Consider the following 141,532-nt stretch of genomic DNA (forward strand, 5'->3'; position numbering starts at 1 on the left):
TTCCACACATTCGGGGCCAAGAATCCTTCTGAGCATCTTCCTCTCGAACGCGGTTAAGACGGTTTCGTCAGATTTGGACAGTTTCCATGTCTCAGAGGCGTATGTGAGTTTCGGAACTAAATGTCTCTCTCTGATTGGTCTGATCACGATAGAGCACGTCGATGTGACATGGCCCGGTCAACAATTATTCTCCAGGATGCTAGGTCTCTAGCTGCAGTCTCCCATCCATGTAGACACCCGATCTCCGACAGGTCTCGCTTCACCTAATCCAGCTAGGTGGGTCCCATGGCTTCTTGGTGGGGCATGAGTCCGGCATTCTTATCACATGCCCCAGCCATGGTATCCTGCCAGCCTTCGCCACCGTCAGGATGCTCGGTTCGTCGTGCAGCTCAGCAAGCTCGTGGTTCATGCTTCTCCTCCAAACTCCATGCTCGAACACACCGCCAAAGATGATCCGGAAGATACGTCGCTCAAACACGTCCAGAGCGTTTGCATCCTACGCTCGGATGGTTCAAGACTCGTGTCCATAGAGGACCATATAGGTACTACTATACTATATAGGTACTACTATACTCGCAGCTTCGTCCGTCCCGACAGGTTATTTGAGGTGAACTGATTTTTCAGGTTGTAGAATAGCCGGTTGGCAGCTAGCATCCTTGCCCGCAACTTAGCGTTTGACACGAAATAGGTGAATTCTGGGACGACTTCAAAAGTGCGTTTACTTACCAGTAGCTCACGCTTACGTAGGTTTGGATTTGTTGGTGGTAGGCCCGCTGATGTTGCTACAATCAGTTTGGTCTTTGCCTCGTTACAGGGTTTCACACTTTATCTCAAGACCGCGGGACCCCTTCCCGAATCTGTCTTAGCCAAAGCCAAGACTGCGGTATGATGCTTTGAAACGTTGATGATACCTGAATTCATCGGATGCAATGCTGAATTTGCGGCATATTTCTCGAAACACACCGCGCCGAGGACATGCGGTCGAATATTTTTTAACACGGATAACCTTTGTGTACATCAGTGTACTGAAAACAGTGAATTATTTTTTCGTGTTTTTACCAGAAAAGATTATTGATTGCAATTGATTCGACAGCCTCGGGGCCCCAAAGTCCATCCTTCCGGCCCTTGTCGCTAGTACTCTGTCCATACGGCATACTATAAAATGGAGATCTACGAGGCCCCTAAATCGGCGGGGCCCCAGGCGACCGCCTAGTCCGCCTACCGTTAGATCCGCCACTGAGTTCAACCTGTCTCCCTTGTTGTATATGGAGTAAATGATGCCGAGATTCCATTAACATGGCATCTATTCGCTATCCCATACATCAATAACAATTTCATGAATTTCGTTTTCATGTCGTGCATCTCCATTCTTGACCAGTTCAGCACCGATTCCGTCAATTCCGAGTGCCATGTTATGTATCAGCTTGTCAACCGTTCATTTAAACGACCTGCATGTGCACCTGGCCGTAGCTAGACAGGGGGAAAAGCGCCCGAAAGTATGCAATAGCGCAGCGTACCGTCAGCGCATACAACCAACCGCAAGCTACAGCCGTACGTCAGCTGAGGCCGTGCTCTAGGCAGTCCGAACTGGAACTGTCAAAACTTGCCCTCTCCCCCTTTCTCCTCTTCCATACAACCGTTTGACAGCCAAGGATTTTCTTCACCCAAAGGCCCGATGAATCGATACCGTGCGTGAAACAAAAACACAGAGGCCACAGAGCAGCCAACTAGTTCGAGGGCCCAAGGCGTGAAGGGAACGAAAAAAAACACGCACACACACAGAAACGAGGACACGGGGCCAGCAAACGGGGACAGGCCCCGGGTGTTCCGTGCAGTACATGGCACGGTCGGCCGCCGGGAGCACAGCCGCAGTGGGGTAAAGCATGCACCGTACGTAAAATGTGTCAAAATGGGTACGATAGCATCGGTGCTCCAGTGGTATTGTACGAAATGCAACTACCTGAACCCGACGGAGAGCGTCCACTGCCTTAGGTGCCGCACCAGCCGGAAAACGAACGGCAACGTCGGCAGCTTGCTGCACCATCCGATACTGGCCACCAGTGGCAACGCCACCAGCGGTCCCGTTTCGTCGTCGTGCGTTCGCATGAAGGATGTGAATAGGTACGGTATGCACTGCTGCACCACCGCACCCCACTCTATCCCCGATGGCCGGCAGCAAGGGAGAGCAAACCTTTCCCGCACCTTTGCGCACAGTGTTTCCCCGCACTCACATCAAGCTTTTGCTCGCTCTCTGTATCTCTTTCTTTGTTTTCTTCCCTCCACGACCACCAACACCAACGCCACCATGACCATCACGACCACCACCACCACCACTACCACCAAACATCATCACCAAACGCGCACCCGGCCAGCAGAAAGCTCGTGTCGAACGATTGCCTGTTCCGCGTGATAGACAGCCTAGCGCTCGCACACAAACACATTAACCGGAAGAAGATCGAGCGATCGTTCGTGCATCCGGTGCCGGATCCGCGCTGCTGCTGGAACCGGAAACGGCACCTGTCGCAGCCGAGCATCAACCGCAAATGGAATTGCCACCGGTGCCGGGTGTACAATCGCACCGTTTCCTGGCACTGCATCAACTGTGAGGCACTGAGCGTGAGCGCGCCGGTCTACAAGGACACGATACGGAAGCCACTGACGCCGCTTGCTTGCAGTGCCGAGCCCGGGGCGACGCCGCGGACCGCGGACCATTATTACGGCGGCGGGGGCGGCTCGACGGCGGTACCGTTCGCCTCGTTGCGCCTTACGCCCGCCCGCAGCATGGAGCAGTTCGGGGCGGCCGCCCGGTGCCGGTTTTGCATCTACAATCAGTTCAGCTTCGAGGGCGACACGGCGGCCCAGGCGTGCTGCTGCTGCTGCCGGCGGGAACCGGCGAAACCGGCCCGCGCCCCCAAGGAGGGGGGAACCGGTGGCGACTGTCCAGGCCCGGGCAGGGGCCAGAGCATTACGACGATCACGAAGCGGACGGGCGGGCTGATCGTGGTACCGTCGACCACGTCCTCCGCCCGGTGCAGCGACAACGCCACAATCAACGTGCGGCTCAAGGAGAATGGCAAGGGCAAGGCGGCGCACAGCCAGACAGGTATGACCTTTTCCATTACTTTTTGTCACTTTTTTTGCTTTAGGAAAATGCGGAAATTAACGCATGGCGAGTTGTGGTTTGACAGGGAAAAGGGATTAATCACTCGCCCAGAGTCAACTCGTTCATGGAAAAAACATTCGTCATTTAAGAGTGTAAAAGTAAAAAAATGAACGTTTTTTCTACATCTTAATCTATATTTTTTTATTAGATAAAAATTCAACGAACCATAAATAATAAATTAATACGTAGAAGACTACACGACACGAATACTACTTAAGATGACTATGAAATTAGTGAAAGGTTCCCGGGGACGAATGACAGCTTCGGTACCACTGAATTTTTGAACCAAACGAACACATTTTCTCCAAGAATTAGTGGAGAATGACGAGAACAGTGCTGCAAAATATCACTGTCGATGTCAGAAATAAAATCTGTCTGAAACAAAATCCACGTCAGCATCACGTACTCAATTGTGATAAAACACAGCAACAAAATGAGCATGCTTTCTTGTTCTGTCTGGTTTGAAGGTCCGTCGGGTCAAACAGAGCGAGAAACCCAGCTCATTTTGATTCTGATTATTTTTTGTCATGATACATAAGGCCTGTGGCGGCATTAAGCTTAGCTTGCGAGTCAGAGTATCACGGTTGACTCAAGCACTCGCATGTCGTGTTCAGCATGTTATTGTTATGTTATTGTTTTCGTTGGTGAGCATTTCGTGATGCTCATGACATTTTTTTCTAATTAGATAGTCATCAGAGTCATTTGAAATATCTTCCTGGAAATGCTTTTAATTTGAAAAATTATTCTCCAAATCACCTTAGCTGATGATCGATATCAAGTAAGGAATAGAGGTCACGTCAAAGTGAAGTGTTTTTTTTTTAGGTTTTTGTGTATTATTTGATAATGCACTTCCCTGCATGTGATGTATCAAGTAATTTATATGACGACAATGAAACATTGCAATTGGTTCATTGGATCATAAATTAATTTAATCCATTTAGAGGCAAATTTATTCTTTAAAATTACTAAATTCAAACCTATCTCGAGAATTTTCATCCATTCGATGTTCCACTTACCTACAGTATTTGTTTGTTCGTTTGTTTGTTTCTTTTTTTTTGTAGGGAAAAAGTATCCGGCCTCGTCGGGCGGCGCCCTCGAACCAATCTACGCAGTGATCAACAAGGAGGCGAAGCGGAAAAACAAGCTAGCGAGCGATGCTGTAAATAATAATGCACCGACCACCAGCGTCGGCCAGCAGCCGCACGCGAAGGACCCGTTGCGGGACGAGTACGCGAACCTGCCGGCACCGGTGAGCTGTAAAAATGGGTAAGGCAGACCGCCGGCAGTTGCCGTCTAACACCAAAACACTCTGTCAACTGAAACCCTGCCCCACCTTGTTCCGTTTTCTGCAGGAAAGCAGAGAAAGATGACGAATCGTTCAGCACTGGCGCGGGCAGCGAGAAAATAGCCGCCAAATGCAAATATAATAAGCAACTATCGAACTATAAAAATAATTTTGATAAAGGTTAAGCAGACAAGCAGACGCAGAGCGCGGAAACGCGACAGGCAGCAGTAATAATAATGACGCATTTTTCCGCCTCTTGCTCCGTTGTATTTTGCAGTAAATTATCACGGTGGCGAGCATGACATTTTCTCCGTAATGGATGAGTACAGCACGCATCAGAATTCCACGATACTAGAGCTAGATAATATTCCAGCGATCGTGCGGGTGCCGATCGCGAGCTTCGAGCAGGATCTGGACGACGAGTGGTGCACAAAGTGTAAGCAGCGTTTCTGCCCGTGTTCCCTTTCAAAAACGATTACTAATTATTTTCATAATATCCCCCCTCCCCTCAGCAGCATCGAAAGGGACCGATGAAAAGGAATGGTCCTGCCGGAAGTGTACGCTCGTCAATTCGAGCGCCGCGCTCGCGTGCGTTGCTTGCGGCGGTTCGAAGCTGCGCAGCATCTGCAACGTGGAGGAGATGACGCTGAAGAAGGGCGAATTTTGGGCGTGCCACAAGTGCACGCTCAAGAACTCGATCGTCCAGCCGGACTGCAGCGCCTGCAAGACGGCGCGCCCGGCCGGCAAGGGTGTGCTGGTGAATGAGTCGCTCGCCACCAACCGCCTGATACTGGGCCAGTGCGACGAGCAGTCGAACAGTAGCAGAGCGTCGAGCGCGGCTGTCGTCCCGCCGATCGATTCCGGTGCCATTCCAAAGCAGCTGCTGCAGCAGCAGCTACAGCCGCTACACCAGCTACAGCACCAGCAGCAGCAGCAGCAACAGCAGCAGCAACCGCTGGCCCATCCACCGGCCCCAGTGCCGGCGCACCAGCCGTCCGGCGGTGCAGCGAAAGCGCTTATGCCGGGGATGCAGGTCACGATACCGAAGCGCACCTGGCAGTGTCCGGCGTGCACGTACGAAAACTCGCTCGCGTGCGTGGTGTGCGACATTTGCTCAAGCCACCGGCACATCGACACCGGCTGCCTGGTGTGGCAGCAGCAGCACCAGCAGCTGCAGCAGAGCAACCGGCTCGAGGAGAACCAGCGCCAGCTGGACGATCTCGAGGCGCTGAACCGCTGGAAAAGCATCATCGAGTACTGCGTGGAGAACGGGCAGGCGTTCGTGGACGACTCGTTCCCGCCGGCGATGAAAAGCCTCTACTACCAGCCGTCGTCCAACATCGAGTGCAACCCGGTCGCCCAGTGGCGCCGGCCGAACGAGATCCTGTGCGAGGGCGGCAACCAGTCGACCGCACCGCAGTGGGCCGTCTTCCGCACGCCGCTACCGTCGGACATCTGCCAGGGCGTGCTCGGCAACTGCTGGCTGCTGAGCGCGCTGGCCGTGCTGGCGGAGCGGGAGGACTTGGTGAAGGAGGTGCTGCTGACGAAGGAGATCTGCCCGCAGGGCGCGTACCAGGTGAAGCTGTGTAAGGACGGCCGCTGGACGACGGTGCTGGTGGACGATCTGCTGCCGTGCGACAAGCGCGGTCACCTCGTCTACTCCCAGGCGAAGCGGAAACAGCTCTGGGTGCCGCTGATCGAGAAGGCGGTCGCGAAGATACACGGCTGCTACGAGGCGCTCGTGTCGGGCCGGGCGATCGAGGGCCTCGCCACGCTGACCGGCGCACCGTGCGAAAGCATTCCACTGCAGGCCAGCTCATTGCCACTGCCGAGCGAGGACGATCTCGACCGCGACCTGATCTGGGCCCAGCTGCTCAGCTCCCGGCTGGTAAAGTTCCTGATGGGGGCGAGCTGCGGCGGTGGCAACATGAAGGTGGACGAGGACGAGTACCAGCGGAAGGGGCTGCGGCCGCGCCACGCTTACTCCGTGCTGGACGTGCGGGACATCAAGGGGCACCGGCTGCTCAAGCTGCGCAACCCGTGGGGACACTTTTCCTGGCAAGGTAAGGTACCGCGTGCAAGCCCCAGGGAAACTTGCGTTTCTCTCTCTCTCCCTCTCTCTCTGGGTGGTTAAACTAGTGGTGGAAGCTCGGAATCGGATCTATCCGATTCTGATGTCGGAGCCAAATCCGAATCCGGAACGAATTTCGATTCCGGATCCGATTTCAATTCCGAAACCGATTCCTGAGCCAATTCCGATTTCGGAGTCGATTCCGAAGATGACTTCGGAGCCGATTCTAGAGACGGAATCGGCTCTGGAATCAAAATCGGCTCTGAAATTGGACCCCATTTTTCTTCGTAAACGTAATCGGAATTGACTCCAGCATTGGCATTAGCTCCAGAATTAGAATCAGTTCTTGAATTGAAATAAGAAGTTTCAGAAGCAAAAACAGTCCGGCAATCTCCATGAGAATGGATCGTTTACAAGTAAATTTTGATTCTTTGCGGCTATCAATACGTAGTGTCATTGGATCGAAACGTCTATTCTTATGGAGAATCTCCTTTGGAGGTGCCGAAACCGACTCCGATTTCGAAGCCGAATCTGATTTCGATTCCGGAGCCGATTTTAATTCCGGAACCGATTCCGGAACCAATTTCGGAGCCGATTCTGGAATCGATTCTGGAAACTGAATCCGAGCCTACCATTCAGGATCGATTCCATCATCAATACACATCCATTACTACGCCAAACCTTACCTTCATCTTCGCAGGCGACTGGTCGGATGATTCCGAGCTGTGGACGGACGAGCTGCGCGACAGCTTGATGCCGCATGGCGGTTCGGAGGGCGTGTTTTGGATATCGTTTGAAGATGTACTGAGGTAAGCAGGGTACTAGTGGGGGAATGCATTTGAACCGAAGCAGAAGAAGCAAATCCATCCTTTTTTTCCATTCCACACCTATCCGCAGATACTTTGACTGCATCGACATCTGCAAGGTGCGCTCGGAATGGAACGAGGTGCGCCTGTTTGGCACGCTGCAACCACTCCGCGCGTTGTCCTGCGTGCTCATAACCGTGCTCGAACCGACCGAGGCCGAGTTCACCCTGTTCCAGGAGGGGCAACGGTAGGAAACAATCGTCCAGCTGCGTTGTCGCGTCTGAAAAACTTAAACTTGTGTCTGTGTTTGTGTCCGTTTTCCCATTTGCTTGCAGAAATTCGGAAAAATCGCAACGCTCCCAGCTAGACCTGTGTGTGGTGCTGTTCCGGACGCGAAACCCCGCCAACCCTGAGGTGGGCCGACTGGTCGAGCACAGCAAGCGGCAGGTAATGGACGGGGAGAGGCAACGCGTTGGAAAGCAAACCCACAGCACAGTACTTTCTGTTTTTGTTTGCAACTCCATACAGGTTCGTGGATTCGTCGGCTGCCACAAGATGCTGGAAACGGACCTGTACATGCTGGTATGTCTCGCCTTCAACCACTGGCACACGGGAATTGACGACTTCATGCACTACCCGCAGTGCGTGCTGGCGATCCACAGCTCCAAGCGGCTGCTGGTCGAGCAGATCACGCCGCCCCCATTCCTGCTGGCCGACGCCATCATCAACCTGACGCTGGCCAAGGGGCAGCGGCACGAGGGCCGGGAAGGCATGACCGCGTACTACCTGACGAAGGTATGGAGGGTAAAAGGGATTTGTAATGCATTGATTTCTGTTTACGTAAGGCTTCATAGTAGTTGTTTTTTTTTTTCATTGGTAATAGATGAAGCTCTTTCTACAACTTTTAAATGGCAAAAGTGAACGAACCCGAACACTGTTTTCTCGTATTCAATGCTTACAGGCTTATGCGATTCTTAAACTCGATTCGAGCTGAGCATTATTACTAGATTGCTGCTTGAAAGTTGTATTTTGCCTTTGAAGTCTATTAGAGACATTATTATGGGGCCTGTCTCGTGGTACAGTCGACAGCTTGTATCGTATCTTTTTATGAAAAAGTATTTTAGTCTATCTGGCTTCTGGCATTATATGCCTATAAAAAACAGGTTGTGGAAACTTATTATGGAAAATTCGCGATCTGGTTTCTGAATACAATTATGTCTATTAGTGACTACATGATCACCACATAAACTCATTTAAACTATGAAAAGGGCGTACTTTTTAACCAATTATCTTACAAGACTTGTTGTAATTAATCTCTGGTAGAAATATTCAATTTTCGCACCACGTGGCCAAGTTCAATTGAAAAACATGGCAACTGATATCATATTGAGAGTCTACTTAGCCGTTAGGTGCATATTAGTAGACTGTTTTCTTAAAACTAGACGGCGGCCGTATGACCTAGACGAGTCAAAATGGGTTTAATATGTTAATAGAGCCTAATTTGAAATGAATTCCTGAGTTATTCCCTGCTCCTTTCCAGATTTGGGCAATTTCTGCGTATGGTATTATTACAACAAAACATTTTCGTAATAACTCACTCATTCAAGCCATAGCACGACCAGCTACAATGAAATTCAGCATCAACCAAATGTGTACCATCTCTTCTCCTGATCTTATTGGCCATCGTGAAATGCACTGATTCTTGGAATATATTTGAATTTTTTGGACATTAAAAATTAACGGTCAAGGATGGCTGCTTAATTGACAGTTTGACACACATTTCGGGACAGAAATATGGCCAAACGAAGGAATGTGGTCTCGTACATGTCTTACAGCCTTTTAAAATGGTTCGGATAGGTTATGCACAAGCTTAAGATACAATTTCCGCCATCATGCTACGTTTATTTAATTCACTCTACCTTTAGTGACTTTCTGACCACTTAAAATGCAATTCAAACAACAGAAATGCATTAATTTTGAATCTAGCAACTAGCAGATTCATAATAATACATTTAATTTGTGTCTACGAAGTGTTTGGCCAGCATAGATGAGCCAAAATCCGGATAGACGATTACTTTTTGTGAACCAACAAACTTTTAGTTGTTGTTTTTTTGAGTGTTTTAGTTGCTATTGAAATATTTAATTGCATTTTTTGGGTAAACGTATGTATTAATGGTTCCTTTATCAAACCTCTAAGCAATCCGTTATTTGCGTATTTTTCTAACGATAAAAAATATTAACACAAACGCATAACATTAGTTCTAAAGCAGTTCGTTTTGGTCACTTTTATCAGTGTACTTTAAATTTGCGGAACATTGCAAGAAAAACTTCAAAATTAACATTCACATTCCTTCCTTCCGTTTCAGGGATGGGCGGGACTGGTCGTGATGGTGGAAAATCGGCACGAGAACAAGTGGATACACGTCAAGTGTGATTGCCAGGAAAGCTACAACGTCGTCTCGACGCGAGGCGAGCTGAAGACGGTCGATTCCGTTCCACCGCTGCAGCGACAGGTGCATACCCCCTCTAGGGAATTTTTTTGCCATATGTGTCTTAATAAAAAAAAACCGCACTCTTCTTTTGCTCTCGTGGACCCACAGGTGATCATCGTGCTGACGCAGCTGGAAGGCAGCGGCGGCTTCAGCATAGCCCATCGCCTAACGCACCGGCTGGCCAACTCGGGCGGCCTGCACGACTGGGGACCGCCCTCCTCCACCCACTATCCGCCGATCGAGAACGTGTCCGAGCTGCATTCGCCCCGCATGATAACCTAGAGCGCGACGGGCGGGAAGACCGTGTGGGAGACCGTGCACGAGCAGGGGCGAGCACGGTTGCGAGCTGTGATGGTGTTTTTTCCTCCCCCGTCGGCAAACCGCCACACGGAAACGATATTCCAACTAGAAACGGCCCCCTCCCCCCACCCTGCCTCCTTTCCCGTGAACTTGTTGGCCATATTTATTAAACACTGGCAGGCCGATCGTCGTCATCGTACAAGTCCTTCTAAAAGCAAACACGCTGGCGGCGTTGTGGGGAAGGCGTGGGTGGGGAGGGGGTAGGGGTCGGTTGTGGCGGATAAAACGGGAGAGGACAAGCAAACGACAACGACACTCCGGGCCCGACGATTCTGGTCGGATGATATGATCACACGACACGACTGGCCGTGACGGTCCGTGTGTTAGTGTGTGTGTGTGTGCGTGTGTTTAGACGACCGCGTGACACAGAAAAGCACACACGGCGGAACTCTCAAATATTCATTGATCTGATATTGATAAAATAAAAAAAAAAACAAAATCTCCATAGCCCACAAGACACACTTCACCAGTTACGAAAAAAAATATAGAAAATCTAATTGTTTTCATTTGCCCATAAAAATCGAAAGAACTAACAACGGGGCTTATAAGGGCCTTCCCCCCCATTGCCTTTCCCGGGGCAGTTACACAATAATGAGCAAGTAAGGCACGACCAGGAAAAGCAGAGCCCAAAGCTCCTTGCCGTTTTTGGTCCTACTGTGACGGGGCTCAGCTCTTTTTTTTTCTCCTCTCAGCTCCGTCCTTCTCTCGAGCTCTCGCTCACGCGCTCAGCGCAAGGGGAAACTGTATCGTGGCGAGCCATTCCTTTTTTCCCAAAAAAGGGAAAACAAAACTGCTACCGGGCGCTGTTGTGATCAATATTTGATTGCACATAAATGGACGGAAAAGGGAAAGGAATGCGGCGCGCTTGTGCGGTTGTGCGGACAGGGTGAAGGGCAAAGCCCAGCGAGACGCTAACATTGATATGACCTTAAAAGACGCCGGCAACCGTTTTCGTATGCTGCCCAAACGTGCCCTGCCTGTCGCTCGACGGCGGAAAATCGAATCGGATGGCGGTTTTTTTTTCTCTTCCTCACCATCGCTATTTGATTCAGTTAATGATTGCATCCCAGTCGTAATTGTCCCGCTGCGTACGCGATAAGAGCATTTTAATGACGATTTTGCTTGTGAGACATGCGATTGTGAGGGAGATTAAGCACCGCTCGTCGCTAACCACAGAAAACAGACGGATGTGTGCGGTTATGTTTCACTTTGGGGCGAACGTTTTACCTACAAATCGCAGCATTTCGGATACATGTAGTGCAGCAGAAAAAGTAGCAAACACGCCCAAGGTAGCATTTTTTTTTGTACAGCTGTAGCTTTTATTTTAAACCTCTCCCATTTTCTCTCACCTCCGCACTGCATCTCTATTATTAAGCGGAGCATGCCAATGTTATGAGGTAATATGTATAAGAGCTATATGTTTTTTAATGTATTTTATGCATTTTTTGTGTGTATGTGTTTTTGCTTAATCCTAAAATGTGTAAGAAATCTTGAACTCACCTTCTCTCTGTACCCTCACCGCGTACACAGCGTACACAGCGTACACAGCTCTGTACATAGCTGTACATACGCGTACATAGCTCTGTACCGCGTACACAGCGTGCAGCCCCGGTATGAGGTATCTGCCTTAGCCCTAACTAATGGTGTAAATATGCTTGCGTTTTGTTTTATGGTTTTGTTTCATTCTAGATTTTAGTTCCATTTTTATCACGTTTCGATTTCGATTTTGTTTAAAAAAATAGTTTTGCCCCTCTTCTCCTCGCCCCACCTTCCCCCTCTCATTCATTGGGCACTTCGCTCTTCTTTATAACTTGGATAAATTTTTAGATATTTGCGATTTTGTTCCTGTGCTGTGTGTGTGTGCAAACTGTTCGCGCGCACAATAACTTTCCTTCCTGTTTTGTATCGCCTATCGCTTGCGCTACTTGAGAGGTTAGATTTGTTGGCTGTTTTTTGTCTTTGACGATTTAAAGGTTTCAAATTGAGTACCTTTTTTTTACAAAAAAAAATCACTTACACCGAATCATCACTCCATACAACCATCGTATGCTGCTTAGACGATATTTTGCTGTCCCGACGATAGGTATGCCGCTTCCACGAGAGTTTGCTATTTCATCTCTTACGATTATGTGTATTTCTCTTTGCGTAGTTAAAATGATCGTTTTCATAGTTTTTGTTTTTGTTGTAGCATATTTAAATGATAACTAGAGTAATTTCTACTAAAGTAAAGGATGTTAAGTAAACGGAAAAATTCACTAGCACTGCGCAAAATTGACTTCCGTCGTGCGTCTTTAAAATGTTAAAAATTCCGCTACGAAGCTAGCCTAAACACTATGTTGCGCAGCGGTTTGCTTTCGTGCAAAGGAATTGTAGACTGTTATAGTGCAAACATTAATTTAGGGGAGATCAAATCGATTTCTAAGGCCATCATCTGGGGTGGGATAAAACCAAAAGGTAAAGTGTGAAAATAATAGCACCCTCTAAACTAAAAATTCCGTTCACACGTGGCACGTGCAGATGTTGCTTTGTTACGTACATGGAATTGGAGATTGATATATATTGTTTTGATGTACAGGCGGTCCCCGAGATACACGGTATCTCTTATACGCGGATTCGGAGATACGCGGTTTTGTACTGATTTGACACATCAATTGCAAATTGCCAAATAATTTCCGTTTTGATCGAATGTTCAAAACTATTTCAAAAGGTTTAAAACAGTTATATTCAGTCAGAATCATATCAAATAATTCATAAAGTGACTAAAACCGCCCCCTACTTGCAAAATTACACGAAAATTTGTGATATTTTAGCTGGAAATCACGAGATTCGACTTACGCGGAAATTCGAGATACGCGGTATTTTGCGGCCGTTTTCGGTCCCCATTAACCGTGTATCTCGGGGACCGCCTGTACATATAATGTGCGAAAATATGCACCTTACGCTAAAATAAAGTGAACGGGATCAAAAGAAAACAATTCAAATGGAAATTCCCCTCACACGTGGGGCAGGCGGCAGCATGGCAGTTTGTCCCAGCGCGGGCGTCTAGACGAGTATTAGAAGTATTGGGAAAGTTAAAGTAAATGTTCACGGTGGTAAGGCCGTGGGAAATGTAGCGCCAAAGTGGGTATTTGGGACATTAGACCCCCACAACGGCCTCCAAACAAACAAACAAAAAATAAAGGTCGTGGAATGGGAACTGATAAGAAACAAAAAGAAAAACTCCTTTAAACTTCAGTAGTGACTGACATCAATAAAAATGAACCATAGCAATGAATTTGAAAAAAAAAAGAAAACACTTGCTCATTGTTGCTCCCCGCTTTCCCTCTAGCACTATTTCTTCTGGTTGAAGTACACCAAACGGGTCAGCATCGATGTGGTGCACGGGATCTGCTTCTGCTGGTGCATCATCGGTATGTCCGGCGTGTTCGACTCGAAATCGTACGCGACGCGCTGGGTGACGAACGTGAGCAGCACCATCAGGTCGTACTTGCGGCCGTTCTGGTTCAGCTCGTGGCAGAGCGACTGGATGAACCAGGAGCCCTTCTGCGTGTTGCGCCAGGAGTAGAAGCCGGGTATGGTCGAGTAGGCGATCATGAAGTCAGCGTACATCGGTATCTTGAACGTCAGCATCGAGGAGGAGCTGTCCGTTTCGGTGCGATCCTTCGCCTCGAGCACCACGCCACCGTCCAGCTGGTCGCCCTGGCAGGCCTGTATGAAGAACAGCTTCGGCTTGCCGGCGAGCGACGGGCAGTGGTTGGCCGTGAAGTATGTCCAGATCGTGTCGAGCTTGTACTGGCAGTCCTTGGCGTACAGGTAGCCGAGCTCGCCGTGCGACAGGATCGTCACCAGCAGGCAGTCCGCGTCGCTATGGTCCATCTGTGAAACTACCGCAACCATAAATGAGAACAGAGAGCGTAAGAAATCAATCGATGCGTTTGCAACTATATCAAACTACGTGGTAAATGCCTGCCAAATACATACAAAGTATTTTAAACCCTTCCTAATCTAGTATCGATTGAAAAGTTCAGACTTGTGATTTGCTTTTTGGAGCGCACCCCCGGCTCCGTACCAACTCCTGCTATTTTTAGTCCGGTTCCGACTCCGGCGAAATCCGAACCACTAGTTCCGCCCGAAGTCGTCGGGAGTCGTCCTGAGTTGTTTGGAGCAGGAGTCTTCCGGAGTTATCCGAAGTCATTCAGAGTCATCTGGAGTCGACCGGAGTCGGAGTCGTCCGGAGACGTCCAGACATTACACCGGCTGTTTTCGGCCTACTCCGACTCTGGACGATTCTGACTCCGGACAACTCCGAATGACTACAGATAACTCCGGAAAACTTCGTATGACTCCGGATGACTCCGAACAACTCCGACTGACTCCTTCAGGCGGTTCTGAATGACTTTGGAGGACAAAGACTCCGGACGACTCCGGGCAATATCGGACCTACCGTCCGGAGTTCTTCCTAAATTATCGGAGTAGGATCGGAGTTGACTTTGGGTTTTTGCCAACTTTACTCATCACTAGTTCAGACTAACCAAACTCATTTCTAATGCCTAATAATGCGCCCTTTCGCAGAAGAGTGGTAGTAGTAGTAATTAAGTTTGGAATACAATCATTTCAATGTAAATTTGACAATAACAAAATTCAACATAAAATTGATTCACATTTGCATCCATCATCTACTTGTTGCTATATCTGTTTTTTTTTTTAATATTTTAATAGCCTATTAATAAGATATTTAATTGTGAAAAAGGACACTCTCGCAAAGGATTGCGACGAACAACAATCACTATTTATGTTTTCTAATTTAACTACTTATAATTTTTGTAATATTAGGCTTCCTAGCCTAATTTACTCTGCAAAAAGTCATTGTATTAGAGGAATTACGAGAGTAGCCAAATGATTTCAACTAAATGCTCGAAAAGCATCAAGAATGATGGAAATAACCTTTCCTATATTGTCCAGCAATAACATAATTTCACCATTGTCCAATTTAGCAATTTAAGCCCAGCGTTGGCTAAGCCAAACTAGGCCAAGCTAGGCCAAACTTGCACACGGGTTTTTTAGTGCCGTAATAATAAGAATAATAATAATTTCAGCAAACAACTCAAAGACCCCTTTTATTCAGGTACCTTATGTCGCACCAATTTGAATACAAACCTCATCCACTCAGACAGGTATAACATCCATTTTATGATATCTATACACCTCCGCATCAAGCAGTTGTGGCAGGTACTCGGAAAACGTTTTTCTTATTGCTGAATCAGTTATTTGTGGCCAGGTATAATGCTTTGATTTTTTGTTTTTTAGGAAGAGAGTGATGCATTCAACAATCGTTTGCTAAAATCGTTGGCCATAAAATAAAGACACTTTAACCATTTTGTTGATGTTACGAACTGTTCGAAACCCATCGACATCATTTAAAACGGAAAGGTGTTATATGTATGGTGAAAATTAAAAAAAAAATCCTCATCTAGATGAACGAGTCGCGAAGGAAAAACGTTCAAAAGTTTGTCACCGTTGCAATAGAACAACCAATAGGTCAACTAATGCGACCATGAGAACAAAAAAAAACGTATCTACCCGGAGTCCCCCGGCTCAATGCTTCATTTCCTAAACTGAAAAACGAAAACCCCTATTTGGTAAATCACTCCTCGCTGAATATGGTACCGCCGATGGAGTACCCTTTTGCCCTTACACACAGAGTGTGCGAGCGAGATAGCCGAGCGAGACAGGGTCGGCAGCAACATATAAGGCAGCCTTCCCTTATGCTCGATTGCAACCGTGCATGGGCATTTCGTTCGCCCTTGTGGCGTACTCTTTGTTTGGTTTGATTTAGCAATGCTGGGTAGCCGCGCGTCGGCGAGCATGCCAGGAAGCGGGCGCGCTTACCTCGTTCGACCTCCTTCTGTAGGTCGCGGAGCTTCAGATCCTTGAACACGTGCACCTCGAAGTCGAGGCCCTTGAGCGAGGCGGTCAGGTTCTCGCAGTCCACGTTCGTTCCGGCGCGCGACCGGAGCTGCGGCACGTCGAAGTTTTCGTGGTTGAAAATGAGCGCCAGCCCGCGCCGCTTGTGGTTCATGTTGTAGTCGCACGCGTACCGCTCGACGGGCATCCGCGCCCGCACGAGATGGTTTGTGGGATCGCTACAGCGGGAGGGAGGGGGATTGGCAAGAGAAAGCGGTATACGTTAGATGCATCAATGGGAAAGAGCGTTGGGAGTGGGGCTGAGACATCCAAACCAGACACAAAGGAAAGGGATAGACGCGCCGCCGCCCGATTACTTACTGGCCCTTGCGCGTACCGAGCGCATCGTTTACGTCCTGCACCAGCTGTTGCTCGTCGCCGTTCCGGTCCAAGCTCTCCCGCACATGCTCTTTGTTTATTTCATTTCTAATGTCGACAACATCGGGCATACTCATGTTGAAACTATGTTCGCACACTCACACAGCGAAGGGTTTAAAGGGATGAACACAATCAACGCGCCACTAAACTAGATTGATGCCGAACAACCACGCGCGCACACACACACACACACAGCCACGGATACGCAAGCACAGAACTTGGAGAGACACGGATGGACGCTGCTAGGTTTGAAATACGACGTTTGATAGGTTGATAGAAGCAGAGGCAGTCTACAGGAGCTGTAGACGGTTTTAATTGCAATGTGATGTGTCGTTTGGCTTCCCTGCGTCGGAGCGGGCGCGTTGTTTGCGAGAGCGTCACTGGACTTGTATGCTTAGGGTTCGTGTTTCGTGATGCGTTTCTAGCTCCTGCCGGATAATCGAGCTGACACGGATTATGGGCACGGACGCAACGAACCCTTCAGTGGCAGCCCGCGCATTCGGTGGCTATCGGAGCCACTCCAGTGCTTGAGACAATCGCTGAAGGCTGCTTTACACTGCCGTGCAGACAAGGTATGAGCAGCGCCTTGAGCTGGGGTTTAAATTTTTGTTTAATCTTCTATATCGACGAAATTAGGCTGATGGTAACGCTTTTTCGTAAGTGATTTTATCGAACGGCCGGTCCAAATTTTATAAGAGATTTGACAGAAAACGTCGGACAACGAATCGCAACGATTATCAGCCATTACATAGTTAGTTTTGATGAAATTCAGTACTTTTATGCACATTATTACATGTTTTATACTATTCATGTAGAACATTATGTTATTTCTGCTTTTTTAACGATTTAAAAAATTAAGCTACTTGTAATTTATTCTAAATCTGACAATTGTTGGGGAAAATCGAACCGATCTGGCATCTAAACTGTCAAAATTAAAAATTCGCGCGATTTTCCCCCAAGCGACCCAAGTGTTACAACTCCACTAAACGGCCACTAAACGGGTTCTAAATTACTCAGGGCGGTGGCAACGCTGATCGGATGCGATTTTATCGGACGAGATTTATATGGGATTTGACAGATAACGTCCCAAGTGCCACAAATTCAATAAACGACCACTAAACGACTTCTAAACGACTCAAGTTCTCTTCTCAAACGGAATATAGAAAGACTTCGTTTAGCAGACGGCAAACGACTCATGCATTCTAAAAATAGCGAAAAAGCCGGTGGCGCTCTCTGTTGGTGGGATACCCCAAACAGTTGAGCTTCATCGCTTGGAGGAGAGCTTTCTCATTTCCTCTGTACTGTTGTATGGTTTCGTATTGAAGTTATGCATCGCTAGAACTAGAACGGCGATACGATTGTTTAAATACTAAACTCCCATGGAAATCACCAGCACTGAAGCAAGTGAGATTTGAGTAATGGTCGTTGGTGTCGGTACCCACGTATCTGACCACACGACCATTCATATAGATTTTTGCTCGGAAAGTTAGAAGGCTATATAGGTCATGATAAGATAAGAAACTTGTCGAAACACATTGCAAGAAAAGGATAGCAATATAATGATGAGTTTTAATACGCCATCTATTGATCAAACCAATGAAGCTGTGGAGCTTTCATTTTTTTTCTATGGATATTCAATTTTCCAGTCGTTTAAGCTTAATCTGTGGCGCTTGGGATAGGTCATGATAAGATGAAACTTGTCGAAATACATTGCAAGAAAAGGATATCAATATAATGATGAGTTGTAATACACCATCTATTGATCAAACCAATGAAGCTGTGGAGCTTTCATTTTTTTCTATGGTTATTCAATTTTCCAGTCGTTTAAGCTTAATCTGTGGCGCTTGGGGTCGGATGTGCGATTTCGTCGCCGGACGTTATCTGTCAAATCCCATATAAAAATTTGACATGCCGTCCGATAAAATCGCATGCGAGAAAGCGTTGTCACCCAAATAGCCAGCTCGTACTTTATAGCTGATTTGGGGCTGTTTAAAAATCGTTCCGATGTCGTACTTTGTGGCTGATTAAGAGATAGACGGTACTTTGCGGAACTATTGAGCTTTTTAACAGGCACATGGTACTCTCAGGAACCTTGTAGCTGATTAGCCTGATGTGTATGGTTCACGATGGAACTTGAAGGCTTGTTAAGAAAGCGTACCGAGCTTGGTGGAACTTTATAGCTTTTTAATGCATGACATCGGTACGAGGTGGCCCTTATCAAAGTGTCAAAGTGCCGTCAATCCCTAGCTATTTAAGCTAATTGAAGGAGGAATATATATTCCTGCTCAGTACCCCTTCATACAACAAAACAAGCAAATAGCACGATCATGAATAATAATATGGTGGCGCAACCGGCAAAGTGATTCGAAGTAGAATTAGCGATGTGGTTGGTAGCATCAAGGATGAAGCATGAGCATGAATTGGAATATGAGGGAAGGGAGTGAATCCGAATGTTCATTTCTATTTTTAGCTCTTTTTTGCATGGGTTCATCCTTCACGTGTGTTCACTATCCTCGATAATGATCTGTATTTCGCTGGTCTTTTCGGGGATAATTCGTTACCGAATTATCCCCGAAAAGACCAGCGAAAACCAGCGTGGTCGGGAGCTTGGGGGGTTTTCAGCTTACATCATCTCTCCCATTCTTATTCATGTTTGCCAGTTTCTCACGTGTAGAAGCTACTGAATGGCTACGTGTAGCCTGATCGCTCAGCTGCACCGCTCTAAACGCAGCGTATGTTTACAAATCAATCTGTCAAAATTCCATACCGCTCCGCTCCCTTCTTCAACAAGCCGACCGACAACGCGTCTCGTGTCATCCGTAAGTGTTCGACAATCCGGCAACCGACCTGGACGCAGAGGATGACGACGGCAGCACGACTCGTGGGCTGGTGCGTGGTGCTGCTGGGCATCTGCGCCACGACTGGTGATGGCCACTACCTCGACTCGTACTACTGCGGCCAGGACAACTGCTATGAGCTGCTGGGCGTGTCGCGCGAAAGCACCAAGCAGGAGATCGCCAAATCGTACCGCCAGCTCGCCCGGAAGTACCATCCGGACCTGCACCATGGCGCGGAGCAGAAGCAGGCGGCCGAGGAATCGTTCAAGCGGATCGCGACCGCGTACGAGGTGCTGAAGGACGAGGAGTCGCGCAACGACTACAACTACCTGCTGGACAATCCGCAGGCGTACTACGCGCACTTCTACCGGTACTACCGCCGGAAGGCGAAGATTGACGTGCGGCTGGTGATCGTGGTGACGATAAGCATCATCTCCTGCATCCAGTACGTGACGCGCTGGCAGCGGTACGATACCGCCATCAAGTACTTCATGTCGCTGCCCAAGTACCGGAACAAAGCGATGGAGATGATCAACCAATCGAACGGGGGAGGCGGCGGCGGTGGCGGGAGTGGCAAGCAGGGCCGGATCAAGCTGTCCAAGGCGGAGCAGCGCAAGGAGCACGACGAGCAGATCCGGAAGGTGATCGAAAACAACATGGACATCCAGGGTGCGTACGCGAAGCCGGAAATCAAGGACATCCTCTGGATACAGCTATTCCTGCTGCCGTACACGGTCGGCCGGTACCTCTGGTGGGCGGGCCGGTGGGTGTGGAAGTTTACGCTGCTGAAGCAACCGTACGGGCGCGAGGAGCAGCTCTACCTGATCCGCCGGTACATGCGCCTCACCGCGGTCCAGTTCGACGCGATCGAGCCGGAAACGGTGGAGCAGTTCCTGCGGCAGCAGCTCTGGATCAAGTCCAACTACGACCGGTGGAAGGTGGAGCAGGAGAACGAGAAGAAGAAGCAGATGGCAGACAATCCCCGGTACAAGGCGTACCGCCGGTACATGAAAAATCACGGCCCGGGCCGGCTCACGTTCGAGGAGTGAAGATGTGGCTGGAGGTTAACCGTTTTTTTCCTCTTTTGGTTAAATAGTTTCTACGTATTTTTTTCGGTCCGTTCATTCGGCGGATGCAAAGAAAACACATCTGTAATTATTTATTGACAAACCCCCCAGCCCCACCAAGCGCGGCGGGGGGAGCGAAGGCGTTTTTCCGAAGCTGCTAGGAAGAAGAAGTGTGGGATGTGCGGAGGTGTGTGTGTATGTTTTTGCGTTGAATAAAGCTCGACGACCCTCTCGCTACTCCTGGTCGCGATTTCCATTTCAGACTGTAAACTGCTTTTTTCCGCGCAACGGACGAATCCTTTTCTCAAGCACATTCGATCGGAAAATGCCAAACAAACGGTGGGCTGTGGTAGGAATTGGCGACGAAGAATCCCCAACCGTAACGGTATTTTTACCGTTAGACAGCTGGCTAGCGTTTCGACACGTGGGCAAATGGATCGATAAGGAAAACGGCACGATCGAATCAAGATCGATACTGTTTGTTCGAAAATATCTTAAAATGTCCGTTTATATTATGATTTTGTGTTTACTCAGAACAAACGGTCAGAGTACGCATTGCTATTAACCGTACTAGGTTGTAATATAAGATTAAAAATTTCCACTTTACATGACCGTTTGCACCGTAGGTCAATTTTTGCAGGTATAGCTGCTTATAGAAAATGGAAAATGTCAATTCAAACAGGTATGCAGCTATCAAATCAAACAGGTATGATTGTTGCAAAACAACGAAACTGTTCCATGTGTATAAAAACATGTTTTTAAAACTACATTGGAAACCCCAAAACACAGAGATTCGATATGCTAATGCAATAGAAATTCGTTTCCATCTCGCTCCACCACTGGTCACAGGTGCGAAGAAGATAGAGAGAGGGAGACAACAGTTCATTCAAATTGGCCAAACTGGGGGAAGCGATGGGCTGCCCCAACAGTGCTCCTATTTTTATAACCACCCATTCTGGGTCTCAGTAGCGGAGTGAGACCGTTCAGTGTGACCAAATTACTTTGGCAGATTTCGTTGTTTCAGATTTTTTGTACTTGTTGGTTGGTTTTAAAATTTGAAACTCAGGTAACGCTCGCTTTAACTGTCAAAATCAAAATTGTCGTATCTGCGAATCGTCGTAACTCGAGGAGGTCGTAACTCGGGGGACGCCTGTATGGGATTTGACATGTTCGATTTGATAACCAACAAATCGAACATGTCAAACCCATATATTTTTCATGTTCGATGTCGTGTTCGATTGCTGCTAGAGCGCCCGGTCAGTTAACACCTTGGGCGCTGTGTGGATCGCTTTGGAATCACAGCTTTGTTCACTCTTCTTCTCTGTGATTGGTCTCTCAGCAACTCTCAGCAGAGCGTATTGCAGCGGGAAGAAAGAGAGAGCGCATATTGCAGAAACGGCATCGTACGTGAGGATCGGAAAGAGAGTGAACGATCGTAAGCCTATGAAACGCTCTCATCGCTCTCTTATCTTGTACTGTTTTCTCCGTAGAAAGCTAATGCAAAATGACAGCGCCCAGAGTGTTAAAAGAAAGTGTTGAGCAGGGAGGGGTGGGGAGGGGGAGTGAGATTTATTCGCGGTACCATGAAAATGTCATATATCTTGTACTGTGATTTTTGTTATAAAATCTGACAGACAGGCGAGATAATCGCGGTTTGTGTATGGACTCATCCGAGGTTTGGTGCCGATTGAATGTCCCAAGATGAAATAGTTTTTATCAATTTGCGAATCAAACTATTTCTTTCAAATGGCTTATGCAAAATAAAATGCAAAACTCGTTTCTCGACGCGAGTTTCCAAACAAATTCACCAGGTAATGTAAAAACAATCGGTTCGCGCCACCGGGAAATTCTCAGCAATACCGAAGTTGGGTATCTCTGCGAAACAGCAGGCTCGATTGGTAGGTAGGTAATTTTAGGTAGTTTTAGGGTGCTCAACCGTGAATCGGTAAGCATATTTAAAATCTGTAGGACTACAGATAAACGAATATTTCTGGTCACTCTGCCGGACCGTTTTCCCCCGGCGCACAGCAGTTTGGCAACAGCTGTCAAACCGGCGATGATGGCCTGTGTGTGCGGTGTGCGCGGTGTGCGGGGAACGCAAGCAAAACATAAACGTCATCGCGGGCACCGTCGCCCGACCGTCGAGCTGGTGATTGGTACACGACAGAGCTAAGCCGCGAGTCCGAACAGTATCATGTACCAGGGGAGCTTATTTTGATTTCGCACACAGTTTCCCCGACCCATGTAACGCCAACGTCCAGCGAGCGGAGTCCAAGCAGACAGCCACCGACTCTTCAACAGCCGTTTTCCGTGGTGCCCGCCGCAACACACCCTTTCTGGTCGAGCGCGCGCACGTTGAGGTAAGGTTGTGTGTTTTGTCAGCCACGAAGCCAGGAGAAGGGTGGGGAGAAGGGGGCTTCGACCCCCTCCCCGCCTCCCCCGCTCCTTTCCATGGTGAAACAGTCGATCGCGGACGGGCGATACGGACTCGAGGACTGTCGTGCTGTTGTCGTTTCTGGTGGCCACCCTCCAACAGTAACCTGTTTTCGTGTTTGTGTGTTCCGGCTCGTTTTAGGATGTACAATGGCATACCAAACGATACGGCAAGAATATCTCCAGATACCGATAGTGACACGGGTGTACTCGACGGCCTGCATCATCACGACCCTGTCGGTGGTAAGTGAAGGAGTTGGAGGCGTGTCACTGGCCTGGGGATGTCTCTTTAACCGGCTGCCTTGGTGTTGTTTTTTTTTGTTTTGCTTTTGCCTCTGCTTTTCACAGCATCTCGACATCGTAACGCCCTTTCAGCTGTACTTTAACCCAAAGCTCATCTTCGAACACTACCAGCTATGGCGCATCTGCACCACGTTCCTGTTCTTCGGCACCTTTGGGTTCAACTTTCTGTTCAACATGATCTTCACATTTCGGTGAGTTTCCTCCCTATTGCCTTTCCGTTTTACTAAACCATGGTTCCACTGTTTCCCTTCTCATTTTCTTTATTCCCCTCTCTCTCTCTCTCTTTGTGTCTCTTCCTTCGATAAAAGGTATTGCCGTATGCTGGAGGAAAATTCGTTCCGCGGGAGAAGCTCCGACTTTGTAATGATGTTTCTGTTCGGCGGCACCGTGTTGGTGGTATCCTTTTCCAAATGAAAACAAAACAAACATTTGCTTCGCTTTGCATGCACACACACATATACACAAAGCATTTTCCTTAACGTGGCCGCTCCAGATTTGTGCGTTGTTTGTTAATTTACTTTTCTTAGGGCAAGCTTTTACCATAATGCTGGTGTACGTCTGGTCACGGCGGAATCCGTTCGTGCGAATGAACTTTTTCGGCGTGCTAAACTTTCAGGTAAAATCAATTGGCAAGCAGTGTCGCGTTATCTGTGCCATCAGTGCCCCATCCGCATGGGGTGTTATATGTAATCTTGCCAACAAACTAATCCTTAAATTACAAATCCTGTCAGTGACCGTGCAAAGATAATGCCTTCTCTATCCAGCTTATACTGTTAGTGCAATGGCGCGAGATGCGTCAACATTGAATCGATACATTTTTGTTTTGCACGTAAAATTTACTGTAGATGCTAAGCCAGCTTAAAGTGGAAATGAACAAAGAGCTTTTTGCTGCCAATTTGATTTTTAAACTACCCTAAAATAATATCATTATATTTGTTAACATACAATTCATCTAAGAGTATCAATCAAATTCCCCTACTCCATCGAAGCGATTGTCGAAAATGATAAAACCGTATTGCATCGAATTACGGACATTTAAGACATTTTTGGCATGTAATTATTTCTCATTATTTCAAATTTAACCCGTCATACCTACCACAGTTTAATGCAGCAAACCTTCTACAACTGAGAAAAAAAAAAAAGATTTCCAATAATTTTACTGGAAACATTGTAAAAACTCATGCAACAGCAACGATATTTTGTTTCATATTCCGGTCAGTTTCGCAATTCGTTTTAATTCGAATTCTGGACATTCACAAACGACACCTTTTTTGTTTTTAACTTTTTTTTTAACGTCCGGACACCAAATTCGGAGGGTCAGTGCCCTACTGAACCGACAGAACGACGGACTGATTTTGAGTGCGGTTTTTCTCTTATACTAAGGCTTTGTCACATCTAGCATTAAATTATGTGTCAAAGCACATATTTTTGTGCATTTAATCTCAATTTACTTCGTCTGTCCGGAATTAAATCCTGATAGGTAAAAAATCCTGATTCGAATTCCGGACATGTGATTTAATCAAATTCAGAGCACAATATGATAAAACACCGTTTTTTTTAAGTTAATAACAACTTCCACAAAAAAATCCGATGTATTTCAATGCACGTAGAAGTGATCGATAGGAATTATCGAATAAATTACACTGGCGTCAGTTTGAGGTAAAACCGCTAAGAATGCCTGTGGTGATAAACTGACCGACAGAGAATATTTATTTACTGTGGTATCAGACTCTACTAGGAATCAGACACATTTTTAATTGATTCTAGTACATCATGGCAATCATGTTAAATTAAATGGTATGACCATGGGATTTGAAGAAATTCAATAAAACATGCCGAATGTCCGGAGTTTGAAACATAACAATGATGGAGTTTGAAGCAATGTTGGTTTCCTTTGAGCATTTAACAATATTTTAAAATGTGGTGATTGTTAGAGCATTTTACCACACTCTACGCATTGTTGTTGAACGGGAAACTCTTGAAGTACATTAGGGCAATCTGAGCGGCCTTGCCCCCCCCCCCCCCCCCCCCCCCCCAGCTAAATCTCCACTCGTTAGTTCGCTCTTATAACGATTTTCTATTAATGTACATAGAAATGGAAAACTAAATCTTTCTCATAGTAGTACATTCTTAAGGCCGGGGTATATTATCCGTACTCGCTAGTGTAATTTACATTTTCAGTAGCGCATCTTGCGGCGGCTCACTGAAGCATTTTGCCAAACAATTTGGAGCCGCTTCAGAAAATACATTATTTTCCCATGTTTTTTACTTAATTCGGATGGAAAACGTTTTGTAAAAGGTAGATGCACATGTCCTGCATGCATTGCATCCGTTTTCACGAAAAAAACGATAGAAAAACTAATTAATTTTGAGATCCGGCATGAGCATTCCCTCGATGATAAAAAAAAAGCTGCCGCCAGATGCGCTAGTGAAAATCGAAATTACACTAGCGAGTACGGACAGTGTCCCCCGGCCTAAAGACTTCTCTAAGACGAAGTTACGTCTTTCTTCACGAAGACTATAGATACCACTAAATTAATACAATAACTGCCATTTAAAAAGGACAGAAGAAAATTAATCCCTAACAAATATAAGGGTTTGTGTATTTGGTATTCGTAAAAAGATATTCATAAAAAGCGAACATTGTAATGTTTTTTTGAGGACGTTTCAGGAAAGTAGGGGCCCCATTTCCCGCTTAGGGGCCCGGGTTTGTTAAATCCGCCTTTGGTTGCACTGGTTATTTAAACGTTATTCTCTCAATAACACAAAATGTAACCTTTCCTGTCCTACCTAGCGATGTAATTGATCCGAGCGACTGCTCCTCTTTTCCAGGCACCTTACCTACCATGGGTACTGCTCGGGTTTTCCGTGCTAATAGGCAACACGATCTGGGTGGACTTGATTGGTATCGTGGTAGGCCACACGTACTACTTCCTCGAGGATGTGCTACCAAATCAGCCGGGAGGCTTGAAGCTGCTTAAAACACCTCGAATCCTGTACGTCTCCACTAGTGCTGTCTCCAATCCCCCAATGGTACTGATATCTCTTCGTTTGTTTCTATGTTTCCCCAACAGCAAACTATTGTTTGACGAGGTGGCAGAGGATCCAAACTACGTAGCGCTGCCCGAGGATCAGCCGGGCGGTTTTAACTGGAGGCGAAATAACTAAAGCGCCGCAACCACGCAGCGGCAGTGTTTTAGTAGTACTGCAAGCAAGTAAATAAACGTGTCGGGTTTACGTGCAAGACTATTGCGCCAATGCTAGCCGAGAATACTGTAACTAATCCGGTTGCTCGGCACTCCAACACGTGGTGCGATATGAGATGTTGCCGAAATTGCCCCTTTTTTGTCTCTCCTCGCACACCCTATCGCTACGGAAGCTTTCGATTGATTAGTTTCGGGTTGTGATATCATTCCAAAACATATTGCATGCCGCTGGTGTGCGTACGTTTCTTTTTTTGTTTGTTCTCTCTTTATTTATACATTGATCATTAAACATTACGATTACCGAGGGTTAAAAATTGATTTTCATCGTCACATCGGGAAGATTTGATCAAAGCGAAATGTGTACAACTAGCGTGATGTGGTGTGTGTAATAGTGTATCTGTAAATAGTGTAAAACCGCATAATCTTTGCATTGCTAGATCCTTTACACTAACATTGTTGGTGGCATTGGTTACAGTGAACGCTAACGAGATCATAAAACCGTCTCCGTGTCTGCACCAGCGTGATTTGCTCCAATGTCTGATGCTGTATTCTTTTGGATTTTCTTAACTTGCTTGCAGTGGGCGAGGGGAACTTCAATCGGGTGGTAGAGCTGCTGGTTATCCGTCATGGCTATTGGGCCACGGTTAAGCGTAGGTGGATGATAGGATGCTGCAATGTGCTAGTTTCATAATCCCCCGTGCCAGGAGGCTATTTAGTAACTTCGACTCAGTTCCTGCCGTTTGCCCCAAGCCGATGCAAGCTTGTCCCACTTGTCCGCGCGCTTACCCCACAACCCTTTCAGATTGTTCCATCCCGGTTCTCGTTTCCCCCAGGCCGCTGGCAACGAAATTCAACGAATAACAAACGTATTAATCTAAACTATTCCCCGGGCTCTGTTGGGCCATTTCGACCCGGATAGTGCGATACCTACCGCCAAACTTGGTCCAGCCGGAATTCCGATTGCCACCACTGAGACGTTTGCCCCAGGCCGCGTTCATCTTGCTCCAACTTCGCTTGATGTCACCGTTCGCATGCGGGTAGCCAAGACGTGCCGCCAGGCTGTCGACCAGCTCGTAGTCGTCGGGTCCGCCGCCCAGCTGTCGCGTGCTATCGTGCTCCAGCGTGTCCAGCAAGCCGTTCAGGCTGGCCATCTGCATCTTGCTGCGATCCAGCTCCGGATAGTTGGGATCGCTGCCCAGCGCCCGTTCCTCCGAACTCTGGCCGCTGCAGTGTAGCACGGACATCAGCGCGATGACTACACAAAGCAGACACCGGTGCATCTTCATCGCTGTCGCTTCAAGAGTCCTTGGAGATGTGCGAGCGAGATCTAGTATCCTGCGGAAGTCTGATGTCTTACAATGTAGCGTACAAGATTCAAAGATTCAATGTCCGCGTTTTGGTTTTTAATTGATGGGATGTGAACTGGAAGAACTGAAAGATGAGAGAATAATGAGAATATCTGAAGTTTATTTCTTATTTAAAAGAGTTTATTTAAAAGAGAAAGAACGCAACGGTTTATAGGGTTTTCAAATTTTCCGCTTGTTACGACAACTTATAGTTGTCGCTTCATTCTAGAGACAGGCGTGTCTAGAATCGTGTGTCACACACTAATGGTCCTTAGCGGTGCAAGAAGTCCTGGAAATATATGAGTACTCCCAATGCAGTATGCTTAGGTATGGGCCAACAAGCACAAGCATTGAAATGTTTTGTTAGGGTCGTCTTCTGGGTGGCAGCACCGCTTCCAGTATGTCTAGCAATGTACTTCCCAGAAAAAAAAAACTACTTAACGTGAGACCAAGAGCTGTGTTGAAACGTCACGATGTATGTGCAAGTGCTGTTAACAACGGGCACCATCATACCCAATTAACCGTCTGGAATATGGCGTGTCCCGATGGATAGCAATAAAGAACCTAAATTGCGTCCAGTTTTTATAGCATTGATTGCTGTTCAGTTTAGTGATGCTTCAGGAATAGCTCTTCAATCAGCTTTGAAGACACTAACGTGTTCCGATGTTTTGTACGGTACGGTCACTATTGCACAGCTGTAGTCATCGATGTGCGAACGCTAGCCGTTAATCGTTCATCACTCGTCTGCAATCTTCGCAGCGTAAGCTTTGCTAGTACGGCAGTTGTGTTTACACTGCTTTTGGCGAGTGAGGGCCCTATTTTTGGAGATGATTGCGTTTTTTTTTTTTGTTCGGTCCGTCCAATAACCGACTGTGGACATCGGGTGATACTGCGAAATATCACAAATCCTGAACGAGCAAAATGGATGTTTGCCGTTGGAGATGACAAGAATAAACACACAAAAAATCCTTCCCTACACATGTTGGAGGTGCTTATGTTGAGAGGACATAGATAATTGCCGGGTTGCATTTACGACTATTGAATGCACAGCGTGCCTAACATACGCAGCTTTTCGATACCCATTTACTCACCCCCGCACGAGAGGACATGTTTTTGGATGCATTTTCAAGATTGTGTGGGTGGCAGTTAAATGTCATGTGTTAATGGGCTTTCTCAAATCCCATTATATTCCTTAGGAGTATGGCAGTCAGTGAGCGGCACTTCTCTCAATCTACTTGTCCCTGTCCCTTTGCACTGTTTTGGATTGTTGAAATCTCAGTTCATGGAAAATGATAAAATCTCGGATCTAATCGGGAACCGAAATATAGAGCACGCGCTTGTCTGCGTTGTTTAACTCTACGTTAACAACTCTGCTGTGAGAGCTCCGATAGTGTGGTTCGTTACTGGACGCTTTTATTATATCAAATTATTGTTCATCAGCAATTCCAATAACTTCGTAACGTTTTTAATCAAACTTTGACAGTTTTTGTTATTTTGTTTTTCTAATTCAACGCTCAAAATGGTGTCAATCGGAGTTCAGTCCCGACTTTCAGGTAAAGTTTTTATACAACAAGACAATCAATCTACATATTTTTGACTTCATCGGCCAAATCATGCTCCAGAACAGATAGAAAGCTAAAGGAGCAATGTCTTTGCCATACAACAGGTGGTTTTCTACCATTTCAATGTTTCTTAGTACTTTTGAATAATCGTCGTAGGAGCAGCTACTCACAAATAAGCAAAGGCCCTTCGTCGTCTCTCGTCCTCAGTTCACATCTAATCTAATCTAATACCCCACGTTTTGGATCATTCTCGTTGCTTTTCGTCAATGGATATTGACTTCCTGAGTTACTCAAAGTTTCTTCGTTCTACACCCTGGAACGTTGTTCGTCTTCTAAATAAAAGTAACTTTTCAACCCTGCAACCAAGTCGGAAATAAAGCTTCAGCTAAAGCCTGCTTGGCACACATTTGAACCAAGTTTCGATGGATTTCGACAGACGTTTTCTTCATATTGTAAATAACAAGATCAGAGCTCCCTGTAATAATGCACTATTGCAAAACTTATGAAACTTTTGTAAGTTATATCCTTTGTAGAGAAATAAAAGAGAGTGGAAAAGCAAGTCCAAAAAGGCCTTGAGAATCATCGTTTTTATTCGCGTTTAAACATAATTCTTCGATTGCTCACCAGTGTCAAAGTGCCCTCACGGTGGTATAATTGTACGTTTCTTACAACAGAAACCCGCGTTGTTACAAAATAGTTTGTTAAACTACGAAATTTGTACCCGTCGAAGATTCGTGGTGTGTGAACGCTGGGCGAATCTTTTGTTGGCAATTGTTTCTAGTTTGATGGCGCAAAATTCTCCAACAAAGATATGGACTGTATGAGCGTACCTAATAAGAAACATCAAACATCAATGTTGATGTAGAACAAGTGGTGAAAATCTGACATCCACACGACATGCGAACTTATTGGTACTCCCAATATATTTTCAGATTGTATTGGGCCGGTCTGGTGGTACAGTCGTCAACTCGTACGACGTAACAACATGCCCGTCATGGGTTCAAACCCAGATTAGACCGTGCCCCCATACTTAGGACTGACTATCCTGCTATGGTAACAATAAGTCACTGAAAGCCAAGCACACTTCACTAAGTGGGTACAGGCAGGCCGTGACCGACAGCGGTTGTTGTGCCAAAGAAGAAGAATAAATTTTCAGAAGAATTGAATTCTACAGAGCTCAAGCATCATTACAAAGCTCAAAAGGTACATGCGGCACAACAATACAAATTTTATGTCCTTTACTAAATTCGTGATTCATATATTTCGTCTCCGTTCAGCATGTGGACCTTGGCTGCTTTAGATATTCAAGCATTAGATTTTTTCAATAGAGCAAATTAATCTCAATTTATGATTTTCACTCACCAAACGTAATCATTGCCCTGAGGTTTCGAATATAAATTTCGGGAAACCAGCAATGCTCCGTTCATACCTGTTTGATCGTGGACGGTTGAATTTTACAGACCGTTTAGCCCCCTTTACTATCTACACTCTATCTGCCCAATTTGCGTGCTGAACGTTACCTTTTGCATCTGTCAGCTAATTTGCTCACCAAATTGAGTCACATTCCGCTCACATCACTTGACACAAATTTTCCTCCTTCCCAAAAGCATACGATGGGCAATGGATGAGAAAGAATAGGAAAAAACCCCACAAATGATGAAGCAAACGAAGCAAACAACGAGCGCACTAGCAGAGCGATCGCATAAATCAACCTTCATTATCTAGTCCCCGTTTCGCCCGCGGGAAAAGGGAAGAATTTCGGATCGAGCGCCAGCAGCAAGCGATGGAAAAGATTAGAGCCAATTAATTTACACCCTTGCTCTAGCCACTTGGTGTGTTTTGTATGTGTGTGTGTGTGTGTGTGAATAACATTTTGTTGCACTTGAGTAGATTAAAATGCACTTCTCGAGAGCATTCAGAGAGTGTCAGAAAGTAATTTGAAGTGTCAGGAGACAGGAGGAGAATAGTGCTGGGCGAGATAAAGGAATATTAATTAAAAGATCACTTTCTTTGCGAAAAGAGCTGCAGAGTTTGAATAATTCATGCTTTCAAAACCTAGTAAAATGGCTTAAAACGCACAAAACCGGGAGTAAGCAAGTGGAGAATGGTTGAAATTGAGTGGTAATTGACACGCTGTCCATGACTGGTGCAGTTCGGAACCATCATTCCACTTTGAGTCAGCACTGCTTAACCGTTAACACTGTTGGTGCCAAATTTTGGAAAGAGTTTAGCGGCCGAACTACAGTAACACGCCACGCACATTTCAAAACTTGTGTAACATTGTGCAAACCTGGTGTGAATAAAACATGCTGCAGGAACGCAAAACCTACTTGCAACTCTGCCTGAATGCTCCGCAGCGGAAACGACACTTAATCAAAACCGCACTGAACACTGAAACGAATGCAGCCCTCCAAGCACTGGCTAGTCACTCAGCAGAACTGCGACCACGGCCGGCAGTCCGCACGTGCTTATATACCCGCTCGCAAACCAGCGGTCGCTCCGGGCACCAGCTGTGTGTGCACGAGTAGCGAGGCGTGCCTGCGCACGAACTCCAATGGCCATCACGTCCGTGGCAGGGCGATTTTCGAGCGCCTAGGTCCTTAGGTGTTTGGGGTGTAAGTGTTCTGTCGCTATGGCTTCTTTTTTTCTTCTCTCTAGCACTGTCACTCTGTTTCTATTTTTTTTTTTTGCGCACATCCCTTGCCCACCATGCCCGCTTTATCACACTTGCCGCCCGGACGACGAGTGGCCTGCAGCCAGTACCAAATGCAAACAAACGAAACACAATTAGACACGATTTGTGCGATGCACGCAGTTGCATGCAGACACACTCGCTGTTGGGATGTTTGATGAGTGAAAAAAGGTGGAGATGAGTGGGGGTTATACGGTGCACAAAAGATTCAAATACCCCGAGATGTTTTAATAGATGAGTTTAAATTCGAAAGGACACGAGACACCATGCGCCTCCATACGAGCTTCAGCTGAGCGTTGTAAAGCGCTCTTGGTTAGGGGTTTCGGATTCGGTTCATTGCTACGTTTTTGTTTGCTATTGTATTGATCTAGTTCATTCCACGTTTAATGAATGGACCATTAGCTCGGTGGGAGGACTGGTTCAATCTATCACAGAAACGAAACGCTTTACGTAAGTAATACTGTTATTAGCTTTGGGGTTTTACTAAATTTAATTAAAACGCAAATTCTGTTAACAAAATTAAATGGGAAAGAAAGCAATTAAAAATCCGAAAGAGATCTGTTTTTAGTTTTTACGTAAAAATTGCAGTATTGCATTTTTTCTCTTCCAACTAAAGCTTCACGGTACGGTACCATGCGTCTCCACTCATATAATAAAAATAAAAATTTAATCAAAGTATTAAAAAATATATTGCGGCAGGCGTGTAATGGTTTAGAGATTAAATAACAAATGTCAATTTATGTAGTATAAATCTAATCAATGTTTTTCTGCCCTTTCAGCGTTTTGCCATAAAAAAGGCATAAAAAGATCAATACTTCTGAAGTAAACTATGGATAGTTATTCTTTGATTAATATCTACAATAACTAGGTAAGTTTAATATTGTTTTTACATTTACATATGTAATCGGTAAGTTTAAGGTTTATTTTATACATTTTATATTATTTCACGTTATTTATTTCTACACCGCCTACCATAACTATATGAACAGGCGTTTTTCACGGAAGAGATAGATAAAAACAGTAAATTTATGTACTGCAATTGAATATTGTATGCGTCTGCACTTCCTCCAAAACTTTTATGGACGCGTTTGTAGCGGTTTAAGCGACCCTCGATGGTGAAGTGGGTGGTGCGAGAAAAAACAATCAGATTATGGTTACTTTCCATACCCATGTATGTAACAATAGCTAACATTTGGGTTCTGCTAGAAATCGTTGTTGAGGTTTTTGTGTCGCTTTTGTTTAATCCGATCAGTTTTGGACCATTATTCACTAAATTGATAAGAATCGTATGGCAATATAAAATGATTTTTTTGAAAGTCTTTTTACATACTTTGGTTAATACTTTTAAAACAACCATTAACAGTAAATTTGTGTTTTCACATTTATTCTTATACAAATCATAAAACCTTTAAAAAGGTGTCTATATACGAAATGTGGCTAAAATATGTTAGTTGTATTTTTGGACGATTTTAAAATGCATTAATTAGTACAAAAACATAGTTTTTAAAGTGTCTTCATAGCTATCCCAAGGCACATTTTAAATCTTATCATAGTTTTAACGTTGTTGTTACGGTTATTCGATTAAGTCTTCTTTTTTTCATTTGAATGTCTTGTATGACCTAATAAGCCTATAATAAAACTCACTTACGACTGAACGGGCCCATGTACAGAACTCTGTTAAGACTACTAGTTAAACTATTCCTAGACCTTAAAGTTGTGAGGCGTAAATGAACTGTCAAAATTACAGCGTAGTGCTATGAATATGTTCTTGTGACGGCAATGAAGTATTGAATATGAAGTCATGTTAATGGTTGAGAATTATTTGAGAATTATCACGTTGTCTTTATATTTTTTTCTGATGAAATCTATAAGCAGAAATCCAGACCAAGAAATATTCACTGTTGAAATATATTATAATACTTTGAAAAACGTGAAAGCGCCTCAATAATATGCATCTTTTTAGTTTAAAAATACAACGTATTAAAAATACAGATTTTTTTTAAACACCCTTTACTTACACCAAAAGCTATTTCAAGGCTGTGCCATAATAAACATGAAGTGAAAAATGTTTAGAAAATTGCCATTTTTCTGTTTGTTATGTAAACTATGAATTTGTTATTTAAAATATCAACATGGCTGACACATATTGGTCACACAAATCAACAATCATATACATATACAATACAAATGGACTCCATTGGCTTTAGATCAGGAGGTCTTTCCTGATCACAAGTTCAGTCGATTTGTAGTGCTATCTGTGTGGCTAAGATAGTTTTAAACAGCACATAGCTTTAGGAAGCACTTGTGTAGACTAAGAAGTTTTAAGACTCTCCACGTATAGGTAGTGTCCGAGATACGCGGAACCTGGTATATACATATTTACACAATCCCAGTTTTCTTAATTTGATAGTTCTTTGAACAAATTTCATTTAATACAATATCAGTTAATAGCAACATGATTGAAAAAAACGAAAAATGGTCCTGAATTAGTAGAATAACCACCATTTGTAGAAAAGCAAAAGGAAAAAAAACTCAAATATATTATGGCTGAAAAAGGCTTATTCTCGATATGCGTTAATAGTGCATCTCAGGTACAGCCTGAATAGTTTGTTGCAAGTTCCCTTCATCCAAGACTTAATATGCATTTTATAAGATCAGTTCATCTTGATGCCTTAGTCTAAAATATCAAGTCTGAAAACGTGCTTAAGAATACTTTTACAGGTTTATTAAAGCCAGTTAACTTATAAGTCTTATAAGCCAGTCTTGTGTCTTCAGAACGTTTTAAAGGTTTATCAACTTTAAAAACTGGTAAGCATCTTCAAAAGACATATTCCAACTATGTGGCTCCAATTTTAGTATTAACAAACAGTCTTATAAGCGTCGTAAGATCGTTTTAAAGCAGAGGAGTCAAATTGATGGAGGTTTTTTGGTTTGGCCCGCGACCGCTTGAGCCTAAATTTATTTATTGAAGCATTTCTGCTTCTATAGTACATGTCAGTCAATTCCGGACTCCTGAAATACGAAGAGATTTTCAACTCCGCAGGATTCTATATGAATTGGCAGTCCACGTATCGTCATAAAACCTTGTCGGTTTTTTCCTAGCTTCTCTCTATGCATGTATACATAAAAAAGATAAGAATTGCAAAAACTGTTGTATCATACAAGGAAAATCAAGCATGACTATTTTGACGAATGCTTTCAATTCCGCACAATTTTGGTCTTCTTCTAACGTCCTACGCAGACATGGCGCCCTATACAGGCTTTCGAGACATAATTGATTACCACGCAGCCGGATAGTCAATCCTTGCTACGGGGGGACGGTCCATTATAGGCTTGAACCCATGACGGGCTGTTGCAGACTGCAACAGGATTCTTTCTTTCAGCCCAAGTAAATAGTTTTTATCAAATCAAGCGTTTTTTAAGCATCGATATTTTTATTTGCGTAGCTAAAAATCCATCGCTTGTCTCGGGGTTAGGAGAAAGAATGAATTTTCTCTCCTGCAGCTCCGATCGTAAGCGTTCGGGAATACTCGGCCCAATCAGCGGTGAACGTTGACCACACTAAACGCGGGCCGTGTCGCCCTCTATCGATAATTACTGGGAACAACCCCTTGCGATCGAATCGGTCGTTAATAATAATTAACACGGGCATGTTATTGAGTCATACGACTAGACGACTGTACCACGGGACCGCCCCAATTTTGGTAAAATGATTAAAAAATCAAGGAAAATATATCCTTTCCGATGCACAATTCTTATAAGACACAACTCACGATTTAGTTTCAACCTCATATCGTGAATGTCTTACTCATATGTATGTAGTTAAGGAACATTACTTTTTTATTGTTAAGCCATCAATCAAGGCACTTGGCGACCAATAAAAAAAATCTATAAGAAAAAGACGTACAAATTAACAAAATCACTCAGCCAACAGGAATTAAAAACGCAAGCTCTCACACTTTTTTGGCATATTCTTTTGGAAAAGGTTTAACCCATCTTTAGGTATACTAAAGAATAGAACATTATATTTCTGCAAAACGTTTAGAAATCAGATGAAATCAGACGTCAGCACAAACACGTGTTACTTTTGATAGAATGTTACAAACGATCACTATCAGGCTTCCATCCGGCATCCAAGACCAATGTGATTAGATAAACTACAGGGCTTATTACTCTGATTTTGGTCGCCATAATGAATGAAGATGTCTATGGAGATTGACAGGAAGGGAATAACGGGTTCTAAGGACTTGTATGACATCTTGCACTCCTCTGTAAAGATCTGAACTGGACTGAACGACCTGTTGCAATTTATGAACTTTAGACAGCATCAAAAGTAAGAAGTCGCTACTTTAATCTATCTATCTCAAAAATATTAATAATCAAACTGACACCAATATCAACTTTACTTTACAAAATTTACTGCTCTGTATTGGAACTAACGCGTTAGTCATGGTTAGTTTTTGCACATTATTATTGTGTACTGAATCTTGTCACTTGCCATAATTCTTTGCAAATGTTGGAAATATCAGAGACCCATGACCAACTAAAAATAATCTACCACAGCTATTTTTTTTTTACTTTTATTTACATCAAAGATTTGACTTTTGTAAAGTAACTATCATCCTAAAATTAAATGAAAAGATCTGCTAACGATCTGATTTTTTGTATCAAATACTATCATGTAAAAACTAGACTGCGGCCTGTGCTACTATTTTCAGAGGCATTTTGGCCCGCGGGGTCAAATGAGTTTGAAATCGCTGAATTTTAAAGGATTTACAACTTTAAAGATTATTAAGTATCTTCAAAAGACATGTTAAAACTATGTGGCTTAGTACACTCATAGTAAAACATTCTTTAAAAATGTTTAAGTGTAAACAGTATAGGAAACGTTTCTTGGGATGGTACGACCTTAAATTCGTGTTTGCTGTAATAAGTCATGAAATAATGTTCCTAAAACTTTGAACAAAATAATATACAAAGATGTGAAACAGCATTTCTCTTCTCTTCCGGATTTGCCGCTAATCACGAACAACGACTGTCTATATAGTTATGGTAAATAAAAAAAACTAGACAAACACTTCGAGATATCCTACACGAAGTGAATATTTAAATGAAATTATTCTACGGGCAGTGGAACAAAAAGTGCATAGCTTGTAACAATCGTCATTCATTCTCGAACCACGCATGTTAATGGGCTTGTTACTGTTTGCCTCTTCTGCGTACCCTTTTTATTGAATGTTTGTGTCGGGGAAATCCATTTTCTTGTGCGTCGTAATAGCACACCGAGTAGTGTGTGCATAGGATCTCCGGGCTCTCGACCATTGCATGATCCGAGCTATGGAGTGCCACCAACGGAAAGAGCGGTCGTAATCGGTTCTGCTGTGCAGGACAATCGCTACCCAAGCTTGACCAATGATCCTTGTGCGATGATGATGCCGGCGGTATTAAAGTAGAGGTAGCAAAGGAAAAGAAAATCCCCGAAAGCAAGAAAAGCACAAAGTGGCTGATTGTGGGCGTATAATTTGCCCGCCTTCCTAGCGACGCACCGTCATTACCGATGGGCGGTGTACGGAAACAGTGTATTACATTGATAAAATTTGCAAACGCACACATGTCACCGACAGGACGTTTGGGCGAGCGAAAAACGAACTCACATTATGGCTCACGCCAAAAAACCCCTACATGTTGCACATTAAAGCATGTAGTTGAGCGAAGTGAACTCATTCCTTACCGAGGAACGCAATCTGGGTTCGTACCAAAACGAGCACGTGGCTCTTCTGCTAGCGCTGGCCAGCAATGGCGGGAGGCTGTAGCCCATGCTGTGCGGTAATGAGGTGCAAAATCTAATCCCTGTTGATGGGAATGCCAGCGGCCATGCTCGATGGAAAAAGCTACTCACAAGCGACCGACTTCAAACGGTCGCACACATTTCACCCGGATAGCGTCTTGCAGGTTGTACTGTACGTCGCTGGCTAGTTTAATTCGCAGCTGCTTTAACGCTGCCTTTGCTGTCGCCCTGTCGGCTGGGCGGTTGCTACCAACGAAAACCTATGCTAACCCAACGCTTATTACCGACTATTTGCTCCAGCAGTGGTGGTGGTGTGTCGCTTGCGATATGAAATATCGTTTGCCCGTGTGGTCAGCCGGCATACGGAAACGGAAAGTTTGTTTACCCTGCGGCACCGCTCAATCGTGCTGGGCCGTCGTGCGGTGGCGAGCTGATGTCTAGAAAGCCCCGCGGTTGTTTATATATTTTGGCAATCCACACATCGGGCAGTGGTTGACAGTAGCAAGACAAGGCAGACAGAGATAGGTAGGAGATGCGTTTTGGCAAGGACATTGCTTTACCAATCACTCAAGATGTTGAGATCAGATAGGGAAAGGCGGTAGCAGTAATTGTAGTTGACCTGGACTTGTACCTAGATTTTTAAATCGTTATCTTACAAGGGGGAGTGTTTTATGAGCCTGTTTGAGCTTAGCCTGTTTGAACACTTAGATGTAAGCGACGCTAGGCAGAGCAATAATATGACAAGTAATCCACTAATCAGTTATACGGCCACTTTCTGGATTTTTCTAATAGGAATACTGTTTGTACTGTTTTTGATTTGCTGAAGAAAATTAGTTTTTCCCTGTACTTTGTTTGTATGTGTGGAAAATCCCTAATCAATGCTCGTTTCCAACTCCATTTATTTTTATTCTTTTTTATATGTCTTATGCATCTTACTAATTTCAAAAACATTTTGACATTCAATAGCGATAAAATGGACTATAAACACAAACATAGAAAATAGAAATGGATATGGTCAAACTTGAAGTATAATTTAGAAAATATAATTGTGTCTCTGTTTTTTTAAATATCTTATCTTAGACAAATGCAAAAATACATGGTGATTTTTACACACATTTTATTTGATGCTCCATAATAGAAACCGCAACAATACAGTAAACGTAGTGGTTATCGGATTTACAAGAGTTGTTTGAAAATGTTTGATCTGCTTTTCAATGCAGAACAGCATTTAAATTCATGAGGTGTAAATCTAAAGAATATGAACATCGGTGGTGGTTCATCAAAAACATAAATGTTTTATTCTTTATTTTGAGCCAATTGGCCTCATTCGCCTCTTTACATAAATCATTGGAATAGGCATACAAAAGTAAACAATTTGTTTTTTTTTCGATATTTAGTTTTCTAAGCTACATATTTGCATTCAAATGACAATTCTAAAACATTGTACATTAGGTGTACTAGATGTATTTTGTCCATGAAGTAACGGGCTATCAATATCACTCCACATAGACATAGAGGACAAATCATTTAACAAAATCCGGAATCATGACACAAGAATTTTCTAGAACGTTTCTTAAATCATTCTAAATTAAAGATCCAAATCATAAGTCTTAGATTATTGTGTATCAAACGATCCTGTATTTAATTATAGTTTGTTTTATATTATACATTTTTTTTCGATTCACATCGCTGGTTGATAGTTTCAATAAGTACACCGCCTACCATAACTATAAGGACATTCACCATCCGGAAGAGATAGATACAGTGGCCGGCAGAATAAAGTGGCCGCTACTTACAATTTTACACTTTTTAATTTTTTTCCGTGAAAAATGAAGTTATTGTACTGCTTTATTTTTTGAAACGTTGTTCGTGATATGCTTAAGAATGCGCAGTACCTTAGCATGACAAAAATGAGAAGTTTGCTTCAAGAAAAAATATTTTTTCCAAAATTGATCAAAATCACTGTGCCAAAATAAAGTGTCCACTTTATTCATTCTACAGAAAATATTTTTCTGAACAAATATAACAGCAAACTTATCATTTATATGCGTTCCTCTCGCATTCTTTACATGTTTGAGGATCTTTGCCATAATTTATTATGTGTTTATCTGCACATATTTGGCATTTGTTCTTTCTAAGAGTATTTCAGAGCTTTAACATATTTTGTTTTTCTTAATCACGTCATTTTCACTACATTTGCATTAAAATTTGCACACTAAATCTCGATTGAATTAAAATTAAGACTAACTGGGAGCCATTAAAAAAAATTATTCGATTTGATTGAAAAAATAAAATAAAAAATTCTTCGTGTATAACTTGAGTCGTTTTCCTGTTGTAACATCAATTTATTTACTAACTCCGTATTTTTCACAGAAAACAGATAAATTCACACAGGATGCTTATATAAGTATTAGCTTTCATTATGTCGTCGATTCAAACCATGCTCCCCACTTCTCGTATAGAAATCCCCTCCCTGGTCATCACATTGCACTCTTCATAATATTGGTTTGTTGGATTGCGTCTAGATATTTTTGAACATCAGTTCTAATTTGGACTCATCTGTCCAAATATCAGTTTTTCAACAATCTAACGATATATCTGCATGTTTTTGATCATATTGAAGCCAATTGGCTTTGTTAGTCTTGCTGTAGCTCGGGCGAGGAACTTGAAGGACGCTACATCTAACGGGCAGTAAATTACGAAAATTGCAATGTGATAGCTAGGGGGTGTTTCTCTTTAGGATTAGCAGGAAAACTGGTGTGAATCGAAAGTACAACTATGACTGATACCTTTTTTAACATTCTTCATCACTACTTTGGGATATTTCTTTAAAAAATGGGATTTGAAAACTAAAAACATGTTCCTACAGGCTAACATCACAACACACACAATCAATATAAAAATCATTTCTCAACTAGTATCGTATAAAACACCTTGCATGTCCTCCATGAAGTCTAAATCTTTGTTCCATCGAGAATTTGTGGCAGATTCTATATGCAAAGGTGGATAAAACTGGTGCCACAAACAAATAAATTTAAATTTAAAGCTCTTGATAACGCTTGAGAAGAACCAGATGCAAAAACTAGATGCAGAACTAGATAAACCTTTAAAAATTAGAAAAAAATACGCCAACGATCCTCGAACATGTAAAGAATGCGAGAGGATATATTTGTTCAGAAAAATATTTTCTGTAGAATGAATAAAATGGACACTTTATTTTGCCACAGTGATTTTGATCAATTTTGGAAAAAATATTTTTTCTTGAAGCAAACTTCTCATTTTTGTCATGCTATGGTACTACGCTTATTATTAAGATTTTTATTAAGATTGGTATTAAGATTTTTAGAAAATAATCTAAGGTGGCCATGAGAGGCTTAATTCAAAACGCATGAGTAACGGTTCAAAACTGATCAAAATTAAACAAAAGCGACACAAAGACCTCAACAATATAATTGCTTATGCTTATTTGTGCATAAACCTATTGCTTATTGACGCTTTAATGCGCACGTAATTTCACATCATATCCTAATTCATTTTTTTCTACGCACAGTATTTTTTTTCAAACAAACTCTTTTGCAGCCAAAATCACCTATAGTGAAGGCTGAACTTTACTGAGTTTTTGACGAAAATTTTGATTCGTATAGTTGTAGTCCATTACGCATGTCATCTTGGATGTCCAATATAATTAGGTATTTTGTTTTGATTTGCAGCATTGTTGTAAATCCAGTCTCTTATAAATATGAAAATACGAATGGCTGTAAAGTTGGCAAAATCCCATTCTTGTTATATTAGAAAACAAATAGCTGACAATATCGTCTTCACCAGCGATGTCAAACTCATTTGACCCCGCGGGCCAAAATGCTACTGCAAATAATAGCACGGGTTGCACTTTAGTTTTTTTATGACATTATGATACAAAAATCAGATCTTATCAGATCATTTCAATTTGGGATAACAATTACGTTGCATTAGTTTAAACATTGATGTAAAATAAAGTAAAAAAAAATATCAGATTAATTTCAATTAGCCATAGACTTCTGATTTTTTTTATTTTTATTATTTTGTGCCAACTATCAATATCCAGTAGGTAAAGATCAAAACTAACTACGTTGGTTTATCCAACACAGAAAAGTAAATTTTATCTTGATATTGGTGTCATTTTGATTATCAATATTTTTGAGCTGATAATGATTGTGAACAGCATTTACGTACGTCAAAACAGTGAATTATTACTTTTGATGCTGCCCAAGCTCCATAAATTACTACAGGTCGGTTTGTACAGTCCAGTCCAGACTGGGACAAATCTTCATTTGATTTTCATGTGAGTCCTTTGTAACCGTTACTCCCTTCCTGCTAATATCCATAGAAATCCTCATTAATTATGGCCATCAAAAACAGCGCCATAAGCCCACCTGTGCTTTATCTAATCACATTGATCTTGGCAGGCTGCCTCATGGAAAGCTTGAGATCGTTTATAACAGCCTATCAAAAGTAACACGTGTTTGTGCTGGCATCTGATTTCATCTGTTTCCTAAACGTTTTGCAGAAGTAACATGATCTAAGCTGCAACTATACCTAAAGAGGGGTTTGATCTATCCCAAAACAATATGGCACAAAATTCATTTGTATGCAATTGAAGCTAAAATGCGAGTTGTTTCTTTTACAAATTATTCATCATCTATTTGGTGCTAACAAATTTATTTATCGGAAAGGGTATAACAGAATTTGATTTTTTTCAACCAATTTACTATAAAATTGTCTGGAATTGAATGCTCATTTTTATCAAAATAAATAGTTTCTAGAATTCTTTTGTTTTTGTGCATGCATGCATAGAAAGGAGGTACAATAAAACAACGACAATCAACATCGGTTTTATAACGTTTTATGGTCTGACAATTAGTAGAGAAGTTGAAGTTGAACATCTCTTGGAATTATATTTCAGGTGTTTGTAATTGACTGACATGTACTGTAGAAGCAGAAATGCTTCTACAAATAAATTTAGGTTCGAGCGGTCGCAAGCCACACCGAAAGATCTCGCGGGCCACTTTTGGCCCGCGGGTTACCATTTTGATGTCTCTGGCCTACACAAAAATGCACTCCGACTTTAGCCATATGCCGAAGATTAGCCTCGATTTGAACTCGTTGGTAACACAAACTTGTTCAACAATCTCCCTAGGTAAAAAAACTGGTGTTTTGTAAGAAACATTTAATACGTTTACTACTTGCACTCCCTTTCTCTTTCTATATCTTTCTCTCTTTATATATCTTTCTCTTTCTCATTATTTATCTCTCTCTCTCTCTCTTTCTCTTTTTTCTTTTTCTGTTTCTCTCTCTCTCTGTCTTTTTTATCAAGCGTTACGTAAACGATAGATCTCATAATCTCTCCAATTTCTAAAATATGCATATACAATTGTACACTGGGTCTGTGCAACATTAAACTAGAACAAGAAGATCAGAAGAAGAAAAAGCATTATTTTACTTAGTATTCTCGCTAAAAAAAGGCACAGCTGTTATGGGTTTGTAATATCTTAAAACTTTTAGAGTTTTTGCAGAAGTAACTTAAAGTTTTAGGGTGTAATAAAATGTAATAAAACGAGCACATACTTTTTACCTGGGTTACTGAACTTACAGTATTGAACTAAGGTATCCAAAACCGCCATGAACTGTGTTGTTGTTGCTAAAAGCATTTTTTGTACAAATAAATTTTAACACATCTCGTTTTATTAGAGTTGATTGAGAATATCCGTCCGGGAATGGTAGCCGTTGGTTTTAGCCAAACAATCGCCCTCAAGCATCATCATCCGACAGATGGCGCTCCGCTACGCGAAAGCACATCCAGCGACGAAACTTTGAACTGCGAAGCTCCCACACTTTTCTTCCATGCCACAATGAGCAGCAGTATGAATGTGGAGGAAGCTTCGCTGTGTATGTTTTTTTTTATTTAAATATTTCTTTTCTCTCCAGCAATCGTGAGCATATTTTGCTTTTGTTGCTCTTGTCGTTGCTGTGCATGCCTTCAAAGCCGCACCCGCGCAACCCGGATAATAGCGGCCTGCGCTGCTGCACAATGCACCGGCGTGCGTACATCGTCATAGCCTCGGCTGGCTACTGCTCGGATCGCCTCCACCCTCGGCCCTCGGTCGCACGGTGGGCACCGGGTGAGCGGGTTCTAGATATATTCCCGCTAATGTTAGATAATATGACGTGTAATTGTCATTTAGCTGATGTCAAGAAGGAGGAGATGCAACAGCAAAAACCCCGACAACCACAATGGCGGGAAATCAGGTTCAACCTTCACTGTGAAAACACACAAACACACACACAAACGCGCGCGATTTCCCGTACGAATATGTGCGACGAACGCGTGCTGCTAGCAGCTGCTGCGCGTAAAAAAGTGTTTTTTCGCGCTCGGTCGAGGCGCGGGTTTTCGAGAGACACATGGCAGGTCGGGTTAGAAAATGGCACCTCGCCGAAGTAGTAGCAGATTAGGCTCGCGATTATAGCAAGCGTGGGGCGCAGTTTTGCCAATCGGCTTGGCCTAGCCGAGACAATATAGAACTTTTTCTCCGTGAACCGAACGATTACGTTTTGCAATTCGTACGCTGAGTTCTTGAAAATTCGCATCTGGCTGTGTGTTATTTTTGTAACAAACCAATAAAGTCGCATAGGAAAGTGTGGCGATATTATTATCTATTATTAGCGCAGCTTAACACGAGCACATCAAAATGTTGCCTCTGTGCCACGTTCAACAGGCTGCTTCTTGTGCAACCACACACAATCCGTCTGTCAACGAATGCGCCTGGAGAGCTGTCCGTTTGTTTGCTGCGTGCTAGGGCAGCGCTACCTAAAACACTGCTCCTGCTAACTAACATCTCGACAGGGCTTACAGAGACCTCAAACCTTGATAGGCGAGTAACCAGCCACTGTTACGGGGGTGCCATTAAACAGCCTAAGCTCCGGTAAACTTACCACACGGTGGCTTTCCTTTCGTGCACCGTGCGAGCAAATCTCGTGCTGCTGAGGGCTCCTGTTTTCTCGGCCTCGGATGGTTTTGCTCCTAACGTAATGGGCAGCAATGGGCGCTAGAGGAAAACGTGCCTCACGGCAAGCTTCTGGGGCGCTTACACTGTGCGCAGGATAAGTGTACGCACAGCTTCCAACCTGCCAACTGATAACAGTCAGCGGAGTAAAGATAGCAGCGCATCACAGCACACACACACACGCGCGCGCACGCACACTCACAACCCATCTCTTGGCGTCCGTGAGGGATCTTGAATTCGCCGGCCAAATCCGCTCTGAGTGTGTAGAAACAACATTGGACCGGTTTAGATATAAGCGGTGATGAGGAGTGGATCGAAAAGCGAGGAGATGACGAAAGGGAGATGGCAACCTTAACCGAAATTCAAAGAGCTTTCTACCATTGAAGAGCACATGGACGATGATGTACTTACGACACGATCTTGTAATATGCACTATGCTGCCTGTCACGATCTTGGAATATACACTCACTGTGGACTTAACCAATTGGTGCTATGGGATGTTTCACTGGAAAGCAGAAATGATCTATCGTCTTGAAGATTTCAGGATATTATTTATATTGATATTGATTCTGGATGGCATAGTTTTTCAAAGTAAACTTTGAGACTGTCTAGTCATTCCAAAATTGATTCCTATCTAGGAATATTTTGATCGTTGCTATGTTATATCTAAAGAACTCCAGTCCAAGATTCCGTGGTAAAGTTGTTATGTTGTAGCACCTCCTATGGGCAAAACCTGCCATGGGTTAGACTTGGCTGTCCTACTATGGGTACACCAATCAGTCAGATATATCTAAACCCATAGTTACCTTAGGCAGACTTTGATTGCGGTTGTTGTTAATTAATAGATACAAGATCTATTACATTTATGCAATTAAATTCAAGGAATTACAATACATTTATCATTTGAGGACTTATCTCGTGTTCTTAATAAATTCAATAAAATAGTTGAAAGCTGTCGAAACGACCTTAGCAAGGACGAGATCCTCAACTATGTTCAAAGATATGCAATACAACTCGGCATCTTCAGTTACAGTTCCATTACGACAGTCGCTTAGGCAACTGGGTTGTTAAACTTCTCATCAGCCGGCATCCAGAATGCCAAGCTGAAGGACGAAGACCCATTTTCTTCCACGTTCTGTACGATGGCACTCCCGCAACCAGCATCAGTCCAAACCTCGTGAGCCTGCGTGACGTAAAGGTCAACTGACGAAATCACATGGTCTCGGGGCTCACCTTCGTCTTGCTTGTCGCGATACTTGCCCCGACGTCTTGTTTGCCGATAGCTTAGCCAAATCCTAAACTGAGCCATATTTATGGCGAATCCACGAGTGACGCTTGCATGCATGAAGGGGCAGAATCAGGCTGCACGCTATCTAAAACACCTACCGCTGTGGGGGAAAGGAATGGGGCACCAAACAAAACACAGTAACGAAAGTAAAAAAAAAGCAAAAAAACGAGCAAACGGTAGTACCAATAAACAACTCAAACTCGCGGACGTCTCCGGACGTCGTCATCTCCGGTGAGTGGCACTGGGCACTGGGTGGCTCGCGCAAGGCTTGCGCCGCGAACATGCGCTGCACGGTATGCGCAAGGAGGGTAACCCAGCCGCGGTACAGAGTGTGAGGGCGTTTGAAAAATGACCCCGCCGAACGATGAGCAGCAGCTGTGTGTGCCTGTGTGCGGCTACGGTACGGTCTATCATCACGCGTCTCCCCGAGCTGGTACGGCCGGCACTCGAGAGGCAGTCAGTCGCTCGCGCGAAGTCACCGGAGAAAGACTTGCAAATTCTTGGTTGCTCCAACCGGCAGGCGGTTTGGGTTTGGCTCCACCAGTAGCAGTGGAAAGTGTTTGTGCTCGTTTTGGTTTGAATGATCGTACCGCGTGTGGTGTGCTGCTGGTACCGAAGGCATCGCACTGTTCCGACCCGCTAATCGACTATCCCGGTGAGACCGGTACACTCGTCCTAGCGCGCGGCACGTCGTAAGTAGTCGTTCGTTTACACAAACTTAGAAAACAACAACAACAAAACACGGTATAAAAATTCGGTTCTACTAGTGTGTCTGTGTGATTGTATGTAATTCGATTTATGTGAGTGTGTGTGTGTGTGCACGTGTGTCTGTGTGTGGCAGTTTGCATATGAGTCGACGCTAGGACATTCACGAAGCGATAACAGCCATGCAAACCAGAAATCTGGAAGGAACAGCTTCCCACACAGCAGCTTCAACGACTTCGCTTGTTTCGCCTTACAATCAAACGCGTCCTTTATCAACCATAGTCCAACCAGAAGCCAGTGCTAGTTGAAAAATGCCTGCACTCAGCTATTGACCCGATTGCAGCCAGTCGGTCAAGACCAAAGGTCCTTACATGGGTTTCAGGAGTTCTTATAATTTTGAGATATTTTCTTCTGGGAAGTGAACTTTTTGTGACGGAATGTTGACCCTAATGCGTCCTTTTTGGGAAGGCTCATTTAGAATCCAAAACCAAATTCCAATGTGTCTGTCCAAAAAGGGGGTCGTAGAGTTTAATTCAAAATTATGAGCAACCCTGTAAACCCCTGAATGAAAGGTTTTATTTTTGCAATTGCAGTGCATCAGCAAATAGAGCCACCGATTTCGATGTAAAATAGATCCGTCTCCACTCTAACTCTCCACTCCGGCACGGCTGCACAGGATGGTTATTAAAACCTGCATCATCCACCGTGCCATTGAGTGCTGGTGGGTCGTAAAAGCTCCGATCATTGGAATTACAAGATTCCCTTGCCACACTGCCACAGGTGTGCAGCACCATTGGAAGCCATAAAAGATGATGGTTCGGTATTGGCTTTTGCTAATCGCAGCGTAAACCGGTGGTAATATTTTGCGCACGAGACACGTGCGCCCGCAGCCCATGCGAGCCCCACTTGTAGTCGCGTGCCATTGTCAGTGGGTTTGGTTAGGCCACAAGAAAGCACCCATTATGCGATCCAGCAGGTTAGCAGCGCCACATGTCCGGTCTGAACTGGACATGACAAGCTGGCTGGAATACGAAATGATGCCGCACGTCTGCTTTCTGTCACTCCCTCTCTCTCTCTCTTCCTCAAGCCCTCCCACGAATTCCGTCGGTTCGATTAGTTCGGATCGGGCCTTCCCATGCCCGGCCAAGCGGTTTGCGCAAAATTAACCAAAACAGTCCACAGATACGAATCACACGCACTGGCTGGCTGGGTGAGCGCGTCAGAATAATAAGTCATGCGCCCGGGGAGTGTACGACGCACTGCCAGGGGAAAGACACTGCTGTGAATTTTAAACTGCCGGGCGGTTCGCAGACCTTCACCCAATTCTGCACAGCCATCCGTGCGCACTTTGTCACACGGTCAATGTCTTTAGGTTTTCGCAGTCCTTGCACCGCAAACGCGCGAGGCTACGCTGGGCGATTGCATGGTTTGCGTGGATTTGTGTATTTTTTGTTGCAGTTGCTACTCCTGCTGTACGTTAAGGGTCCGGGCAAGGTGTCGAACTGACCTGGGTTAAGGAAGACAGCGCCAGGATTGAGGTCAAGTGTGTGTACATCTGTCTAGTCTTCTTTGGCCTCTTTATGCTTTTAGATAAACAACGATTATCTTATCACCAAATGTGCCCAAACTTCTGTAAAATGGTTGGAAGTTCCGTTCAGAGCTATAATGTGCCTCTTACTTCAAGATGCGCTGGTTGCTGCTTGGGATATGCTGTACGATGTACTTATGGTTCTTTTCGAACACGACTATTCAAGAACCTAGACGTGTTGGGTGAAGCTTTTAAATCATATCTCCTACGTGGATATAGCATGATGGGAAAGATCTTATGAGGATCCTTTCATTCCGAACAAACTGTTGTATTAGAGATCAAAGCCTCTATCGTGCTATAGAAACAAATATGATACATCACACACAGCTTACACTCTACTAGTGACTGCACAGGAGATTTCATCATCCGATCTACGCTGTTGAGTGTCCTCTACGCTTCTGCTGTATATATTTAAATCCCACCGTAATCTTCGCGCATGACTTTGTCTTTTTGGGTGCCCTATTCTCCAGCAGATTAGATACCATCGCATTGTGTACACACGGGGCACTGGGGCACTGGCAAAAAAGGCCTGATGATGCAGGGTGGATGTAAACGTGTCAGCCCTAGAAATGAAGAAGCTGTGACGTATTAGAACAATAGTTGTGGTTGAAAAGCAGCTATTACTGCTGTCAGCTGCAACGCATTTACTCATCTTCGGTTAAGTAGTACCTGTGGCGAATGGTGAGATGATAAAGATAGTCTGCGAGTGTTACTAGCTGCATTAGCAGGCACTGGCTAATGATCTGCAGTGAGTTAAGTGAAGCTGCCGAAAAAATAATAATAGTACAGTAGTTACGTATCATTCCTCGGGGCAATGCGTGAAATACATGCTTCACTCATCGTCTCTTCAGCTAATCAGCTGTCCCTACTGTCTTTAGTTCAAGTGTTCGCTCCGAGACGTTCGCATCAAGAGTTAGGTCTTATCTCGTGCATTCTAATACAGTAGCGTGGGTTTCATTCAGCCTGCCCCACAACAGCCGTGACACTCTCAAGACTGTCCGGTGGTATTTCCCGATTCTTGATGTTCGAAGTTAATGCATTTGCTGAGGCAATAGAACTACCGCAGCATTCAGTTCGTGTTCAACTTTCTCCTTCTCTTGCTCTCTGCTTTAACGCCCACTGGGCAATCTCTCTCTCTCTCCTTACGGCGCAAACGAAACACTACCGTAGCAATTTACTTGCAGTGAGGAAAACAAAAGTGCATTCTTCAAATGCTACCTTTTTTATGCGCTTCCCCTTGCACTGCGCCGGCAGCTGTAGCTCTGCTTTCCGCACAAAATTTCCCACACGTGCAGGGGCATGTTCGAACGACAAACGACCCTAAATTCTACCTGCCCAACCCCACTGCCAGCTCACCCACGCGTCAGTGCAGCCCCACGTGGTTTGGCTTCCGGAAATGCTAATTACACATACACCTACCCCTTTTTTGTTGTTGCCCACCGTACACGGCCGCTGCCAGCAAAGCGCTCCGATTTATCTTGCATCAGCATCATCTTCGCATCTTCGCGGCGTGCGGCGTAGCGACGCAGTACGGCGGGTGAAGGTGGCCGGCCGCCCTTAACAATGATATGTATATGCGGTGGAAAACCTCTCATGTCGCAGCGAAATGATGGAAAATTATTATGTCTTTTGTCAACTTTGTTTCATTGTCAATGGCAACGGGGCGGAGTGTGTTGCGCGCGCGTTTGATGCCCGATGCGCTGGACGCTAGGCCCCCCTCCCCCAAGGCTCCCTGTCCTGGCCCTCGTTCCCCACGCTAACCGCTGGAGTTGCCGGGTGCAGTTTATAGGTCGAACGATTTTTTTTTGTACGATGGTGGGATGTGCTTTACTGCCTATTTTACACCACAAATTGCTTCTTCTGGAGAACTGGAAATGCGAGTTAAAGAGAGAAGAGTTGAGTGTGAGTAAGAAATCATGTAAAAATAAAACATATAGCTCTCATCTAATCATCGACAGAGCATTGATCTTTATTTTAAATAATATTAATTTCAATCAATCGAACTCTGCCACGCGTGTTGAGGTCTTAAACAGCTGGGAAGAGGTTCTGTGAATTGAATGAGCACACTCTAATTGGTGTAGGGGATTTTATTCGAAAGGTTGACAGTAAAGAGATTATAGGAGATTTACTAGCTGTAAGCAGCAGCTAGAAAGTAGTTGCCGATAACGGTTGTGTATCAAGAGCTATAAAGTTCAGTGGTGGTCAAGTTACTGTTTAGTTTTAGTTATTTATTTTTGAATTAGAACTTATAATTAGAAACTATTCTAAATTTCCCAACATTGCTTTAAATACGGGGCCGCCAAAGACCGGTCTGAGACAATATTTAGCAATTTCACATGTAATGATTTACTATCGTAGGACGACAAGAATTAATTATAATTGCACTTCTTTTGATTCGAATCCTTATACATCTGATTCTGATCTGATATTTTATTGCAGCTTTAGGATGCATCTGATGTCTGCTTTAGGACCATAATAGATTGGCTTGTAGAAAAAAATTTGAAGCTTCCATTCTAATAAATAAAAAAAACACTAGACAAATATCTATATGCTAAATACTAAACGGCTCCTAGATATATTTTGTCTGATTAACTGATACTGGATAGTTTTTTCAGAAAAAAATATTGTGATTCCTGATATTGATGAGGAGAATATGATAAGATATGAATAAGGTGGAATTACGTCATGCTATGTTCAGGGTGCACAATAATACATAAATTTAATTTCTATCAACTGAGTACTGCTGTTGTAAATATTTAATATTGGCTTATTTTTTCCGATTATGTGTGATATCGAAAAGTTTAATATTTGAAATTTTCACGTCGCAGAATGAGATTATTACTGATATGAACCTCTCGCCAAGTTTTTTGCTGATTTTATTAAAATTGGTTCGTAGCTGTTATTATGAATTTGTACTGGAAAAGAGACTGGAGTAATAGATGCATTACAGTTATCAATACCGCCTTAGAGCAGAATATTATTCTTTTTTATAAATTCCTAAATTAAAATATAAGATATAAGACACATTCCTAACTTAGATAGCGTTTATGATTATTGTTTACTAAGCATATGTATGGAATTTTCAAAGTCTTTTTTACTGAAATTGTGTTTTACACATCCTCTACACTCCTTGATGTCTATAATAATTACAAACAAATCAAACAACAAAAGTGCAAAATACATTATGAAGTGAACGGGTCACAGGCTACGCCAAAATACATCGAAGGGCGTATGTTTAACATCTCTGGTTTACATGAATGTATAATATTAACTCTAGTAGTGCTGAGTTTCATGAATCTTTCGTTGAGATTCATTCATATGAATTCGCGAATCTCTATAAAATCATGAATCTTTAAAGATTAATGCATCTCAAGATTTATGAATCTCTAAAGTTTCATGAATCCCCAAGGATTCATGAATCTCGAAAGATTCCAGGGAATCCGGGAATTAAAACATCACATCCACAGGGATTAATGAATCATTAAAGATGTATGATATTGAAAATATTTAATTAATCCCATGGTACAGTGGTTAACTCGCATGGCTTAACAACATGTCCGTCGTGGGCTCAAGCCTCTCATGGACCTGTAGCAAATCAAACTATCCGGCTACGTGGTACATGTCAAGATGTCACGAAAACCTGCATGTTGTAATGACCTCGTAGATTGTGACGCCAAGAAGAAGAATAATAAGAAGCTCAAGCTCAGTGAATTTTTGGATTCCCTTTAGATTTATGAATACCTAGAAATTCGTGAATGTTGCTATAATTTTTAAGAGATTTATGAATCTTTTGAGATTAATGAATCTTTAGTCATTCAAGAATCTTTGAGATTCATTCAGAATTATGAATTTGAATCAGATTTACCCAACACTTAACTCTAGCAATAATAGTAAAATTAAATTGCAGTGCAATGCAACAAAAAAGACTGTAATGCAGTTCGCATAACGAGCAACAATATTTGCGATATGGATATTCGTATCACGAAAATTATTCGGTTAAATGAGAATTAAAAATGGAAGAATAGGACCATCAGTAAATGTTAAACGATTTGTTTTTACTACTTGCTTATGAAAGCGAGAGTTTTGATGTTTAGAATTGATTAATTAGAACCATATGAGACTGACGTGAAATGTCATGTTAGTTGTATCATGGTGCATCTAACAATGAATCTTCTTTGAGTTTTAGTTTTAGATTGCATACATGCTCAACATCTAGCTGTACAAAAAGTATGAAAATTTGCAATGCAATAAAATCGTTATGCCGAACGAAATATTATAACGATTTGTTATAATATTTAAAAGGATTTGTTTATTGAGATTGATAACCAACTCTAAAACACATTCACTGTGTACTAGCATTGTTTTTGCATGTGATTTGATAATAAATTGGTGAGATCATAGATTTGTTGTTGGCGCTTTACATTCGACCAAAGCTTATTGTGTGGGAGCATATTTATGAGTATTCACTAATTTTGATATAAATAGGTATTTTGCGACATCCCGACGCGCCCTTGTGTGTTTGTGTGCCCTATCAAGTCAGCGTCCTCATCTGTCCAAGCAGCGCTTCTAAAGGCCTAAAAAAACATTGTATTGGTTGACCAATAGTGATTTTATGTCAAGCTATTGTAAAGAAATAATCGGTGCCAATTATACCATTACCATTGCATCGCATTGCAATTTGAGAGCTGCGGTGCAGCCTTGCAATCGAATTAACAGCGAGACAATGGCGAGCAGAAGATGTAATCCGGGCGGCCAGTGCGCACGATACACTACGTGTAGCTGCGTGATACACTTACAGCGTGTCACCCATTCGGTGGGACCAATTTTCTTGTGGGTCAATTTGCGCGCATCTGTACGCTTTGACGGTAATTTCGTTTCACGTAGACAAAAAGATAAAACACCCAGCAGCACGCACACTAATGAGACTCCTCGCGAGCTGTCAGCGTGTTTATTTAGCCGTGCACCGTTGATTGCCGCTGCACGGGACCGGAAGTGCACTAACGGCGTTGACGTTTGGTCTGACGTTTGAGTGTATCAGCGCGGGCTTGTCAGTCGACGTCATGCTCATCGTCTCTGTGTCTACCGTTTGCTTCTTGCATTGCAATAATTATCCGCTGTCGCTCACGTCCACTATTTTCCCTTCGCACAGTACAGGCAAGCTGCTTTCAAAGGAAACGCGCCAACCATGCACGGTGGAGGAGTAGACACCGACAAGGTAAGGCGATCAGCGAGCTTCAGTCCAAGCAAGCAACCGAAACGCTTACTCCTCTTTACTGTCCCACAGCAGAACGGTGGCGATACGGCCTCGCTGCGAGAGAAGGTACAGCTGCGAAGGGGAGAAAAATGGCGCATCCTGAAGAACATCATCACGGTGTCGGTGGCGTTTATGGTGCAGTTTACCGCGTTCCAGGTATGGGGCTACGCTCATTACCACCAAAGAGCACTAGCGAAACCATGTACTAACGTGCGTTGTTTCTCCTCTCACCCAGGGCACGGCAAATCTGCAATCCTCGATCAATGCAAAGGACGGGCTCGGCACGGTGTCGCTCAGCGTCGTCTACGCGGCGCTGGTAGTGTCCTGCATCTTTCTGCCCACGCTCGTCATCCGCAAGCTCACCGTGAAGTGGACGCTGTGCGTGAGCATGCTCTGCTACGCCCCGTACATTGCCTCGCAGTTCTATCCACGGTTCTACACCCTGCTGCCCGCGGGCGTGCTACTCGGCCTGGGCGCTGCCCCGATGTGGGCCAGCAAGGCCACCTACCTGACGCAGCTCGGCCAGGTGTACGCCAAGCTGACGGACCAGTCGGTCGAGGCGATCATCGTGCGGTTCTTCGGGTTCTTCTTTCTCGCCTGGCAAACGGCTGAGCTGTGGGGCAATCTGATCTCCAGCCTCGGTAAGTGTTTGGGGGTCCGCGTGGCACTGCCCGCAACGCTTGCATCGAGACCTCTGACCGGACCCGATTTTGGCCCGCCTTTCAGTGCTGTCCAGCGGTGCGCACGGTGCGGCCTCGGTCACCGACGAGATGGGCAATGGAACGGGCGGCTCCCATCATGATGATTCGAACCTGGAAAGCTGCGGCGCCAACTTCTGTGTCGTCGAAACGTCCAACAACGCCAACCTGCAGCGTCCTCCGGATTCGGAGATTTTTGAAATCTCTGCCATCTATCTGTCCTGCATCGTGGCCGCCGTGGTGATCATTGCCGTGTTTTTGGATCCACTCTCACGGTAAGCCTTGCGGCCGGTTTTTGCCGGCTGAACCGCGGTCTGACGCTATTTTCCGCGCTCCATTGCAGGTACGGCGAGCGGCGGCGCGGGTCCATCTCGGCGACGGAAATATCCGGCATGCAGCTGCTGTCGGCCACGTTCAAGCAGCTGAAGAAGGCCAATCAGCAGCTGCTGATTCCGATTACCGTGTTTATCGGCATGGAGCAGGCATTCATCGGTGCGGACTTCACGCAGGCGTACGTGTCGTGCGCGCTCGGCATTCACCAGATCGGCTACGTGATGATCTGCTTCGGCGTGGTTAACGCCATCTGCTCCATCATCTTCGGTTCCGCCATGAAGTACATCGGACGCGTCGTTATCATTATCCTAGGTCGGTGAGCAGTGAGTCATGCGGAGGGCGAAAAGACCCCAGCAATGCAAAACACGCTGATGCTATGTTTAACCGCTTTTTGCAGGCGCGATCGTTCATGGAGCATGCATAATCTACCTTTTGTACTGGCGGCCCCATCCCGACCATCAGATAGTATTCTTCATCCTTTCCGGCCTGTGGGGCATCGGTGATGCCGTGTGGCAGACCCAGATCAATGGCAAGTAGACGCTAGCGAGGCGACGAATTTGTGCTAACCTCCATCCATTCCGCAGGACTTTACGGTGCCCTGTTCCGGCGCAACAAGGAGGCCGCCTTCTCCAACTACCGGCTGTGGGAGTCGGTTGGGTTCGTCGTCGCCTACGCCTACTCTACGAATCTGTGCGCCCGCATGAAGCTGTACCTGCTGTTTGGCGTGCTCGTGTGCGGCATGGTTGGCTACACGATCGTCGAGATACGGCAGCTGAAGAAGGTAGGCGTTGCCGCGGCGTTGTTTCGCACTGTTCGGCCCTTTGGTTACTATGCGTTGTGTTGATTTCCTATTCCAGGAGAAGCATCTCAAGAAGCTGGAAGAAATCCCGAAACAGCAGCAAACGGAAGCGGACCGGAAGGTCATCGAAGAGGACGACGAAAAGGACGAGCTGGAGGAAGACATTGTGGTTACCCATCTTTGATGGATTCAGCCCGGATCGGCTCTGTTACCGTCTTTTTACAGTCAGCACTGTTTGCCTGCTTCGTTCGCTCCCGATTGTTACCACTTATGAATGAGTTATCATGTTCGTATAGAATGTTAGCCGTTAAATTGTCGTACCAAGAGTCTTAGCAACACCGTTCACATCAACTATGCTATACACACACACACTCACACATAAACTCTCGCAACAATACACATATGCCACATACGAGAAAAGCTCAGATCAATTCCACAGCAGTACTAGAGCAGAGCAAGATGAATGCATTCAGTTTAAGATAGCAAGCAGGTTTAGTATAAATGATAGAGACGCATGCGAATGCAAATGGCTTTGGTCGATGTGTTGTGTGTATGTTAAGACCAGCTGCTCGCGGTATAAGTTTCACCAGTAGGATCGTGCATCAGTGCAGCGGTCTCGACTTTGTGTAATTCCTCGACCTTGCCCGTCAGTGCAGCGTATTTGTTAATGTTTCCTAAAAGGTTCTAGATGAATTGTACAACGTTTCGATAAAATACTTACGAGATAAATGAAGTACGATTATTACAACAGTGTTTGCGTTTCATTACCATTCTGGCGCTAATTAGGACAATTTTGTTTGCAGAGGCAGAGGTGGCAAAGGTAAGCGTGGCCTAGAAACCAACGGGCATTGTTGCAGTTTTTTTTTTATTAGGTATTTGAAATTATAGCTAAATTTAGAAAATCCCAAGCAATACGACCAAAGCTTACTCTGTTCCAAGCGTCCAAAGCGTCGTGCAGTTAAACCGCTAAAACGGTCAAAATATATGAAAATACCATACAGCGCCATCTGTTGGTGGGAGTTGCAATGTTAGCGGAGCTTTCATCGATTCGATGTTTCTGCTTCGCCCGTTGCTGCTGAGATTACAAGCAAATGATCACAATTGATCAATAGATTGTCAAAATTAGTCGCTCAAAATGATATCACGTACGCATAGCAACACGTGGACGTCTATTGTGACACCCCAAATAGCATTGGAGCGTTACGTTTCGCGATTTTTGTATGGAGGCGTTACTGCTCGCTACCTGCTCATAACACTGCTCGATAGCAGTCCTTAGTGAGCAGGTAGCGTGTAACATTCTATGTAAGCTCAATGAAAGCTCAAAGCTCAAGCGTTACTTAGCGAGTTCTCGAACCACAGTATAGCGTTGTGGGTTCTGTATTCGGATGTAAACAAAAACACACACACTTTTTTTAATTTCGATGCACATTGTCCAGTACAACGATAAAATGTATTTTATTTAGCTATTATTCAATACTTACATGCCCCAATACATGGTTTTACACGTTTAAATACGATTTCAACCATCACTTTGGATGGTATCAACGGATGCCGACAGCGTTGTTGTCTCTGCGTCAGGCACATGTATTGTTGCCGCTTCTAATGCTCGGGTAAATCTTATGTTAGCTGTATTACAACGATTAAACGCACTAATTGTACCACTTGCAAAGCGATACAAATAAAGTAAAACACGTAATACACCGTACAACACACTTCTTAACAACACTTGCACATAAAAACCACTTGTCGATGCGGTGATCCAATGTCCTGTTTGCAGTGGAAAAATAACAATGAAAGATTAGAATGCTTTCAAATATGACATTACTTTATAATACTTTCCTTTCCATGCTATTTTGTGGTGTATGGCAACGTTGGTTTGCTTGAAGATACACAACGACCGGTGTGTTGGTCCAGTTGAGAATGTGCCGATCACGATCACAGCCGGCTTTAGTGATTGTTGTAGAAACTGTAACAAAGATCAATATCATTAAATCTGCATTATTTTTACAATTCATTGTGATTTCATGAAAAAGTAAAGTGAAAAAGTAAAGTAAAAGTGAAAAAGTAAAACATTTCATCTTACCGGCGTCGTATTTCGTCGGCATACACACACACAGCTGCTCGATCATACTCGGACGAATGTTGCCAAATTTCGGGATGAAATGATGTTTTTCCTGTGGAATAATGTGTTCAAACATTAAAAGATAGTTTATTTACTGAAATATGCACAGAACACTTACCTTTTCCCGAGTTTTCACATAAAATTTTACGATTATTCTGCACACAATCTTTACGGGCGGTTGTCCGTGTTTGTTTACGTTTCTGACTTGACAGATATGCGCGCTGGCATGTGACGAAGTGAAATACATTCAAACCTCGCCAATTGCAAGTCTGCTTTTTCAATTGAATACAAAAAATCCGAGTTGTTCACATAAATATGAGAAAAAGTCAGTTTATCCACATTGTATAAAATAACAAACATGACAAAATACGACATTAGTCGTGTTACAAAATGTCTTTCTAATAAACAAAATCTATCTTTTTTTTTTGTAGACATTTGATATAAATGTAATTAGCGAGTTCTAATTGTATCATATATATTGCTATTTTCAAAGCGGTTTAAATTAAAACAAACATCAGTGTTTTTTTAAATAATCAGAAAGACAATTATAAACTTAATAATGATTAAAATGTATTTTATTACATTTATGTACAACGATAACCTAACTAGTAAGCATGTTCATGCACGTGTGTAATTATTTGATAATTTTTTTTGTGATCCCAATATGAATGTTATTAAGTAAAACAGACAATTTACTCTGTTCCTTTTTCAATTCTTCAAGATAAGTTTTTTTTAATAGAAACATGTAAGTTTGTTTAAAAAAACATATATAAATACATATATAATTACACATACATATATAAATATAAATATAGAAATAAATAAATAAATAATATATATATATATATATATATATATATATATATATATATATATATATATATATATATATATATATATATATATATATATATATATAAATGTATATACTTATATATACATTTATTCATATGGTATATTATAATGTAACATATATAATATACTATATATAAGTTGTTAATATAATTATTTTTATATCATTATACCGATGGTGGAAACCTTTAATTTTTTCACAAAATTTTAGTACAAGTTTTTGTTAATTTTGTTTTAAAATATATCTTTAATATATATATATATATATATATATATATATATATATATATATATATATATATATATATATATATATATATATATATATATATATATATATATATATATATATATATATATATATATATATATATATATATATATATATATATATATATATATATATATATATATATATATATATATATATATATATATATATATATATATATATATATATATATATATATATATATATATATATATGTATGTATATATATAATATATATGTTAATTTTGGTTTAAAATATCTGAATCGTTATGAAATATCCATCACTCATCTTTTCCAAATTCAGTTAGACCATCTCGCTTTGCTTTGAATTCTAAGTCAGAATGTATGGGGTGCGCGGTACGGGTAAGAAGAACATAGGGGCGGGGGGGTACAAATAAACGCATCACAACACCAAAGTCTGGGTGAGACGGTGATGGTGTGAAACGCTTCTTGCTTCAAGCTCTTGTGGTAACAGTGTTAAAAGCAACAACAACAACAGAGAATAACGCATCGCGTAGAAACAAACACACCGTTCGTTGGTATGTCAGGGGGGGAAACAACGGGAAAAGCTCAATTCTCTCTCAGCGATGCCGCTTGGGACGACTCATTGTTATTCAGCTGGAACATCCATACAAAAGTCTAATTTTTTGGCTTGAACTGCATGTTTCCTCCTTCCTTCCTGCTTGTGGTGTTAATTTTTAGCAAAGAGCAAAAATAACGGCGAAATCAATGCTTTTTCCACTTAAGCACGACACTCGAACGGAGGGTCGAACGGAAAGTAAAATGGAAAATTGAACGTAGTTAATTTAATTTTTCAAATTTTGATGTATGTACCATTGTTAAACAGCTTCTAAACGTCGGAACAATTGATTCGAATTGGTTGGCATGATTCCAATATTTTACTGTTCGATTCGGAGTATTCTGTTTCATTCGACTACCGTTCGACTACCATGATCAAGCGGATAACTTAGGGTTCTCCAAATTTTTGAGTTCGTTGGTCACATGCATTTGCAAAAAAAAAGTTTTTGAGATCAATGTTTTGACGATACCTTGAGCATATGAGTTATAGTTCAAATCACATTTTTATAACAACATATTAACTGAATTTAGTAAAATTATCAACTTTAAAAACTATTATTCAAAATGTTGATCAATGTAGACAAAATAATAAAATATTTAAAATAATCTTTACACATTCACTGCCGTCCGTATTACACGTCGTAGTTTGGAGATTCCTGCTTAAACTCGTTGAAAAAATTAGAAATGTATTTAAAATCAAAATTTTGATAAGTTTCAATCCACCCGTCCTGCCCTATTCTGTGGAACATTGTTAACTATTTTATTAAATTCGAATTGATTATTGAACAAAAATGTTTTGAAGCACACAGTTTTGGAAAGAAATGTTTATCAAAATGTAATTATGAGTTTTAATTTTTTGCTTTCGTCTTATAGCATTAGGAAACACATGTTATTGTTTACCTTTAACCTTTAACTCTAGAACCGGATACCCGTGTATGATTTTCATTTTCAAGCTAATATAACTTTTTATTGAAAAATGGTAGCTATTTTATATTTTCACGTATGTTTAGAAAATTTTTTAAGGGCACACGATGAACCTATTGTTCAAAAATTCCTCAATATTTTTTTTTAAATATTTTCTTTTGATACTCCTTATCTCTACGACCGGCATACCCGGGTGTCCCATACATTTTGTATGGGAAGTGATAGCTTTTAATTTTAAAACTTTGATCATTTTTGATGTATTGAATATTTAATTTTCAAATTTGGTTTAAAGATACAATCACTATTCTTATTTACTTTGTTGAAGAAATGGGAGTTTCAGAGATTCATTTCTTCTTCTTCTTCTTTTGGCTCAACAACTGTTGTCGGTCAAGGCCTGCCTGTACCACTTGTGGGGTTGGCTTTCAGTGACTTTTGGATCACCCCCCCCCCCCCCCCCCCATAGCAGGATAGTCAGTCCTACGTATGGCGGCACGGTCTAGTTGGGGCTTGAACCCATGACGGGCATGTTGTTAAGTCGTACGAGTTGACGACTGTACCATGAGACCGGCTTCATTTACTATTTCATTTACTTAGAGATTCATTTACTATTTTTTTAATAATCCACAATATATCACAACCATTTTTTTCATGAGCAGCATTCAATGGTGCACCATATAAAATGCATTATTAATTATGTATTTCATGGAGGATTCTGAATATTTTGATTGTATATGAATAGAACAGCTGAAACTCTTCATACGAATATATTTTTCAAACAAATTTTTAATAATTTTATTTATTTCATAAAAAGTCAAACACATAAAATGCTTTATATATTATTAAAATATGTATTATGTTCTACTTTTTCATAAAATGTGCTCTCTTCTAATCATATTTCAATTATAAAACATAAAACCTACAGAGAAAAGTGCATTTGTATTCGATGTAATTCTATATTTATGAAATTGTAATTACCAAGCATATTTTTCATAATATAGATTATAAACAATAAACAGGCTTTCCACGATTCATTGGTCTGTTCCCATGATTTTTTAGTGCGTTTCCATGATTTTTTGATCGTATCCCATAGATTTTTGGTTTGTTCCCATAATTTATTGGTATCGTCCAATTGGATATCAATACAAATAAACCAAAACAATCTGGGAAACGTCCAAAAATCAATGGAAATCAACCAATAAATTCTGAGAAACCCTGTAAAAAAAAAAAAGAATAATCAATTAAAAATTACCAGAAAAATAAATAGAAAAAGTACTTTCACAGAACAGCAGAAAAAACTTCCATTTAAAAGGCGAGTTGTCAAATTTAAAAAAAATATTTAAAAATAGTAAACGATAGTAAAAAAAAGGTGTAAATTCGGTCATTGAGACAACGGTTAATGAACGGTAAATTATATTCAACATTGCATAATATCCCAAATAGCCAGAATTGGTTAAGCAGCTCATTTTGGCACGCTAAGGATCGCTGCTCTAATTCGCCTTTTGCAGTAGATAAACAGCATCCAAGTTCCAGGCGGTCCTTCTAAATAGCGCCTAAGCAGCTTCCTTAAGCTACGGTGCTGGGGATTATTTTTCTTTGTGTTTTATTTTCAAGCAAGCGTCATCGATGAAATAAACAACAGGATTTGTTTTGTTTGTGTACATGTGTATATTTTTAAACCCTTAGTATTCATAAATTACACGAAACGTACCACAATTTACTGTACAATCACAATCACTTCCTTCAAAATCCCTTCTTCAAAGAACTAATCTAACTTGTACAGCAGCAATGAGATGATTGGCGGCGCCTGTCTTTGACACTTTGACAAGACCCACCTTGTACCGATGTCATGCATTAAAAAGCTATGAAGTTCCACCAAGTTCGGTACACGTTCTTAACAAGCCTTAAAGTTCCGTCATGAACCCTACACATAGTGCTAATCAGCCGCAAAGTTCCAAAGAGTACCATGTGCCTGTTAAAAAGCTCCATAGTTCCGCAAAGTGCCGTCTATCTCTTAATCAGCCACAAAGTACGACAATGGAACGATTTTTCGTTAAACAGCCCTAAATCAGCTATAAAGTACGAGCTGGCTATTTGGGATGTGAAACTAGACAAATATTTCGTCATTTTACTATGATGCGAATCGGTTAGCGTAGAAGTCGGTTGTTTTAGCGATCACTTTGACAAATAGCGTTCGTGAGCGATCCCAAATAGCCAAAATTGCTTAAGCAGCTCATTTTGGTACGTTAAAGATCGCTGCTCTAATTCGCCTTTTGCAGTAGTTAAACAGCATCAAAGTTCCAGGTGGGTCTTTCAAACAGCGCTTAAGCAGCTTCATTATGCTACGGTGCCAGGGATTATTTTTCTTTGTGTTTTATTTTCAAGCAAGGCGTCATCAATGAAATAAACAACACGATTTGTGTTTTGTTATGTGCATGTTTATTTTAAAACTCCAAAAGCTCTTTAATTTCACATAATTTTACATAGTTTACTAAAAAATCACAATCACTTCACTCAATATTCCTTCTTCAATTAACTTATCTTACTTGTACAGCAGCAATGAGATGATTGACGGCGTCTGTCTTTGACACTTTGACAAGACCCACCTTGTACCGATGTCATGCATTAAAAAGCTATGAAGTTCCACCAAGTTCGGTACACATTCTTAACAAGCCTTAAAGTTCTATCATGAACCCTACACATAGTGCTAATCAGCGGCAAAGTTGCAAAGAGTACCAGGTGCTTGTTAAAAAGCTTTATGGTTCCACCAAGTACCGTTTCATCTCTTAATCAGCCACAACCCAAGTGCCACAGATCAAGCTTAAACGACTGGAAAATTGAATATCCATAGAAAAAAAAAATGAAAGCTCCACAGCTTCATTGGTTTGATCAATAGGTGGCGTATTACAACTAATCATTATATTGCTATCCTTTTGTTGCAATGTGTTTCGACAAGTTTCATCTTATCATGACCTATATAGCCGTCTAACTTCCTGAGCAAAAATCTATATGAATGGTCGTGTGGTCAGATACGTGGGTATCAACACCAACGACCATCACTCAAATCTCACTTGCTTCAGTGCTGATGGTTTCCAATTGGAGTTTAGTACAGTAGAGCGTCAATTATCCGGGCAGCTCGGGACCGGACGGTTGCCGGTTAATCGATTTGCACGGATAATGGTCCAAGAAATGTCAAACGCATATAAAACATATCAAATTCACTAGTTTTATTATTAATTCACCTAGAATCAATCGATGAATCGTTAGTAGAATATTATTTTAATCAATAACTGTATGTTTAACAACTGTTCATGAACAAAAATGAATTTCGAAAATACCCCTAGACACTACCGAGCTGCACAAGAAACTGGTTACCCAATTGATTATCGCAGCAAACTTTCGCCGTACGTATGAACGGCTGTCAGATTTATGCGCACGGTTAAGCCGCCCACCGGTTAATCCGTCCCCGGATAATCAACGTTCTACTGTATTTAAAAAATCGTATCGCCGTTCTAGTTCTAGCGATGCATAACTTCAATGCGAAACCATACAACAGTACAGAGGAAATGAGAAAGCTCTCCTCCAAGCGATGAAGATGAAGCTCAACTGGTTGGGGTATCCCACCAACAGAGAGCGCCACCAGCTTTTTCGCTATTTTTAGAATGCATGAGTCGTTTGCCGTCTGCTAAACGAAGTCTTTCTATATTCCGTTTAGGTAGAGAACTTCCCAAATAGCCAGCTCGTACTTTATAGCTGATTTAGGGCTGTTTAACGAAAAATCGTTCCATTGTCGTACTTTGTAGCTGATTAAGAGATAGACGGCACTTTGCGGAACTATGGAGCTTTTTAACAGGCACATGGTACTCTTTGGAACTTTGCGGCTGATTAGCACTATGTGTAGGGTTCATGATGGAACTTTAAGGCTTGTTAAGAACGTGTACCGAACTTGGTGGAACAGGTGCAAGGTGGGTCTTGTCAAAGTGTCAAAGACAAACGCCGCCAATCATCTCATTGCTGCTGTACAAGTTAGATTAGTTCTTTGAAGAAGGGATTTTGAAGGAAGTGATTGTGATTGTACAGTAAATTGTGATACGTTTCGTGTAATTTATGAATACTAAGGGTTTAAAAATATACACATGTACACAAACAAAACAAATCCTGTTGTTTATTTCATCGATGACGCTTGCTTGAAAATAAAACACAAAGAAAAATAATCCCCAGCACCGTAGCTTAAGGAAGCTGCTTAGGCGCTATTTAGAAGGACCACCTGGAACTTTGATGCTGTTTATCTACTGCAAAAGGCGAATTAGAGAAGCGATCTTTAGCGTGCCAAAATGAGCTGCTTAAGCAATTCTGGCTATTTGGGTTGAGTCGTTTAGAAGCCGTTTAGTGGTCGTTTAGTGGATTTGTGGCACTTGGGAAAGTACGACATCGGCCCGATTTTTCGTTAAACAGCCCCAAATCAGCTATAAAGTACGAGCTGGCTATTTGGGATGAATACTGGTTCATTAAATTTTGCTTTTAAAATAGCTCTGACAGTAGAATAAGCGATTGAAATACCCACCGCCTATTTAAACAGTTTGATGTTTAAAATGATTGCTTGAATGAAGCAGAAGTTCAAAATATATGTTATACCGATTTTTACCTTCAAAAAAGATACACAACATGAATGGGCCGACCCGAGAGCGCCGGAGATGTAATTTTAGTCATTTAGCGCGTGGCAACGGAGCTGAAAAAATGTTGAAAAATTTTTCAACTTAGTCAAAATTGCTTGTCAACTGCAAAAAGAGCTTTCCTCGTGGCCGCACCAAAAACATACACAAGAACGACAAAAAGCTCCAACATCTGAATATCATCGATATTTTGTTTAAGAAGCACTAACTAGGTACATAAATCAATTAGAATCATGCATTTTAGCATTATTATCATAACAATGGTTCACAACTGCGCCAAATAGCTGTTTGTTTACGCTTTTACACGAACGTCAAATTTTGTCAACTTTTGTCAACTTTTTTTCCTGGCTGCTCCAGGTCACAAAATTTTGACAAAAGCTAAAAAAAGTGACAAAAGCTCACATTTTGAAAAATTTGTCAGCATTTTGTCACTCCCGTGGCCTTTCGCTTATTGACTTGAATAAATATCAACTGTCAAAAATTACCCATATTGAATAATCGAGCAACATGCCGTAACATACAGTGCGGTACCGACTGTAACGTCAGATTTCTTCCTTCCTGTTTGTTTGTTGATCGATCACATCCCGGCCTCCCCCATACATACACACACACTGTACACCAACAATAGAAAGTGTTACCAACTGCCGTTAGGTTGGCGTCCTGTGTAATGATAATCGCGCTATCTCTGTCTTTCTAGTTCGTAACGTGTTATACGTCATCATACGTGTCTCTCGCTTTGGCTAGAAGCTTAGTCTCAGCTCAGTGTGGCATGCCCTTTCACTCTTTCTCGTTTGATGGACCTTTTCCACAGCTAGATGCTGTTTCTTTTTTTTTCTTGCACATCGTCACCTTTGGGCGCCATTTTGAACATTGATTTGCCGGTGGTATTCGGAATGTTTTCGCATTAGACTTGCGCCCGAATTACGCTGCTCGTTTCAAACTAATTGAACTGCTGAACCGTGACCGTGACCGGCTGCCAGGATGGGTGACAACAAACCGCCCAAGCGTGGATTCGGCTTCGGGTGCCGGGAGACGCCCGACATTTATGACAAATTTCTCCAGGAGCTCGGATACTACCGCAAGCACACGGCGTTGGATACGTCCTCGCTGTTTCGCGTCGTTTCCGAGCAGCAGCACGGCATCCAGAAATACCATGAGAAAGTTCGCAAGGACTGCGTAATGTACATGCGCAGCCACAAGGCACAATTCGTAAAGGTGCGTTTGTGTGGCAAACACGCCGCCCTAACCTCACACCCGGTCGAAAAAGTGATCCAGCTTTTCTTTTGCTCTTTAGGACATAAAGTGGGGATTCGAAGCATACATGAACAATATGAGCCGGATGCGCACACACGGCACCCTGCTGGAGCTGAAGGCCTTGGCGCTGCTTTACAAGTAAGTAGCGCAATTATCGATTTCGATCATATCTCCCGCCGGCCGAACCGGTTGACAATTGGACAAAACAACCTATGTATGCTTTTCTTTTCCTGTGATTCCCAGCGCCAATGTACTCCTATTCGAACCGTTCGCCGAGGCTAAGTGGTTCCTGCACAGCGCGGCCAACGATACGGTTTGGCGAGTTTTCTACGGCCGAGACAATCATTTCGATTCAATTTACACCACGGAATACATGATCAATATGGCTGAGTGTCAGTGTAAGTAGTCTGTCTGTTCCGTCCGGCCTTCCCGCACTGATTTCTCTCTTCCCTTCCCGTAGCGATAGTGTACGACATACTGTACACCAAGGTGCTGGGCGTGCCGGACGTGCAGTACGCCGTCGAGCGGATGCTGCACGATCCCGACGACACGAAGACTACGTACAGCGAGGATGAAGAGGGTCGCCAGATCGCCACCACCGAGGACGGCCGCCAGCTGGTGCTGAGCCAGCCGCACGAAACCAAGTGCGTGCTGATCTATTCGCACCTGTGCCACTTTCACAACAGCACCAGCTTCGACGCGATCCAGCGGTTCTTCGCCGTGTACGGTTCGGACGAGGGGTACCGGGTGTACATTGGGCCGCACGTGCGCCGCGGCGCGAAGAGGTCGAACCCGCTGCTGCCGGACGCGAAGCTTTCCTGCGTCCGGCAGCTGCTGGACATGTGCATCACGCCGTTCCCGTACAAGGTAGCCAAAGCGCTCGATCGCAACATCTACCGGAACGTGGAGTTCGACGTGTGGTACGAAATACGGGCGGAGAAGTGGAGTGCTTTCTTTTTGGAGGTATGTGTGCTGCTTTTTCTTTTTCGGACAGGATGATTTATTTTCTTTTGCGCAATACTGGTGTTGTACAAATTATCAATTTATGGTTCGATCGCAAACGGTGGCACGGAGTAGAATTTGTGATTTTTCACGTTAACTTGTACTTTTTTTTCTTCCTTAGCAGATGGGAAACAAAGAAGATGGCGCTAAAAGCATCCAAGACATGAAACAAATCATACCGTCCGGCGAAATTATGCACGAAGGTAGGCACACAGTCTAGGATCGCCATGGGATTTGACAGAAAAAGATTGATGCATTTGCTTTTTTTTGTATCAGGCTATCGTAGAGGAGGCGAGCGTGTTCGATTCGCCAACACCCAACACCCATTCATAGAATCGACAGTGGTGAAGGACGTCACCGGGATCGTGTCGGAACAGGACCCCTCGGCACAGCATGTGCATCCGTTCGGTGTAGCCGACCCGCACCTGACGCTCGCACCGTATCCTATGCCCCAGTACTATCTCCCGTCGCCGGACCAGTACGGCAGCATCAACACGGTTAGTGTGATGGCCTGTGACCAGGCGCAACTGGCTTACGGCGACACCAACGGACAGCAGCCATCGCCCAGGCTGGGGGGTTGCGTGTTTCATCCAGTCTACCCTACTGCGACCACTCCACTGGTATGTGTGTGAAGTGAGAGACTTCTTCTTCTTCTATCTTCTATTTGACGAGAGGGGATGTATCCTTCTATGTTGTTCAAACGCTTGTTTGAATCAGCATATTCAGAGGTTACTCTCTCTTTTATAGACTTTGACTGTCTCGAGTCATATGTCTTGTAAATCTAGAGTATGTCTTGAGAGACTTGGCAAGCAGTGCTGCAAAATGTCACTGTCAATGTCATAAAACAATATGACTGAAACAAAATCCATGTCAGCATCACGTACTCAATATTGATAATCAGAGGTGATACTGGCGAGGCGATTGGTGTAACCAATGCTTCGTGACATTTTTGTGACCAACGCTTGGTCAGTCACTATTTCATGACATTTTTTTTACTCTGATCAGTTCTGAAAAATGTTACTGACTTAGTCATGAAACAAAATAATGTCAGCGTCACGAGCTCTACTGTGCGAGACTCAAATAGTTGTTGCGACCATCAGAGGCGAGACTCAAATAGTTGTTGCGACCATCACATGCTTGGTGACATTATGTGCAACCAACTCTTGGTCTGTCACTTGGTCGCGACATATGTCGGTGATCATCCCAATAGTAATGGTGATCATCCCGAATATGCGGTGCGTGCGAGTGGTTCCAAGAAACAAAATGAGCAATGTTTCTCGCTCTGACCCGACAGACCATCAAACCAGACAGAGCGAGAAAGAATGCCCATTTTGTTGCTTAGCACAACATGCCAAGTATATTCCAAGAATGTCGTGATTATCACCGACAAAAAGTTTCGTGACCAAGTGAGTGATCAAGAGTTGGGTGCTAAACAAAATGTCATCGAGCATGTGATTGGATCACCAACTGTTTTAGTCTCACCTCTGATCATCTCAGTTGTTTACGTGAGCTGATTTGAGCTTCGTTTCAGTTATGAGTGTTAGTAACTGAAACCAGTGATATTTGGCAGCACTATTCACTGCCAGAAAAATATCCTGATTATGCTTGCGCCAGCATTAAGCTCAGCTTGCCAGTCAGAGTATCGTGTTGGACTCAAGCACTCGCACGTCGTGGTCGGCTAGTTATTACGCACATTCATTGAATATCAGCAATGAGCATCAAGCTACCACGGATATGTTTATTGTTTTCGTTGATGAACATCTCGTGATGCTAATGACATTTTGCAGCACTGTCGGCAAGCACAACACATACAAAAAGTTGCTTTTAATTTTTTAGAATTTCACTGCTCCGCCCGGACTGAGTCAGCAGCAGCCGCCTCCGCCGCCATCCATGATTGCAAACAACGATCAGCAGCTGGCAACAACAGAACAGCCACCACAGCAACAACTGCCCTTTGTGGCAAGCTCCGCGATGCATCAAATGACAAACGATTTTTTGCTACTGTACGATCTCTATCAACAACAGCTGCTGCAGCAGCAGCAGCAGCAACAGCAATCAGACTCGCAATCACAACCGCAGCAGATCACCCCGTACGCACCAATTGCTGGTCATGCGCCGTACATACATGGGTGCTTCTATCACTGCGTACAGAATGGGGCTGATGCCAACAGTAAGTACCGTACTGGGGATGGGCAATTGCTTTCCTACTTAGAGCATGCAGTGCACACTAAATTCTTCACGCTATTCCAGATCCTGGCACGTTAGCGATTCCGTACGATACGAGCAATCCGTACAATTCGCCGCCACCGGTTGGCGGTAATCCATACTGGCCCAACATTTGAACTATTGTGTCTGCTGGTGCTTCCTTGACCTCTCCCTCCTTTCGGTAAGTGTTTTGGTGGGCAGTGGTTTGGATAAATCTCATGGCAGGGTTTGCTAATCGTTTCGAAACATTTTTTTTACAGATTTACTCTATTATGTTTTGGTGTTTGACATTCTATCATGCACCTTTTTTTAAGATATGAAATGCTCTTCGTTGATTTTTTGGCGATTTCTAAGACATTTTTTTTTTGGCATATTTGCATTAGCAGTTGATATTCACGACGCATGTGCATCCAGTGGTACTTGACTTCGACAGTCGCGCATTGGAGTGGAAAATCCACTTTACTCATTTTTTATACTTCATCATATTATTTGTTATGACTCATCGTGTTATAACTACTTTTTATTAACTCGTTTCACATACACTAACCACGGAAGTGTAAAAGCATCGATTGCTTGAAAATGGATTTAACAAAATTTGATTTATTTTTTCACACGTTTTTGCTCACCAGCGAAGGGAACATTGTGCGTTCCCTCTTGGCGCACATGGTGCACAGTAAAAGTTACTATTTTACAATATTTCATTGTACGATTACGAATGCATTAAAATGAAAAATGAATTCTAGAGCAATAAACTGTATGCAAACAAAGCCGCTTTTAGTGTTCCATTACTGTGTAAATTATGTCGCTGAAAATGATACTGTAGTGTTTGGTTTTTCATTGCGAAGCATACATACAAACAACTCGATTCTACGGAAGCCAGCAGGGTCATGATGGCAGCGTGCTCAGTTCTGTTTTTTCGCAGTTAAAAAATGGTAAGTTATTCACATCTCCTTTTTCAATTGCGGGGGTTAGCTAACGACCAATCGAATCCAAATGGCTTATGGAGAACAGTATGTAAACGGACACTTCGTACGTCTGCCCTATTGCCCCTGGGCAAGTGCCATCAAAGAAGGCTTATCCTACTAGTTGGAAATGAAAAAGCTTATAAGAGTGCTACTTGAATCGATTCGATAGTTTTTTTTTTATTTCGGATAAGGTAAATAAAGACAGACATGTTAGGGAAAATGTTTAAATCTAGAGATATATAAATACAGTGACCATGCGTATGTACAGACCTTATGTTACACTCATATTTTTTAGGAAAATGTATTGCAACTTTGAAGTTTCTATCACATTTTCTGTTTTTGTCATTAGTTTTTTTTAAATTTAGTTTTTTAGCAGTTAAAAACATAGTTAACACACCTAATATGGGAAAAATGGACACTTGGGCCAAACGTTAAAAATTAAAGTGGTTTCCTATAAGGATAATGTACCAGTGGTGCAATTAGTAGTAGTACAGATTTGTTTTGATAGATTTAAAGTTTGAAGAAGGTAAATTTCTGAATATTTTAACACATAGCAATTGAAATAAGCTTTATATTCTCAATCACAAACGTTTTTATCATCTAACACAACAAAATTTACAAAAAAAAAAAATCAAAAACATGTGAATGCTCTGTTCTACCTATAATGGGTGGCATGGTTCAGTTGTATTGTGTTCCTATAGTGGTGGTAGTTACAAAAACCACAAAAACTGTTAACGTAATTGTGAAGCAGCTTTATATGAATAGCGTGAATTAATGCCATAACATCGAATTATTGAGTAATGTAATCGTAATTAATAATCAATATAATATTAATGAAAATATTGACTAAAGTACTGTTAAAGACTGTGAACAACCAACACTGGTAATGGTGTGCTTGATTTGAAGTCGACTTTTCACTCAGCTAGCTAGTGAAGTTTTGATATGGTAGTTTTGACCTTTATTTAGTAAATTGCTTTCAGGAAACTTATTTTCGTTGCTTATCTTAGAGGAAACAGTTCAACATATAAAAAATATCATAAACAAGAAATCTAAAATGTCCTGGTTTTACTCATTTTATGACTATAACCACAATAGGAACATGCCTATTTAATGTACCTATAATGGCACTTAGATAAAAAAAACACTCGACGATGAAAAAATATGGCCAAAAGACAGAAAATATTGCAAAATGATTAACAGTCGCTATGTAAAATAATGGTACCATTTAACTTTTAATCCCTTCGTAAAAGACCAGAGAACATTTCACAGTTATGTAAATAGGTTATTAACTTGTAAATTAACGCAATAAACGGACTTCAATGCTTTAGTTACTGGATGGTTTATGTCTTCCCATTACCCTTACTTAAGGTATTTGATGACGTCTGTAAATGAAATTCCTATTGATATAAGAGGAAAACGTTAAGGTCTACCTTTCCCTACGACAGACTGTCCGTCTTTCCCACATTATCGTCAGATGTCAGGCTTTACCACTACAAAACAAAACTTTGTATTGCTTTCATTTACCTTCATTCACCAGTTTTTAACTTAATTATCACGACAACTCGCTCATTTGTTAAAACTGCCGGAAATACAATTAAATGCAAGTTAAATAGAACTTGAGATCCTTAGTAGTCAAATTAGATCCACAAGGATGCGTACGATTGAAATTTTGATTTGTTCATGAATTTAACTAATTTTGCATGATATCATGATATGATATGATATTTAAGCCGGTCTCGTAGTACAGTCGTCAACTCGTACGACTTAACAACATGCCCGTCATGGATTCAATCCCCAAATAGACTGCGCCGCCATACGTAGGACTGACTATCCTGCTATGGGGGGGAATCAATTAGTCACTGAAAGCCAAGCCCACAAGTGGGTACAGGCAGGCGTTGACCGACATCGGCTGTTGAGCCAAAGAAGAAGAAGCATGATATCACGCCGAAAATGTTCTCAAACCTACATTACCTACAGTACCTACATTAATGATGATAGGGTTATTGTGAGATTTCTTTTTTTCATTTACCATTTTAAACATACAATTTACTAGGTATATAACAGACTTTGTTGAACCTCTCCAGGCTGACAAAGAAAATTAAATTCGGTTTAGCATTTCTAAAAGATTTCTTACTTTGAATTTGAATTTTGGATACAATGCGAAACCGAAATGAATGGAAATGTGTAATCGTTAGGATTGTGTGTAGGGTAAACACGTACCTATAGTGGTGGTAGTACCAATATTGGAGGGTTTGCACTAAAATGCGCATAACAAAATTATTTTTGTTATGGTGAAATGTTCTCTGGTCTTTGACAAAGGGTTTAAAAGTTAAATGGGGCCATTCCGTTACTTAGTGGCCGAAATATCCATTATTTTGTTAAATGTGTCAACATTTTACCAAAATCCTTAGGATTTCATAACGAAACTAATATTATTTTTAACTTGACCACATAGCAACACAATTATTAGTTTTTAAACAAAAATGTTATTGATATACAGTCCTTTCCTTGAGTTACGCGAATAATGCGTTCCGGAGACATTCGCGTAACTCGGATTTTCGCGAGAGTCGAATATCACGTTTTACAGCTAAAATGTATTTGATTAATAATGATTTTTGATTGAATTTAGTTCATTTATTTAATCTATTACTTATTTAATGCAATTCGTGTAGAAAATTCGGTTATATCTGTCATTTTAATGATTTAAAACATTGTAAAAAAATGCAAATTATTTTTCATTTGACAATTGATAGAAAAAATGTACTGATTTGAAATCTAAATTGACAAAAATAAAAATTCGCGTGTCTTAATTTTGCGTAACTTGAGTGTCAAGTAACTCGGGGAAAGACTGCCCTAAAATGCATTGCCCTATGACTATATTTTTGGATTTTTAAGTATTTTATACTATAGTACCGTTATAGGCACACAAAACAGGCATGTTCCTATAGTGGTTATAGTCATACAATCAGTAAAAACAGGGCCTTTTAGATTTCTTTCCGGGATATTTTTGGCAAGTCGTACTGTTTTCACTTAAATATGCAACAGAAATGAGTTTTCTGTAGGTAATTTACCAAACAAAGGCCAACATTTGCATATTTGGCTGAGAGGAAAATCGACTTTGAGAGAAGCACACACTATTCCGGGTGTGGGTTGACGACAGTACGGTTATATACAGTACGTTGGAGAATATTTTAATAAATCAAAATCATACATTAATGATTAATACATTAATCTTACGATTAAATTGCACAAGAATTCGATATTTTGCAAGCTCCATTGATATTATACACAGTTTTTGAAGCATCTTTGTTTACCACCACTATAGGGATACATTACGACGACTATAGGAACCATAACACCATTGTACCATTGCCGGAACACTACCAATTGCACCACTATTGGTACATTTACCTTAGTGGCTTCGGAGACTGTGCGTCATCTTACATCAACATATTGACATTTCAAGCATACTCAGAGATAGCCTTTTTTCTACGGAATTACTTACGCTAAGCAGGCGTAGTAAGCATTTATTAAACAAAAATAATTTAACATATAATCAAAATCGCTCATTTGCGGGCGTTTTCGTGTCCCGAGGGGGCACTTCCTACCTAGAGTGTCCCACTAAATACGAATAGGAAGTGAAGGTTCCTAAGGCAGCAAACTATCGTCCTGGGTCCAGCCCTGCAAGAGAGGTAGGAAGAAAACAATCAGATTAGCAAACGTCATGGGAAACAAATTCCAACCAATGGCTCTTACCCGCACGGAGCTGTACTTGTACCGATGCCAGCGGGTGGCGTCGTCGCGCACCACCAGCGTAGCACCAGCGTCCGCCGAAACCATTCCCGTCACCGGTGCGACCAGATCGATCGTTTGGAAGTGGCGTAAGCGCACCGGCAGAGCCGCCGCACTACCATCGAAATGGTAGATTTGGATGCCACCGGAGTGGGGCGAGGCGTTGGCGCATCCGGCCGTAGCGAGCATCAGCGTGTCGTGGTTCGGGCGGAGAAGGCGCACGTGCTGGCAGCCGGTGCTGGGCGCCGGCAGTCGGAGCGGTACGAGATGCCCGCGCCCGACATCGTACTGGTAGAGGGTGACAGTGGCGGTACCATGGCGAAGTAGAATCAGCACCGTCGTACGGTTCAGAGCGTATGTGTCGGTCGGCTGCGAGCAGCCTGCTGCTGGCGGCAGCTCGTGCAGCCGTTGCTCGTTGGTACGGTTCGTAGGGTAGCGGCGCAATTCCACCCGCAGCGACCGTTCGTCCGGGGAGCAGTGGACGCGAACAGTGTCTCCACTGTCGAGTGTTACATGGCCCGGGGAATCGGCACTGGCAGGTTGGCTCGTCCGTCCGAGTGCCGTCCGCGAGCGGGCACCGTGCAGGGTGCGCTGCTGCAGCAGTGCCAGTGGATGGCGCTGTCCGGCGTGCAGCTGCAGCTCGGACGGCAGCTGGACGGTGGCGGTCCGGGCGGCTGTTGCAAGCCGCGCCGAAGCAGTCCGCAGGTGGTACAGGGCGCGTGTCTGCAGGTCGGCCAGCAGCACCGGTCGGTTGAACACGATCGCCTCGTGCTGAGGCTGGCCCTCTTCCGGCGTGATGGAGCTGCGCTTCGTCTGCGCCAGTGGCCGACCGTTCAGCTGCTGCAGTGCGAGCGGTCCGTCGATGTGCAGCGCGCGGAAGGACTTGGCGCCGGGCACGATCTGGTGCGTATCATTGGCGGTCGACCGGAGGATCAGCTCGCCGAGCGGTATGCCGTTGACGTAGTGCAGGATCGTGTCGGGACCGGTGAGCCGCAGCTCGGACACGGTCAGCGTGCCGGGGAAGTCCTGGATGTGGTGCAGCTTCGACTGCTGCATCAGCGTCGATTGGCGCTTCGCAAAGGCGTGGAAAAAGCCTTCCAGCGGTACGGTGTTTAGTTGGCCGGCTGCCAGCAGTCCGCTCACCACGATCGATCGGTCAAAGTGCAGTGCGGCGGGACAGGCATGTTGTGACGGATGGCCGCAGAAGGCCAGCCGGGACCAGAAGCTGTCATTGTCGCTGGTAACGCCACCACCGGGCTGAAGAAGCGTTAGATTGTGTACGCTGGCCCCGGTCGGGAAGCGCTTTTCGCCCACAATAGGCAGACGACCGATGTGGCCAGCGACCCGGTAAAGGTCCGCGTTCGGTCCGAGACGGTCGGCAACGTGCACGCCAGCGATGGTGCGCGCTGTGAGGAAGCCGGTGTCCGCCACCAGCAAGCTGCCCCGTATCGATACCGGATCGGGCCCAGCCGGCAGCAGTGCCTGCTCGTGCTGGAACACGCTCGGCGGTCGTCCGGCGGAGGATGCTGGGTCGCGTCGCAGGCACCCACGGGCCGCCCGCTCGACCCGCTTGATCGAACCGCCGGCCTGGGTGGAACAGTTGCCGAAGTGAACGCTCTGCCCGGCAAAGACGAGCCCGCCGGTAACGAGCCGCGTTTGGTCGAGCGAGGGTGCCAGCAGCAGCTGGTGCAGCGGATGGGTCGGATCGCGCACGTGCCCGTGGATGCTGCCGTGGCAACGCAGACGCGTCACGCTGTGTGGTATGCGGACCGGCGGCGAACCGGCGACGTTCGGCTCGAACATCCAGGGCGGCAGCTTCGGGAGTTGCAGCACGCTGACCTCTAGCCGATCGATCAGCAGCTCGCTTTGCAGCGGGAGCGTCTCGTCGGAACGTAGGGCGAGCCGGGCGAGCGGCGTCCGGTTGATGAGCTTCGCGGTGAGGTAGCCGGTATCGAGCGTGCCAAAGTGCCACCGGGCTTCGATGCTCTGCGGTATCGCGTCCGTACCGCGCGTTACGATGCGCCCCAGCTGCCCCGTTTCGTGCCCATTGATGCGGTCGACGGCGAGCCGCTGCCGGATCTGGACCGGTCCCAGGACGCGCTTGTGGCCCGCGATCGGGCGGCCGGGCCGTGCGCCCCTGCTCGGTACCGTCTCCTGGAGCAGCCGCTGAACGGGACAAAAGTTGATGTGCCCGACCGATGCGGCCGCAATGCGCTGCGGGTCGGCCGGCGCGATGATCTTCGCAAAGGACGGAACCTTCCCGCCGACGGCCGCATCGGGGTGCTGGTGGTGCACGGAAGCGACAAAGCGCTGCAGCACTTCGTCGAGCGACAGGTCGGCAAGCTGCCGCACGCTAGCGGTAGTGGCGTTGACGGCGGCCAGCTGAAGCTGCTGGTACCGCCGGCGCGGTGGTTTCGCCAGCTCGGCCAGCTCGTACGCCGTTCTGCCGTTGAAGCCGGCGGTTTGCAGCGGGCCACGCATCACGACCGCGCTCTGTCGCAGCTCGGTACGACCGTACAGTGCTTTGGGTGCGGCAGCCGCCCTCCCGTGCGTCTGCTGTTCGTCATTGCGCCAGAGGGCGTCCGGGCTGAGCGTACCGTCGATCGAACCAGTACGCAGGTGCGTCATACGCAGCGTGCCGGTAAACTCCTTCACATCACACACACGAACACTGGCAAGGCGGGGGCATAGGAAAAAAGTAATTTAGTTAGACATTTGATTCAAAAATGCTCGCGGGCAAAAATCAATCGCCCGAATTGTGTGACTTACTGCGCACCGACGTCGATGCGGTTTTGCTGCATCGAGTGTAACCGTTTCGCGATGCGTGCTGGCCGTACATGACCCAGCACTGTCGCGTCCTGGAGGTAGAAGCTGTTCTGCCAGTTGCGATGCGTCAAGCTAAACTGCCACAGCGCGACGCTGTTCAGCGTGTTCGCAAACAGGTACTGGAACTGGGCCGCATGGTACGCAAGCGGGTGGTTTATTACCTGTCGGTCGTTGGACGAGAGCGTGCCAAGTAGTGCGAGAAAAGATGTTAATATTTTTTTTTTTTATTCAGGAGTAAAGATGTTAATATTAATTGGCGTTTAATTTTCACGAGCTGATTATTTTTTCCATATTTTCATGGGACCGGCCAATTTGGGAAATGTCGATTAATCGGTTGGGGAAAGTCGAAAACATTGCTATGAAGGTGGTGTATCTATCACGTAGGGGAATATAGTTCTAACGATAAAGAAAATTATTCAGAAGAGCTATGGAATTTTTCCACAAACTGCTCACAGTTTGCGTTGTCTTAGCACCAAATTAAATTACTTCAGGACTTTTCCATTAGGACAGCTCAATTTGAAGCAAATTTAAATTACTGGATGTAATTATAGTTAGGGTAAGTGTACCAATTATGGCTATAACGAACACTATTTTCGCTCTGAAATAATTTATTTGCATTCTAAAACCACGGAAGGATTTTCCATTTCAAATGTGAACATTTTAACACATTTGTGCATCATTAGTTCCGTGCTGGCCACTTCCATTTGTGAAATATCAGCCTTTTAAAATACGTTGCTAGGTTGTTTTGCATCTCTTACCATTTTGCTAAGAGCAGGACTGCAGAATATTAGTGATTTTGAAGTAACTAACCATCGTTTTGTCTCAAACTCATCATTTTGGGACAAAATCAACAAAATCAAAATTTACCATCATTTTATCGAAAATGTGCTTTTTTGCGTATGACCACAATTGGTACAACTGAACATCGGTGTACCAAATATCTCAGTATGGATGCTTTGATCACAACTGTCGTTTTGGTCGTAGTGCGTAGTTAACAAATGAACAGATCGGGTTTTTCGTTATAAGTTTTGCAATCTAAAATGTGAATATGTGTTTTAAGCATCATTTATTTGTAAAGGATTATAAAATCGAATCAGTTTCATGAAAATAAAGCAGTCTCGAATGACTTTCATACAAAGAAAGCGAAATCTTAAGCCGCTCGAGTTGCCTTATTGCCAAATGCGCTCTTGTTATTCCCTGATCGATAGTTAGGGCTAGTCATGACCAGTATTATCTTGGCCAGAAGATAGTTGGACTATGGCTACGGTTCTTAATTTATTCACATTCAAACAGACCACCCTGATTTGTGCTCCTCTTCGTATCGCGCTGAATCGGTAGCATGCTTCGGTATCCCTTTCAGGTGATATGAAGGATTGTCAGGTGATATGAAGTGTGTCCAAGCACGGTGTAATCAGAAATGTGTAAGAAATTATTTTTTTTTAAGGATTAGCCCCATCAATTGTGCGATTAATTGAGTTTGGCTATGAATACAACCAATGATAGAAAACGGATATATTTGATACTGTTAATTTTACGTATTTTATGGTGGTTGTTACATACTTATATTGGTGCAGTCAGTGGCGGATCTAACGGTAGGCGGACTAGGCGGTCGCCTGGGGCCCCGCCGATTTAGGGGCCCCGTAGATCGCCATTGTGTAGTATGCCGTATGGACAGAGTACTAGCGACAAGGGCCCCCGGAAGGATGGCCGTTAGGCCCCAAGGCTGGCGAATCATTTGCACCCCACACTCGCCCCCGCCCCCCCCACCAGCAAAAATTTTAGAGCCTGTGACTGATGATCGAAGGGGACCCCGACTGTTCGCAACAGCAAGTTTAGTGCAAGTTTAATTATTCCATTGAAAAAATCGTAAATTATATGTCAAAAACGTTAATAAGACATTGTCCGGTTCGTCGAAACAGATTTTCGAATGAAGATGCCAAGAAGAAAAACAAAATCTTTGTACGATAAGTAAAATGTCGAACAGCTAGATTTAGAACGATATTCTATGAGGGATATAGGTCACTTGATTATGAAACTAAACATTCAACTTGTTGTAAGAGTATGTTTCTTACCAATAAAACAGGTTGGAAAGTGCGCGATAATTCGAGAATCAAAGAAAGTGAACATTACAAAATCTGCTAAGCAGCGAATTTAACGAATAATGAAGCGAATTTAATGTTGGTCAATGAAATTGGATTTAAAGTATCCCTGAGAAACACAGCAGAATGATAACTTGCTGGACATCCTACAACTCAAGTGGTACCGAGTATTAGAAGGCGCAGTATTATATTTTGTTAAAGAAAGATAAATAATGGAATCGTCATTTATATATCAGCAAACGGTACGCTTTCAACTGAAGATTATATTTTAGCTACAGTCTGAACTCATTGGTTGAACTACGATTGCCTGTGCTAACTATTAAATATATGCTTTTTAGTTACTGGGGTTTCCATACTCACTCATGCTTTTTAATTGAATTGCCAAACAACTATGGATCGTTCAACTAAAAAACATTCCAATTGAAAAAAAACGTTCAACTATTGAATTCTGACTGTATTTGGATGAAACGATGGATTTGTTAAGCAGCCGATCATTCTTATTGACAATGTAGCATCCCATAAGACTGCTGTGGCTAAAGAGTTCGTTAAAATTAATAACGTAAGGCTTTGGTGCTTAGCTCCGATAGCAAATATGTTTTCCAAGTAGATGGCAATCGTGAGAGGTCCTCAGCATAATCCAAAATTGGTACTTCTACACAAATATGTTGAAGTGTAGTTAAAAAAACATCTCAGCATAACCTCATAGGCATTTTGTTCATAGGCCCGTGAGTGTTTGAACTAATCCTTTACATCAATAGTTTTTAATAACTTTTCGGCCCAAAAAGCCTAATTTTACCAAAATACTTGTCTATTAGTTCAACCTAACAAATCAAATTAATAGTACAAGCAAATAATGTATGGTTTCATGAAGCACATCCTCCATAGCAGCGTTGCAATTTTCCTTTAATGTTTGGAAACATTCCAACGAGTGGCCCACGTGTCCCATTATTTTATTCGAAACCCTGTGTCATTTTAGATTACGCAACATACTTGTAAGCATATTCAATTTTCTCGACCGGTCTTGAGATTCGATTTTCAAAACAAAATATAAATTCAAACTTCGATTGAACCAACCTATTTGTCTCAAATCGATTTAAATATTAAAATGAGCCAGCAAGACAACTATTTATCAAGCTATTCGTATGACACATTTTTAAGACATCCGTGCTTCAAGCTGTGAAATGTTCAAAAAGGTAGAAAAGGAACATTGTCTACAATTTGGTATGAATATTTCACTATTTTTCACTCAAACCTTCAGTTGTTGATAGCAGCATAATTTCGAAGGGATAATAATTGCCTACACCTACCTGGCGTTCCGTGCGTAGCAGGTACTGGTCGTACGGCTTGCTCGTCACCGACTGTCCCATGAGCGTAATGTTGGCTGCATTTATGCTAGCCACCTTCAGCCGCAACGAGCCGTTCAGCAACAGCTTGCCGGTGTAAAGCTGTCGGAAATCGCCCGGCCGCGTACCAATGTGCGAGGTGAACTGTTGTTGCTCGTGGTTGGCAATCAGATCGCCAAGAATAACCATCTTCTCCGCTCGTACGGGTGCTGCAACAAATCAAACACCCCAGGGTTAAATAGTATCAAACCTGCGTGGATGCGCACAGGCAAACGAAAACACATTTCTTCCCAATACCAACCATTGATTTGGAGGCTTTGGTGTGCTCCGTTCCGATTCGGCTGTACGGTGGTGGCGTAATTCGACAGCAGATCCCCGTTCACTTGGTGCAACTGTAGGTTGTGGGTGAATCCTTTGCTCACGAATACGGGCCCAGTGATCGTTTGGTTGGAGAGTCTGTCCAGCAGTTCTCCGCTCCGGATGCCGTTCAGCGTGCTGGCGAACTGTAGATTTTTAATGCACGCCTGTCCCGCTAACACAAGGTTACCTGTGTGCGCGAGGGGACAAAAGATTAGTGGACGAGGTTATGGGTTTTGTGCGGGGGAAGTTTAGCGCATAGCGCAACTGCGCACCTTTAACCTGAACGGTTCGCTGGTACGAGGAAACGAGTTGCCTCAGCCGGAAACCGTTCAGCGTGTTGCGCAGGATGAGGTTGCGCGTGCGGCACAGATCCGTCTTGATCGTGATACCGTCGCTAGCGTACCGCAGGCCCGACTCGATGATTTCCGTCGACAGCGGTTGCCCGTTCAGGTGGTCCGCATTCAGCCGGAAGGACTTGACGGTGCGGAACACCTTATGTCCCCGGTAGCCGTGGGTCGCCGCATCCTGCAGCACCGTTCGCGTCGGTATGGGGATCTGATTAATGTGCCCGTGCTCCACCCGAATCGAGCCGGCAGTCAGCTCGTCCAGCTGCATAGTGCCGGGCAGTACGTTCATTTTCGAGCGCAGCAAAAATCCTGCCAAAACGCAAACGCAATCAGGTTAAGCAGTGCCGGGGCTACGAGGCGGACGACGACGACTTACGTTTGCTCAGTGCCGAGTCGGTAACGATTTCCTTCGCCTTCAGCACGCGGTAGTATGAGGAGCCCGTCGTCACGCGCATGGTCGAGCGCGCGTGCCTCGTGCGCTGCTGCTCCGTGCCGCTACTGTCCTGCGCTCGGACGGCGCGTATCCTGGAGCAGCGCGTGTGCACATTGCCGGCCACGTGCAGATCGCCCTGGATTTCGGTGCGCGCGCGATTGCGCAACAGCACCTGGTTGAGATCGGTGGCCATGCGGTAGTGGCGCAGTAGCAGCGACTGTCCATTCAGCATGGTACGGGACGGCGGTAGCAGATGGGGGTTATCGTGCGGCAGCACCACACTGCTCAGCTGCACCGTCGGGTGCAGGAGTGTGGATCGAGCCGGGCCACCCTGCGCGATTGCGTCCAGCACCAGGTTTTTGCGCGATAGCTGCACCCGGATGACGTCGATCCACTTTTTGCGCTCGTTCAGCTCCTGTTTCAGCCGGTGCAGACAGCTGTTCAGTGCTTGGAAGCCGCTCGCTTGTGCGTCTCCTGCAACAGAGAGAGAGAGAGAGAGAGTACGTGCACGTGTGTAAAGAAACAATGTCTTTAAAGTGTTTAGAATAAAAAAAAACGATGCGCGGCAACGCATTTTACCTTCTGCCGATCGTGCAACGCTCATAACGGACAGTTTGTAAACATGCAGTGCAGTCGAAGCATTGGTGGGATTTTCACCCGGCCCAGGGCAATAGAACTCGGTCGCTAGCAGGACCTCCCCGGCAGCGGTCGCTCGAAGCCCGTACAGCCTTCTTAGCCTCTCTCCAGCGGAGGCCGGTGTTAATTGTGTCCTTGATTCGGACGCGTTTGTGCCTGGCAACGTGAAGGGAATTTCCGTCTCGAGCAGATCATGCTTGCCGCTGCTACCGCTACCTCCATACAGCCGGACGGTGTCCTCGAACGCAACGGCAAGCGTGTCCTTCCACCGGGTCAGGGTTGTGATGTGCTGGAACTGCTGGGACAGTTTGCGCGTGCGTACGAACCTTCCCTCGGCACTCCACTGATAAAGATAGGATTTGTCTGGAAAAAGAATAAAAAGAAAGTCTGCATTCGAACAAATAGGCGAGACTGACTATTTGCTCTCAGTTGCTGCTTTGCGTCACCTTTGCTAACGTGTCGCATTAGATACAGCTCGCCGTTTAATGTAAACGATGCTAGTGGCCCGTACAGGAAGAACATTTCCTGCACCTTCACCGGACGTTCGGTACTGTCCAGCAGCAGCACGTGGGCCAGGGAGCGCTCCGGCAGCTGTGCATAGTCCAGCGCCAGCAGTAGCAGCGTGCTGGGACAGTGGCACCGTACGTCATCGATCGAGGGAACTTCCTTGGTGCTCTCCAGCGAAAAGTACGATTGCTGCCATCGGTAAACGCTAGCGCAGGTGGTGTGGTGCGAATAGAACAACAGAGAAAGATCGTTGAAAGTAGGTGGAGAGTGGGGGGGGGGGGGGGTTATTTTAGTGATGTGCTCTTTGGAGCGTACCCACGAATCCGATTCGATTTCGACTTCGACAAAATGGAAACCACTAGTTCCGCCCGGAGTCGTTCGGATTGGTCGGAATCGTTCGGAGTCGGAGTCGTCCGGAGTCGTCCAGAGTTGTCCGGAGTAGCTCGGAGTTGTTCGGAGTCTTCCAGAGTCAACCGGAAGTGAAGTGGGTCGGAGTCATCCGGAATCGGGGTCGGTCGGAGTCAACAGGAGCAATGTGCATTTCATTTCGTTGTGTTTTTGTATTTGTGCGTGCACTGCTTATACAGGCTCTAACTGATTTCGGACGATTCTGACTCCCAGCGACAACGACTTCGGTTGACTCTGGATGACTCTGGATGACTCCGGATTACTCCAGACGACTACGACTCCAAACGACTCCGGAAGACTCCGGGCAATTTCTGACGATTCCGAACGACTGCAGATAATGCTGGGCGGACCTATTTTTCGGAGTCTGTCGCGAAATTCGAGTCGAGTCGGAGTCGATTTGTGCCCACTTTACCCATCACTTGTTTGTTTTGCGTGTTACACACATACACATATCCACAGGAAAAAGCTTACCGAATCTTGCCAGTGTTGGCGTACGTGACGATCGTGACCATGTAGATGCTGTCGTTACATTCCAGCAGGTGAGCTTTGGAGAAGTTGCCCGAGTACTTGATGCGCTGGATCGGTTGCGCACTTGTCGCACCGATGGCGGGATCCAGATCGGCCAGAAACACGTTGTGCCACTGGTCTGTGGTGACCACGAACAATAAGTGATCCGAGTCGCCCAATTTAATATCCAGAACCTAGGATGAAACAAGTTGTTTGTGGGGGTGTTTTTTTCCTGTAGGCGCGTCCCATTGCCCAATTAGTGTAGCACTCACTAGAGCACGTCACTCAATTTTAAATCGGTTGAACACATTACGTACAATGTGTTCCAATTTTTCATTTAATTACGCACTAACTGTTTCTCAAAAGTTTTTTTTAGTTCTGTAAAGGGTGTCATTATTTTTTTTTTATCAAAATTGACACTATTTTTAGGAAAATTTAAATCTTTTTTTTCCTCACCGTTGCCTCACTTATTTTCAGTAAATTGTACAAATCACTGAAGGCTTCTTGTGTGGCGTGTTACTAACACTATCATACCTGCTACTACTATTACCACTGCCAAGTAATCGTATACCTTTCACGTTGGCCGGAAAGTTCTTCTGCGCTTCTCCTATCAGAATTCTGAAACCCTTACCTGTAGCTTCCGCGCTTCCACGTAGCGCTTGGGCAGGGTGCTGATGAGCGATTTGACCATACCGCCGGATGAGTCCCCATCCTCGATGCGATACAGCCCGGTTCCGTCGAGAAGATACAGCTGCAAACCCTTGGACGACCGTTCGAACACAAATGGCTTCTCGGCCGAACAAGGCAACTGGTACGCGACCGCGGCCGACTGCGGCTGTTCGGCCGCCCTTGGCTGCGGCAAGCGGCTAGCGGTAGCGTTAGGGCTAATGGTGGTGTTGACCACTGTAGGGACGGTAGTCACGGGTTCAACTGGAAAGTGGATCGATTTGGCGTGTTCATCACATTTCCAATTTCTTGCAAAGCTGCGTTGAGCTTAGAGCATTCCGCACTTACCCGGAACGATGATAGTGTGGACGGGCGGGAAGCAAACGCAGCTTAGCATCACAAACACCGAACAGAAAATCGACGCACGACGGCACCACCGGTGGGGCACCATTTTTTTTTTTTTTTCACTTCTCGCGCTTTGCACGCGCCGACGCTGCTGGGGGATAACGACCGCTCAGCGCAAGCCACTCCGATACAATGATACAGAACTGGAAGGAACGGCCACGTCGGGCTGCGACTGTGAAGCTTTCGGTAGTGTTAGTGTACTTAAGCGCATTGCGCAATGTGTGCGATAGGTGAAGCCGTATGGCAATGAAAGTACAGATGCGTGTTTGTGAGTAGACGTTTTTGCTCGATCCTTTGGCGGACGAGATGGGCAAGTGTGCTGGAGTGAACCGAAATGTGGGTTCAATAATCTGCTCAGGTTGAAATATAATATAATGGCAAAACATTTGTTACACCCGCATAATAGAAGACACATGTGGTCAGCGAATTTTGCAAGGTTCCGCTACGCACACTGCTTCTTTTTTTGTGAAGAATATTACAGTCATATCGTATTGTCGATAAGACATTTCTATACCAAAAGTAACGTGTAATAGTGCAAAAGAATATGAATTTTGCTTTTGCACAGTCAACCTGCTTTTTACAAAGCATATTTACATACCCTCTAAGGCCTTCTATAGGCGATTCATATAATTTAGATTTTTCGAATTTAAAATAAATTATAATCACCGGTAAACTGTTGCACCGATGGGTGGCTCCGTAAAGGGGCTCATCAAGTTTACCGTGTCAAGTGGATTTGATTTGAACAATGATGGTTTTTTTTGGATTATCAATAAGATTTTTGATGTATCGTATTGGAGAAAACCCGACTCCGGCCACTTTTACAATTTTACTACTTCTTCATTACGCTTTAGTTGAGAGATCGAGATCTCGTAAACAGATACATCAATATCGTGATAAAACGTTTGCTAATCGCCCTGTCGAATGTGTCCTTGTGCAGATTCACCCAGCCAGGTTGAACTGTAGTACAATGACACCGTATTTTTTTTTACTTTTTCTCTCAAAGCAGTGCGATAATTTCGATAACACTCCCACACACTTACCCAGCTCGGCCGACAAACGCATACAGCAATCGATATAGCAGAAGTACATTCAGCAAACCTTGCCTGTGTATTCGTTAGCATACGTATCTTGTGCTTAAACACCACCACTATTAGCATACCGCCGGAAAAAGACCATCTCACCTGCTCACCTGAATCGCACCATGCCACAGTGTACCGGTAGTGCTCGTGTTAAGTGGTCGCTTTTCCTCCAGCAAATTGCAGCAGTATGCCAAAATGTCCCTCCAATAGTGGCATCATAGGTGCGTCTTTGGGGTTTTTTGGATTGTGATTCTAAGTAAACTCGTTTCCGGTATCATGGTTTAAGGTAAGCTAATTAAGGTAAGGTTTAAGGTAAGAGCATCTGTATAAAATTTAGGACGGTCGAAAACAGTGAGCTGTTTCGTTCACTGGTCGTGTGAGAATTCCTATTCGTAGTATTTAAATTTCGCAACGCATTTCGGTGTACACTCTTAGCCAATATCATGCGGAACTTCCTACGAGTAATGAAACTGAGCGATGTAATGTGCAAACCTGTGTTTATTGATTTCGAGTTCATTTACATTAATTTGCAATCGTTTTAGTGAAGTATTACAATCAATGGTGCCTTTACGCTAAGACACTTGCCAAATGGTTTATAGTTTGCCAAATATGCGGGAATCAGCAGTCGCTCTCGGATCAGCATCCTCTATTGAATTACACCGCTGAGTGAATTTGTATGTTGCGCATGTTGAACGATAATGTTAGTAATTAATGGTGCAGAAAGTTCAAGCAAATGTAACATAAACGTTACATAAATAGTTAGGTATAAGCATCAGAGATAAAAATAAGACTGTGAATGAAAATTTGAAAATTATCAAAACAAGGTATATGCATTTTCCTTTCCAAGAAGGATAAACTTACCGGTAAAAGTACAAAACAAACTAGCTCAAAATAAAGAAAATTAGTTTAAGTGCAGCAGCGAACTTCACCATCATCAGTAGGATTTCATGGTAATGAACAATTAAACGCCATTGACATTGATTGACCATCTGCGTGGGAAATTGTGTTAAGAGCTCATTACTCCCAAGAGGCAAAGCTTCTTCTTACGTATGTAACTTACTGTTGTTAAGGATTACACGCACGGGCGGCCATCCACGACAAGCACTCGATGTGCACCACTGCCCTGAATCATTTAGTTGTAGTTTTGGCTTCCTTTGGTCTATTTGCTGCTGGTGTTGCTGTTGATGGTAGTGCTGCTGTTGCGGCAGTGGCTGCTGTTGCGGCAGTGGCTGCTGTTGCGGCAGTGGCTGTTGTTGCGGCAGTGGCTGCTGTTGCGGCAGTAGCTGCTGGTGTTGCTCTTGATGGTGGTGGTGCTGCGGCAGTGGCTGCTGGTGATGCTGTTGAATGGAGTGCTGCTGCGGCAGTGGCTGCTGGTGTTTCTGGTTTTGTTGCTGCAGCATTTTCTGCTGATGTTGCAGTTGAATGTAGTGCTGCTGTTGCGACAGTGGCTGCTGGTATTGCTGTTGATGATGGTGCTGCTGCGGCAGTGGCTGCTGATGTTGCTGTTGTGGCTGCGGCATTTGCTGCATTTGCTGTTGCGGCTGCGGTTGCGGCTTTTGCTGCTGATGTTGCTGTTGTGGCTGTGGCATTTGCTGGTGATATTGCAGTTTAATGTAGTGCTGCTGTTGCTGTTGATTGTAGCACTGCTGTTGCTGCTGCGGCATTTGCTGCTGATGTTGCTGTTGCGGTTGCGGCATTTGCTGCTGATGTTGCTGCTGCTCCTGCGGCATTTGCTGCTGATGTTGCTGTTGCTCCTGCGGCATTTGCAGCTGATTTTGCTGTTGATGGCAGTGTTGCTGTTGCGGTTGCGGCATTTGCAGCTGATGTTGCTGTTGCGGCATTTGCTGCTGATGTTGCTGTTGCTCCTGCGGCATTTGCAGTTGATGTTGCTGTTGATGGCAGTGTTGCTGTTGCGGCTGCGGCATTTGCTGCTGATGTTGCTGTTGCGGCTGCGGCATTTGCTGCTGATGTTGCTGTTGCGGCTGCGGCATTTGCTGCTGATGTTGCTGTTGATAGTGTTGATGCAGCTGCGCCAGTTGATGCATCTGTTGATGGTAGTGCTGCTGTTGTGGCGGCGGCATTTGGTTGGAAAGGTTGATATGGCAATTCGCATACATTATATAAACGTCAGACACTTGTTGCAGCGGCAAAACAGTAACCTGTGTATGGGTCCCGTTGGGCAATTGAAGAACCACGTCCATCTTGACAAACTGCCACGGTCTCGGTAGATGGCGCTGCTGCGGCGGACAGGGAGTACCGATTGCACCGAACGGATTCGGTTGCTTTCCTCCCGGAAGCCCTGTATTCGGGGTAGAATCAGCGAGCTCGGAAAGGTCAGCTATCTTCACCTGTTGCTGCTGCCTTTGCGGCAAATCTGACCCGATATGGGACAATGGCATCGGATGTCCGGGCACTTGCTGTTGCACATTGTTCACTGCCATCAGATGTGGCTTTTCTTGTGCCGGCAGCTGGCGCACTTCATCCACAGCATTACCAGAAGACTAACACACCACAAAAAATATAAAAAAATGCAAGAGATAAAACTCCAATGGCGGTAGATCTGTAGATCTGCTGCTCCACACCGCACCAGTGTGGTAGCAGCGAAAGGATTGATCAAGTGAAAAATTCATTATTTTACCTGCAGTAATGGCGTCTCGTCATTACTCGTACGGTTCGATTGATTCGGTATGGAATCCATTACACAAACGTTTGATTAATCACTGCACAAAAAAAAAATGCGTAAATCACTTAGGGAAAGTTTAGCGTCACTAGACACCGCACACAGAAGCTACACAAAAAATGGCGCCCAGGAGCTTGTTAGGTGGCGTGCCGCACAGAAAATGGGAAGAAAGAGGAAGTAACGTCCAGTCGAGTTTAACTAAAACGAGTAATGTCCAGCCGAGGAGAGCGAAAGAGACGGAACTATAGCAGTTCGCCGTTACTGCTTACCCGGCGCTCTAGCAGCAATCGAACAAGACATCGAACATGAAAAATGTATGGGATTTGACATGTTCGATTTGTTGTTTATCAAATCGAACATGTCAAATCCCATATATTTTTCATGTTCGATGTCTTGTTCGATTGCTGCTAGAGCGCTGCCTTACAAATGGTGTACAAGCTGTCCCCGAGATACGCTATTGATGCGGACCGAGTAAAAATCGCGTAATGTCGAATTTCCGTGCAAGTCGAAACTCACGGTTTCCTGCCAAAATACAGCAAATTTTCGTGTAATTTTGCATTTTAGTGGGTGGTTGTAATGGCTAAAGTAATAATTCATTACGATTCTGACTGAAGATTACAAAGTTGAGTCTTTTTGAAAGATTATTAAAATGCGATGAAATGGAAAATTATTTAGCACTTTACAAATGACTTTACAATCAGTATAATTTGCTCGAATAATTGTCAATTTAAGAAAACTATGTATCTCCGTATCTGCGTAGAAGAGGTATTGCGTATCTCGGGGACTATCTGTAGTGTATTTTTTCCCCGGAAGCAAACTTAGCATGTTTTCTCGTTCTTGTTACGTTTGATTACTTGGTAAACAAAGCGAGAGAGCTTGATGAGTTTGCTCCCAAGAATCAGTGATGGAATTTGTGTGGGGGTGGGGGAGGGGGGGGGGAATCGATCAGGATATAGAAAAGTGACATTACAGTAGGTAACAAATTTCATACCTAGTTGGACAAGTTTAATTATTTGGAGGTAATTTATACTACAAGGAAAACAATAAATGAAAAATATCAAGTACGCCGTTCTCTTTTCTAACAAAGAAAAACTCGATATATCATCAAAATGTTCGATTCAAATTATCAAATTATCGATTCCAGGCAGTACTGAAATCAATGAGAAGGCGGTTCAAAGCGATGAAAGCTCGAATGGTGTCATGGTTCCCGCCGATAGATGGCGCAATCAGTTTTTGATTCTGAACGTCTCGTTATTTTTATATTTCTATTCTTGTGGTAATTGCTTTTGAAGTGCAATAAAGTACAGCCAGTATGTTTTTCTGATTTTTTAATGTGTTGCCACAACAAATAAAATAGATAAAAAATAGATTTGTTGATTCGCCACTTTAACTCTGATATTGCAATTTGTTTTAATTTCTGACTTGAAAATTTTGTTTTGATTGAATTGAATTGGTAATTGATAATGAAAATTGTGAAGTTGTGGACTAGATTTTTCGAAGAAGACGAAGAGAAGACGAAGTCACTTACGTCCTGCATTGGCTAATCGATCTGCTATTTCGTTTCCGTTAATGACCATGGATCCAGCAGAAGGTGACTGGTGGTAAATCCGGTATATTGCAGCGTTGTTGGATGTTCGTATCACAAATGGACCCAGATTAAAGTACCTGAAGGACACTTGTGCTGTAAAGATTACGTTAGTCTTCGTTGTGTAGACCTTCGACACCGGTATCCAAGGTAATTGCAGGGCTGTTACAACTAGTGCCCATTTTGCGTTACGCAAATAGATACCGTACAAAATCGTCATTGTTTAAACCACAATCACCCAATATATATTCCACCTTATGCAATTCGTCAGTAGCTGCCATAAATCCATTGATGCTCGCTTTCAAGTAGATGTCATTTACATCGATCTAAAAGCCGCCTTCGACAGGATATCTCACGTCATATTACTAGCAAAACTCGACAGACTTGGCCTTCCAGATCCTCTAGTTGCTTGGCTGAGATCATACCTAATGGGCCGTACTTATTCCGTTAGGATGGGGTTCCATTTATCTAGATCCCTCCGTGATTCTTCTGGCGTCCCTCAAGGCATTAATCTAGGACCTTTACCTATTTGTCCTTTATATAAATAATGTTTCCACGATCCTTCCTACCGATAATCACCTGCTCTACGCGGACGACACTAATATCTTTCGGCAAATCCAGGGACCAGACGACCATCGCATACTCCAGGCTTCACTAGAAGAGTTCGATAACTAGTGCACGCGAAACTCCTTAACCATTTGTGTTGATAAGTGTGTTACCATCACCATCCGCCGTTCGCGCTCTCCAGTGTATTTCGACTACACGCTAATCGCGCAAACTTTGCAGAGAGTCGATTGTGTCAAGGACTTGGGTGTTTTCGTCGACGCGAAACTCACGTTTAAGCAACACCTTGATCACGTTGTGGCAAGATGCAGTCAATTGTTAGGTTTAGTCATTAAAATAACTCGCGAGCTCTCTGACCCATTCTGCACCAAAACTCTTTATTGTGCTCTTATTCGGTATGGCAGCGTTGTGTGGTAGCCCTCCTCTGCTCGGGGGGTTGCGTGCTTGGAGTCCATCCAGCGTAGGGCCTCCCGTTTCGCGCTCCGTTCGTGAGGCAGCAACAACGACTACACAACAAGGTGCTTGTTGCTAGGGTTACCCCAACTCGACGACCGAATACGAAATGCTAGGCTGGCGTTTATCGTCGGGCTTCTCAACGGTAGCATCGATAGGACGGTAGCGATAGCGGACGGATTGTCCGGTTTTGCTCTCGTCGATACAGCTATACGTGCCTGCAAGAACCCTCCGCCCTCGGGCGATGCTGGCCATCCCAGAGACAAGGACCGTCTTCATCTTCATCATCCCGAGACCCGTTTTTGCGTATATGTCTTGCTCTGAATGCAGCAACTGATGCGTATGAGCCCGGCATGACGATAGCAAATGTGTTGAGTCGCATTAATTTACTTCGCGCCTCTCGCCAGAATCTTTAGCGTCCTTGTTATTGTTGTGTAAAGCGTGTGACTATTTATGTTATATTCCTATTGTACCCTTACATATATCGAGTGGGCTTATGAGGTCCGTCGATCATTTTAATAAATATACAACTACATATACAAATCACCCCCACCATGTTTCATATATTTTTTGTCTTTTTAAAATGAATGCTTCCTTAAAGTAAATTTCGCTAAACTGCATATGCGATATGGCTAACTAGATTATCTTAACAAAGATACAAAGCCCGTTGCTATTGCTTTCTATTTTGAGCTCACTTTTGACAATGTCATGAAAACAAGCACAATCAGTTGTTCACAAGCAAACTGATAATAGCAATCTAATAATAGCTACTATTGGGAAGTTTCCAATGCTTGAATTTCCTACGCACTCATGAACTAATCACTCATGAAGAAAAGAATTGAGGTAATTGAAGTTTAATCTGTATTCAGAAACATTGATAACCATTTTCATTGTTTACTATTCCGTGACCACGAATCAGTACCGTTCAGTATGCAACGATCTTGCTGGAGGAACCAAAAGTTTAACAGGCATAAGACAGCGCATATTACGTTCCAACTGGATATTGAACACTGAGTGTAGAATGAAACATCGAATCGGCACTCATAGGCACAAAATGTATTCCATCCTTTGCATGTAACCCACCGATGAGTTATACATACTCTATTTAGAAGTAGGACATGAGTCCAAAATTTGCTTCAAACCAACGTCCATTGCATAAACATAAACAATATTTAATTTAACTTTCAAAATCTTCACACGGCTTTCTGTTAATTTGCTCTAAACGCATCATTCGCCTGTTCTCTTTCATAGACCGTGGGTATAGTTTATAGAAATATTTAATTTTACGGTCAAAGAAGGCCATATTTCTTTGATGATAGGGATACGCCATAGCAACACATTGATTTATTTTTCCTAAGATGAAAATCTCTGAAATCAAATTGCTCGAGAAAAAAGAGCATTCAAAATCTAACAAAACTCATTTTCCTCCATCTGAATTCTACTTTCCTAGGCAAAGCAACAACTTCTATGCATATGGGGAATGCATATGCTCGAATGGCTGAAAGCTGATAAACTTCCTTTAGACCACCTTGTCATGATAAGCAAGGATGGCCCGCAAGACAACCAAAGCATGGAGCGCTAAAAACACATCAAGCTGATTCGTCAAAGAGACACCTCGTTGAATAGGATGTTGGACAGGACCATTACCAGTTCACGTCATACACAATGCAGTCAAGTATGGAATGCGTTGAAAGAGCTTGGGATTTGGGTGTCTGAGATGGCGAAGGTAGTTTGAATAGCCATCCAGGAAAGAAGAATTTGAAAAAAAATGTAAAAGTAAAAACCAAAAAACTTTGTAAAATGCATTGAAACTCGTTGAGTAATGGTGGGCACTATAGCATAGGTCCTACCTATGAACATGAACTATTTTTTTGCATTGAAAGTTGAAACACTCGGAAAGTAAAACAATAAAAGGTTATCATAAAGAGGTTATTGTTAGGAACCTGTCCTTAAAAGGCATTCAATTTTTAATTTGATTTTTTATAGCGGTGTGATGCCGAAAAAGTGATCAAATTTCTGGATACCAATGATTTTATTCTTTCTCAAATTTACGAACATTACAAATTTACGAAGCTTTTATCTCGGATTGATTGGAGAAAGCTTATGAAGAAGAAAAGAGAGAGAATGATTTTGAAAACGAACATTTTTGTATTGACAGTAGATTGAAAAAAAGAGATGATTTTAAAAAAGCGTTAACTTATCAATGTGTTGGAGGGAAATTTCCATATTTCGATTTCACCTTTCGTAATTCATTATTCTCCTTGCTTTTCTGAACTTCAAATCTTAAGGATCTTATAGACTTAGGATATTACAGGTTTTCAAGGATAATATTGACATGTTCAGCGTGTTGTTGGTTTGTTCGAGCGTATAACTGACTTTCAGCGAGATATTGAATTCTTCGGAAGCAGGCGTTGACATGTTGGTCGATACTTTAGTACTGTATATTGAATTTATGATTATTTATGGTTGTTCTATTTGTTCAGGGACGGTCCCATTGGACAGTCGTCAATTCGAACGACTCAATAACATGCCCGTCCTGGGTTCAAGCCTAGAAAGGACCGTCCTCCCGTAGCAAGGATTGACTATCCGGCTGCGTGGTAATTAATTAAGTCTTAAAAGACTGTAAAGGCCGGCATGTCCGCGTAGGACGTTACGCCAAATAGAAGAAGAAGAAGAAGAAGATATTTGTTCATTAACTTTTAATACTTAATTCATTAAGCAATACATTCTTTTCGTACCATAACTCCTGAATAAAAAAATAATTTAAATGAATATCTATATATTCAACTCCCACTACAACAAAAAATCTCTTGTTTATTATTTAGCACCTATATCTCTTGTTTATTATATAGCGCCTGCCATAGCTATATGTTCAGTTTTATTTCGCGATTTGCGGAAAATTCGGAAGAGATAGATAGAACAGTTAGGGTAAATGTACCAATAGTGGTGCAATTTGTAGTGGTACCGATGTGTTTTAATGGATTTAAAGTGTCAGGAACGAAAATTTCTGAATATTTTAACACATAGCAATTGGAATATGTTTTATCTTCGCAATCACAACCATTTTTACCATGAAACACATCAAATTTACGAAAAATTACATATTTTTGTGATTGCTTCGTTGTACCTATAATGGTGGTATGGTTCCTATAGTCGTCGTATTGTGTTCCTATAGTGGTGGTAAACAAAGATGCATCAAAAACGGTGTATAATATTAATGAAACTTAGTTTCGAAGCTGTTTTCGTATGAATAGCAACGATTACTGCCATAATGTTGGTTTCTTGCGTAATTTGATCGTAAAAAATGTATAAATTTGCTTGATGAAACTATTCACTAAAGTACTGCATCACACCTGTCATCAACCTACACCCGGAAGAGTGTGCTTGATTTGAAGTCAATTTATCATTCAGCCAGATAAGCGAATTTTGGCCTGTTTTTGGTAAATTACCTACATAAAAATCATTTCTGTTGCTTATTTTAGTGAAAACAGTACCTCATGTCAAAAATTTTCTCGAAAAAATCTAAAACGACCTGTATTTATTGATTTTAGAACTATAACCACTATAGGAACATGCCTGTTTTGTGTACCTATAATGGCACTATGGTAAAAAACACTTAAAAATGCATAAATATGGTAAAAAGGCAAATAATTTTAGCAAAACAATAACATTACATAACAGTTATGTTGAAAAACTAATAATTGCGTGGTTATGTGGTCGTTTAGAACATTAACAGAAAAATGAGTTTCGTTATGAAATCCTAAGGATTTTGGAAAAATGTTGACCCATTTCACAAAATAATGGATTTTTCGATCACTAAGTAACGGAATGGCCTCATTTAAATTTTAAATCCTTTGTAAAAGGCTAAAGAACATTTAACACTAACTTAAATAACTTAATTACTTTTAATTTGCCCTATGAACCGCATTTTAGAGCAATAGCACCACTATTGGTACTACCACCACTATAGGTACATTTACCCTAATTTATGAATTGTTGGAATGTTTTTTTTTAACCAATATTGCATGACCATGGGAACGGGCCCCGTGGTACAGTCGTCAACTCGTACGACTCAATAACATGGGGTCAAGTCTAAAATGGACCCTTCATCGCTATCCGGCTGTGTTGGTACAGGATAAGTCTCGAAAGCCTATAGGCCGGCATGTTCTCATAGTACGTTACACCAAATAGAAGGATGTTGATGATGCCTATTTCTGCTTAGTCACGTGGCAGGGAGATTCTCTTGACAGGCGAATTTTTGTGACGTATTCGGTGCTTAATGGAAGCCACACGTACTGTTCGCTCCATCGGCTCTAGGTCAGTCGAAGTTCTATTTTCCACTCTAAACCTGTAGATCAACAAAGGCACAGTAAAACACAACAAAGGCGTTTGTTGGCTTCACATTGCACGATGGGCAGTTTCCAGTTCTAATATCGGGATAAAATTATTTTTACAGAAATTATTGGTTTTTAGAACTTGTAGTCAAGTATAATGATAGCTCTTCATCTTCTTTTGGCTCAACAACCGTTGTCGGTCAAGGCCAGTCCGTACCACTTGTGGGCTTGGATAGTCAGTCCTACGTATAGCAGCACGGTCCATTTGGGGCTTGAACCCATGACGGGCATGTTGTTAAGTCGTACGACAGTACCACGAGACCGGTTTAAGTGATAGTACATTACATTTAATATTTAGTTTGCAACCATAACACCAGATGGTGCTACATAAAACGTTTCAACGGATTTTATAATAGTTTTTTGCTGACATCTTGTTCTTATGCATTGATATCAAACGACCTTCAGAAAAACTTCTCCAAGGCCCGTTTCGCCTTCAGAATGTGTATTAGTGGTGGGAGCTCGGAATCGGACCTACCCAATTCCGATTCCGTGTTCGGAATCAATTCCGGAGCCGATTCCGATGCTGGAATCGATTCCGATTCCAGAGCCGATTCCGGAGTCGATTCCGGAGCCGATTCCGGAGCCGATTCCGGAGCCGATTCCAGAGCCAATTCCGGAGCCGATTCCCGAGCCGATTCCGGAGCCGATTCCAGAGCCAATTCCGGAGCCGATTCCGATGCTGGAATCGATTCCGATTCCGGAGCCGATTCCGGAGTCGATTCCGGAGCCGATTTCGGAGCCGATTACGGAACCGATTCCGGAGTCGATTCTAGAACCGATTCTTATTCCGGAGCCGATTCCGGAGTCGATTGCGGAACCGATTCCTATTTCGGAGCCGATTCCGGAGTCGATTCCGGAAACTGATTCCGGACCTACTATCCGGAATCGATTCCAGAAAACTGCGGAGCTAGCCGGAATCGATTCCGACAAAAACTTCATTTTTCCCATCACTAGTGTGTATTAAAACTATAATACTCACGATTCTAGTTAGTTTTTTGTATGGAGTTTGACAGTTGGAGGCTGAAATCATGTAAACACTCCATACAAAACAACACAAAAAAGTAGCCTGCAATTTTCAGTATAGTTTATTCTAGCCACAAAGCTAGAATTAGATTCGAGTACCTGCTCGAAAACACGGTATTGTTTACATTTATCCCAAGGTGCATTAAAGAGATCAGGTGCTGGAATCTAGAATCAAAGTGTATGTAGTCCAGGTGGTCTCATAGCATGTTTTTCAAACCAAATTTGAAAAAAACCAAAAATCACTTTTTGACTGAAAACTTTTACTCCAACGAGCTTTCTGGAGGCTTGACGAATACTCAAAGCACTCTTACAATCTTCATTCAGAAGCAGAAGCGATAAAAATCAGCCTTCTAAATTCATACACCTTGGGATAAGCCCACCTGTATATTATACTCAATTAGATAGCTGCTCGAAAATTGCTATACAATGCAAACAGCTGACAGGCTGAAATTTCAACCTACGAAATTCAAACGGAAAGGGCCCCACTGATGTTCTTGGTTTTGCATCTGTCCGAACAGCAGCAGAATCAGTAGAGGCAGCATTTGTTTCAATGATAGCTTAAATCAAATTTTTTACATTCGTTGTAATGTTAAATCTGTTCTTAGCTCCAATACGTTTAATTACTGATATTGAACTGCTTTAAGGATTAGAGTTGGGCGGTCCCGTGATAAAGTCGTCAACTCGAACGAGTCAATAACACGCCCGTCATGGGTTAATGACGGGATATTGCCGTTCGTATATTTAATAGAACATTGAAATATTTTAACTTTTTGGTTATCTATTTGGCTTTTTACGTAGAGCTTTGTCATCATTTTTGTAGAATATGGTTCTTTTGGCCGCAGAGATTGCCGGTCCCTGGTCCATAAAATAATTGTATTTGTTTATCTGTAACGAAAGGTAATGGTCACAGGTTCCCTTAATTATATTTAATAATAAAGTTAGGCTAGAATAGCAGAATACATGGTACAGCATACATGCATACATAGGAACACAAATACAGTACAGTGGTAATAAACAGTATATTAAAAAAAAAATGACTTTCTATTGATGAAAATGGAAGTTTATCAAAAGCACTTAGAATATTGATATATGTTGTACCATCGACGAAATCTGTTACACTAGACACCTATGGAGCTACTCCGACTCCGATTCCGGCCAAATCAAAGCAAAAGTTCCGCTCGGTGCCTTCCGAAGCATACAAAGCCGTCTAGAGTCATTCGGAAACGTTGGGGTCGTCGGTTGTCGCACGGGGCGGCTAGTCTGCAGTCAGAAATGGCTCCGGTCGGTTCCACCGATTTTGACAATCTCAATGCCTCCGACTGCCGAGAATAGGTCGGCTCCGAAATGCTCCAAACGGATCTACATTTGAAATACCGAAGCCATGCAATACATAGCTTATTAATAGATTAGCTCACACAGTCCATACCTTAATTCGCGAATCATTCCCCTTCAAGCAGTGGCGGATTTAACGGTACGCGGACTGAGCGGCCACGGGAGGCCCCGTCAATATTGGGGCCCCATGTATGGTAATTCCAGCATATAGAACAGTGTGTACAGTAGTCTCAGCAAGAGCTTCTGTGATAGATAGGGGCCCGATGGATGAAGGGAATCATAAACTATAGCGGTCCAGTAGAGGGATCCTGAGCACTCTCCCCCCCCCCCCACCAGCAAACCATTAAAGTGTGTTTGATTCGAAACCTAATGCAACAAAACCTAACGCTCGACACCAATCGGGGGGCCTTCACTCCTTTTAACGCTTAGGGCACCCAACACCCTAAATCCGCCACTGCCTTCAAGTGTCAAAAAAAGATTCCCCAATATTTTTGCGTTCACACTCCGAGAATCTTCGTCGGATAAAATTATCGTAATTTAACAAAATTATTTCTAACATACGGATTCTTGCTACTAGAAATGAATAAACCACCAGAACACTTGGGACTTGGAAATTAGCGAAAACTAATGTTTAAACACGATTTATTGCAATTTTGCTTTTGATCTGTCGAAAGAATACAGACAAATATTTTTTGTATTCAGTGAAAAAATGTGTTTGACAGATATTTTCTAGCAGAACTCCCGTGTGAATAGAAAACATAGAAAACAACGTAAATTTGTAAATAACAAACCATTCCAAATTTATCTGAGGAGCACAAAAAGTCAATTTTTTTAACAATAATGATCTTAAACAGTATTTTATATAAATATTGGGGTGTATTTTTATTATTAACTTTGCGGCCCGCGAATCACTGAAAATTTGAAAATTTGCGGCCCTCTGATGAAATGAGTTTAACACAGCTATTCTACACCATCAATGATGGTCTGTTCAACCTTGAGTGTTTTTCCTTTCTGTTCTTCGGTCATCACTTTGTTGGTGTCATAATGTTCTTGTACATTCTACGTTTTCACCATAACATTTATTATAAGCTAGAACGATAATTATCTTATATTTGGCTGGATTTGTTGTGTTCTAGTCCTGCGGCAGAGGATATGTGATTCTCCTGGTGATGAATTCTGGTAGCTTCCTGGGGCACTCAAGTAACGTATTGTAATACGCCGCAATTCGATCAAAGGTTGTAGGTTGTTTTTTATGAGGAATGGTGCACATTTCATTTACCAGAGTGCGGAGCGCGATCTGTAAAATCCAAGCCAAACAAAATGTATGCAAACAATTTTGGAGTGAATTTTTAAATCCTAATTGTTCAGTGAATAAAACGATGACTCTACTTGGTAGCGGGTTTTTATTGATTTGAAGAGCAGCTTTCCCCAGGATGTGTCCCTTGCCGAACGGCTACGACAGTTACTTTGCATCGCTGCAGAACTCTAAACAGCTAGTGGGTGTAGGTTATACGACGAGACTGGTGGTTAGAGAAGAGGCCTTGCTAGTCATCTCCTCAAAAACAACATGGCATTTACAAACCTTATGAACCATCGATGACAAAAAGGAGCTCTGCTTTACGTAACTGACCCATAATAAATAGGGATGATCTTCATTTGATTAATGGTCATATCATACCAGAAGAAGCATATGAATCAACTGTTAGGAGCTTCTACTATTACTATTACTATTAGCTCTGCAATGGGATGGGATCCGAAGACCTTCGAGGGATAATACAGGCTCTCCCATCTAACTCCTATTCCAACACGTCCTCGTCGTGCAGAGTGGTAACATGTGCCATCACTTATCCAAGCTTGGGTACACAGGCTTGACCCAACCCCTTGGGCGGATGGTGGCACATGGCGAACCAGGAGAGGGGTGGGCATCCCGGGAAACTGGGTACTTGAACGTCGGGGTGGGGGGGGGGGGCAACCCGAAGCTAAACAAAACGGCGCGGGGCCAGTCACACAGTCCCATGTATTCAATCGACTACAGAAAGCCATAGGAATTCTCGAAACGGATTCAACAATCCCGACCCTACACAATGCCCCAGGACTACGATTAAATTGGGCTCATGGAACGTACGCACTCTAAGCGAAGCCGGAGCCTTGATAAAACTTGATGATGCCCTAGCCACACTGAGCATGGACCTCGTAGCTCTACAAGAAAAGCTCGCCAGGCTCCGATGGGCTGGCCATGTTGTACGCATGGAACAGGACGACCCAGCCCGTAAAGTCTTTTTAGGCCGTCCACAACAACAGAGGAGGCGTGGTAGGCCCAAATTGAGGTGGCAAGACGGCGTGGACGAAGGCGCGAGAACGTGAGTTGTTTCGGACACTCCTGAGGCAGGCCAAGACCGCAAAGCGGTTGTAGTGCTGCATAAGTAAGTAAGTAAGTACTATTACTATTAGAAGCGTATTTCAGCTAACAACAACCTCAGGCTTATTACCTTTTACTGGATGTATGATATACTACTGATCTCTTCCATTTCGTAGTTTCGAGAATGATATGAAGACAACATGAGGACGACAGCGAAGGTGTGTCAATCAGACTCAAACGTGATGAAATAATAATTGTTTTAATAATCAATTCGTCGTAGATAAAAAAAAAACTTGCTTGTGGGAGGTACGGTCTGCCAAAGGAATCTATTCGGAGGTAGTGTATTAGTTGATGTCGACTATCTGAAGATGGTAGTTCTATTGGCAATGGTGTAGCTGGCAGTGGTTGGCAGATTCGAAACCTCTAGAAGGTTAACATAGGCTCTCCATCACCGACTCCTACTCAATACGTTCTGTTGGATTCGTGGTCACACAGGTATTCAGGGAAACAAAATAGCATCGAAGAGGGCCAGCACGTTTGCGGATAGGACATTCCCGACTCTTCAACACCATTTTATTGCAAAAATAAGGCCAATTACAATGCAGTTTCACATCTTTATCGAATACTATGGATATACTGCGGAACTCAAAACCAGATGCCAACTGGACCCGAGCATCAACACTATCCTTTCACTAAACAGCGATTGCCAATGAAAACTTTTAAAATAAGCCGGCATGTTCTGTACAGGCGGCCGGTCTTGTAGTACAATCGTCAACTTGTGCGACTTAACAACAAGTCCGTCGTGGGATCAAGCACCGAATGGACCGTGCCCCCATACGTAGGACTGACTATCGTGCTGTGGGTAATCAATAAGTCACTGAAAGCCAAGCCCACTACTAGTAAATGCAGGTCTTGACCGACAACGGTTGCTGTGGCAAAGAAGAAGAAGCAGACCTGTATGGGCCGGCATGTCCGCGTACGATTTTACGCCAAATAGAAGAAGATAGATGCATCTAATGTGCTACTGGTGACCAGTAGCTAGTTTTAGTTTTTGTACAAATTGCTACCATTTATAGGGCACCCCACTTGTCTCAGTTGTCTCAGTTATCTCAATCCTATAGCTTTAGTGTGGCTCTGGTTCAGAACGGAACTCTCGGGTGGCATCGACACTCTATCGCAGTTAAATCACAGCAGGTTCTAGGGGTGCGCCTAAGAGCACTTTGCTGTAGGTTGACCCTGATACAGGGCGCAGGCGACAGATAGAAAGAAAAACATATACAAAGAGAGAGAGAGAGAGATAGAGTGAGAGAGGAATAGAGGGGAAAAGGGATCGATGCACACGTAACCATGTGGGTTAGTTTAAAAAAAAGGTATCGCTAACGAGATGAACGATTGTCTGGTTGCGAGTTTAACGGTGCTGAACGCTCCTAAATAAATCAACTTAGATAAAAATCAACAGCTCTTGCCAGTATTAAGATCGTGTTTTTTTTTAAAGCATGCACCCCTGAACGACGGAACGCAGTTGACACAGCGGTAGCGGAGAAGGGGTGAAATCGAAAAGTAAATATCCTGAAGTTTCAACAACCACAAAAATAAAGCCCTCGTTCAAGATGCAGAAGAAAACAATAACTTTATGGAAGGAAACAATAAAAAATACACGCACGCATACGGCACAGAAATCGTACAGCGCGGTCGGGCTGGCTGCCGGTCGCCGTTTTGGGACGCGGAACGCGGGAAGAGTGAACCCGTCACTATGTTCCTACTGCGTGAGCATCCATAGCCTCGTCGCAAACCTTCGGTCGTTACTTTTTTTCTTTCGTAGAGAGCATACACATACATACCAGGCTCCAGGTAGTGCCGGGAATGGTGGGGTGGGTCGGCTTTTCAGCATCAGCCGGAGGATTCATTTGGTAGGAGAGGGTGTGTACATGGCGTGTGGAAAAGGCAAATATTTTCCGAAAGCGATCCCTTTTTTTCTCTCTGGTTTGGACTAATGCAGCCAACGTGCGACTGACGGCGCTAGTGCCCTTGTGTATCGAACCGGAAGTGACGTTTTTGGTGGTCAGGAGAGAATGGCATCGATGCTTCCTGCGCTTTGAAAGTAACAAAAACCGAAAGTGGGAAGGGGGTGGGAGACGCTGTGGAGCATTGTGGGATAAGACGCAACGCAATGCAATGCAGCCGCGACGATGCGGTTTGTTTGAGAATGGATGATGCGGATGGAATGTGTTGGCCAGTGCGTGCTAGACAACGGGCGATCAAAATATTTGGTGTATTTGTGTTGAGGTTTGGTTGAGGAGAGCACATAGTCAATCTTCCCACGGGCTAGATGCCAAAAGATGCCGGTATCTTTTGAGTCTGTATGGTTATCGTACAGAATTAGTCGGCATTATGGTCGGATTTGGTTGGTAATGAAATGGTGGCGAGCAAGTGGCACCTTTTTAGACAATTACTGGATTGCAATCGCTGGTAAGAGTTACGAAAGTTACGAGTTACGATTGAAAGAGACTTCGATAACAATCTAACGCAAAAGATCTGTAATGGATTAATCAATCAACTCTCACGACGCAAGAAACGTTCATTCCTGGTCGATCTACATCTCTATTTGTCTCAATATTGTACATCTAAAAAATAAATAAAATGAAATATCATTTAGATTTGATGAATTAAGAATGTTTTGAGCGTTCGACACATATCAGGACGTCTAAAACGTGTCTAAAGAAGGATTTGAATGGATTTACTTATATATATGGATTATATCTCAAATAGTAAACGTAATCGATTAACACCTTGAATGCCATGGCTACAGTACAGATTTAACTAGGGATTGTAGAATAAAAATATGTATGTCTTCAAAAAAAAGATGAAATAATCCTTATATTTAAGGAGGTTTGCTTCTCATTAATAATATCTTCTCAAAGATGTCACGGTTTCTGCCTTCTGGCGCGGGTATAATCACAATGCACGTGATCTGTTTCCATAAAACGGCAGGTTAAACATTTTTCGTGCGATTGAAAAAAAATATCTGATAGTTTCCAGCTTAGCTTTTGATTGACGTATCGGGTGTGTTGATATGTGAAGACAATCACTAATTATAAACAAATCGGAAACTGTTAAATTTATATACTGTATTTTAGTTATATTGTATATTATCAAATCATCTAATGTATAGCACAAATGTCTACTAAATAGTCATCCAACGTTTTTTTTCATGATCGTATCTCCATTTTCTCCAATGAAACATCTTGTTGAAATCTAATCTATATGCATCATAAATCTATTATGTTCCCGATTTTATGATTAAACCGGAACATCAAACGAGAAAACGGAAACAATTAAAAAAGTATAAGAAACCTTTCTTTTACACCACTTTTTACTTTGTTTATACTCAATTACACTTCCCTGAGGACGATGGCTATCAGATATATGATAGCCATATACAAATGTAAACAAACCGTGCTTGGCCCTTAGGGATACATAAACGCAACAAAGGCCTGGCACTCAAAACGTTAATCTGTCACTGAGCTCTGGTGAAGCTCCAATGGAATCTGCGCTATGGAAAATATCATGTGTTATGCAACAATAAATATCATAAACTCACCCTTCCCACAGCGAACTACCGTAGTGTGCGGACCAGCAACATTTCTTACCGAACAAATTTCGGTACCAACCATTTCAGACGACAGAAGATTGATTGATTGATTGATGGCGAATGATTTCGGACGGTGGTGATACAAGTTCATGGAACAGACGTGCAGTTTTCATTAGATTTTTGTCATTTATCTGATTTTTACTTCCACTCTTTCTCCCATTCACTCGTTCATTCGAATTTTTCGGCCATTGTTTTGAGCGACTTCTCTCTCTCTCTCTCTCTCTCACACACACACACTTTCGCTGGGATGCAAAGATACTCTAATATGACGCAAGGATGAGACGTGATCTTTGTACATAGGAACGATAAAATAACTTACTACTGAACAATATTGATACAGTTGAAACAGGAAATTAATTACAATAAATAGTGCGTTGGCAAATAAAATACTAAAAACTATACCACCAGTACACAGGCACGGGGGTCACGTTAAGCTGCACGCCCTCTCTTGTCCCAATCTCTCCAACCCCCTTACATCTCCCGGTAGGAGCCTGCCGGAGTGTAATTTTGTGCTAGTTTCAAACCAACAAGCCTCCCATATCCGGTGCCGCCCTGCTTAGCGCATGTTTCTAATTACCAAATGTAGCTCTGCCTCAAGACGACCAAAACTCACAGTTTTACCACCTATATTCCCTATGTTCCTAACAACAGCAACTCCATAAAAGTGTCTGATGCTGTACGGTCATGCCTCTCGCTTTCGCTTATGCTAACAAAAAAAAAATCGCCGAAGCTGCGTTATAATACTGTGCGTATTTTGGTTTTCTGCTGTTTCAATTTACAATCCGTCTAATCCACACTGGGAAGAGCAGTGCGCAAGGCTAATCCGTTTCGTTTGTTGCTGTCACTTTTGGGTCATTCCAAGTCTATATGTGTGTATGTGTTTGTTCATATGCGCTTTGAATGCAAACGCGTGTAGTGGTGTGCGTCCACGACAGCCGTACGTTAAAGCGAGTCTTATAGTCGGCCTCTCTATCACAGCGTTACTGTCTAGTAGTTGCTAGTTGTCTTTACAATTTCCCCATCCGTCCAGCGTGTGCATCGCGTGGGTTGGCAGAGCATTCGAAACGCAAATTTTGACAGAGCCCGATTTGTCGGGATTGTTTTTCCTTGCACTAATGACAGACTCTGTGCTGCTCTTGCAGGAGGAGCAGAGTGTTAGCTCATTGCTTGGAATGTTGAATTCCCCATAAAACCTATATTGTTAAGAATGTAAAACACAGTCCACTGGCACTACACTGCAACTTCCCTTCTATCCCGCTTGAAACAAGAGTGCAGAAAACTAGAAACATGTTAAACAAATTCATCAATATTCCTCAACTAAACGCTAGTAAGCCCCCCAAAAGGGCGGGGAGCCAGATTCGTTTATCCTAACTGCTTAACTAACTGGGATATTAAGTACTTGTTTCGCTTGGGGGCGCTGACGCCTCTGTAGCTATGTGAAACCTGCGTATACTCTAGCTGCGCGTTCCGAGATCGTCAAAGTGTTAAGTGTTTACTACAGGGAGAAAGAATAGATCGCAGAGATTTACTCAGAGATTTGCTGAGAAGCCCGTTCCGCTTAGTCGATTCCCAACTGCTGAAATGCAATCAATTAAAAGCCCCACAAAGAGCGTCGCTTTGGGCCACACGCTGCCGGCCCCTAACCAATCCTCCCGATTGTGTTTGTACGTCAATAAATAGTGTATAAATAACTATCCGTATGTTACTGGCAAGTAGTGCGCGTCCACGCTTAATGCTATCCTCACTTTCTCTTTCTCTCATGCTGCTCATCTCACTGCTCCAAAAACGTTCGCAACACAGGCGCGCAAGGCACAGTCCAAGTTTGAAAGGCACCCGGGGGAGTTTTTTTTTGTTTGTTTGCAGACGAACGTATGTTAGCTAACCTTTACACGCGCTGGCAAAGAGTGGACCACATTTTAGTATCACTAAACACTATACCTAGCTATTATTGTACGCGGCTCAAATCCTGTTGTTCGCTGTATTTTCGTTGCGGAACTGTCCGGGGATAACGCTTTACACTCGCTCATCCCTTCGATTTTCCTAAGGACGCAACGTCAGGCAAGACCACGTGCGTCGTGTTGGCAAGTCGTGTCATGGCGTTCGCGGAAGGCACTTGCAGCCGACCGACTTGTAGAGAGACTGCCGGGTGGAATGTAGGCTTCAATTTTCTGCTGCATACGGGCGAAGGATGCGGTTTTGCCCAGTTAAACCTGCTTGTTTCGCGCGTGATTGTTCGGCGTTCGGGTTCCTTTGCGGCCTTTCGGCTGCCTGCTGGTTTGCTGCTGCTGCTGGTGCTTCGATTGCTTCTGCTGACCGTTGTGTCCCGCTCGGTTGTGCTTGTTTGGCTGCGGATGCTGCTGACGCTGCTGCTGCTGCTGCTGCTGCTGTCGGTGTTTCTTCTTGAGCGGTTTGCACCGTTTGTTGAACTGCGAGCAGTACGGGCACTTCTGGCAGCTCATGTTGACCGGCTTGCCTTTGTGCACCCGCTTGCCCCCGTTCTGGATGAGCTGCCCCAGGTGCTGGCGCATGTTGGTGAGGAAGCAGTCCAGCCGGCACATGATGTACCAGATGTGGATCTTAATTTCGCTCGCGTCCTGAATGTTGAACTTGATCATGCGCTCCATGTGCGCGGCATCGATCGTCTTGTTCCTGGCGGGCAGCAATGGCTGGATGGCCGTTGTCCTGCTCTTGCTCGTCGCCGGCTGGCCGGCCGGTGCCTTGCCCTTGCTGGTCGCTGACTGGTTGGCCGTTGCTGCCTTGCCACCGATCGCTGGCTGGCTGGCCATCGTCCGGTGCTCCTGCACGAAGCAGAGCAGCTGCAGGTTTGCCCCGTTGACGCTCTCGAGCGCCACCGCCTCCTCCCGGTTGATGTTGGTGCTCTCGGAGTAGTTGTCGTGGAACGTGCGCAGCAGCTTCAGGTAGGCCCAGTAGACGGACAGCCTTCGCTCCCAGGTTGACTCATTCTTCTGTTCAGTGGAAGAGAAAGGAAAGACGTTTGGTGAGGACGTTAGTACACGTGTAACGAAGAGCGTTAATTTTGGAGTACAAGATAAATAAATAAAAATGCATTATTTATAGAATGAAAAATTCTTCAAAAATCCTAAGCACCTTTATTCAATATTCGGCGCAAAACGAATCACCATTGTTGTTCCCCGCCAAACCAGATCTAGTAGCCCCTGCCAGATCTTAGACGATCGCGTCGTCTCCACGTGGTGTGCCGGAATAGACATGGGGGAAATTATGTTCCCCAATTTCACCAACGATTCCACTATAGACATGCACATATCGCAGGTATGAGCGTGGAAAAGAACAATTTTCACACATACAAATACAAAACACACACAAAGTCCATCAACAGTTAAGTTCAGGAAGCATTATCCGAGAATGTGTGCCAAAATGTGGTCCCGCTGCACTGCTAAAATCCTTGGAGGTGCCTCAGAATCATCCACTTTGGCACACAGAAACACACAGAGAAGGGGGGGGGGGGGGGGATGGGGGGGGAGTCCACCAATCGTTAGGGCAGTAAAAAAGGCAAAAAAGTTGCAACTAGCCCCAGCGCAAGCCGTGCTATGCGCGACGATGCTGCTTTGCTGGTATTTCTGGGCCGGCGCTGGATCTGTAATTAAAATCATAACTCATCAAACCAAAGCGCTCCAAAGCTAAACGGCGCTGCGTTTTGGCCTTTCGGTCAGCCCGGCATCATCATCACACACAGACGCGTGCACACACACACACGCGGGGTATTATGATTATATCTGCGTAAATTTTGGATTAGTATTAATTTACCTCCTTTGATTGATCCCTTTTTTATTGTTGCTGTTGTTGTTGGAGGAGGCGGAGAGGTGGAGGAGAGGGGGTGCTGCAGATCGTTTGGTTGGGGTTGCGTTTTTGTATGCACCGTCGGGATGCTGTTCCTTTTTTTTGCTAGCTTCTTGTTTCGGCTGCCTTATTTAAAAAAAGGTATTTTCTTTTTTTGTTTTACGAGCCCGCGCGGCAAGGCTAAAGCGGCGGTTTCCTCCATTTCCTCCCCCGGAACAACAACACAACAGCAACAACTAACAGAGGGAGAGAGGGAGAAATAGAGAGAGAGAGAGAGAGAGAAAGATAGGAGAGAAGAAAAAAGCCACAGACACACGAGCAAAATTGGACAACGGTTCAAAAATCGGGCCCCGGCCTTTTAACTACCAGAAAACGGAACAAATCGGTCGCAATTTGCACAACACTGCACCAACCCGCTTATTTGGGGCCGCGCGCGCCATCCCCGCCCGTTTCCCTTGGCCCGAGAGGAAGGCTCCTGGTCCTTCCATAAGATGCACGTCCGCGCGCGCGCGTGTGTGTGTGTGCATCTTTTTGCGGAAAGATCAAACTTTTTGGACCGACGCGAGCACATATCCTGTGAGACGTATGGGTACGCGTGCGTTGATTTATTCACAATAAATCCCCCGCCGCATCCGTCGCTCGCTTCCTGTCCCGCCATTGAGATGTGAATTTATGGTGAACACTATCGTGGGGTAGCATAATTTTCTTTTTTTTTTCGCTAAGCGAGTGGCAGTCTAATGTGTTGTCTGTGGGTCCTATTTTACTGCTATCGGGTTGCAGTGCTGAAAAATCCCGAACCATCATCGAACCGTTTTTTTGGGGTGGAAAGTAACGATTTTTTTGTTCTTTTTTTTCAAATCGCTGATTACTTAGCTCGCCCGGTAAGCTCTCTCTTTGTTGCAGGCGCCACAAATAGTGTGTGTGTGTGTGTTTTTTTTAATGTTCTTTGTGTGTATATTATTATTATTTTTTGTTTCGCTCAACGCTTATGCGAATCTTTTTCCATGACGAGTAGGACATGGCGCCGAAACACGTGTACACAAAAGAGTGTCCATAAATATGTGTGTGTGGTTGTGGAGCGGTAGGAAGTAATGGGGAATGGCCATGTAAACTATTAAATCGTTCAGACATTCCTCGGCGCTGATTCATCTCGGTTAAGTGCCCGGAGCGGATTGTCTGCTAAAAAATCGTGTGCGTTACACACACACACGTGCTTGCTGATGATTAACATTGCAAAAAGGGTGTAAGACTCCCCACACACTGCACAGAAGTGTCGGCAGCGGAAGCTTATCGGTTTCTGTTCTCGGTAATAAAACTGCTATTGGTTTAATCTTGGATTCTGATTAGAATCGAGCCACTCTCATACACACGCTCACCCACAGGCATACCAGAAGCTGCTGGTATAATGTTTGCTCCCACAATTCCGATACAAAATGGGCAACAAGTTAGCTAACAGTGTGTTGCCCTCTCATTTTGTTTTTATTGGTTCTGCTGGTCGCGAACGGAGCCCGCGCATATTTTGTGCCCCCGTCAGCAGTTCGGCGTGATGAAAATGATGCCCATCCGTCGGCGAGGAGGCGGGATGTGACGGGGCAACCAAAATCCAAACACTGTACTGCAGCGCGCGGCCCAACTCCAGCCCCAACGAACGAACCACCAAGGGTGCCGTTTCATCGTTCCATTTTCAAACACTAAACTTTTGCCAACCCGCCAGGATGGGAAGCTGGCAGCAGAGCGGGACAATTGAAGCCGCTAGCACCATCTAAGGGTGTGTTTTCAGCAGCGAGGCGAAAGCACAGCAACTAGCTAGTAACTGCAGCGTAAGCTGCTCGTATTTCGTCAATGTGTCCCCCCATCCTCTCCTTTGCTTGGGTGCATCACACTTTGCTTGGCGGTCTGGGGGGGGGGGGGGGGGGTGACATTGGGACGGAAGATGAATCAATCACAGCGTCACACGCCCTGATGCAGCGACAGCAACAGGCCCGAGACGGCGGCGGTGTACGGTTTCGGCACAAACAAAACAATAAAACGAAACGCATCGTAACAAAACAAAAAAAGAACAATAATAATAGACAGATCGCTAAATGAGTGGAGGCGAGGGGAGAGCCCACCATACTTGCACCGTGTTTCCCCCGGCCGCCTTATGCACACGGATCATTAAAGAGATGCTGGACGATGGCCAACCGTGACCGAGAGGCAAAGGACGGACGAGAGGGGGGGAGTGAGGGGGGAGGGGGGGGGGGCAGTAAGGTTCCAAAATCTCGGCTGTCGTGTTCCGCAAGGGACTGGCCGCCGAAGGCGTTGAAAGGACGGCCCGCGCAGAGGCAGACAAGCAACGGGGCACCGATTTCGCGGTTCCCACGCTTTTATACCCGCGCTGGACACGAGGGAGCGAGGGAGAAAAACGGGAATGCACGCCGCAATCCGGGGGTGTGGGGGGGGGTGGAGGGATGGAGAGGACATGTGGATCAGTGGTTTTGCACTTTGGGGAAATTTGCTTCCCATCTTTATGCCCGTGCGGGCGCGCGCGCTCGCCCGCTCGCACACCGCAAGCGCGCCGCGCGGGTAATGATCCGGGCGTGAATCATCTCCCCCCGGCCGCCGGTGCGAACTCTCCCGGCGCTGGCACGAGGCTCGTTAAAAAAAACGCACGAAAAAGCTTGCGCCCCTTGTGTGCGCTTCGAAATATCGATTGATGAACGCACATCATCCTGCAGCCCTGAAAGGCTGCCAAATCGAGGCGGTTGCCACTTACCACAAAGGGTTGCAGAAATTTGAACTGGCGCTTGCGAAGGCTGTCGTTCCAGGTGGTGGCGCTGCTGTTGGTGCCGGATCGATACCGCCAATTTTCCAGATCGAGCAGCGTCATGTTCACCTGGATCTGGATGTTAATCTGCGCAAACCGAAAGGAGAGGGGTATATTAGTACCGGTGTGGCGGGCAGTTGGCTGACCGGACGGACTTACATAGCTCGCGGTCCGGTTGAAGCTGGAATCGACCTCGGCATTGGTGCTCTGGAGGTTCGAGCCGCACGGCCTCTGCCAGGTTTCGCTTGCCCGGGCCAGCGCTTGCGTGACGTTGAACGGGAACGGCGAGCTGGCCCGCTTGGCCGGCGCAGTCGACGCCAGCCCGAACAGTGACCAGCACATGGTGACCAGCAGCGGGAGCAGCAACGGATGCCGCCACCGTCGCTGGTGCTGCCGGACATTGCCGGTTTGCCGGCGGTTGAGTGTTGCTGCCCTCGTCGGCTGCATTGTGAGGGATGTGGGGCTGTTTCGTTCGTTTTGTGTTGGCATCCGGAAATGGCTGATAGGATAGGGCTCTCGCTTGTGCGATTTTTGTTTTGTTTTTTTGGTGGATTGGGTTGGTGTTTGTTGGCACGGAAGAAACAAAAACAAAATCTCACGAACACGAAGGGACACAGGCACTCACTTCGGAAACACAACGTTAGGGTCACAACACGCCTAACACAATTCCACTGCACAACGCTCAGCAATCACTTAGGTCCACGCGAGGATCCGCCGAGGATCACAAGGACCGAGATGCACCGTTTTTTTTGGGAGCTTGCCACTGCACCACTGGGGGACGATCAGGGACGACCACACGGAACACACTTCCACTACCAACGATCTACCACTGGGATGCACTTCGATTCGGATGTGGTTCGGATGTCTATGGCTACATCTGCGAACTCCTTAGAAAAACTGAGGGACAGGATCCTAAAGCAGCGGATCCGGCCGTCGCCAGAAGTCCTTTTGGAACCGAGAGGCTTTCGGTTGCGAAACCGACGTAGTAACACACAGATCAAAACCACTGAGTCCGGTATCTCTGGGTGCGAAAATGCTGCACGACCCGGAATTGCGTGAAGGCAACCGTCCGACACTTGGTGTTAAAGAATTAAGTATCGATACCACCAACAACAACACTAAAAAACCCTTTTCCGTTAGGTATCGATACCGATAGATGTATGACACAGACGCACTCTCACCGATTTCGTGGGATTGCGATCGTCCTCGGACGGCGTTCAGAATTCGACTGACTCGAAAAGTTTATATTTTGAAAACAGAACAGCTCCGGGGTACCTGCCCCTTGATGGACCGTGTCCGTTCCACCGCTTCCCTCGGGGGTTCTCCGGGTCCCTTTTTTGCTCGCTGCTGCTGCTGCTGCTGCCTCTCTCATGGATATCGCTACAGTCTCGCTCGCACCGCAGCGTCCATTCGCGCCCCGGCTCGCTCGCTCGCTCGCTCGCTCGTGTCCGCTCCGGCACTGGCCGTACGGGGCAGCAGCACAGTGATTCCGTCTCGGTCCGGCGGCCGGGTGAGTGTGCGCGCACCAGTACAGGGCTTTCGCTCGCTCCCACCCATTAGGCGCGGTCCGTGACTGTGCCGTCTCGCTCTGTACCGGACGCTTCCGCAAAACCGGACGCGCTTTCTCATGCTTGCCGATAGACGATGCGTCGTCGTTCGGGTCGATCGTCACCGTGCGGCGGGTCCGTCCGTGGCGTCACCGGCCCGCCCGACGTCATCGTGACGTCCTAGGCCGCGCGGTGGACGCGTCTTCCACAACCCCATCCCGCACCTCATTCGTAAACGGTACCGGATCACCATGGTCCGCGGTTGTTTGATCGCGTCGATTCGCGCCTGCTAGCCCGCCTGCTTTTCACGCCTGCGCGGGAAGTTACCGCCAAAACTGAGTGGCAAAAAACCACTCCTCAGCCACCCCGCTCGTTGATTCTGGATTTCTTGGATCGCTTGGTGTGGGACATTCGGAGCGACTTCTTTTTTTTTCTTACTTTATTAAATTTATCAATCAGGATTCGATAATGAATGGCGTGGGGATTCTCCGACATGCGATCCTCGGAAATAGTTCCGCCCGAAGCTGCTCTGCGGGCCCAGAGCACACCGGTAAATACTGTTATTAGACATGGGCGAGTGGAAAAATACTTTCGTGACTTTTTGCTATTGTACTATTGCATTGTGTGTGTGTGTCATAGGGGCTTTGACGCCAGAATTACTTACTCACCGAACGTGCGTCAGTTCCGGCAGGATGCAAATATGCGATGGCAGTCTCCGTACAACGTTCTATGTAATACCTCCTAGATGACAAAACCAAAGCGCTTCATCAGATGTCTAATGGTCTAATGTCTTCCGCCGGATCTCGTCCGGACTCGCAGGACTTCATTGGAGGAGGTTGCGCAGCCTCACTTTCCCCACTAGCACAAAATTAGAGCGCATGGCATAGAGCACTTTATTCGAGAGCTGCTACATCCAGGCCGGATGTCTAAAGGCCTCCCTTCAGATCTGTTGTATGTGTTTCTTTCCAAAAAAAAAAACACCGTTTTACACCTTAACGGTGGAATTCTCCTTCTTGACAGAATCTAAATTGATCTGCACCAAATCATTTTTCCTGGCAAGGTAAAAGCTGTCAAACGCCGTTCGATGTATCAATTCCGTTTCAAATTCCCTAACGTTTTTGGGCCTTAATGTTCTAATGCCCTGAGTCAGATTGAAACTTATGGAGACTTGGATCATTGTGCTAAGCTGGATTTTGTAGGATTCAGCTAGAGCTACCTCATACATCCCTACATTTCACAGTTGGTACATCACACATTCTAAAGCTTCCTAAAGGCTAAACTAAAGACACTTTTCGTACCACTTGGCAGGTTGGAAGACCATGGCGACGAGGCTATGAGGGAAAATTTTCCAAGATTTATGCAGATATTCGTTGCAGGACAAGCCAACGACTCCGCGGACATCAATTGCTTCCCTTTTGGGTCTACGTAGAGAAGGCTCTCCGTGCCTGTTACGTAAAGCACACACGCACGTTTGAAAGGTCACGAAGTCACACGACCAGCTCGCTACGGGCTGGAAGCTGACCGGGACGTTGGCTGGCAGCAAAAAAGGAGATTGAAACAGTGCCAGCACACTGCAGCACCCTTGCCAGTCAGACTTGCGGAGTTGGAAAAATGTCGCTTATGCTAACCGGGCCGTTGTTGGAGCTCCGCTGCGCAACGAAAGCAGCACAACCTGTTGCATCGTACGTACGTATGCGACCTCCGGGCGAGTTGATTCATTCACCTAGCTGGCGGGCAAACTCTCCCACAACCGTGTGGTTCACCCCCGTGCCAGCTGGGGCGTACATGTTCTGCAGATGACTCGCCGGAACGACCTTTGGAACGTGTGTGTGTGTGTGTGTGTGTGTGTGTGTGTGTGTGTGTGTGTGTGTGTGTGTGTGTGTGTGTGTGTGTGTGTGTGTGTTCGCTCGACGGCCGGTGTCGACCGGCCTTCCGCTACTTTCGCTAGTGTGTGCTTTTTGCGCTTCCTCGTACCGGCGCTTTGTAGCTCTTTCCGGTCAGGCGAATTTAGTAGTTTGAAAACACGCTCGGTCCGCGCCGACCCGCCGACCATGGGGCAGATCGAATTACTCATAGCAACTTCCTCAGTGTGTGAATCACAGAAGACCGGTGGCGACGAACCCCCTCGCTGCATGGTTGGAGTGGTTGCCGCTTTTGTTTCGATGGTTGGAGGGGGGGGGGGGTGGAGAGGTTTATGGTGGCTGACCCAAAGCAATCGCGGCGGAGAGCGCGCGCGTCGCATGAGAAGGTCGGTGAAAACTATAGTCCACTTCGCTCCCTCCCACCCCCTCGCAATCTTACCCCCTGGCACTTTACTCACGGTGATGGTGGAGGGGGTGGGTGTGATTCTGCGAAAGGTAGGTGGCGTGTAGAGGGAAGCTGCTCGCGAGAGTGATGATGACGGCACACACCGTTTGGTGTTTTCTCGGCATGATTCATGGGGCGCCGGGGCGCGAAGCCGGACGCCAATTTTGAATGGGTCGTAGTCTCGGTAAACCCATGATGCGATGCTGCTGACTCGCGTGCTAGTTTCGGGCAGCTTTGCTCATACGCGTTCCATTCGCTCTCTCTCCCTCTCCATCGCTCTCACCTATGATCTTTATCTTTCTGTCTCGCACCTTCGCCCTGCTACGTCACCGTTTTGCGCGTACCGCACGCAAAACCCACGAGCTGCTCCAATCCCACGTGTGATGCGCGAGAAGAATTGTGCCCGAAAAAGGGCATCCTTCGACGCGCTGTCCGGGTGCTGGCGACCCTCATCCCTGGCGCGAAAGGGAATTTGCATCATTGAGGAACTGATTTACGAGCTGATGCGAAAATTACTGATTCGCGATTGAGAAGGCGATCGATCAATCTGCGGCGTCCGAAACGACCACGACCTATAGGCTGCAGCACGCTTGCAGCACTTTACCCGCCCGCTTTCCTTTCCCATTTCCCCGGCCCGGGTGTATGTGTATGTACGAGGGATGCACAAACGATGACGCGGCCTGCACAGGGGCAGGAAACAACAAAACAAAAATAACAACAAAATACCCCGGCAAAAGCACGCCGGGCAAGGTAACAACAGATGCCATAACTTAACGATTGGTGTTACTGACTGCACCGCCTGACTGATACTGTGCGCACCTTTCCCGCCTCCCCACCCCCATCACTACCTTCACCGTCACGTGATAGTGCGCTTGGTTCGTGCATATGGGAGCGTACGAATCTGCTGGTGGGAATCTAGCTGCGAGCGATTTTCTGCCACATTCGGGAGCCTATCAGCTTGTGTGTCGGGGCCGTTTCGTGGGTCCGGGTCTGCTCATTTTTGCGCCGTTCGCTGCCCCGTCAACCCTTAGATGCGGCTGGGATTGGCGGAGCCCCCTGGCTAGTGAAGTCTCTTGGCAGGGGTTTGGCCGGGGATGCCACTTTTCGATGGGTGAAACGATTGCAGACTGTCTCTCACTTGCAGTCTCAGATCAGGAAATTAGTTCACGTTCTACTTTGTTTCTTCTAAATTCGATTCCGAACAGTTTGACATGTTAAATATGTTTGTAAAAAGCTTGTCCAATCGTATTATGTTCAACCTTCAGAAAATTTACATTGATCTGCAAAATACTGGAATATTGAAAAATGAGATTTAGACGTGATTTGGTTATATCATGACTACAATATAAGAAACAAGTTTTAAAGCACAAGAAATCGTACATTCGGATTGATCTTTGTTTGATCTTTGCAAACCTCAATGCAGTTGAAAACTCGACCAAATTTTGCATTAAAAATAAACGGTAATGCAATTTTATTTTTAAGGATGACGTGCGAAAAAGTGTAAGTACTTTTAAGGTCGTCAACGAATTAATCTCTCTCGGGTTAAAGGTTAAAACCGACAACAACAGGGATGCTGAGTTGCACGCTGAGTATATTGGCTGTCAACCGGTTATACTATGCCAGCTTACCGCAAAGCACCTATCGCAAATACCTATAGCATAGTACCGTTATAGTACACACTAGTGATGGGTAAAGTCCACCAAAAATCCAGAGTCGATAACGATTACACTCCAGCAATTGCGGAACCGACTCTGGAAGTTAGTCCCACCCAGTTGTGAGGAGTCGTGAGGAGTCGTCCGGAGTTGTCAGGAGTCGCCCGAAGTCGGAGTCGTGCGTAGTCGTCCAGATTCATTTCGGTGTCGTCCAGATTCGTCTCGAGTCGTCTGGATGAGGGGCCGCCCGTTGTCGGCCGGAGACGGAGTTATGTTTTTGGTATCAGGCATTTCATTTCGTTGTGTTTTGTAGTCTTTCACTTTGTGCGTGTACTTCTTAAACAGGCCTTTCTTTCTATTGGACGGCCCCGACTCCGGACGATTCCGGCCGACTCCGAATGAATTCTGACGATTTTGGGCGACTCCGAATGACTCCGGATGACTCCGAATGACTCCATCTCTGGGCGATGGAGTCGGACTAACAGTAGCCGGAGTCGGTTCAGAGTCGTGGGTGCGCTCCAGAGAGCACACGTCTCTGAGACATGGACACAGTCCAAATCTAATGAAACACTCTTAGGAACTCTGCTATAGGAAGAAGTTCAGTAGGATTTTTGGCTCGGTATGTGGTGTGGTAGGATAATGAAGGAGTCTCTTCAATGGCGAGTAATGTAACTTGTTGTGTAGTTATATAGATTCTGTAACTACCTGTACGGCACTATCTGTAGTGTACCAAGGACGTCATGATCTGATGATCTGATGCAGTCTGTAAACTACCTTTAGACTGTCCACAGCGGTGAAAACTAAGTAATTTGGGCACTGAGTCAATTGCGGAATTATTTAAATCTAGAGGCTGGGTCTTCTTAAAAACTCTTTAACTCAAAAACAATACATTATATTGGACTTCAAAGAGATTATTAATGCAAATGGCTTAAGAATAGTTAGGCACAGTTAAACAGAAGCTAGTTGTTGAAAAATGTGACAAAAAAGCTATTCAAAAAATAATATCAGAATCGCTTTATCACAATCAGAGTCATCTTTATCTTAGCGCTGCTGTGATTCTACAGTACTCGTCTTATGCTTTCGGAACTTCAAAAAATCTTGCCATCATATTTCCGCCGGATTTTTGAGAATATCAATCAGTATTCAAATCATGCCATTCTAGATGCTCCATCTAGTTTGTAACTTGTTGTTTTTCGATAATAATTCAAATTTAGAGCAGCTAGTTTAAAATTGTGTGGCGTTGGCCGTCGACGATTATTTAAGTAAAGTTCATTCTAGGATCTTGTCATTTGATTTTTTTAATGTTGTTTAATGTTAATGTTTAATGCTTCCTTGAACCTAGAATTCATTTTACCATCAACATGGGCGAACAATACACACACTTGCCTCGTGCCACTATTCCAGATGTCCCTTCAAGGGTTTATCCTTGAAGCAGACGACCGCTTGAACGCTTTCTGTTTCTCAGATGCAACCAGCGCCATCCAGACCGTCCCCGCACTTATGCCGACTCCCATTTCGTGGCTGGTATGTGATTGAAGCCGGAGAAAAATCATATAGTCACGAAAATCATCTGCCCCCACCCTCACCCCCATTTCCAATCCGTACCGCACTCTCGCCGACCGATTGCATGTGAGTGTTGGCGAGTTCGTCCGGAGTGACCCAAAATACGCCCCACGGAAATGCACGACTTCCATCGCACCACAATCCCACACATTCCACGGCCCTCTACCTCCTCAGCGAGCAGCCCCACCACAGCATCAATTCGTCTTCGGCATCTTTCTCTATCAAAAAAAAAAAAAAAAACGACAAAAAACAAAGCCCCCAAATTGCCAATGCACTCAAACAAAATCAAGCTTCTGTCGTCGGCTAACATGGTGCAGCGCCACATGATGAGTGCGAAATGATTACCCATTACGTACCGGTGCACCGGATATCGGTCACTGTTTGTGCGAAGCAACCTCGTTTAGCTCACCATCCGGTCCGCCCGGCCGGAAAAGTGGATTCTGTCAGCGGAAGTTTACCGATCAAGCACTGCGGTGACACACAGCGGGATGCTGAAGCTGTGTGAAATGATTCACACACACACAAATGGTGGTGTGCGAAATGAAACCCACCCACCGAGCGAAAGCGCGAATACTGTACTAACCGGCGCGTGGAGTGAGATGGATGCATGCAAATTACTTTCGCGCCGGGCACTGCGCGGTACGAGCGGGCAATTCTCGGCGAAATATTGACTGCGTCAGAATTTCTAACCACCCTCACTACCCTTCACCCCCAACGCTCGGAGGCGATCGGTTTTCGTCGGCCAAAGAGTTGATTCACCGCGCGCGCGCGCGCTCAACTCCAATGATTCACCAATTAACGGCGGATGTTGCAGCCCGTGTCATTGCGGGCAGTAGTGAGGCACGAATGCTGTCCAGTACGGGGAAGGGCTTGTTCGGTAGTGTCAGCAAACACGGGTGAGGCAAAACCAAAAAAAACAACAACAACAAATGGTAAGCTTTCGGTCAATGTCACACGCGCCAGCTTTGCATCGGATTGTCTATTAATACGCCGATGATGAGCCGGCAGAATTGATTGGCGAAAGTTACACAATCTCCGGGACCGGAACCCGGCTGGACCGGAAGCCCCGGTACCCCCCCCCCCCCCCCAACCCCCTTGCTCGGTACCCCCGTGCAGTGCAACCGCACTGGGGAAAGCCCGGCCCGAGATCCGCGTGAATTCTAGCACGTCTCACACCACCGTGTGCTGTATGTGCTTTGCTGTGGACGCATGAGCGTGATTTGCACTTTTTTTCGCTCTCAAGATGGTAATCTGTTCCACCCACTTTGTTAGCTTGTAAACTTTATTCTCCCCATCCCACACCAAACGCGCTCGCCTGTTGTGTTTTCTTCAATTGAACAGTGTAACAGCAAATACATAATAAGCAACACAAACAGACAAAACGTGTGCAACATCGCAATCCCCCGACCGGCGACCCGAGAGGCGGTCGTGAATGGACCGTTTCGAAGGGCGTTTGGCATCGATCGACTCTGCAGCAGCTGGATTGCAAGATTTCTACTGGTTTGTGTGGGTGTCAATATCTTCCCGGCAAAGATTTGCTAAAAATTGGCGAACCACGTGCTCGCCACGCGATTGGCGCCAACGAACTTCTCCATCTACACCCCCACGAGCGGTGGTTTCACTTTTATAAAACTTTTATATATTTTTTATTTTTTTTTATTTTATTATATTTTTTTCACATTTTTTTTATTTTACATGCCGCCAGTAGAACGTTGTGTACAACAGCGTTCGGTACCATCATCAATTGCGTCATGGGAGCTCCCGTGTAACGGAAGTGAGTCTCCGGAATTAGAACACGGCACGGCTGGTGGAACAGCTTGTCTGATAAGACGCTCATTCATTACGTCACGGTGATCGACCGGTAATAGCTCTTCGCTTTTTTTCCGGAACCAGCAACCGGACATTATTAATAACCCAAGCAACCACAGTTCCAGTGATCGCATAAATAGCATCTCTCACACTCTATCTCTTTCGCTCTTTTGAGCCGACTCGTCCGGTGCGTCCGGGGGCTTTCCTCGATAAGTTGGTGATGCGGCGCATCGCAAGCGTCATAGATAGTCGGTTTTGTCGCGGTGGGAGCAAGACGCGGGAACCGAGCGGATGAAGTCGGGGCATGAGTACCGAGCCGCGCGTAAACATTATGGCAGATAACTTTGACGTCGCCGGTATCTCTCTCTCTCTCTCTCTCTCTCTCTCTCTTTCTCTCTCTCTCTCTCTCTGCCAGTCACACTTGGAGCGGCCGGTTCCGATTAGTGTGTTGCGCTAAATTTAGCGTGCCGATATATTGAGCACGTTTGGTTGGCGCTTCTAGCAAGCCTCTCATCTCCTATCTCTCTTGCTGTAGTTTCTCGTTAGTTCATCTGACTCTTTCACTACCGGGGCGCACGTGTGCGCTTCAGATATGGGCTAATCGATTCAACTTAAACTTTTCCGAGCATTTTAATCATCCTGGTAATACCAGCCGTTTCAGATCTGGGAACATGTAAAGCACAGAGCGCGGGCAGAGAGCGAGAGAGCATCGGACTCGATAGAGATTGTAGAGCGATGGAAAGAGCGAGGGACGATGAGTGTGAGAGAGGGATCGCGGGTTTTACACGGCGGCAGATAAACAAATGCACGCGATTACAGCTGACGCGGTGCGCTCTGGGGCAGGTGGTGACGGTTCGGTTTGTAGTGGGCCGCCTCATACTAAAAACGTCACACGGTCGGGCCCTCGCTATAGCGTAACACCCTGTGCGGCGAACGATCGACTACGTCATTGCTCGCTGCGTTGTGTAACGAGTGCATACATACCGGTTCGGTACAATATTTACTCTGCTGGCCATATTCAGTTGGTGACGTATGGCACGCTCCGATTTTGCACTGGTGAGGTCTAAAAATAGTATTCTTCCGTAGAATTCGCGTTCCAAAAACTGCAAACAGACAGTTGGCTGTGACGTACAGGGGAATTATTCTTCTGCTGTTTGGCGTAACCTGAGCGGACATGCCGGCTTACATAGCCTTCGAGACTTATTCAGTACCATGCAGTCGGAATGTCAAATCATTGCTAGAGGGGGACGGTCCATATAAGAATTGAACCCACGACGGGCATGTTATTGAATCGGACAAGTTGACGGCAGTACCAAGGGACCGCCCAGAGGATTCTAGTATTTGCAGAAATCAAATCAAATCAATTTATGAGGTTGAGAGTTTGACCTTATTTACAATAGGGCTGGTGGACTCTGAGGAACTATATCCCCTATATACATTTTGTGAAACCAACATTCTACCTATATAGTATTCATCCTACCTTGTTAAGCGTCGATTGAGGCCTATCCAAGTCATACCACCAAAACATGTGCTGAACGAATGAATATAGGACGGCAGGATATTTGATGTTGATGGCTCCCGCTCTTCATTATGCGCCTGAACTACAACAAAGCTTATTCGTATCCGGAACATCTCATTCTTCATCGGCCTATTGTAACACTTTGCATTCAATATCCTCATCTCCTATCTCTCTTGCTGTAGTTTCTCGTTAGTTCATCTGACTCTTTCACTACCGGGGCGCACGTGTGCGGTTGGATCCTTGGGAATGTTGACAATTTATGTACCGGGTTGTGAAATGGCACGCGTGCGGTTGGACCCTTGGGATCTGGTTGGATCAACCCATTCTCGAGAACAAAGCTTAAGTATACTCAATAATGAGTATTGGAGCATGATACCCTCAACGGCCTCTGAATGAGATTGCCAGCGCTATCAAGCAGCTTAAGAGTAATAAGTCTGATGGTATCAATGGGCTGGCGACCGAGCTCTTCAATATGAGGATGGAGAGCTTTACCGTCGAAATACTTCAGCTGATCGTGAAAATCTGGGAGAACTACCGGAGGAGTAGAAGCTGGGTGTCCTTAACGGCCAAGCTACACGTACCGGACGACATCGGACGATGCCATAAAACGTAGGACCGCAGACAAGAGATTTGCGTCGGGCCGGGCCATGTCGGATCACAGCGGGCCGATTTTGTTTGGGATTTGACAGTTGGCTTTAACGGATTTATGGCATCGTCCGATGTCGTCCGGTACGTGTAGCTTGGCCGTAACACAGTCTACCAAAACGGCGATGGGTTGGAATGCTCACAGTCCTTAATGCCGCCTACAAGATCCTGTCCTAGATCCTGTTCCGCAGACTTGCTCCCCTTCCTACAAATTTCGTACGGAGCTACCAAGCTGGGTCTGTTGGGTGCAAATCCTCCACCGACCAAATTTTTGGTCTATGGTAGATCCTCCAAAAGTGCTGAGAGTGCCAGATCCCTATCCACCGCCTATCCATCGACATCAAGGCAGCCTACGACACCACAGAGAGGAATGAGCTATGCAATATCATGCAGCGGTACCACTTTCCGGTGCTTTTAGAGACCACCATAAACGGGATGCAATGCAAGGTGAGAGTGTCAAACTTGATGTCGGAATCGTTAGAATCTAACAGGGTTCGGACATGTCCGCGTAGGACGTTACTCCAAGAAAAAAAAACTCTCAGCCGCAACCATTGTGTTCTGGTGACTGTGTGAGCAGATGTTTGACCAGCTAAAATCTCATCATAACCGAAGATCATTAGATTTTCATCCCATGCCAAGCTCGAGTTCTCACTGATAACCCGAAAACTGCACTCTAGGGATCACCTGGGTCGTATAGGGGGGTACCATAGTTTTCGTGTGTGTTCTTCCGCATAACTATATAAAACAAGACCATTTATGATATGTAGAAGTCCATCCCAAATAGAAGGTTACTCACTAAATCGTTAGTTCACTCCAAATGTAGTACCAGATCAAATAAGGCCTGGAGAGATGTTCTTTTATAAAAGGGCAGATGTGTTTGAGCTACGGGACACAGATGCAAATGTGCAGAAGAACTACAAACATTCACTAACGTATAGGACACTTTTTAGAATAGTCCTTAGACTTGATGTTAAATCCTATCCATATTCACAAGCTTGTATTTATTATTTTTATTTAACTATTTTAAGGCATAGATTAACTGCTAAAAAACACAGTTGAAGCACTATAATAAGCGCTTATCTTTTTATTTATATTTTTTTATCCTACTCCTGGACACTATCCTCTCAAGCAAACGTTTAAACCTACGGCACAGGCAAGTTGGACATGGGTTAGAAAGCGGTAGGTTGGTTGGTGCTTTATCAAATATAGCTTCCCTTCTTATCGCTACCGTTAACGAAGCGTGCACGGTTCGGTCAGCTTAGCGTAATAGCATTACTGTTCACTACAATGTTGTGCACTGTTGGAAGATGGGAATTCGGGTTTTGTGGTCCAAAATAGGCACCCAACATGTTTAACTAAGTCACATATCAGCCAGCTGTGCAATTGAATAAAGCGGTATCCAGTTGTTCCAAGATATGGTTTGAGTGAAAATCGAAGAGTTGAATTTGGCACATTTTGGGACAGTGTGGACACGGCGTGCTGCTCCAAGAATAAAAGAAAAAAAAAATAGAAAAAAATATCACACACATTAGAGCAAACAGGGATTTACAACTAAAAATGATTGGATGTTACTGATGTGATTCCAGCAAAGGGTGTAGGGTAAAAACTGTGCTACCATAAACCTGGTATTAGATTTTCGGTTTGATATTTGGGGATTTACACTCTGTTGACTATTTTCCTTGCTTGTTGTTTCCTTCCATTCCAAACCCTTTAACTTCCCAGGTTCCAAGGCCGAGTGATGTGTGCCAGCCAAAGGAAGAGTACTTCGTGCGCGCTCTGGCACGCTCTAAATTTATCTTAAATCCCGAAACAAACAAACCATAAAATAAACAAACAGGGTTGGGTTTGCTGGGGCAGTAGGATCGGTAGCCGTGCTCAGGGGATTTTAAGCTTCTAGTGCGTTCTAGATATGTTTGTGTGCATGCTATATGTGCAAAATCGAATCGTCGACAAACATGAAACAATACTAAACATCAACAGCACCAACAATACCAGTAGTAGCAGATTCATTGTTTTTGTCCGTATGTTATATTATCTTGAACCGAGCGTCTTCCCTTTGAGGTGGGCAGGTGACCGACTGGTAGCACACCCTGTACATCGTAACTGCCGGAGGTGTAACTCGAAGAAATCCTGGCAGGAAAGTAGCTGTGAGAAAGAGATAAAGATTAACGGCAGCATAAGCGTAGGATGAGCTGGCTAAAATAGGAGAAGGGATTGCCAGTGAGCTTCGCACCTTAAGCTCTACCCCTTTAGCTGCGATGCTCCGTGATGATCCACAGGAGGTCAGGATCAAAGACAGCCTATTTTCTACCGTGTTGAGTACTGCTTGGCCTAGCTCTGGAAAGTGCAGCTTTGTACAATCTTTCGCATCTTGCACGATCGTACATCCATAAACAGAGTATGTAAAACTTTTTTAAATATCTGTCAATTGTTGAAGCGCGAGTGTATTGTCTGTATGGAAATGATTTGCCTAACCATAACACAACTTTTTCCTGGCTTTCTTATCTACAATAGGATCGAGTGCGAAGAGTTTTGCTGTTGGATGAGAGAAAATGAGATCTCTCTCGATCCCCATACATCCGATAACCAATTGGAGATTTGAACATAGTGACCTCCAATTTCGATTAGGAAGCGCGTTAAGCATCCGACGGCTCTACCACGGAGACAAGCCAGCAGCCTGCGAGTTAATAGTATAATAAGAGCCTCCTTTCACGATTCATCACTGCCCGAATTATTTCATACTGCAAGCAGTTAGAGGGTTGTGTGAAGGTGTCGGTAATAAAGGAACAAAAAACAAACCGAAAACTCCCCCTAGTATTGCCGACGCACAGAGGGCAATGAAGTGATCAACCACTCACGAGGCCCTCACACAGTCCTGGTTTTTGCAGGTAGGTGTAGCTGTAGGTGGCAAAGCTAGGAAAGCAAAAAGCAACAAGAAGCTACAAAATCTAAATTGAGAAGGCCGCCAAGGTGACAAGAAAATTATGGCACAAGTAAGAGATTGAACAGGACAGAACAAAAAAAAGATGGAAATGCTACAGTCAGCAGCCGGGGTGGCCCCCCTGACGAGACAGGAAAACAAAGAATCATCAAGTAAAACAACGGCAGCGACAACAAGGGGAACAAAAATGTAAAAAAAAAGAAACAAAAGAAGAATATGAAAAGGAAAAGAAACAAAGATGCTGAAGGAAAGTGAAGAAAATTGAACAGAAAACAGAAACAGATAACGAGCGAATATAAGTGCAAAAGGGCAAACACTACACACACACAAATCGGTCACGGTGGGTGCTGAGCCAGTTTGTCGAAAACAAATGAATCAAGCAAAGAGGCACACGGCCAAGTGGGCTGAAGGGGGAAACGCTTGCATTGAAAAACCGAAAAACCAATGGAACTAATATGTTTAGTTGTTGGAGGCACCAAACAACAACGCTAGGAAAAAAAGAACGCGGAGGAAGAAGAAAAAACGGAAAGGAAAAAAGGTGTTTTCTTTTATGTCAATATTTGCCGGGATTGCAAGAAGAAAGGGGAATAACGAGCGTGTGTATGAGAGGGAGAGAGAGAGAGACAGTAAAAAAAGAGAGATAGCGAGAGAGGAAGACAGAGAGATAAAGGGAGGTAGTGTGTGTGAGAGAGAGAGAGAGAGAGAGTGGGAGAGAGAGAGGGAGGGAGGGAGAGAGAGAGAGAGAGAGAGAGAGAGAGAGAGAGAGAGAGTGACAACATTCTATTGGGTTTTTTTTAATATATCGACAGCAAACCCTACTCCGAAGATGTAGCGACAAATACGCCCGATATGGGTGGGGAAAAGTGGGGTTCACCTTGTGGACGTATTATAATTTTCAAATATTGGCTTCACGCTGTGATTCATTGCTGATTTTTGGTGAGAAGTAAAGGGTAGGTTTGAGTTGTGGAGGGGAAAGTAAATATTAGCGCAAAATATATACCCGGCATATAGAAGCCGCAGCCTGGCCGGTTGGCCGAAGAGGGAAATGCGTTGTGGAAGTGGCACAAGTAACAGCGGGAGTCATTGCGATATCGCACCGAAGCCCTTTACTGCCTTGTTGAAAGGACGCTTTACACTGTGCGCATAGCGCATAAAGAGACACATAAGACACACACACGATTTTGTGAGCGGTGGAATGTTGTGTTTCGTCCGTTCGATTAAATTTTTCCATGTGACGTTCTTGCTTTGATGTTCACGACCCTTTTTCGCAGTTTAAAGCAGAGACGTTTGTTCCTTCCTTCCACGGGAGTTGATGCGTTATTCAGATATGTTCGTACAAAATATCTTTGTAAAGACCGTATGGAAATTAGACTTTATGCTATTTTTAAGATCTGATTTGTACAAAATGTCGCTATGAGTAATATTATCCGAGTGATTTTCAGTGAGATCTTAATTTTCTTACGATTAAGCTTCTAAACTAGTAGGACACATCTTGGCAAGGATGCCTCAATAGCTCCTCACATATTTTATGTATCGTATATCCTAATTAAGATAACACTATAAGAATATAAAACAAATGAATCACTTTATAATTATCTACTAGGTGAATAGATATCACAGAAGTTCCCAAGATCATAAGCCAAGATTTATAACGCGGCGGTGGCTTATCATTTTATTTATAGATCTATAGATCAACTTTCACCGCAGAAGCAACAGTCTTAGTTATTACAGCTGACGAAGCTCTACGCAGAGATAAACCCAACGTGAACTTCATTGACATTGCAAGTGTTCCTCAGGCATTTGAATCTAGAACCACCCGTGATCGGAACATTCAACAGCTTAGCAACATACCATATTCACCCCAAGTCACCTTCTGCTGGAATTCTGGTAAGTAAGTTAAAGGAAACAAAATAACAGATAGATTAGCCAACGTTGCGGCGCTCTTTCCATCAATACCACAACATCACCATGCAGAGATCACCCATCACACCAAGACCAGAGAGTGCTATCACGACCTCGGATCGGTAACGCCCAGCTCACCCACACCTTTTTATTGCAAACATCCAGCCCCACCACTATGCAGTTTCTGTGGCGTTGATATCACTGTCGCCACATCCGAACTGAATGGCATGGATATACTGTTTAACGCATAATCTGCCAACTTGACCCCAAAATCACCAACTTCAACAGCAAACATTAGCAAAACTACTAATAGAGTAAGGCTTAATATCTTAATTTGGGAAGTAAATAAAGAATAAATTAAGAGCCTAATTCCCAGTGTTAATTTACGCAAAACATAATCTTTCATGTCGTTCCCCTTTGTGGAAGGGTTTGTAATCGAAATTCTTCAGACGTTAGCGATGTAGCTACTGCTTATGAGATTACCCTTGTCTGTTAAAAAGCCAACACTATGTTAACTGTATAGATCTCTTCATCGTATGCTACATACGTACATGTACATACATCGTACATACTTCAGGCAGAGGCGGATTTTCCTATAAACGGACTTTGTGGCCGGGGACGGGGGGTTATTAGGCTTTGCAAATATGCCTCTTAAGATTACCAAAATTGTCAGGTTGTTACAGTGGTCAAATTGGTAACGGAAACACAGATGATGGACAACCTAAAACTATGAAAAATATGTTGCCCTGAATATACGAAGTCTATAGATACTACTAAAATAATATTAAAATTACCATATAAAATGACAGAAGAAAATTAATCCTTAACGGATGCAGAATTATGTATTTATTGTTTGCAATAAGATATTCAAAGCAAATGAGAACATTTTAATATTGTTTATTTAACAATGGATGGGACGAGAACATACGACTAAACGAGAGGTCTGAACAAATCTGAACATTGACAATTGGTTATCTAAGCTTAGTTTATCCCAGCGTCTTTTCGACAATATTTAGTTAAATCATCGAGTACATCAATTACCAGAAATTGACTACTCTGATTGTCATCCTTTAGCCACCCAATCTTGCGACCGAATGAGCATAGGGTAAACATCTACTGCAATCCTGTACCTTTGCGCTTCTGTACGTGATGATCCGACACGGACCCGACAGTGTGCGCACTGCTTATGCATGCTATGAAAACCAAACAATGAACAGGATAAGGAAAAACCCATAAGTGCTCGTCGCTATCGATGCACAATCGTACATTGAGGATTCGTGCGGCATTTGCTGGGTGACATTCGGCTGACAAGCATCCCTTGGAGTAGGATGTTTGCGAAGAACTTGCGCCAAAAGAATGAACAAAAAGCACATATACACACTGTGAGTAAAGGGCGATACCCGTTCACATAAAATAACAAAGGAACGGACAAATCGAACATAATCAAAGGGACGGATGCAAAAAAAGTAAGTAAAAAATGAAAAACGGCATGGAAAGAACACTGGAAATCTCCACATTCCAATCTATCGCAGACCCCAGAAAGGGACTCGACACCAGGAGAACATTGCGACCGGCATCAGTTTGCTGATGCCGTTTGTTTTGGGTGGGCCGCTACGATTTTGGTGAGCGGTTTTCGGCTGCAGACCCAGATCGTTGGAGGCTGCCGCAGGCACAACATGGTGACAATGTTGTGATGAATCGTACAACCAAAGGAATGTCCTGTATGTGTGCCTGTTGGAGGTCTCAAATGTGTGTTGGCCGTTGTTGTGATTGTTTTTGTTTTGTTTTTTTCTCCTATAAGTTCGTTTCTGCGTTCCCTAACCGCACCGGGATCCATCCCCCCCCCCCACTACCCCATGCAATTTCTGCCATCAACACTTTGACGTCAGTTGGTTGCTTTGCTTCGTTCGGTTATTCACGGTTGCACAAGGTTCCTTGCTTACTGCCCGTAGTCTCGCTGCAAGAAAATAAACCAAAACCTCACTTTCTACCCCTACCTATACCTTCGCTTGCCGGGGAAGAGGACGTTTTGAGAGTTTATTTGTTGGTCAAGAATGGTAAGACCTCCACACATTGAGATTCTAACAGAAGATGAGGGAAAATGATTGGGGTTGCAGTTATCTAGAACGTGGAGACGAAGGAACGTCGAGGAATGCCGAGTTCCTCCCGAGTGGGTTAAAGTCTTTACCCGTTTAGGTGTTCCAGAAGTAATCACAGACGGGAAATGAGCCGGAATGTGTTCCATATAGGTCGTTCCCGGTGTTCTTTACCCTGTTTGTTGTCGTTTGGCACGTTTTGAATTTGTCGACGTAAACTACAACTGAAATGATCGCTTACACTTGGCAAGCACACACACACACACACACACACACACACACTCGCCCTCCCTCAAATGTGGATTGTGAACACTCCTTTCTCTCTGTCTCGTGCTGTGTACCTGGGAAGGGTAATACCAAAAAGTTGCGCCAAAAATTACGCAAAAGTAGAGCTAAAGGGGGAAAACCACAGACGGCAACCATTTTGATCTTCTCTGTATCACACTCGACCAGCAATCGCTACCCTCTCGGCTGCCAGAGACAAACTGTTCTCTTACACACCGCAATGGCGTTTGTGATTGATTTCATTTTGCGCCTTGTGTCTGGGGGCAAAAACTAAGGCAGCCAAACCAACGAAGTAGTATAGAAAAAACTTCACATAATATGTAACTGGACACCGCACTGTCTGTAAGTAGTGAGGGCACAAAATGTACAAATAAAGAAATAAGGCAGGAGATAGGCACAGGGAGAGAGATAGAGCAAATCTGCTACGCTGAATCAGGACGTACGACGCGGGTTCGTCGCTTAACCGTGCGCACAATTCTTTCGCGCGCAAGTCTCGCCATGAAACGACGCGTCTGTCACCTTGCGTTTCAGAATAATGGGGTGCAGGGAAACGAGTGATAATATTGGTGCGATAAAATGAAGGGGATTTTCGAAACATATCCATATGATTGGTTCAGTTCAGTTTGTACTTAAAATGTCAAGTAGATGCAATGCTATTGTGGGTCTCTCATTCCAACAATCACGTACCAAAATTTTGGTACGTAATTGACAAGATTTAGTTCTTCAGTAATAATTAAAATTAACAAGAATAAGTCATTGTTTCAACCAAGTGAATAGTATTATAAATCGTTGTTCGGTATACATATAAATATTGTCATCCATTTTCTTCCCTGATGCACTGTTTTTCACTCACTACGCCTGGTGGGTCAGTCTGTTAAAGAAGTGTGATTGAGAGAATCATCGTTTGCATCACTCAAAACTTACGCATAGTAAGCTAAGAAACCTAAAAAGCTTACCAAGCCAAAAGCGTAATTCACACACTTCCCAAACTAGCCATATTCCCACGTATCGTTGTGTACGAGTGTGTGAAGGTGAAGAATATGTAGCGTGCAAGAAAGACGCGCGGCAGCAAAACTGAAGAGATTGTAGTTGATTACTTTTAGAGAGCGACTTTGAACCTACGGTTCACCTCATAAAAAGGAGCGAACAGGGCTACATTCCTGCAGCGGAGGGGATGGCACGCGGAGGATGGAGAGGAGAACAGCAAAGGTGGTCCTCCGGTTTCGGTGCAAACGGGCCCAAAACGGTGTGTGTGTGTGTGTGTGTGTGTGTGTGTGTGTGTGTGTGTGTGTGTGTGTGTGTAGCTGCGCACGGAGGCAACCGTTTTGTTTTATTACCATTTTTTCCATGTCAAACACTCCAGGACGGGTGGGTGAGGTATGGTTCGCAAGGAAGTAAGGGCAAAGCATGAAGGAAGAAGAAAAGAAGGGTGTCACTGTACTAAAGAAAAATGAACGAAAGAAAGGACCACGGGTTGAGTCCCTTCGTCCCTTAAGGATGGCTCACCGTACGAGGCCACCGCTGGATTGATTGCTGGCTGGATGTTGACTTCGATTCAAACGCTTACTGGACACGATTTGACTTTGCGTCGTCTGGGTTTGCCCATACTCATCGCACGTCGAGTTACGTGCGTGCCACAGATTATTTGAAACGCTGGAAACGGCCCAGGGGGAGCAACAGTTGCAACAACGAACGGGGCAACTCTTGAACGGGGGGTTCAGATATTACATTTAAAATTGGGGGTGATCTAGATGTGTTAGGAAAAGAAGAAACGCAAGAACAAATGGAATGGATGGCAATCTGTCAATGGAAAGGAACTCCTATTGTGTTACAACTGGTTAAAGCTGGTAGTTTCAAGGTGCCAATCGCAATTTTTAGCCTTCATTGGGACATCAACGAATAAACGACAGGAAGATATTATTCACTCAAGGCTAGTACATCGATTACCTTGGCTTACGTTTCTGTTATCTTTCTCGTTTTACAATAAAATTGTTTGTTTTATGTTGATACTTCTACACACAAACATATGACATATATGTTTGATGACATGTTGAAAACTTAAATCAAATTCAGTAAACCAAAAATTTGAGCAATGAAACATTGCATACCAGCGCTCTCAGCCTAAGCCTACTGTCCTAATAATTGATATCAGGAGCATGCACAACCTCGTACATCTTGAGATTAGTTTGGTCTACCGAAGTTATAAATTTGTTCCTAATTTGCCTTAGTTTAGTTTTAAAATTCGCGGCATCTCTCCAATTTTCTTGCGGACGCTTACTAACAGTTAGGAGCGTCAATATCTTACGATAGATCTCATCCCAACCTTCTGTGGGCATGGTAAATTACTTTTCATCTCATGTATTGACAAAACATTCAATCGTAAGCTATTAAGATAAAAACCGACACGATCATACTAGTTCCAAAGTGACAGGCGCTAGCTGGCTCGATCAAGCCTACGCTCCGTATCTGGGATCACTCTTCCCAGGCAGCTCTAGCGTTCCATGACGGGCACTTAATAGAAATCCGATTAGTCCCGCACTAACAAGGTCTATATTGAACGGGCGCGAAGATCACATTGCTACCAGATGATGATGTGCCGATAGCGCGTAGTCGGGAAATAGAGAGAGAGATGATCGTTTCGTGTCGTATTGCCTCTTATGAATCCGCTTCCTTGTTATCGCTCGGTTAGGTGTCAATTGGCGTAGGATTACAACGGTCCAAGGACCCAAAAGGACAACACCAGGATAGCTAGATCCGATACGCCCGCACAAGTGTGTGTAAATATGCGTGTGTTTTTGTGTGCGTTCGTGTGGCGTGTTTGTGTGCAGCTCACACATTTTACCGATTATGAGAAGTTGATTTAAGTGCTTCTTCAGCTCTCCCTTTTGAGCGTGGCCTTTCATCGTTGGCCTTCCGTTTTCCTTCACCCGGTGTTCGCACACTCCATTTCGCCCTCCCCCCTCGTACGCCAGGGATGACATTTGTTTCCTTATCCAATCGATACCGAAACACTTTCTTCAATGGTTTACCGAAACAAATCCCTTTTCTTCCCTTCGGTTGACAATTATTGTTTTCCGTGCCTAGCCTCTGTCTTTCATTCGGAGCCTACCGGGGCTTTGCCGGGCATTTCTCTTTCTTTTGCCTTTCTCCCGGCCCCGTACGTCCCGGACCGTTCTGCTGGTGGTGCCTCCCTCATTCTAACGCTCCAGTTTAGTCTTTTGCGTCGGTTTTTGCCCGCTGCCAGATCTTTTTAGTTGTCTTTGTTTCGTTTTTGTTTTACGACTTTTCAATTTATAACATATGTTTCCAAAGGTTTCGGCCAACCTCTTGCACGGCCCTTTGCGTAGCTGCCGCCTGCGGCCAGCAGAAGGACCCCCTGCAAACTTCATCGCTCTCCCGTTACTGTCGGGTTATTTTATTTTTTCGTTGTTGTCGAAAACAGAGGTCAAAAAAGGGAGAAAGAAAAAGAAATCTGGAAAAGGCAAGACAACGTTCACCATTATCACTTGCAGCAGCGAAGGTGTCAACGTGGCAGGCCGTCTTTGTAGCAAAATTTTAGGGCCGGCCGCCGATGCCCCGCTGCGGTCAGCCCCCGGGAACACGGGAGAAGCCAAACGGTCCAGGGGGTTCGAGGTTGCACGGCAGATGCGAATATGTGGCAGGATACGCTCCGCCAGGAGAAGAAATCGTTGATGAAGACGTCCGAACCTGGTTGAAGAATTGTTCAATGCTTCACTTCTCTCTCTCTCTCTTTTTTTTCTCTCTCTTTCTTTCTCTATCTCTTTCTCTCTTTACCTATCTCTCTGTCTCTCTCTGTCCCTCTCTATCTTTCTCTTTCTCTCTTCTTGCTCTATATCGCTTACTAAAGATAGACAAAGTGGAATAAAGAGAGGGATAAGACCATAGCACAACTCACAGCTGCACAACCAGTGAAGGTGACTGCGCTGATGGCTCAATCACGGCGTAATTGGCAACCTTCGGCAACCCTTGGACCGGTGAGGCCGTCCGGACCCCCACCCCGATCCAGATTGACCGAGCGGCGTGAAGCGACCGAATCGAACCGGAGAAAGGCACACAATTTGACGCTTGTTACGGCACTGTTTCGTCCGATAACAATAGGCATTCTGATTTCCAATTGCTCGAGGTCCTGCCGAGGCACCGCACTCGCTCAGCGACAGATACACACACAAACACACGGTGCAACACGTGTGCCATTCCACCATTCTACACCTTTTTGTCGTTCTCTCCCGTTCGGCCCTTGAACTAGGATATCATCATTCATTCCGGAGCCCAATCAGGCTCAATAGGGAAAAATTATCGATTGGTAATGTGGACTGGCTCCGTGACCTTTAGAGCAATCTTTGTCGGCAATTAGGGTTTGCATTGCGTCCAGGAATTTCGCGCAACAGGGTGTGCAGTCATCGCCAATAGGTAATGTATGTTTGCGTTAGAATACGTTACCTCATTGCCGAGCAAATTGGTAATTTGTTATGCGATGCTTTGTTTTCGTACATAAACCTTTGCCAACTCAATGCTAAGTACATGAAAATACGAATGGTGCGAATAACTTACTCTTTCACGCAGTAAACGTAATTGATATAGAATAGTATCTGGTAGATTTATCTGTGGGTTTGGTGGTTTAGTAATGAAAAATACATATACATATTTCAATATCTCAGGTCATTGCTCGGCAGTATCAATAGCGTATCTCGAATATTCGCGTATATCGAGTTTCGAATTTCAGTGGAATTATAGCAAATTTTAGTTTATATGCCCTTGAGGTCGTAGGTTTTAGCCACTAAATTAATTATGTGATCTGATTGCAACCGAAGATTAAAATTTTGTACCTTTAAAATGGGATCCAAAGAGGCAATGCAAAACGGAATTTTATTTTGTCTTTGACAATTGGTGTGTCATATCAGTACAATTTCCTCAAAGATCTGTCAAATTTAGAATATCGCGTATGGTGTATATTGGGGAATACCTGCACTGTGCATAAACAGGAAAAGAAATTGACATTATGAAGTATCCTAAAATTTTATTGAACAAAAGTTATTAAAAAAAATATAATAATGGAGTTGATGGTCTTGTATAGATTTTATGAAGGAGTTGATGATCTACTATAGAAACGTGATAGTAAATTATGTCCAACCGTGTGATATGGATGTTGTGGACCATTTTGAGGACATTAGTGTATGTGTGTCAATCGAGCGAGTAATGTCTAGTTCAATTGCTCAGGTAGGATGTTTTTTTCAGAAAAATTTGAGGACGCGAATCTGACGTAACTGTTTATAAACCAGTAGTTTGGATTAGTGGTTTGATGCTAACCAATCTTATCAATAGTTTAACAGGGAAGTAATTTTAATGACGGATTATAATTCTCCAGCAATGACTTCAATAATGCGTCATATAAAGCCTCCCGACAGCTTCCCAAAAGCAATCCCCCCCCTCAAAGCTCAATAACCTCATCCGCAACTTGATGAAAGCATTCTTGCCCAACCTCACTTCGGAATCTTCGCAACAAAACAGAACGCACAAAACAGAATGTCTACCGGCAGAGCGCGGTTCGAAAAAGCGACCAGCATGCACAGCGTGCTCTTGCCGGGCCAAAATTGTTCAAAAGCAACTCGCCCCCAGTGCGCGCTCCGTTGCCGGGCACAGCCAGTCAGAAGCGGTCCCTTTCCTGCCGCTGCCGTCGCCATCCTCGGTGCTGCCCGGTAATCCAACCCGCGCGCAGTTTCTTATGCTACCTCTACCTGGTATTATTATCGTACCGGGCCTTGCGTGTGCCCTTTCACGTGCACTTTCGCTGTGGCGTGATTGGTCCGTTCGCTTGCCGCACCCTTGCTCGGGCCCATCCGCCGCATAATGAACCACCGCATAATCACCATTGGATTGATTCCCCTACCGTGACGTCGAGCGAAGCGCTCGCGCCCTGTCAGCGGTATGTGGTAGCGGCGTTGATTTGATACGCGTCGCACACCCGGCGGTACCGCCCCCCCACCGTTTGCGGCGTTACTTTTGTTGGCGTTGTTGTTTTTTAAACTATATATTCTACGCTGTGCGGATCATGCGGTGCGTGATGAATCGGCTTGCCCAGTCCAGGCGTCGATGTTTCTGCCGTGTGTCTGTTTATTTTCGGAACCGCCCCATTTCGACACTGCCGAGGGCGTGTTCGAAATGGCCGAAAGGATCCTGGAAGCGGACTGTGTGCCGTGTGTGAGCCTTCATACTTCTTCGTTGCAGTTTTTTTTTATATATTCTACTTCTGTTCGATTCACACCACGCTCCGGTTCTACAACTGGCCGGGTATCACATTTCCTGCCCGCCCTTTTCGCTTTCGGCATCTTTCACGTGTTTCATTTTGTTTCGTCTTCGCTTTTGCACATTTTTCCCTTTGCCGTTCAATGCCACTTTATTTTACCAGCTTTCCTCGCGATTGCTGCGCTGAGGTATGTTGCTAACGTGCCGACACTCTCTGCAGTTGAAGTGTGAAGTTCAACTTGAATCATTTTCTTCCCCAATAGAACATGGATAATGTTCTGGATGATGGTATTGATGGCGATACAATATTGGGAAGCAAGTAGAGCTTTTTTATAGCTTAAATTAAGTTCAATCTGATTTTCAAATGAACAAGTACCGTACTTGAGTGTGTATAACCCCCCTTGATGGATTCGATATTCAATTCATTATTGAAAAAAACCTATATGTTTTTTACGTTTAATTTTATCAAATTCAAAAACAATTATGTCAATAATACCAATTGGATTCCGATCCAATTTGTTTTTCGTTTGTGCTTGTTGTATAAGCGCTTGGAAGACCATCAGTTTACCTTCGCATTCTTTTGTTAATTTCTGAGCATGTTTAGTTTATGGTTTTTGGAGGATACACCAGACTAACTGTGAATCTAATTGAATGTAATGTCTCAGGTGAAATCGAAAAGCTAGTAGCCGTGTATAACCCCGATTTGATGTGAACCCCTTAATCTGATTTTTATCATTTTCGAACTTAAAGGGGGTCGTTGACAGTGGCGTATTAACACGGGTGGAGTCACATGAATATAGGTATTTCTGAAGAGTGCTCAATCCGCCCCGGATCGCTGTACACGCTAAAATTCAGTATTATGAATAAAATTAAATATTTCTCCCGAAATAGGCCATATGATTATGCAAAAAGATTTTGCATTTAGAAAGGATCTCAGTACAATATTTTTTTTTGTGTTTTAACAAAATCAAGCAATGCATAATGATTCCATTGGCAACGATCGCTGTATGATGAAAATCAATCAATTGAGTTGGAGAGCATTAAATTGAAATCTCAAGAACCACCAATCCGAAAAATGAAAAATTAACATAAATCGTAATGAATATTTCACCCGAAACTATCTTTGATTAATCGAGATATGAAACATTGCAGATATATTACATAAAGGAATAAGTTGGAAGAATAAAGGAAAATATTCTACTTACAGTTCCTACTAAGCTAGGAGCATGCGGGACATACACTGAAGATATGTTTTTAATTATTTGTTTGCATAGAGACATCTTTAAAATGCTTGTGATATTGTGATAGTCAAGAACCATTGTTTGTCAGTACCTGTGATATTATTTCCGACGATTTTTATAGCCACTGTAGTTTCATTTTGTACTACGCAACCCAACGACATCCAGCTTTTTGCTACGATAGTAATGATTTGTTAAAAAGCTCATTTGGTTGACCTTCAAGTGCTACTCTGACGGAGAAATATGGAGAATTGGTCATTGTTAGTTCTTTTCTTTTTATTTTTCTACAACTTAATAGCGTTTCTCAAGGAATTCGCTACAGTTGGGCACTTGTTGTACTTTTTGCATTTGTCTTGACAGTTAATTTAAATAAATGCTTCATGATCGCAGATTCAAAACAGCTGAGAATGTTTAAAATGTAATTTGTTAAATCCATATTTTGGAATGTCTAGAATGGTGGTTTTAAGACAAATTCACATATAACGCATTGTGTGTACTATCATTTATCCCGGTTGGAGGAAGATATATAATGCATATATTTAACATTAGTCAACAATTCAGCCAAATGCTGATGTGTAATTTTCTGAACCTATAACAGGAAATGCATCATATCTACTAACGAAGTATCATGCGATAACTGATAACTGCAAACGTCAATACTTATGAAACGTCAGTTGGTTGATCCAATAGCCACTGGGGCTTTGTGGAAGTTACGGGGAGTGTATGAGGAAACGATAGGTAGGTAAACTTAACTGATAAGTGACGAAGAGGAGCTACATGTTTACAAACGTCAAGCAATGTTAGGGAGAAAACCCCCATTACCATATTATAGAACATGCTTTACGATAACACCATACAATGTTGAAAATCTGATCGGAGTGACACTGTTAAGTGAAATGGTACTTCTGTGCGCCCTTTTTCGATCTGGTGAATCCCCAATCATAACTTTTACATGTAACTATTACATTGGATCCAGCGGTCCAAGGTAAGGATATTTATTTTCTTCAATTGAAACGTGCTGTGATCTTTGCTGGGTGGCTGGCGGCATATTTAAAGTGACTTTGTACCTTGTGGACTCTTTCGTGATTAGCTCGTTGCTGCAGAGTAATGTTGAGAAGTGATTGATTTTGAAGTGCCGTTTCTCGTTCGTATCCCGATTTCTCCATTAATGAATTTGCAGCAAAATAGGTATAGAGGAGGAAATGTAACCTTTAATCTCCAGTTGAATGTTTAGCACGTGTGGAATGTCTTGAAAGAGAACCGAACAACGGCGCTGATAACCAGCCATTTGAGGCCCATTGCGGAGACAGTTACACCGTGTCTACGTTCCAGCAAATACCACTCGTTCAGCCGTTACCACAACCGTTACCGAGCGAGCATCTAGCCTTCTCCGTGGTGGACTTGCTTTGGAATGGCAACCGTATCATTCAATATTATCCAAATCGAGAAGGCTCTCACCAACTCTTTCGGCGACAATTTCGGTGTCAGATGTTGTGGTTAACGCGCTATCACGGTAAGTAGCCTCTATTAGGGTTAATGTACGCCGCACCCTTGAAAGCGTTCGCGTATCATGCCGCCGCAGCTGGAAGATATTCTGTGCCGTAAGGACGCAATGGTTCAGCGCAGCGTAACGACAATCAAAAACGCTACACCCCTCCTAGCACCTGTGATGAAGTGAGCTGTCGCTGAAAACGTACAGGATACAACGCGTTGAGCGACAAGTGTCAGATTTCAAGTCTTGGGGGTGGCGCCCGCTTCACAGTCGTCACCGTATGCCGCGCCCGCCAACGCTGCTGCTAGGTTGAATGCTGTGTTCAGTGTGATGCTGGTGTTATTGTCTTTATGTGTCTTATATTGTGTCCCCGGACCGCACTTGACGTCGCAATGAAATTGTATCCTACCACTGCCGTGAAAGTATGCGCATATATTAGGAAAAACAAAAAAAAAAAACACCGTCAGTGCGAACAGGGAAAGGTGTAGCGATCGGTGACAGGTGACGATGGATAGGGTGATTGGGAGTAGCCCTTCAGCTACTCGATGTCTCATGTATGAGAACGGATCTCATCTCCGACCGTTCGCTTGGGTGCATGATGTGGTACGTTGTGGTACGTCAATTTCGAGCAACGTGTCGACTCATCAGGAACGAACCGGAGAGGTTTTCCACGATAGTTGTACAGGTCGTCCGATTTTTAGAGGCTCAATATACATTTCTAGAGGTTGGTACATAAAGTTCAGCCCCATAAAGTTCATCTAGCCTTGAAGCAAATGATCTGTTAAATCCATCAATGCACGATCTATGGCAACGTTCAATGTCTATTTTGAATGGTTTAGCGTATTAGCGTTCACCATAAGAATCGGACGGTCTGGTAATCCGATTGGAGCTACGAACGGGATGTATACCCATCTGGACTTTCAGGTGTCAGAATTGTTCCTGGTTGATTGATAGTTAAAAATTAAAGTTAGTTAAAAAGTTGTTGGCAATGACCTCCAAAGTTGCCACCTTAAAAGAATAACAATAAGTAGAAGAGCAGAAAAAGTAGCTTAATACCCGCTTTGCCTTATCGAACATCGGTAACTAATGTTGCGTCCGTTCAAGAACGATTATCAGACTGTAGCGATGCCAACCAATGTCCCAAATAACGTACATTTTTGAAAGTGTTTGCCAAGTCTCGATTAAAAATGTAAACGAGATCTGCACAAATGAGATCTTGATTATGCTCTCGATTACTCCTATATGTATAGGTTATCAGCAAAATATGTGCGATTTCGTTAATGATATGTCCAAATGCATGAAATGGTGCACATTGTTTTGATATTACGCAACCATGAGAAACTACGTCAGGCAACAAGGATTTATTCTAGAAATAAACATTTATTAGTAACTGAAATTTTTACATGAAGTGTCATTTTATCCTACATCAGTTTGCTCCTGGATGTCGAATAAATGCTGCCTTTAATTTGTGTATCCAAAAAGCTACACCTGCGTTCTACTCGCAAGATGTAAACTTACATGACGGATGACCGAATCTCGGCAAACACAATAATCAAAGCGATGTCTCGGCAATTTTAACTACTGAGATCTGGTCCAGAATATCTAAATCACAAAATATAGTGATTTAGTTAAAATTAGTTAAAAAATAAAATCGACTAGCTTTTCGATTATGCGTAATGTCCATTGACGGCTTTCGCAATGTTTTAACTGAGATGTGTGCATTATGTTTTAAGTGTTAAAATCCCAAAGCTTGGTAATGCATTGTGAGGCCTAACTGAAAAATAGAGGTATTCGGTATTCGGATGATCAATCCTTTTAAGCCGTCATAGTAAAGAGCAATAACAAAAAAGAGCAAACATTAGGCCAAATATTGGCAGATTTAACGTTAAGCGCTCAGCAACGGTATGCATTGTGTTGGTTAGCACAAACCAATAGCTGCTGGAAGTGGCATAGTGCACAATCCGAGGATTATCCCGGTCCTAATTGCAGCTTGAAAGCTGTCGGATGATCCAGGATCTTTTTCGACCGGTATCTTGGGAAGTGGGCTGAGCAAAATCAACTACAACTGCACAGAAAAAAAAACCGAGACACAGAGCTAACCGCATATCCCCGAAACTTGACACTGACGTCTTTTAGGCAATCTTTGGAACGGGCAAAGTAACGGACCTAGAAATTTATTCTCTCCAGACACTTTCATACTCCCCTCCACCACTATCCTCTGTCTACTCCCCCTCCCCAATATCCTATCTATCATCCATCCTACCTGTTTGATTGTGGGCGGTAAGTGAAGCGTGCGCGATTATCCTCAGGGCCCAGGCTTCACCGTCCTAATGTGTACCCGGCTAGGGTACAAGCATCCGGTACAGGGCCAGACCGGAAAGGTAGCTGCCGGTCGAGTCGGGTTACACGGTCATTAATTGATCTTCCGCACAGCCGCGATGCTCTCGGTGCGATATGGGCGCCAATTATCGCGTGTCGAGTTACCCTCGAGGGGGGTGATCCTCAGATTCGACGAACTGCAAATTAGCTACCAGCGGGGCCAGCTGTACTGATGCAGTTACCCAAGGGGGTTCGTTTTTGTCTTCTATCGACGGTATGGCGGCGCCGTCTTCCGCCAACCTCCACCCCCTTTCAACCCTATTTCAAGATCATAAATCTGGTAACATCTTGTCGTTCCGATGTGCATTGCTTCTAAATTCTATTGCGAGCGCCCGAGAACGATGATCTTTATCGTGACGTCGCGCCGGCAGCAAAACCTCTCCTGCATCCCGGGACAAGCCTACGTTGTGAGTGTATGCGATATGGACTGTGTTTGCTGAACGAGAGGGAAATAAAAAGATACGACGATCTGGTAAATGGAGCGCAGTGTAGGTGAGGGATGAAGACCGCAAAACCCAAGCAGCGCTGCTAGCGAGGCGAGGTGGGATGTAGAGAGGTAGACGCGCCGGAGCTGGAGAAGGGAATGGGATTATAGTTTGACGCAGCGTTTATTGTTTTTGATTTCTTTTCTCTTGTTGTTGTTGTCGCGTTATGTGCCTTTGGGTAGAATATGCGGTTACATGCGATCATATCTATATTACAGACACACACATACCCAAATACACTGTCCACACCGGTGCAAGACCATCAAAGAGCGGGCGACCGAAAATTGTGTAGTTAAAAAGAGTGTAGAAAAACCCACGTCCCATGCCCCATGTTGGACCGGTGGAATCCGATAGAACCAAACCCTTACCGTTTGCCGTTCTTCTGCCTGCCATCCGTGGCCGGGTGCTCCCGGGGTACGTACGTATGTATATCTCTATTAGTAGATCTTCCGAATTACCACGGCACAACGCGCTAGGAACCAAGGTGCTGACGACGGCGGTCAAGATCGGATTTAAGGAGAGAGTGAAAAAAAGAGAAATAGAGAGAGAGAGACAAAGAGAGAAAGAGAGGAAGAGAGAGAAAGAGAGAGAGAGATTGAGAGAGAGAGAGAGAGAGAGAGTATAAGGAGATTAGGAAAAGCTGGAACCAAGGAATGGCACTGCCAGGATGGTGGCAGCCTGGCATGGAAGGGAAGGCAGGGTTAACAAAATAGAAACTAAACAAGTGGGAAACATAAATGACACTCACAAAAAAAGGAAAAAAACCATCACAAAAACCGACAGAATCCAAACAGAGGCAAAGGGGAAACGACAACAACAAAATGTTGAAAGAATGTTAAAAATGGTAAGAATGATCAAGTATAAAGGTAAAAACAGTACAAAGAGAAAAACAAGGGAGAAAGAGAGGGAAGAGAGAAAGAGTGAAAAGAAAGAGAGAAAATAAACAGTAATAAAACACTAACGTACATGCGAAGATGACGAGATGCAGCGTGTATGTACAAGTTTTCCTCCGGCGCTGTACTAAATCGTCT

At 44.2% G+C, this 141,532-nt stretch overlaps 11 protein-coding genes across 17 annotated transcripts; 5 read left to right on the plus strand and 6 right to left on the minus strand.

Annotated features, from left to right (window-relative positions):
* Positions 1-1,618: 1,618 nt before the first annotated feature.
* Positions 1,619-10,677, plus strand: LOC120947576 (calpain-D). 4 transcript variants are annotated; one of them, XM_040363020.2, is made up of 12 exons: positions 1,619-2,121; positions 2,373-3,103; positions 4,225-4,429; positions 4,516-4,628; positions 4,726-4,884; positions 4,961-6,511; positions 7,220-7,328; positions 7,417-7,572; positions 7,661-7,772; positions 7,854-8,120; positions 9,692-9,838; positions 9,926-10,677. In XM_040363020.2, the coding sequence occupies exons 1-12, from the start codon at positions 1,910-1,912 to the stop codon at positions 10,097-10,099; spliced, it is 3,936 nt and encodes a 1,311-aa protein (XP_040218954.2). In that variant the 5' UTR covers positions 1,619-1,909; the 3' UTR covers positions 10,100-10,677. The 4 variants fall into 4 exon arrangements, with proteins under 4 accessions (XP_040218954.2, XP_040218973.2, XP_040218963.2 ...); XM_040363039.2 differs by having other exon boundaries at positions 4,964-6,511; positions 9,926-10,676; XM_040363029.2 differs by having other exon boundaries at positions 2,376-3,103; positions 9,926-10,675.
* Positions 10,678-13,407: 2,730 nt separating this feature from the next.
* On the minus strand, positions 13,408-16,963 carry LOC120947599 (caspase-like). Its single transcript, XM_040363063.2, has 3 exons — positions 16,463-16,963; positions 16,067-16,320; positions 13,408-14,061 (listed from the first exon to the last, which is right to left on the minus strand). The coding sequence occupies exons 1-3, from the start codon at positions 16,594-16,596 to the stop codon at positions 13,508-13,510; spliced, it is 942 nt and encodes a 313-aa protein (XP_040218997.1). The 5' UTR covers positions 16,597-16,963; the 3' UTR covers positions 13,408-13,507.
* Positions 16,964-19,301: 2,338 nt separating this feature from the next.
* Positions 19,302-20,684, plus strand: LOC120947591 (dnaJ homolog subfamily C member 25 homolog). The gene has a single exon (XM_040363050.2). It carries the CDS (start codon positions 19,380-19,382, stop codon positions 20,403-20,405), a length of 1,026 nt encoding a protein of 341 aa, XP_040218984.1. The 5' UTR covers positions 19,302-19,379; the 3' UTR covers positions 20,406-20,684.
* A 1,817-nt stretch (positions 20,685-22,501) lies between these two features.
* LOC120948107 (derlin-2) lies at positions 22,502-26,422 on the plus strand. Its single transcript, XM_040364105.2, has 7 exons — positions 22,502-22,783; positions 22,999-23,099; positions 23,205-23,350; positions 23,468-23,555; positions 23,653-23,775; positions 25,992-26,155; positions 26,234-26,422. The coding sequence occupies exons 2-7, from the start codon at positions 23,007-23,009 to the stop codon at positions 26,325-26,327; spliced, it is 708 nt and encodes a 235-aa protein (XP_040220039.1). The 5' UTR covers positions 22,502-22,783; positions 22,999-23,006; the 3' UTR covers positions 26,328-26,422.
* A 110-nt stretch (positions 26,423-26,532) lies between these two features.
* On the minus strand, positions 26,533-49,203 carry LOC120948115 (cerebral peptide 1). Of its 2 annotated transcripts, none has more exons than XM_040364124.2 (3): positions 48,465-49,203; positions 27,297-27,796; positions 26,533-27,202 (listed from the first exon to the last, which is right to left on the minus strand). In XM_040364124.2, the coding sequence occupies exons 2-3, from the start codon at positions 27,649-27,651 to the stop codon at positions 27,078-27,080; spliced, it is 480 nt and encodes a 159-aa protein (XP_040220058.1). In that variant the 5' UTR covers positions 27,652-27,796; positions 48,465-49,203; the 3' UTR covers positions 26,533-27,077. The 2 variants fall into 2 exon arrangements, with proteins under 2 accessions (XP_040220058.1, XP_040220050.1); XM_040364116.2 differs by lacking the exon at positions 48,465-49,203 and adding an exon at positions 31,604-31,818.
* On the plus strand, positions 46,526-56,208 carry LOC120948095 (UNC93-like protein). 2 transcript variants are annotated; one of them, XM_040364086.2, is made up of 9 exons: positions 46,526-46,773; positions 53,524-53,589; positions 53,659-53,784; positions 53,864-54,269; positions 54,355-54,601; positions 54,670-54,971; positions 55,057-55,188; positions 55,244-55,440; positions 55,517-56,208. In XM_040364086.2, exons 2-9 carry the CDS (start codon positions 53,560-53,562, stop codon positions 55,640-55,642), a joined length of 1,566 nt encoding a protein of 521 aa, XP_040220020.1. In that variant the 5' UTR covers positions 46,526-46,773; positions 53,524-53,559; the 3' UTR covers positions 55,643-56,208. The 2 variants fall into 2 exon arrangements, with proteins under 2 accessions (XP_040220020.1, XP_040220028.1); XM_040364094.2 differs by having other exon boundaries at positions 53,662-53,784.
* On the minus strand, positions 55,867-57,941 carry LOC125906433 (uncharacterized). The gene is made up of 3 exons (XM_049605204.1): positions 57,699-57,941; positions 57,542-57,632; positions 55,867-57,424 (listed from the first exon to the last, which is right to left on the minus strand). The coding sequence occupies exons 1-3, from the start codon at positions 57,825-57,827 to the stop codon at positions 57,285-57,287; spliced, it is 360 nt and encodes a 119-aa protein (XP_049461161.1). The 5' UTR covers positions 57,828-57,941; the 3' UTR covers positions 55,867-57,284.
* A 7,041-nt stretch (positions 57,942-64,982) lies between these two features.
* LOC120957922 (protein ovarian tumor locus-like) lies at positions 64,983-70,104 on the plus strand. Of its 2 annotated transcripts, none has more exons than XM_040380388.2 (9): positions 64,983-66,091; positions 66,171-66,268; positions 66,374-66,528; positions 66,591-67,093; positions 67,254-67,335; positions 67,409-67,752; positions 68,969-69,302; positions 69,383-69,518; positions 69,598-70,104. In XM_040380388.2, exons 1-8 carry the CDS (start codon positions 65,858-65,860, stop codon positions 69,472-69,474), a joined length of 1,842 nt encoding a protein of 613 aa, XP_040236322.1. In that variant the 5' UTR covers positions 64,983-65,857; the 3' UTR covers positions 69,475-69,518; positions 69,598-70,104. The 2 variants fall into 2 exon arrangements, with proteins under 2 accessions (XP_040236322.1, XP_040236331.1); XM_040380397.2 differs by having other exon boundaries at positions 67,257-67,335.
* A 3,681-nt stretch (positions 70,105-73,785) lies between these two features.
* Positions 73,786-84,997, minus strand: LOC120957367 (uncharacterized). Its single transcript, XM_040379553.2, has 12 exons — positions 84,575-84,997; positions 84,192-84,490; positions 83,525-83,754; positions 82,585-82,850; positions 82,082-82,501; positions 81,446-81,976; positions 80,995-81,378; positions 80,664-80,909; positions 80,327-80,571; positions 76,864-77,081; positions 74,059-76,765; positions 73,786-73,983 (listed from the first exon to the last, which is right to left on the minus strand). Exons 1-12 carry the CDS (start codon positions 84,675-84,677, stop codon positions 73,951-73,953), a joined length of 5,682 nt encoding a protein of 1,893 aa, XP_040235487.2. The 5' UTR covers positions 84,678-84,997; the 3' UTR covers positions 73,786-73,950.
* Positions 84,998-86,161: 1,164 nt separating this feature from the next.
* LOC120961610 (putative mediator of RNA polymerase II transcription subunit 26) lies at positions 86,162-88,857 on the minus strand. The gene is made up of 4 exons (XM_049605165.1): positions 88,349-88,857; positions 86,771-88,211; positions 86,572-86,699; positions 86,162-86,500 (listed from the first exon to the last, which is right to left on the minus strand). The coding sequence occupies exons 1-3, from the start codon at positions 88,406-88,408 to the stop codon at positions 86,656-86,658; spliced, it is 1,545 nt and encodes a 514-aa protein (XP_049461122.1). The 5' UTR covers positions 88,409-88,857; the 3' UTR covers positions 86,162-86,500; positions 86,572-86,655.
* A 14,937-nt stretch (positions 88,858-103,794) lies between these two features.
* On the minus strand, positions 103,795-112,227 carry LOC120956512 (uncharacterized). Its single transcript, XM_040378017.2, has 3 exons — positions 110,537-112,227; positions 110,327-110,464; positions 103,795-106,718 (listed from the first exon to the last, which is right to left on the minus strand). Exons 1-3 carry the CDS (start codon positions 110,864-110,866, stop codon positions 105,957-105,959), a joined length of 1,230 nt encoding a protein of 409 aa, XP_040233951.1. The 5' UTR covers positions 110,867-112,227; the 3' UTR covers positions 103,795-105,956.
* Positions 112,228-141,532: the final 29,305 nt, after the last annotated feature.

The sequence above is a fragment of the Anopheles coluzzii genome, chromosome X (genome assembly GCF_943734685.1).
Source record: "Anopheles coluzzii chromosome X, AcolN3, whole genome shotgun sequence".
NCBI classification, from domain to species: Eukaryota; Metazoa; Arthropoda; class Insecta; order Diptera; family Culicidae; genus Anopheles; species Anopheles coluzzii.

Excerpts from the sequence above, each read along its gene's own strand:
- LOC120947599 (XM_040363063.2), bottom strand. The coding sequence starts at position 16,596 with ATGAGTATGCCCGATGTTGTCGACATTAGAAATGAAATAAACAAAGAG. Across the intron at positions 16,321-16,462 it reads CTCGGTACGCGCAAGGGCCA|CGATCCCACAAACCATCTCG; the intron begins GTAAGTAATCGG and ends CTCCCGCTGTAG. Across the intron at positions 14,062-16,066 it reads ACAGAAGGAGGTCGAACGAG|TTTCACAGATGGACCATAGC; the intron begins GTAAGCGCGCCC and ends TGGTTGCGGTAG.
- LOC125906433 (XM_049605204.1), bottom strand. The coding sequence starts at position 57,827 with ATGTATTTCACTTCGTCACATGCCAGCGCGCATATCTGTCAAGTCAGA. Across the intron at positions 57,633-57,698 it reads ATGTGAAAACTCGGGAAAAG|GAAAAACATCATTTCATCCC; the intron begins GTAAGTGTTCTG and ends ATTATTCCACAG. Across the intron at positions 57,425-57,541 it reads GCCGACGAAATACGACGCCG|TTTCTACAACAATCACTAAA; the intron begins GTAAGATGAAAT and ends TCTTTGTTACAG.
- LOC120948095 (XM_040364086.2), top strand. The coding sequence starts at position 53,560 with ATGCACGGTGGAGGAGTAGACACCGACAAG. Across the intron at positions 54,602-54,669 it reads TTTTTGGATCCACTCTCACG|GTACGGCGAGCGGCGGCGCG; the intron begins GTAAGCCTTGCG and ends GCTCCATTGCAG. Across the intron at positions 55,441-55,516 it reads AGATACGGCAGCTGAAGAAG|GAGAAGCATCTCAAGAAGCT; the intron begins GTAGGCGTTGCC and ends TTCCTATTCCAG.
- LOC120947591 (XM_040363050.2), top strand. The coding sequence starts at position 19,380 with ATGACGACGGCAGCACGACTCGTGGGCTGGTGCGTGGTGCTGCTGGGC.
- LOC120956512 (XM_040378017.2), bottom strand. The coding sequence starts at position 110,866 with ATGCCAACACAAAACGAACGAAACAGCCCCACATCCCTCACAATGCAG. Across the intron at positions 110,465-110,536 it reads TCAACCGGACCGCGAGCTAT|ATTAACATCCAGATCCAGGT; the intron begins GTAAGTCCGTCC and ends CGGTTTGCGCAG. Across the intron at positions 106,719-110,326 it reads AATTTCTGCAACCCTTTGTG|AAGAATGAGTCAACCTGGGA; the intron begins GTAAGTGGCAAC and ends TCCACTGAACAG.
- LOC120957367 (XM_040379553.2), bottom strand. The coding sequence starts at position 84,677 with ATGGTGCCCCACCGGTGGTGCCGTCGTGCGTCGATTTTCTGTTCGGTG. Across the intron at positions 80,910-80,994 it reads GCGAACCGTTCAGGTTAAAG|GTAACCTTGTGTTAGCGGGA; the intron begins GTGCGCAGTTGC and ends TCGCGCACACAG. Across the intron at positions 77,082-80,326 it reads TGCTACGCACGGAACGCCAG|GTAATAAACCACCCGCTTGC; the intron begins GTAGGTGTAGGC and ends AACGACCGACAG.
- LOC120961610 (XM_049605165.1), bottom strand. The coding sequence starts at position 88,408 with ATGGATTCCATACCGAATCAATCGAACCGTACGAGTAATGACGAGACG. Across the intron at positions 88,212-88,348 it reads ACGAGACGCCATTACTGCAG|TCTTCTGGTAATGCTGTGGA; the intron begins GTAAAATAATGA and ends GTGGTGTGTTAG. Across the intron at positions 86,700-86,770 it reads GCGTGTAATCCTTAACAACA|ATGGTCAATCAATGTCAATG; the intron begins GTAAGTTACATA and ends TTTCCCACGCAG.
- LOC120957922 (XM_040380388.2), top strand. The coding sequence starts at position 65,858 with ATGGGTGACAACAAACCGCCCAAGCGTGGATTCGGCTTCGGGTGCCGG. Across the intron at positions 66,092-66,170 it reads ACAAGGCACAATTCGTAAAG|GACATAAAGTGGGGATTCGA; the intron begins GTGCGTTTGTGT and ends TTTGCTCTTTAG. Across the intron at positions 69,303-69,382 it reads GAATGGGGCTGATGCCAACA|ATCCTGGCACGTTAGCGATT; the intron begins GTAAGTACCGTA and ends ACGCTATTCCAG.
- LOC120947576 (XM_040363020.2), top strand. The coding sequence starts at position 1,910 with ATGGGTACGATAGCATCGGTGCTCCAGTGGTATTGTACGAAATGCAAC. Across the intron at positions 4,430-4,515 it reads CCGGTGAGCTGTAAAAATGG|GAAAGCAGAGAAAGATGACG; the intron begins GTAAGGCAGACC and ends CGTTTTCTGCAG. Across the intron at positions 7,773-7,853 it reads TCGAGCACAGCAAGCGGCAG|GTTCGTGGATTCGTCGGCTG; the intron begins GTAATGGACGGG and ends AACTCCATACAG.
- LOC120948115 (XM_040364124.2), bottom strand. The coding sequence starts at position 27,651 with ATGAAGATGCACCGGTGTCTGCTTTGTGTAGTCATCGCGCTGATGTCC. Across the intron at positions 27,203-27,296 it reads CGGCTGGACCAAGTTTGGCG|CGGCCTGGGGGAAACGAGAA; the intron begins GTAGGTATCGCA and ends TTTCGTTGCCAG.
- LOC120948107 (XM_040364105.2), top strand. The coding sequence starts at position 23,007 with ATGGCATACCAAACGATACGGCAAGAATATCTCCAGATACCGATAGTG. Across the intron at positions 23,776-25,991 it reads TCGGCGTGCTAAACTTTCAG|GCACCTTACCTACCATGGGT; the intron begins GTAAAATCAATT and ends CCTCTTTTCCAG. Across the intron at positions 26,156-26,233 it reads CTTAAAACACCTCGAATCCT|CAAACTATTGTTTGACGAGG; the intron begins GTACGTCTCCAC and ends TTTCCCCAACAG.